This window comes from Mercenaria mercenaria, chromosome 3 (genome assembly GCF_021730395.1).
Source record: "Mercenaria mercenaria strain notata chromosome 3, MADL_Memer_1, whole genome shotgun sequence".
Taxonomy (NCBI): Eukaryota; Metazoa; Mollusca; class Bivalvia; order Venerida; family Veneridae; genus Mercenaria; species Mercenaria mercenaria.
Window position 1 is genome coordinate 60,879,459 of NC_069363.1, and position 144,179 is coordinate 61,023,637.

General features: G+C 35.0%; 4 protein-coding genes across 6 annotated transcripts; all 4 read right to left on the reverse strand.

Annotated features, from left to right (window-relative positions):
* Positions 1-17,441: 17,441 nt before the first annotated feature.
* On the reverse strand, positions 17,442-48,847 carry LOC123525721 (uncharacterized). Of its 2 annotated transcripts, none has more exons than XM_045304865.2 (2): positions 48,776-48,847; positions 17,442-18,819 (listed from the first exon to the last, which is right to left on the reverse strand). In XM_045304865.2, exon 2 carries the CDS (start codon positions 18,811-18,813, stop codon positions 17,746-17,748), a length of 1,068 nt encoding a protein of 355 aa, XP_045160800.2. In that variant the 5' UTR covers positions 18,814-18,819; positions 48,776-48,847; the 3' UTR covers positions 17,442-17,745. The 2 variants fall into 2 exon arrangements, with proteins under 2 accessions (XP_045160800.2, XP_053394681.1); XM_053538706.1 differs by lacking the exon at positions 48,776-48,847 and adding an exon at positions 33,213-33,341.
* A 2,029-nt stretch (positions 48,848-50,876) lies between these two features.
* On the reverse strand, positions 50,877-67,273 carry LOC123523459 (uncharacterized). Its single transcript, XM_045301134.2, has 2 exons — positions 67,150-67,273; positions 50,877-55,382 (listed from the first exon to the last, which is right to left on the reverse strand). The coding sequence occupies exon 2, from the start codon at positions 55,366-55,368 to the stop codon at positions 53,692-53,694; it is 1,677 nt and encodes a 558-aa protein (XP_045157069.2). The 5' UTR covers positions 55,369-55,382; positions 67,150-67,273; the 3' UTR covers positions 50,877-53,691.
* Positions 67,274-79,741: 12,468 nt separating this feature from the next.
* On the reverse strand, positions 79,742-85,791 carry LOC123523458 (adhesive plaque matrix protein-like). Of its 2 annotated transcripts, none has more exons than XM_045301133.2 (3): positions 85,768-85,791; positions 81,723-82,005; positions 79,742-80,306 (listed from the first exon to the last, which is right to left on the reverse strand). In XM_045301133.2, exons 2-3 carry the CDS (start codon positions 81,994-81,996, stop codon positions 80,011-80,013), a joined length of 570 nt encoding a protein of 189 aa, XP_045157068.2. In that variant the 5' UTR covers positions 81,997-82,005; positions 85,768-85,791; the 3' UTR covers positions 79,742-80,010. The 2 variants fall into 2 exon arrangements, with proteins under 2 accessions (XP_045157068.2, XP_045157067.2); XM_045301132.2 differs by lacking the exon at positions 85,768-85,791 and adding an exon at positions 82,449-82,590.
* Positions 85,792-120,490: 34,699 nt separating this feature from the next.
* On the reverse strand, positions 120,491-123,687 carry LOC123523457 (uncharacterized). The gene is made up of 2 exons (XM_045301131.2): positions 123,610-123,687; positions 120,491-122,534 (listed from the first exon to the last, which is right to left on the reverse strand). The coding sequence occupies exon 2, from the start codon at positions 122,518-122,520 to the stop codon at positions 121,573-121,575; it is 948 nt and encodes a 315-aa protein (XP_045157066.2). The 5' UTR covers positions 122,521-122,534; positions 123,610-123,687; the 3' UTR covers positions 120,491-121,572.
* Between the last annotated feature and the right edge of the window lie 20,492 nt (positions 123,688-144,179).

The window sequence follows — 144,179 nt, forward strand, 5'->3', positions numbered from 1 at the left end:
AAATTTTTGTAAACGATCTGTCCTCTACGGATTTCCGATAAAGAATGTACTTGTCACTGCACTAAATTTGCCCATGAAAATCCCGAGGGATTAAAACTTGTCAGACTAGTATTTGAACTGATATGACTATAAATACAAATACAGGTGCGGATTAGCAGTGAGGCGTTATGTTAGACAAGACGATACCCACCAAAATTTAAACGATTTATTTCATAAGAGAACATAAATTTACTTATTTAAAATTGAAAAAAGTCAACAGTTTTATGGATAAATGTATGGTTGATACTGTCAAATGCTTTCTAAAAGTCAGTGAATATAAGCATTCCTTGAGTGTTATGTTTTGCTGCATATTCTATTGTTTCTTGTAAAATTCTTATATTTTCTCCATTGTATCTTTTTTTCAACCTGTTCGCAATTGATATAACTGCTATTTTGTATTCTACATTCAACAAGTTTATTCGTCTCCTGTTTCCGAGGGAAGTTGAATCTTTATTTGGTTTTGGTAAAAGTGTTATTCTACTTTTTTCTGTAATCCGAAAGTTTACCTAAATCAATAGATTGATTTAATGATTTTAAAAGATCATCTTTAATATTGTTCCAAAATATTTTATAAAATTTTACATTTATTCCATCTGTTCCGTGGCTTTTCCAATTTTTCATTTCTTTAATGGCATACTGTATTTCATCAAGAGTAAGAGGGCCCTCACATGATTCTTTTTCTTCTTCTTTTAGTTTTGGTATGTTTGTACGTTCATAAAAAAGTTGATATCTAACTCATATAAACATATTTTTGGATAAAAGTCTTTAAAATACCTAAATTGTTCATTTGAAATTGTTTGTTCAGTTACTCGTATGCCTTTTACATTCAGTGCTTTAATTGTTCTACTTTCTGCTTTGTTATATTCCAATTGTTTTTAATGTTTTACATTTCGGTCACCATTTTCAATATACATGTATTGTGATTTTTACATGACTTTCATAAATTTTCTCTAATTCAGTTTATTTTCGGTGTTTCGAATTTTCATCATCGATGTATCGACTTTCCACCCTCGTAGTTTCGTCATTTTGACTTTTCAGCATCGGGTTTCAAGCTCACAATATGCGGCAATGGCCCAAACGGAACGCCTTAGTATACAGGTACTCTGTTTGAATATTTTCTAGAAGCTGTCCAAACTAATATGATAGATAATAAGTCAACAGTCGTTCAAGATATTTGCAATATATCGTTCTAATAAATTCTTGCTTTTTTTAACGATTTCGGAGCGCGCACCATTATAAAAGCTATATTCTATGATTAAATAAGTTTAATACTTTGTTCTATAACCTGCGTTATAAATTTTACTTATAATCATGTCTAACTGGTTAGGAGGTAAAGAAAGTAAACATAAACTACAAAGTGGAACATATTTTATTAGTTTAACAACACATCTTTGTTGGAGATACACTAATTTATTTTGCTATTCGTGGTTTTATGTTTAATTGTAGTTTTAGCCCAAAAGATGAAAGAGAATGACAAATGTACATTAACCAGTAAAACTCATTACGACATCTGTCATTGTAAATGAGTTTCGAACACTATCAATCGCAATGTCAATTTCTTTACCACGATATCGGAAGTTCAATGCCGTATTTCCAGGTCATACTGCAGAAACATAATTTTATAAAAGAAACTCGCTCTTGGGAATGATTCAGCTTCTTATAAATATCTGTTTAACATAAATGCTATTTTTTTTATCAAATTGCCATGGTGAATTCATTTTAAATAAACACTTTCAAGAAGTTTAAAGTTAATTTTTAGTATTTTTTTAAATTTTCGTTTGACGACTGGCAATTAAGTATCTTTATTGAAACAACTTAATTGATTTACTTATACAATAGAGCAAACATAAAAAGGAAAAGAACATAAAACAAATTTTATTAATATCAAACTTGAACATTTACAGTTAATCATTACGTACGGAAAGAGAATATTTGCATACTGTGAAGTAAATGAGACAAACCATAACATTACATGAAACATAAGCGGACAGACACTAACTACACTCGAGGATGTGACCAACAATTTATAATGATGGCGAGTACATGTACTCCATTTGCAATAAAATAAAGGTAAAAAATGTCATTGCGTCCTCTTCTTTCCTCATAGAGAGTATTATTTAATTGAAAACCTCCTTTTCATACACCTGAAGGACTCTGCAGCTCAGGTTATATTTTGTAGAGGCCATGAATGAAAAATATGGTAATTACCGAGTTAGAATACGATTATTTGAAAATCTAGTTGTTGAACTTTTGTATATTTTTACTTAAAATGTTGCACATAGTCTATCAATAGCTTTTCATAAAATACTTTATCAAATTTGATTCCTTATAAGATGTTTACTTTTATGAAAAACTTTGGTAAAAATAGTAGGTCCAACACAAAAATTGAGTTTGTGCAATTTATTGTATCTATCAGAAAAGAACTATTTTGGTTGCTTTTTTATTAGATTACATTATAACAATGTCATGTCTATACTGTCTATGTATGATTAATGTTAATAAGGAAACAGTCCGCCTTCTAACTTAGCCAAAATTTATTTTTCTGTTAAACTGAAGACTGAAAATGTGTGTAATTATGCAACACAATAATTGTAAGTACGTCACCATTATTATGCAATAGTGTTAAAACTGAAACTGTGTGTAATTATGCAAAAATATCACTGTTAGTACGTCATAATTATTAAGCAATAGTGTTAAGACTGAAACTGTGTGTAATTATGCAAAAATGTCACTGTTAGTACGTCATAATTATTATGCAATAGTGTTAAGACTGAAACTGTGTGTAATTATGCAACAATATCACTGTTAGTACGTCATAATTATTATGCAATAGTGTTAAGACTGAAACTGTGTGTAATCATGCAACAATACCACTGTTAGTACGTCATAATTATTATGCAATAGTGTTAAGACTGAAACTGTGTGTAATTATGCAACAATATCACTGTTAGTACGTCATAATTATTATGCAATAGTGTTAAGACTGAAACTGTGTGTAATTATGCAATAATATCAATGTTAGTACGTCACAATTATTATGCAATAGTGTTAAACGTCATTGCGGCGCGTTGGAAAAAAGGACACAAAACAGGTAAATGTTTGGTGGATGTCGTGAAGGTTGAAGTTGATATTTATTAGTTTTGTATCAAAATAGAAATAATAGATCTCGAACGGTGATTTTCTGTTGAATAAGTTCTTTGTTTGTTGTTCAGTTGCATTGGGATGCGCCGACGTGATGTAACTCCTTAATTCACATTTGAACTTCAGAAAAAAAATTTATTCAAAGACAAATCTCTGTTTGGGATATACTATTGAAAGATTAGTATTAATATTGGTGTTGTTTTTATTATCTAAGAAGTAATATATCACCAAAACCAAACATTTGTCTGTTATGTGTGGTTTTCTTTTTTAGCGCACCGCTCTGACGTTTGACGCTATGACGGAATGATTTTGAAGCATAATAACACGTTAATAGGAAAATAAATCGGATCGTGTTAGAAACAATGATAACAATGAATGATTAAAAATACAGAAAATATACCAAGAGTGGAGACTTTCAAAGACACCACACGACACAATAAAAGCTGTGGTTAGTAATAAAAGTTTTAGTAAGATTAAAAAATAATAAAATATATAAAGACCAGAAGATATAATACTTTGTGATTTCATTAGGGAGTGTATTTCACAACTTAGGGCCATCAGCCGAGAATAACCTATCATGTAATGCTAGTTTTTATCGCTGTTCATTTATGACCCATCTTTGGCTTCTAATAACATTTGTTACCAGTTTTACTAATTAATCGCTTAAGCTGATGCTAGGATACTTTGGAATCATAAGTCACCATTCAATGTATCTGTGTAATAAAGGTTCACTTAAGTCGGTGTAAGGGGCGATAATTCACAATTTTATATTTCATGAGGTTCATCAGATCGAGCCTGTTATATTCTACTTTCAGAATGCGTTCTTTGCTTTGAAAGAATCATCTGATTGATTGTAATGAAGAGGTAAGGAAACCTTTGTATGTAAATGGACAGGACTCTGCATCCGTTAGATGTTCGTAAAGAAAATGTCACCGAACTACTCGCATTAATTAGACCTGTATATCATTGAATTGTATTTACATCATTGTTTATGTCATTCACGAATTTTAAAGATTACACTTGTAAATCAAGTTGATCTATGTTGAGTACAGATATATACATGTATCCTGACAGATCTTTTCTAAGAACAAAAACTTGCATTAAGGAGTTGATGTAGAAATATTTGGACTCGTCCAAATATGGTACGTATCAGTACTTTGGTCATCACTCGTAAATAACTTTATAAATTATTGTGCATAAACTGACTTAGGATCTCATGTCTCTTATCGGGTTTGGCTCGAAACCTCACTTGAGATGTATAATTCTTCAATGTGATGAAGCAATCCAACCACTTAACGGAAGAAGGTCGATGTGTCCGTGTATGAAAGTGTATGAAATAATGTCCAAAGGGGTAAATTCAATTCCTTAAGGCATAAGAAGAAGAAGGGAAATCGCATGAGTATTCTATACCTTTTCATTTCAATGTAAGGTTGAATTGGTTTGCGTTCTGCATCCCTTCTCAACCGATATGAATTTATCCTGTAACCGATATGAATTTATCCTGTAACTGATAACCAACAAACCATTAACTTGATATTACCTTTCTACGGGGAAAAAACCAAAGCCAAAGTATATTTTACATCTTACCAGTAAATTTGCTAAACCATTATTGCTACCTGTCAGGAATTCTGTTTATATATTGTACCGGCTATTGTCAAGTTCCTTGCTGTTAATGAAGTAATACGGTTGAGGATAAATGCAAAGGAAAATTAATTAGATGAATAAAATATAATTTCTTTGATACTTTCATAACAGCTAAGTACAAATTAACATGACGAAGTATTTAAATCCATTAGAAAACCATTCATTAAGCGCAACCAAATATACTCGTAGTCATCGCAAGTTAAAAAAGCAAAACGGAGCCCCAGGATTCTGATATTCAAATTTGTTAGACCCAAGGTGTATGACTATATCTCTATTTAGTTGTCCCTTTCATGGTCATCCACTTGCAACGAGATGTGTCCCAATCTTGACCTCAGAAGGACATGCTTTTCCGTACATAAAAGATACAGAAATATTATACTTTTCTTTCAGTGGATACTGTTTTAGCAATAACTGATTGAATAGGTAAGTATGGCTATCCATTATATTCTGGGAAGTTGACAATGATAATACCGGGCAAGGAGTTTTGGGGTGACTGGCCAACTAGACGCACAACTTCGTATTCGTTGAAAAGTCCATAGTGAACACATATGTTACTGGTTAAAATGATTTTAGAACCCTTACATACATGAAAGGTATCGAGAAATTATCAAGTTATGTCTTCTTGCGCTGGCGGAATGCGGAAATATGTTCCGATTTCAAATCATGACAGTGTTCATAAGCATTTTAAAATAATTTGAATTTATTATTTAATAAAATAGTTTTACTGTTGTATGTAGGCATTAATTTGTAGTTATGATTGCTAAAACTCTTTTTTGGAGGATTACTGTATTTATTTATGTTATCTTCGTAGCTGTTCAGTTGTATATTTACCCATTTTAGCTTCAATACCCCTTAATTCAGTATTTATTGACAATTAATCAAGCTACGCTTGATCAATATTTTAACTTTTCAGCATTGTATTCAAGTGAAATATGTTGCTATTTGACTGAAATATTTTATTTTGCTTACACACATGACGCAACTAATGCGTTTATAGATTGAACACCACTACATCAGGCTGTTTTCAGTTCATATAAATTTCACTCACTTCATAACGTTATTTCAACATTTTCTGGAATATCAGACTTCAAAGATTCATCAACAGATATATCGATACCTTAGAAAAATAAAAAAATAATACAAGAGTGCCAGAATGTCACAATATACGCCCGTCACAGAAAATTTCTTTACTCTAGCACCTGTATTTGCAAATGGAATTTTAATTTTGTGGTTGTTTAGTAATCATTGTAATTCTTTTGTTTTTCTAAGTCCACAAAAAACTCCTTACCAGGTAGAGATACCTTAAAATACACCTAAAATTGGAAAGTAACATCTATGTTGTGCCACAAAAAAGTGGTCTTGGTTTTCCCTATGGTTAATTATAAAAAAGTTACAATATAAGTTATTTATAGTAACAACTAAGGGAAGTTAATCTTTAAAACAAAGAAAGAAGAAAAAAAAAATTGTAAGTCCACACAAAAATCCTTATGATTTTGTACCCCAGTTTAATTTCCATCTGGTTTTTATTGATCTTGTACTATATTTCAAAGCACCGATCCACACAACATGTGTTTTCACAAAATTCACCTTTAGGCCGGAATACATTGCAAACTCATTTAAAATATCTAAAGTAGAGTGCAAAGAGGTTTCAGACCCATCTAACAATAACGATGTATATTCTGCAAACTGACTTATTTTATATTCTACTCCATCAATTACAATTCCTTTTATTTTCTTACTGTTTCTAATATTAATTGCTAAAATCTCGGCACATAAAATAAAAATGTAAGGACTTATCGGGTCCCCCTGACGACAACCCCTTCTAATAACAAAAAAGTCGGATAAATACCCGTTTAATTGAATACATGTTTTGATATCTGTGTAAAACAGTTTTATCCATTTCTTAAACATTGGACCAAAATTAAAGAACTCAAAAGTCCTGTCAATGAATTCCAGCGACAAAGTATCAAAAGCCTTCTCAAAATCAATCATCATCAAGAGACCCGGAATTTCATTTTGCTCAGTGAAGTTCATTATCATTATGTGATAAATAAGACGCGTATTTTCACCTATATATATCTGCCCTTGAGAAACCCTGTTTGATCCCTATCAATAAGAATATCTAAAACCAACTTTAGTCGTTTTGCTATTGTACCTGAAGCTAACTTAGATACAGTGTTCAATAGTGTGATAGGCCGCCAATTCTTTAAATATTGTCTAGGTTTATTCTCCTTTGGAATGCAAGTAATAATACCTTGTTTTTCTTGTTTTTGTGTAACAGAGAGATGACCCTTCAGAAAGGCAAAGTTAAAAGTCCTTACTTCAAAATTACCAAGTTGTAACCAAAAATACTTTAAAAAATTAGAAGTGAAACCATCCGTTGCCGGGACTCTTGTCGTTTTTCATAGATTTTAGGGTTTCTGAAACTTCTGCAAATGAAAGGAGTCCTTCTAGGTCATTTGATTGATCATTATTTAGCTTCGGAATATTGGCATTTTCTAAAAAAGCTTCAATATTTATATCAGAGGGTGTATCTCCCTTGGTATATAATTTACTGTAAAACAGTTCGGTTTCTTTTAAAATGTCTTGTTGTGAGTAGACTTTACTTCCGTCATCTTTTTCTATAAAAGGAATTGTTTTGTTTACATAGTCTTTTCTAAACTACAAAAATAACTTGACGGTTTTTCTCCATTGTCAACCCAATTAGCTCTTGATCGAATAAAATGTCCTCTCATTTTCTCATGCCTGATATTCTCTAATTCTGCCTTTGAAATAAGTAAATCTTCCTGATAAGATTCGGAGAAATTTTCCTCAAGCTTTTTAATCTTTAAAATCAAACACTGTTCTTTAGATTTAGAAGATTTACTTTTAAAACTAGAATACGATATAGTTTTTCCTCTTATTTCCATTAAAAGAGTTTCTAAGAATAATTGATCATCGATTGTAAATTGAATATCAGCATTATCTATTTCTGGTAACTTAGACATATTATAGACAGGTAAGCAATACTGTGCTTTTACCTCTTCTATTTTCTCTTTTATGCATTTGAGAAACTCACTATCGTGTAATAATGAATTATCAAATTTCCATAAACCTTTACCATGTGTAATTTCCGATGTCATAGCTAAACTTTACTTTGATTTGTACCCGTAACGTACATTCAGGAATTACATACAATATTGTATAACAAAACATACAGATAAACATGACTGAAAATGACATAACTGCAAATCTACAATGAAAAAAAAAACACAACAAAAACGTGAAAAAACGAGCAAAAGTGACAGAAAATGTAAAGAAGAAGCCTAAAAGAGGCTTAATACATATAACAGGATAAAAAGTGTTTAATTATCGTTTATCCCTTATTTTTTCAAATTGCATAAGACGATACATATACCTTCAACAAAAATGCCTATATTTAATTACGGATCATATTTATACCTACACCTATATAACGTATTATATACCTATGTCACCGGAATTTGAGTCGCGCCACGAATAACCATCGCGCATGCAATCTCAAGAATCCAGAACAGCCCAGCACCCGCGCAGCCCGCCCGGGATCCACACCGCTGGCTGTCAGACACTGTGACTATTACAGAGGCTTTGAGCCAGCCGTACAGAAACCGCACAGACCCCGCAGACCGACACGGATCCAGTGTCTTCAAACTCACTAAGCCCGGCTCAATCAAAGAGCTATAGAAATAAATAATTGTTTTTTTCTATACATCTCTGGCTCAATTAAAATTAAAAGTTGTCGAATTAATTGAAATAGACTATATTTCTATATCCACCCACTACTAGTATGTACATAAGTGACACAAACAGCATGTTAATTTCATGATTCATTGGTTTAGACAAAAATAGCAGTTGTCACTGGGCCATAACTTGTCTGGTCAAACTGTGTCAGTTTTGTTATGTCATGGCAACAGGAGAAATAATTTTAGGATTTTATGCTAAATGTAAAAAACAGAAAAAAGCACTAAAAAGTGACTGTTTTTGAATTATAGTGTACTATTACACAACATTTCCTAGAATACATGCTTTTACTTTGGAAGTAATTGACTACAATCCCTAGAAGGTAGGACATTTAACACTGTTATCAGTATATTTCACTTTGTTTGCATGCTTGTAGTTTATTTACCGGTTTAATAATATTAAATCACTGCATCAACAATTTAAATGGTACAACTGAAGACAGAAGGATTACTATACAACAAACTCTTACACTCTTTATTAGGGCCGCGTCATGTAAACATTACTAAAAAATATATGCATACATGCCCTGACCAGCCAGAAGGCAGTAAAACAGTATTTATGACTAATTGTTTAATCAACATTATCGTTAATACATGTATAGCCACTTCCTATAGAGTTATACGTATGTGCGCCAGAATATTTTAAAACGCCGCGTTACAATGTGCCTCAATCTGACTAAAGTACTTGATCTTCTAAACGAAGGTCTGAGAACGACCCATTCACATTCGTCTTCTGTATATTTTGGATTTCCATTATTGCTATTTTTATGTTATCTAATCAGGCGACTTGTTCGATTGTCAAAGAGTAAGAAAAATATGCAGCTATTCCAGGACTCGAACCCGGGACCCCTCGCTTACAAAGCAAGTGGCCTACCGACTGAACTAACCGGCTATCTGATACATTACGACATAAGAATTGTAAATATCAAAAGTCAATGCTAGAGGTAGATTTGCAAGATGTTGTAAGCTAGGCTCTGATTGGCTAGTGAAAGGACCGTCAGAACGAGGCAATGAATAGGTCGTTTTCAGATCCTATGCGTAGCGTAATAGGAGATGTACTTTAGTCAGATTGAATGTGCCTTTATGTTTCCACTACTCAGTGAAATTGATCAGGCTAATTGTATCTAAGACTATATACATTTATAACGTACTACATTTTCTACCGAATTCAAAAATCGTATTTATTCGGTGTTTCCGACTCACCTCTTCGCATACTCTATATAAGAACAGAGAAGTGGGAAAATACGCCATATAGTGTTTTGACAAGTCAAACTACTAAACAAAACAAAACACAACAAAACAAACGCGGCCTTGCACAAGGCGCTTATATCTTGTCCAATTATTGTAAGAATATTCATTCATTGAATATACATACATATTAGTTACTCAAGTGTATACTGGGCATATTCCCTATAAATATGATGTAATAGTCATATAGTACAAAATATATATTTATACCAGTGTACTCAAATACACCGCTTTACCCTGTATTGATAACGGTATCAAAAATCCATGTAAGTATAACAAACCAGCAGAATTTTGTATTACAACAAACACAGATCCGTTCTTGTATCTCCAGTTAACTTGCGAGTTTTTCCAAGGCAAATACCTAATCAGTACAGCAAAATTGTGTATGCTTCAGAAACAAAATACAAAACTTAACATAGATACGCACATGTTTTCAAAAGTATATCCACAGGAGCCTGAAATTCTATCCAAAAGCCATAAAAGTCTGTATATGAAAAAAGACCCCGCTTCTATATAATAAAAAACACCAGGAATGAAACGCATTCTCACCCCACCCACCACGAGAAAAAAAAATCAAAGCAAGCAGTGCGAGTGTTCTCGGGTGTCGTAATTATCTAAAGGCAATTAAAATATATGCGGGACTGTGCTTACTGGCCGCTTCACCGTATTAACTAACACGAAATCAGTGAATTCAACAACACTTCGTTCATCGTCCAAACCATTGCGTGACGTCACACCTTCATGTATATTTCTGCGCCGGAGTTAATAATGCTTTTGTGTAAATGCCAGTATCCGGTCCGATCCGTACACAATTTAAAACAGAACAGAACAGCATCGTGTAAACAATGTCATTTGTCATTTACAACACAATTAATATTTGATATCAGAAAACTCATTCCGTATCACAAAGCGTAGCTGAGCAGCCATGATATTCTTTTTTCTGTTATGCGCTTCTTCCGTCAATGGTTGAGTTACTTCCCCTCTTTTGTCAATGCTAGACTTAGTTCCCATAATGGGTTTTTTCCAACATGATATGCCTAATTCTTTTATTATTTAATGGTTATAGAAATTCAAAGATGTAATATTTATTGAAAGAAATATTAATAATAAAACATGACATATACAGATATTTTTTACCTGGTTCTTGAAATTATTTTTTATTCTCTCCGGCGCAGAAATATACATGAAGGTGTGACGTCACGCAATGGTTTGGACGATGAACGAAATGTTGTTGAAATCGTTGATTTCGTGTTAGTTAATACAGTGAAGCGGCCAGTAAGCACAGTCCCGCATATATTTTAGTTGCCTTTAGATAACTACGCCATCCGAGAACACTCGCACTGCTTACTTTGAAATTTTCTTGTTTTCTCGTGGTGGGTGGGGTGTGAATGCGTTTCATTCCTGGTGTTTTTTATTATACAGAAGGGGGGTCTTTTTTCATATACAGACTTTTCATGGCTTTTGGATAGAATTTCAGGCTCCTGTGGTATATCATTTTGTCAGAATTTTATCTGCTATGTTATTTCTACCTGCTCATAGCGTCCACATTAGTATTTATTGTAAATTTATACTATACCAACTAGAAAAAAGAGTACGTGCGCATTTGCTTAATAATTACCGTATACAAATGAAAACATAAGTAAGATTTACATAGTATCAATAATAGACATGAAAAATGCGTGCAACGTTTTTTAAGAAATGTAGAAGAAGTAAGGAGAATTTGAATTTTATAAATGAACAGTACGCAAAAACCGTGCGAAATGGTTATAAATAGGTTAGGGGAGTTGAAATACTATCAATGAATAGCACTTAAAACTCGTGCAAAATACTACTATTTGAGGTTATGAAAACAAAGTAGAGTAAATCTTTACAGAGTGCTGTATAATGGGAATAAAGAAGTGCTATAAATAGCGAAAAAAGTAATATTAACTTGTTGTTTTTTTTTACTAAATGAAGAGCACTTAAAAATCGTGCATTATACTACTATTTGAGACTATGAAAACAAAGTAGAGTAAATCTTTACTGAGTGTTGTGCAATATGACTTAAGAAGTGCTATAAATAGCGAAAAAAGTAATGTCAATCCTGTTTTTTTTCTTACTAAATCATTTTTTCAGGATACAATAAGTAAAAAGTAGCATGTTTTAGACTTAGAAATGCATATTTCATTGTGCCACTAATACCTGATGTCTTTATGATTAAATAAGGAAAAAAAAACCTGAAAGAAAGAAAAAAACAAACAACAACAACATGCACATCAATTTAAAATGCATCTTTCAAATGATATTAGTTTTATTTTCCATTCAAAACATGACAGTTCTCTTCAAGTCTTTACGGTTATGCAACCTAGTTCTTCCTCCTTGCTCGGAAACAGTTTTAAACAGTTATATATCTCTTCTCTCCCATTCATCTTCCTTTGACCTTCTGACTTCTAAATAAACAGATAGTCCTTTCTCCTGTATCCTGGTTTTCAGTCCCTCATTTTGTCTTATATGGTAAGCTGCTTTAGCCAAATTTGACCTGATTTTTTTCAGTTCTGGAGGCAAATCAGTTACTATTCTTTTTTTCTCATCTCTCAACACTGGCATCAGAAATTTAGATTAAACCAAGTCTCTATCATGAAAAGAAGCAAATCTCACTATAATTGGTTTTGGGCCCTCTGCTTCAGAGGGTATTCTGTGGCAGCTACTGAAACGCATTTCACTCACTCTATCAGCATTTATGATCAACTTATCCTTAAAAAGGGTTTTCATAGTTTCTGTGAGATCTTCACCAGGCTGCTCTGAGAAACCATAAAAGAGCAGATTGTACTTCCTCTCCTGTTTTTCCAGTAGTAGCATCTTATGTTTCATCTCATCAAGCTCAGATTTAACTTTGTTTAATTTTGATTCTTGTGTTTCTGTAATCTTCTCCAATCTATCTGAGTGAAAATTAACACTACTCTCTAAACTGTTGACTTTAGTTTTTACTTCTGCTACATCGTTCTTGGTGTAGTGAAGTTTAAGTGACATTGCATTTACTTCACCCCTGATATCATTTACTGCTGTTTTAAAGTTTTGTTCCATTTTATTCAACCTCATATCCATATTTTTTTCAAATGTTTTAAATAAACTTTTAATTTCTTGTCTAAAATTTTTAAACTCTTTATCTATTTGCCCTGTATTTTTCTCTTTCTCTTTCTCTTTCTCCTTGTCTGCTTTTTGTTTCTGCTTTTCGTATTTCTCATCCAAAGAGTTACACACAGATTCTCTCCTTGACTGACCTCTTTGCGACATATTGAATAATTCTGTTTATCTATTGTATTCTCATATATCATTAATCTATAGATTTATATTTTGTCTATTTTTATGACTATATATTGCTGCAGGTCTCTATCAAAATCGTCTCTAAGCAAAAAACATTTTGGGGTAAGAATTACAAGTATAACATCTCAAGGTCACGCTCACTGTTTTCACTAGTTGATTTTTTTCTATACGTGGTCCATACTAATGCACATTTCACAAGTTCATTATCATGCTAGATACCATATCAGTTCTCTATACTCATCTAAAAGTTCGTGAAAACCATATAGTGTACACAATAAACACTTTTTATCCCGCTGTACTATTTACGTTCTGTCCGTCATGGCTGCGCTCGATTTTTTTTTCTTTTAGTAATGAAGTTACAATATAAGCTATTTATAGTAAAACAAAGGGAAGTAATTCTAAAGAAGGGAACTGCGCATGACACTTCGTCTCATGATGGTGTATAAATGTGCCAAGTTACATCAAAATCCCTCCATGCATGAAGAAGAAATGCTTCGGACAAAGTCATTCTTGTATCTGACCTTTGGCCTCTAAGTGTGACATTGACCTTAGACCTAGGGACCTGGTTCTTGCGCATGAAAATCCATCTCGTGGTGGTGAACATTTGTGCCAGGTTATATCAAAATCCCTCCATGCATGAAGAAGAAATGCTCCGGACAATGTTTTCATTCTTGTATCCTTTGACCTCTAAGTGTGACCTTGACCTTAGACCTAGGGACCTGGTTCTTGCGCATAACACTCCGTCTTATGATGATGAACAATTGTGCCAACTTTCATCAAAATCCCTCCATGCACGAAGAAGATATGCTCCGGACAAAGTCATTCTTGAATTTGAATTTTGACCTTTAAGTGTGACCTTGACCTTAGATCTAGGGACCTGGTTCTTGCGTATGACACTCCGTCTCATGATGTTGAACAACTGTGCTACGTTTCATCAAAATCCCTCCATGCATGTAGAAGATATGCTCCGGACAAAGTCTGTAGACGCCGCCCGACCGCCCATCCGCCCGCCAGGGGCGTTCCCGTAATACGTCCCGTTTTTCAAACGGGCATATAAAAAGTGCATGGGAGAGTACACAATTCATGACTGCCCTAAACCCACCAAAATAATCTTATTTAATGTGGGTTAATGCCGTTTTTTTTTCTTCAAAAAGTACAGATTCGAAATATTTCGTAAATACGAGTATTATTACTTTCTTAATCATGAACCGAAACTTGGAAATTGTTAAATATATATTAAATATTTATATATTGCAAGTTATGTGAAAAACTATGTCTATCAAAACTCCTATTTTTATCTTAAATCCAACAATACTGATATCTATATTCTGCCTACATTTCAATATACATTGTACATGCAGAAGCCACTTTGTTCTTGTCAGTGAATATATAACATTCCATTTCCTAATTGATTGTAAAAAAAGTTATTTTGGTATACAGTACTTATGTATCGTTTTAGGTAATCTGATTCGTCAATATACATTTCAATAGATCTTGCCGTAACGGACTGTAGGATTTATGTGATTCATTAAAAGGGCCATGCAGGCCTTTAGGCGTACACTCGTTGAACTACTATTTACAATTAATAACAAATTGGCATTTTTGTGTAATCTAGACATGTATTTAAATCAAGAATGCACGATGTTTTTTTCGAGGAATTGCAGTGTATTTTTAGCTAAATCTGAAGTGATATTAACTTTGTTTGTTTTGGTTATCGATTGGCTTGAATTATGGTATTTCAATCTATGTGAATATGTTTGATATGATCTGAAGTGCAGGGATTCACCTTATATTCTCGTATTTGTCCGTTTGTCAAGAAGCTTCTTGTTTTCGTACTCTAAGTTAATAGATCAATAATATAAATATTCCTATTGTTTGAAAGGGCAGCGTCAAAAAGTACCGGCCAAGTTAAATTACTCATAGCTTTATCTCACAGCTACTTTTACTTTTAGGTGCTAGTCAAATTAATGGGAAGTAACGCAAAATGAAGGTTTTACGAAGCGAATGTGTGTTTGTAGACCCTTGGCTTTCAGTTAAAATTCGGTAAAAATTGAATAATTGTATAGTTTGTAGCTTATACTCAAAATTAAACATCTAATAAATATTATGTTTTTCTGTATTTAAGCAAGAGCATACAGTTTGTAGGATTGTTTTAAGTAAAGTCATTATGGTCATGTGATTGCGAAATTGCGCGAGTTAATATCAGAAAATATACCAGCTCATAAAACTGGAATATCTAGAATATCAAATGACATGTCAATAAATTAATAATAAACCATATAGATCTACCAGCTCAAACATGAGAAGTCAGAATTTTGCAATAATTAATTCAATTACTTGTAGCTACTTGCAATACAATAAAACAGTCTGTCTTATCTACACATCAACTGCATTTTCGAAGCCGATATATGGTATTTTTCACATTTGTTTTAAAACGGAGCGATGGTCTAGCGGTTATAGTTTCGACCGCACCATCCTATTTATAGAATGGCCTAGGATTAGAATGATGACATAACCTTAAAAAAATTGTAGGGTATATCAGGGATGTTCTATATGCATTGTATATTGTGATTTGTAACATTAAAAACTAGTCATAACGTGCAGTTTTTCATTTCATACCCTCAAAGTTATCTCTTTAATTTTAGCTGATTGATTCATTTCCGGAAAAGTGTCATAGTAGGTTGACTTTGAAGTGCTGGTGAACAGTTGACTCGAGAGCTTGTCACTATCTACGACCAGAAGGAAGGTTTTGAATTTTGAAAAGAGATAGATGTATGGTGACACATCTCTGAAATAAGGAGGATGTTGTAGCAACAGTAACTTTTTCTTACTTCATACATTTTGTTACTATACTAGAAATGAGCGCTGGAACATTGTCATGTTGTCCCCAGTTTTGTTCCTAATAAAAATAGTGTACCCAGGATATGTCGCCTGTGTCAGTGACACACAGCTGTTTTTCTTATTATCTGATTAACATTTTAGTAACTTTTTTGGTAGTTTTAACACTTATTTTTTGTTCTGGTGGTCAGTCAATATATAGGACACCATCTAGTAGAAATTCAAAATTTGCTTTTAAATACTGTGAACCGTTGACAATGAAACACTAACAAAGCATGCAATATCACGCTATGTATATCTAGCATCAGTTTGAAGAATTTCTGTTATTTTCAATACATTTTTATCAGAAGTAACTGTCTTCGTCCAGCAATACTAACCATTGAGAATATTATAAAACATAAAAAGCTTTCAATATGTACTGATTTTAATACGATTTATAACCGCTGTTATTCCATGCTGACTGGCAATTTCTTTTCATAGTCAACAGAACCATTTTATATCACGTTTCTTTAAGATGCAACACTTCTTCAAAAGCAGTAAGTATCTACTTGGGACGCTTTTGATTCACCAAAAACTTAAAAACGATTCAATACAGTTAACTGTTTGCCTTTTTTACTCATAGATTTGAAGTGAAATTAAACTTAGACACCTTAGGCATATCTAAGTATTTCATCTGATGAAAGATCTTGGAGCATATACGAATAAATAATATGTATGTCGTTGTAGATAAGATGAACACAAAGACGATACGTGTGTGACTCTTTTGTTCGGGTCAAAGAAAAAATGAAAGAAAATACGACCAAACTCTATAATTCTGGGTGCTATATCCATAAAAATCTTATGTTAGAAGGAGATTTGCTTGGTCGGCCAGGCCATTGCCTTCTAGATCAGTGGCTCAAATGTCAATAGATAAACGTTATCTTTCTGGTTCAGAAAGTAAACTATATTTACATATAGCTTTCAAAGTTTACAAGATGATTAACTGCTACTAAATGATGGATTTGGGACACCGAGGTCACAAATTAACTTTCTAGTTTCGCCATGCATCGTCTTAAACCAGAAATTCACTTGGTATGGTCCCTCGCCAATGCAGGGGAAGTAACTCTAAATTAAAGTTTTATTAAGCATCTGTTGCTTGTAGCCCTTGACTGTCAGCATACATTCGGCAGCAAGAATCATAATTATTGTATCGTTTGTAACTTACAATGAAAATAAATATATATTTAATTATGATTTCTATTCTAAATTTAAACGAAAGTGTACGGCTTTACGTCATTTCTATACGATGCAGAATTTTCTGGATTTTAATACTTCTTTACAAAAAGGCAATAAAGTCTGTAAAAACATAGAATGCAACCAAGCAAAATACTAGCAGACTCGGTTTGATTGAGTCTGTTCACGAGTGGTAATACAAAGATATTGAATGGACTCCATAATCTCAAAGGACCAGAAAAAAACAACAACACTAGATCCAGTGAGTATAATTAGATTTCAACAGAAATGCACAAGTACGATATCTCATAAAGCTGCTGAGCAAGTTTATTATCAAGAATTTCGAAAAAAGTTTTCATGAAAAAATCAACAACTGCTGTTTGCAATTTGCACGTAAAACAAACTTGATTAATCCAGAATGTCTTAATAAAACTATGTCTGAATTTTTGCAAAATTTGTCAGAGAAAATTCAGGAATACTATCTTATTAGGTCGTGATTATAGTATTATATTATTGTATTTAGGAGAGCTGTCACCAACATGAAAGTTGCATTCCCTCAATGCTATCCTACGTATGATTTCTTCGGTTGTGTTGCCATCATTTTTGGCAGTGGTCTTGGCATCATTGCCATCGTTTTTGGCAGTGGTCTGGGTAATTGAGGGCTAGCCATCATAGGAGCTCCCCTTAAAAGCATGCTCATCATCATTTGTGTTAACATATTTGTCATCATAGGTGTTGCCATCGGCGTTGGCTTTTTAGGTGCAGGTCGTACTGGAGGCATTTTCTTAGAGTGTGTATAATGAGCATGATGAGCATGTTTAGGTGGAGGTTGATGTTTAGACGGAGGTTGATGTTTAGGCGGAGGTTGATGTTTAGGCGGAGGTTGATGTTTAGGGGGAGAATGATGCATAGGTCGTTTATGAGCTGGATGGTGACTCGATGTTTTGCTTGGTCGTGGTGGTCGTTTGTGAGCTGGCTGGTGTTTCGGCGCAGGCTGGTGCTTAGATGGGTGATGTTTCGATTGTGGTCGATGCATAGGTGCTGGTTGGTGTTTACTCTGAGCAGGTGTGTATGGTACACATTTTAGTCCCATGCTACTAATAGGCGAGTGCTTTGTCGAGTGTTTGTGATGGTGAACAGTACGTTTCGGACGTGACTTCGCATGTCCAGCATGACCTTTCTTAGCAGGATGCATGTTACAAATGAAATGATGTACCTGCTTCAAAGGCCTAGGCATTGAGTGACCTGACTTTTTTGGCGGCGGCGGTGGTGGTGGTGGAGGTGGAGGTGGTGGTGGTGTTGTTTTTGTATCTTCAGAATGAGTGTGCTCGGATTCTCTGTCACTTTTATACTCTTCGGTGTCATCATAATAATAGTCTGTAGTTTCACCTCCTTGGCCATCAATGTAGTCACGTGCTCCTCTATCTCTACTATAACCCGATGGCGGCGGAGTTTCATAATAGTCGTCAGCCGGTCTTCCAGCACCACTTACAGGGGGATCATAACGTGTCCTTCCATATCCACCAGCTCTGGACTCAGAGCCTTCGACTTCAGCTTCACGTTCGTACTCTCCGCCCCTTTGACAGGCTACAGATACCAGGTATAGTTGGATCATCAAAACTAAAATCATTTTGACCTGAAAATCAGATAATCATAAATTGAATTCGTTGCTGTCTTTAATGCTGTTAAACAAGAAAACGAGACTTACGTGGAGTTGGCTAACTAAAATGTACCCAGACAAATCACATTGTTTCCAATACAAATGTATTTAGTAATTTATGAAATTTAAAACTGTTTAGCCACAACGTTCACATTAATTAACATTTTGATATCATTTTTATATTGAAACTGCATCATGTCCGATTCAGACAGTTGTAATATTCGAGAAAAAAAACAACAAAAAACAACAGCTATAACATTTTTATGTAGGAGTGATATACATAAAACTAGGAATTCATTTTCATAGATGCGTCATTTCTTAACCGGTGGTCATTTTTTCGAATGAAGTGTATTTTTTTGTACTGAGAGTATAAAAAATAAAACTTTGAGAGATATTAGGGGATAGATATATTATGAGTTTAAAAATGTTTATAGTGCGAAACGCCTGCTATCACCAATCCTTGCATTATAAAGTAAATTTTTAACATTCGAGGCTTAATGTCTCCTGTCTTATGTTATTTTGTGCGGTTTTGACTTGCTCTAACCCTGGAAAAAGAAATTTTGATCCTATATTTTAAAAACTTTGAAAGACTCTGGCTGTCCGAGTTGGTTACTAAGCTTACATAGCACGTATAGATATACAATAATATAACTAGAGAATCAAGATCGCAGACTGAACGAGAACAAAAAAAATTGATTTTATAGTTTATGCAATACATCGGATAATCAATGATATTAACCTTATATGAGCTCACCTCAGCAGGAAATTACTTTATTTACATTGACTTTCAAATAATGTATAGAAATGAACAATGCTGATATAGTAAAGATGGTTCAAGACATTAATTCAAATAGTAAATTCGAGCCGCACAATGAGAAAATCAACATAGTGCATTTGCGACCAGCATGGATCCATGCTGTTCGATAACGGGTTCTCTAATTGCAACAGGCCTTGAAAGCGAACAGCATTGGTCCTGACCAGACTGCGCGGATGCGCAGGCTGGTCTGGATCCATGCTGGTCGCAAATGCACTATATTGATTTTCTTATGGCGCGGCTCATTTATATATTTCAGTTGGGTGTAGAGTGACATCGACACAATTTAGCATCTTTTGATGGACATGCCTAACGTTTGTACAAATAATTAGTTGCTTCAGCGACCACATGCACTTCTCCTAATGAACAATTCATGCATATACTATGGACGGCATCATGAAAATATACACATTCGAAATTCGATAAAATATAAATATCAATAGTTTTTTTTTTCAAAAATATAGTCTTTATTTGTATGACCATGACTGAATTCTCACTGATTTATTGACAATAAGCATTAAGCTTGTTTAAAAGTTCAGACTAGTGGTCGTTTTTCGTAGTGCATATAGTTTAAGGCTGTTTTGGAGAAAGAAAAGGTTTGTAGGGCTTGATTAATCACGTCTATATAAGTGATGTGATCTTAATAAAGACTGATGCGTCTGAATGACTCGCGACAGGTGTACGTCTTAAAAAGCATGTCGTGAAAAGGTGATTCACCTTTGGACGACAACATTTATTAACACAGTCCTCTTTCATTGAATAATGAGTGTTGTTAGGGTATTGGACCCGTAATAGTGAACCTCCATTTGAAGAGTATTCAATTCCTATACCATAAATCTACTTTGGCTTTTTTTTCAGGAGGCGTAGGTTCAAGCCCCACTAGAACCAAACATTTTGTCTTTATTTTCTTTTTTCTTGTAAGTTAAACAGCTTTTCAAGACTTGATTAGTTGTACAAAAGCGGATTTCGTTTCATTAGATCATCCATTTACTGCTGTTTAAAGTGCTTTTTACCTCTGATACAGAAGGGTGCAGGTTTGACATCTTTGAAAATACCGAGAGTTCTTTATTTCGCCTTTACTCTTTGGTTTACATATTGTGAAAGAAATGTAGGTAGGTTTTACTTCTGCCCCATCGTTATTTTTTAATGTAAAAATGCTAAACATGTACTTTGCTATATGCATAACTACTGTTACAGGATTCAAAGAGCATAGCCCAAAGGAACAAAACACATGACTATTATCTGAATATCTACTATACCGCATATCAAAATATTAATGCTACCTGTTAATAAACGTTGTCCCAATTCCCTCCTTTTTACCACTTTGCGTATATTGTCAGTATAAACATGTACTACCGCATATTTAAGTATAAATGATGACAGTAAAGTTGGTAGGCAGTTGGTAGTTGGTAGTTGAACATTCGAATAACCAACTACTCACTAGTTGCCAGTTGGTTCAAAATGTATTAGCAAGTCTGATTACCTTTTCAAACATAATGATAAAAAAATCATTCTAATCCTTGTTTTGTTCTTTAATATTAATCTTCATTTCTTTAAATGCATTCACCAGTCTCAAAAATTACCTGGAGAGCCAGTTGCCAATTCGCGATATATTTCAGAAAAGCCTTTTCTTCATACACAAATGAATAAAATCATTCAATTTAACATTTAATATGTTATTTCATATCAATATCTGACACTTTCAACGTAAATATCAGTCTTGGAAAAATTCAGGAGAGCCAGTTGCCAATTCGCGTGCGAATAACCAACTGCCTACTGCCTACTGCCTACTGGTAGGCAGTTGGTTATTCGACATTTTACAGACAGTCATATTTTGGTTGAAAATGATACAAACATTCATTTTAATCCATTTTTTGTTATTAAATATTAATATTTACCATTTTAGTAGCATTCAGTAGGCTTCAAAAGAACTAAGGGACCCAGTTGCCATTTCGCGGTATATGTTTCAGAAAATCTTTATTTTCAGACATAAAACAACAGAAGCATTCAATTTATGTTTTAATTTGTTTTATATATCAACATCCAACACTTTCAATATATAGATCAATCTTTGGAACACTTACGAGAGCCAGTTGCAAATTCACAGGCAAACAGCTTACTGGCTACTGGTAGGCAGTTGGATATTCGACATTTTCCATATAGTCTTTTTTTCAGTCAAAAATGATAAAAACTTTATTATGTTCTTTCATATCAATATCCGACACTTTCAACGTAAAGATCAGTCTTGGAAACACTCAGAAGAGCCAGTTGCCAATACGCGTGCGAATAAACAACTGCCTACTTTTAGGCAGTTGATTATTCAACATTTTACAGACAGTAATTGTTTTGGTCGAAAATGATAAAAACTTCATTCTAATCCTTGTTTTGTTCTTTAATGTTAATATTTATTCCTTTAAATGCATTCAGCAGTCTCAAAAAGCACCAGGACAGCCAGTTTCCAATTCACAATATGTTTCAGAAAAGCCTTTTTTCAGACACATAGGCATAAAATAATTCAATTTAGATATATTTTGTTCTTTCATATCAATATCCGACACTTTCAACGTATAGGTCAGTCTTGGAAACACTCAGGAGAGCCAGTTGCCAATTCGCGTGCGAATAACCAACTGCCTACTCGTAGGCAGTTGGTTATTCGACATTTTACAGACAGTCATTGTTTTGGTAGAAAATGATATAAAATGCACTCTAATCCTTGTTTTGATCTTTAATGTTAATATTTATTCCTTTAAATGCATTTAACAGTCTCAAAATGCACTAGATGAGGCAGTTGCCAAATCGCGATATGTTTCAGAAAAGCCGATTTTTCAGACACAATGTGTCATAGGCATAGAATAATTCAATTTTACATATATGTTGTACTTTCATATCAATAGCCGAAACTTTCAAAGGATAGCCCAGTCATGGAAACACTCAAGAGAGCCAGATGCCAATTCGCTCGCGAATAACGAACTGCCTATTGGTAGACAGTTGGTTATTCGACATTTTACAGACAGTCATTGTTTTGGTCGGAAATGATAAAAAAAAATTCATTTTAATCCTTGTTTTGTTCTTTAATATAAATCTTCATTTCTTTAAATGCATTCACCAGTCTCAAAAAGCACCAGGAGAGCCAGTTGCCAATTCGCGATATGTTTAAGAAAAGCCTTTTTTTTCAGAGACATATGCATAAAGTAATTCAATTTTACATATATTTTGTTCTTCCATATCAATATATTACACTGTCAACGTATAGGTCAGTCTTTGATTCACTAAGGAGAGGCAGTTGCCAATTCGCGTGCGAATAACCAACTGCCTACTGGTGGGCAGTTGGTTATTCGACATTTTACAGACAGTCATTGTTTCGGTCGAAAATAATAAAAAAAGTCATTCTAATCCTTGTTTTGTTCTTTAATATTAATATGTATTCCTTTGTATGCATTCAGCAGTCTCAAAAAGCACCAGGCGAGCCAGTTGCCAGTTCGCGATATGTTTCAGAAAAGCCTTTTTTCCGACACATATGCATAAAATAATTCAATTTTACATATATTTTGTTCTTTCGTATCAATATTCGAAACTTTCAACGTAATGGTCAGTCTTGGAAACACTCAGGAGAGCCAGTTGCCAATTCGCGCGCGAATAACCAACTGCCTACAGGTAGGCAGTTGGTTATTCGACTTTTTACAGACAGTCATTGTTTTGGTAGAAAATGATAAAAAATTCATTCTAATCCTTGTTTTGTTCTTTAATGTTGATATGTATTCCCTTAAATGCAATCAACAGTCTCTAAAAGCACCAGGAGAGCCAGCTGCCAATTCGCGATATGTTTCAGAAAAGCCTTTTTTCAGAGACATATGCATAAAATAGTTCAATTTTACATATATTTTGTTCTTTCATATTAATATATGACACTGTCAAAGTATATGTCAGTCTTGGAAACACTAAGGAGAGCCAGTTGCCAATTCGCGTGCGAATAACCAACTGCCTACTGGTAGGCAGTTGGTTATTCGACATTTTCAGACAGTCATTGTTTTGGTCGAAAATGATAAAAATTGATTTTAATCCTAGTTTTGTTCTTTAATGTTAATATTGTTTCCTTTAAAATGTCGCGATATGTTGAAGTTTTTCAGAAAAGCAAACATTTATATTTGTTCATCACAATATGACATTAAAATAGCTTCTACTAGGAGGCAGCATTGGTGATAAATTACGTACATTTTACATTTGGCAGTCATTGTTATGGTCGAAAATGATAAAAAAAATTCATTCTAATCCTGTTTTTCTTCTTTAAAAATAATTCTTACTCTTTTAAATGCATTCAGCAGTCTCAAAAAGCACCAGGAGAGCCAGTTGCCAATTCGCGATATGTTTCAGAAAAGCCTTTTTTACAGACACATATGCATAAAATAATTCAATTTTATATATATTTGTACTTTCGTATCAATATCCGACACTTTCAACGTAAAGGTCAGTCCTGGAAACACTCAGGAGAGCCAGTTGCCAATTCGCGCGCAAATAACCTACTGCCTACTGGTAGGCAGTTGGTTATTCGACATTTTACAGACAGTCATTGCTTTGGTCGAAAATGATAGAAAATTTATTCAAATCCTTGTTTTATTCTTTAATGTTAATATTTATTCCTATAAATGCATTCAGCAGTCTCAAAACGCACCAGGAGAGCCAGTTGCCAATTCGCGTGTGAATAACCAACTGCCTACTGGTTGGCAGTTAGTTATTCAACATTTTCCAGACAGTCATTTTTTTTGGCCGAAAAAGATAAAAACATTCATTTTCATCCTTATTTTGTTCTTAAATATAAATATTTTTTTTTAAAATGCATTCAGCAGTCTCCAAAAGTACCAGGAGAACCTGTTGCCAATTCGCGATATATTTCAGAAAAGCCTTTTTTTCAGACACAAAAGGATAAAATCATTCAGTTTAATATTTATTTTGTTCTTTCGTATCAATATCCGACACTTTCAACATATAGATCGGTCTTGGAAACACTCAGGAGAGCCAGTTGCCAATTCGCGTTCGAATACCCAACTGCCTACTGGTAGACAGTTGGTTATTCGACATTTTCTTGTAAGTCAATCCTTTAAATGCATTCAGTAGTCTTCGCAAGTACCAAGGTAGCCAGTTGCCAATTTGCAACATGTTTCAGAAAATCTTTTTTCGGACACAAAACAACAGAAGCATTCAATTTATTATTCAATTTGTTTTTATATATCAATATCGAACACTATAGATCAGTTTTTGGAACACACTGGAGAGCCAGTGTCCAATTCGTGTTCGAATAACAAGCTGCATTCTGGTAGGCAGTTGGTTAGTAGTATTCGACATTTTCCAGGAAGTCAATTTGCCTACCAGTAAATGTATCAATATGTCAGTAAATCACCATTGATTATATTAAAAGACAAACCTGCATGTAAAATTCAATAACACTGTACATAAGAAAATGGTAAAATAGCCTCAGGTGGCAGGTAGCGGTCATGACTGTTTGTTTAAATAAAGTTATTTTATTATCATTATTGTAATTATTATTATTATTATTATTATTATTATTATTATTATTATGTACAACACCACTGAATATGCCATTGTATAGAAATAGGCTCTTAATCAAATTATCTGTTTCAGTTTCAGAGTCATAAATTAACCTGGCCAAGGAATCTGAGGTCGTAAATCGGTGGAGTTAATGGGGATATTACGCATTGGAATGTTAAACAATGTGCAGACTTCACCAGCGCCTAATATCTGTGGTTAAACTACCTAAGTTCATTTCAGGACAGGTTCAAGGGCATAGGAAAATTGAATTTTTTTCAGTTAAAAGTACTTCTACGGTTCCAATAAATGTAATGAAAATTTTATGGACTTTTTTCTTTTATCATAAGTAAACCAGAAAAGCAATTATTTGGAAAAAAATGTTAAACATTTATTGTCCGATTGGTGTTAATGTAAACAGCAAATTTTATATAATATTCTATCTATATAATTAATAAATTGAAAATTTACATATGTTTGAGAATCCCCTTTTTGTATGTTAAAATATGTTTAATATACATTGTATCTAAATTAATTTCTATAATCTTTTTATATTTCTTTTTATTTTCAGTTACATTTTTTATAATTGAGTTATTTCCATTTCATAATTTCCCTCAAGATTATTTTGTATTTCCTTGCACATTAATGTTAAGGAAAATCGGTGTAGGTTCATTCTCTGACCTGGGTTAGAAGTCAGCTGCTGAATTCGTCCTGATTTTCTCCCTGTGACATATATCTTCATAATTCACCATTATACCGAATTTTTTATTATGTTGATTTTCAAATATATATTTTTTCACTATAGAAGTCTACTGTTAATTCATAAAGGTATCACTTATAATTACATATTCAAAAATGATATTCTACGTGTTTGTATTTTCTATAATCATTACTTTAAATTTATTACTGTTTTGATAAGTGTACAACTGACTTGATCAAGTAAATTAACCATACTAATGATAACAATAATAAACAAGAGGGTCGTGATGGCCCTGGATCGCTCATCTGAGTAATATGAGCTACATGTTTCAAATGTCAAACTGATGATAAAAATTAAGAAAGTCAGTAGGTCACATTCATGGTCAATGAAATTCAGTTCTAGATTTGTGTGCAAAACTGTGTATGTCACCAAAATTTCAAGGCTGTATCTTAAAAAATCAAGACAGTAGGTCAGAAGGTCAAGGTCACTGTCAAGTGACATCATATTACTTGGGATCATCAGGTAATTATAATTAAACAGTCTTGGAAATAGGATCAGATAATTTTTTAAGTATTTTTCCCATATAACTCACATAATAACTAAGTGACCCCAGGGCGGGGCCTCTTTTAACCCCAGGGGCATAATTTGAATAATTTTGGTAGAGGACTACTAGACTATGCATCATACCAAATATCAAAAGCCTAGGTCGTATGGTTTCAGACAAGAAAATTTTTAAAGCTTTTTCCTATATAAGTCTATATAAAACTTGGGACCCCCAGGGCAGGGCATCTTTTCACCTAAGGGATTTTGGTTGAGGACCATAAGACTATGGTACAAACCAAATATCAAAGATCTAAGTGTTGTGGTTTCAGACAAGAAGATTTTTAAACTTTTTTTCCTATATAAGTCTATGGGGGGATAATTTGAACAATCTTGGTAGAGGACTACTAGATGATACTACATACCAAATATCAAAGCCCTAGGCCATGTGGTTTTGTACAAGAAGATTTTCAAAGTTTTCCCTATATAAGTCTATATAAACCATGTGACCCCCGGGGCGGGGCCATATTTGACCCTATGGGTATAATTTGAACAATCTTGGTAGAGGACCACTAGATGATGCTGCATACCAAATATCAAAGCCCTAGGCCATGTGGTTTTGTACAAGAAGATTTTCAAAGTTTTCCCTATATAAGTCTATATAAACCATGTGACCCCCGGGGCGGGGCCATATTTGACCCTAGGGGGATAATTTGAACAATTTTGGTAGAGGACCACTAGATGATGCTACACACCTCGTAGCAAAGCCCTATGTCCTGTGGTTTTGGACAAGAATATTTTTAAAGTTTTTCCTTTCGGTTGCCATGGCAACCAGAGTTCTGCATGGAATTCAATTCTTTGAATAATTTTGAAAGAGGGCCACCCAAGGATCATTCCGGTGAAATTTGGTGTAATTCTGCCCAGTGGTTTTCAAGAAGAATTTTTTTTTAGAAATTGTTGACGGACGACGGACGACGCACTACGCACGACGGACATCAAGCGGTCACAATAGCTCACCTTGTCACTTTGTGACAGGTGAGCTAAAACATATAATTTTCATTGTAAGTACTGTTATCTACCTATTGAAGAAGACATTAGCCCCTTTGTTACTCTTGACAAGGTCTTATTGGCAGCACCATGACATGAATTCCCAGGAGTATCATTTGTGATATTTTATCAGTTAATAAAATATGGGCAGTCGTTCGGATGCGAATAATTAAATCACTCGTGCTAAACACTCGTGATTTAATTATTACACATCCTAACTCCTGCCTATATTTTATTAACTGATAAAAATATAGGAACAGATTTATTATTCCTTAAAGAAAAAGCCAATAGTATTAGTTAAGGTGGAATGCGCCCCAATTTTTTTTGCCGAATATCGTCCTGACATTTATACTGTACATATTCAGGATATATGCGATTGAGTTCCGGTTTTACTTTTTCGCCATATTGTTCGTGGTTTTTGCTATTGTGTCAGATACATGGCCCCTGACGTCACTTTCCGTGCAATGCCGAGTTCCGAGTGTTTTCGGCATTTTTCCTTTCCTGCACTCTGAATATGTCATATAAATGTAAAATACGAAGTAATGTTCATTTTGCAAACAGAAAATACTACTCAATGGTATAAAATTCAGTGAAATGAAATTGACGCTTAGGACGTCAGTGACGATTTTGTGACGTCAGAACGAAAAAAATCACATCAAGTTTTGTTAAAAATTTTGCTTTAAAATTCAGATTATTAAAAATCGGCTCGATAAAAAAACGTATAATTTTGGTATGTTGTTTCGCAATGTGTGTACGTCTAGTAGACACATAAATACGTAGGGGTCACCGACTTTAATTTTTCGCTATATAGCATAACTTTACCCTCACCCCACATGGTTTGTAGCTATATGACGTTAGAGTAAAAAAAATGTGTTTCAACCTACACAACTCACGTTCGTGTTAAAAACGAGATGTTATAAGAAATTTTCACGACATATTCGATCTCAACTTCAGATTCCATGTACTAGTGAAAGTAAACATCTTTGACAAAATGTATATCTTGTACAATTGTCCGTAAGTATTTGACCTGACACTCAACAATCTTCGCTGAGATTTTCGGACGTTTTCGTTACTTTATGCAATACTGTATCCAGAAAAGTTATATAAGTACACAAATAACCTTTATAGTTAACCGTCTGACTCCTACGCACGTTACCACGGGTACGAAATTACCGCAGACCTTTTTTAAATTCAATATAATGAAGTTGTTACCGTATTTGCATTTATTCTTACAATGTATTTTGCAACGATTTCCACGAATACTTATTGTTTTCTCTTGTAGTATATATTTTTGGGAGTAATTTGTCTTTTTATCTAAGATACCTTTAAAGATTTTATTCGACACTTACTACAAAATATCTTGAATACAAGTATATTTCTTTCAATAAATGAACCATAAAAAAAATAGATAAGTGTATTAATTTTACGGCTTGTAAAATTTGGAGTGAAATTTGAAAAAATAAATTAAAAAGACTGAGGACTACAACCCACAACTCCGAGATTGAAGGCTAATCGTTTTGTCCCCGCAGCTACAAGCACATGCGATATTTTTTAAATCATAAAGAATACTTACGCAGTAGTTATTTCTCTGTTGAGGGTCAGGTCAATACTTATGGACAATATATCCACTTTTTACTATCCATTTGTTATTCCTATTGATAGTTTCAAAATGCAGATTCAAAGCTTGAAGAATAGATGTCTTTTCTATTACTAATCTTCTCAGTCTAATGCAAAATGCTAACTTAGCTTTGTAAAAAAAAAGCTAGTATGCGGTCAGTTGACGATTTAATTTCGTGAAAATAGTTACTTAATCATGTTTTAAACATTTAGAAATTTCGTTCATATGTATTTTTATGATATGAGGGATTGCCTGATTTTACCAGAAATATTTATCGTCGCATGTCGGACTGTTGCTCCATTTCACATGTATAATCAGTACGAAAATAGTATACCAGCTCCTCTGTCTGATATGAAATTAATATTTTTTACACGGATTAATTTATTGTGAAGCATAAAACAAATTCTACCAATTTAGACAATCTCCACATCTCATTCGTTGAGAGAAGAGTCTGTTCTATACGCATAATGCTGTGCAATTGGTATTTTTTATATCCTTGGTAAACAACTAGCGACCAAAGTCCCGACCTTCCGCACGAGAGAGACAAACAGACAAAGACAGTGAGGTCATAGTAAGGCAGAGTAGCTAGTCCAGCGAACAGACTTTATTCTTAAAAAAAAAAGATCTGCAGATGATTATAAAGTATTGCAGCTGGTCAGACGCAGAGAATTTATTCTTGGGACAGTGTCTTTTTATTACATTCAAGCACAACTGCTGCTCCGATGCAAATAATTTATTTCTTAGCTGGAACTTTCTGATCAAGAGCAGTTACAAGCTCTTAATAATGAATACTAGAAAATATTTCATAAAACACTCACTAGTTGCAGCTTTCAGATTTAAGAAGTACGGAACAAGTAAAAGCCATATCTGTTCCTCCGGATGCCCTGAGTATAGATGTAGAAACTGTAGTTTCGTGTTCACAATCTGAACACTTGAATTTTAATAATTTTAAGTCATGTCAAGGAATCAACACACATAATACATGTTGATTAACCAATGATCAAAAGTCTTTTTCGATGATATCCATAGATGCAAAATGTCGTTTATACAATTTACACCCTTTATCAAATACCTCATTAAGATATTTCATATCTACAATTCTTCTTTTCAGAACATGTCCGTAATCACCTGAATGTTGTTACATGTTTTAAAAAGATCGACTTTTTCTTTAACACGTTTTAAGCAAATCTCACCACATGTCTCTCAATACTTCCATGTCGATTCATTTCATCAATTCATTCCGAATTTACCGTTAATACATGCAGCTTCGCATATTCTTTAGATTATTTTGTTTAAAAACAAAATGACGATTAAATGCGTCATTTCTAAATGGGGTAGGGGTAAAATATCGTCAAATATTGAAAAATTAATGTCGGTGACCCCTAAGTATTTATGTGTCTACTAGACGAAAACACACACTGCGAAACAACATACCAAAATTTTACGTTTTTTTATCGAGTCGATTTTTTATAAACTGGATTTTAAGACAAAATTTGTAACAAAACTTGATGTGAGTTTTTCCGTTTGACATCACAATATCGTCTCTGACGTCCTAGGCGTAAATCTTAATTCGCTGAATTTCATACCATTAAGTAGCATTTTCTGAATGCTAAGTGACAATTATTTTGTATTATTAGTTGATATGACATTCAGAGCGCAGGAAAGGAAAAATGCCGAAAGCACCCGAAACTGGGCCTTACACGAAAAGTGACATCAGGGGCCATGTTTGTGACACAATAGCAAAAAACACGAACAATATGGCGACAAAGTAAAACCGGAGCTCAATCGCATATATCTTGAATTTTATACAGTATAAATTTCAGGACGAAATTCGGCAAAAAATTTGGGGCGCATTCCATCTTAAACTGAATGATGTTATCGTTTTTGACAAAAAACAGTTTTCCTGAAACTAGGCAGTTTGTTATTAGCACGCGAAATGGTAACTGGCTCTGTAGAATGTTTCGAAGACTCATCTAAATATTTAAATTGTTAGATAATGAAGAGTTGGGACAAATTTTTAAATGTTAAATTGAATTATTTTATTCTTTTACGTCTAAAACAAAAGATTTTCTTCGACATGTTGTGAATTGGTACTGACTCTGTTGAATGCATTTCGATAGTTAAAAATAATTTTGAAGACAAACTAGTGATTGAATTGAAAGAATAAATCATTTTCAACTGAATGACAGAATTTCAAAAAAGGGTTACGAATTGGAAACTGGATAGCGAATTGGCAACTGGCTCTATTGATGTCCATGAAGACTGCTAAATACATTGAAAGTGTTGAATATTAAAATTTTAGAGCAAATGAAATGTTAGGTTGAATGATTTTATCATTTTTGACAAAAACGATTTCCTGAAAAATGTCGAATAACCAACTGCAAACCAGTAGGCAGTTGGTTATTCACATGCGAATTGGCAACTGGCTCTCTTGAATGTTTTTTTTTTTCAAAACTCATCTATACATTAAGTGTTTGATACTGATATCTTGCAGTAAATTAAATTGTATGATAAATCATAATAGGTCTGGATCTTTTCAAAATATGAATAACTAGCTACATTCCAGTAAGAAGTTGCATATTCATGCGAAATTGAAAACCATACACCTCCAAACTGATAAATTTTGCTAGACTGTGTTTTATTTTGAGTTTAAAAGTAGTAGAAGTTTCCAATAAATTTTGAATAACCAATTGGCAACTAGTATGTAGTTGGTTATTCGAATGTTCAACTACCAACTACCAACTGCCTACCAACTTTACTGTCATATATTAATGAATCCTGTACAGAAACGCTGCCCTAATCCTCTCCTTTTTATCCAAATTGCGCATATTGTCAGTATAAACATGTACTACCGCATATGTGTTCCCCCTAGTAAACGCATCCCATCACTTCTTACATATCAAGACATAGATTTGTTCGGTCGGGATATTCAGCCCTCCAATTTACAAAAAAAAAAAAAATAATAAAGAAAGACAAAATAAAAGAATAAAAATATTATAGTTTTGTCATTTTCAATTCATTGATATACAGATAACTTTTGTTTTCAAACTGGTCCCTTAAACAAATGAAAGAGTACTTACGTCTGCAGAATGAAATTTCAAGATTCTTAAAATACTGATGGTATCAAAGACTTATTTAGATGAAGTACAAAGGCATCGAAACATAATTTATTCATAGATAATTTTTGATTTATCTCGCCTTTCAAATTTATCGTAACAACTAAATATATTTTATTAAGCACGGCATATAACTCTCTTTTAGATATGCATCACTTTTCATATCTATATTTATCTCTGTTTTGTTATTTATTTTTATTTTTTTATTCTATATTATTTTATTATTTATTATTTGTACATAATTTAGTTTACGTAACTGATCTAAAGAAGGAAATTGACTATAATTTGGTATAAAGATGAATGCATTAAAAATCGTAACTTACCAACATAAGTTGCAAAAATAACATCACCTTTTACTAATTTTGGTTTATCATTCTTGTGCTTTTCTACAAATATTGGCTCCTATGTCCAGGAGGTGCATACTTGAGTTTAATATTGGAACCGGGCTGAGGTTGTAAAATGTAAAACATGAAACAATAGCATTATTCAATATTAATGAGATTTTAATTTAATATGTTTTTAACATCATCTTAACTGTTAGTAATTTGAAAACCATTGCCAAAATATTGATAAACAAAAGAAGATGAAAAAGAAGAAAAAAAAGAAGAAGAAGAAGAAGAGAGAGAGAGAGAGCGAGAGGGTGGTGGTGGATTTCCTTGTCAATGAGTAGTACGGCTATTCAGTTAAGTAGTTAAAAATCATGCATATATCCTATTAAAAATCCTTGACTCCATGTTTTTATCTGAAGGTACTATCTCTATAAAGTACGTATGACTTCACAAAGACCATAGGCTGAAACGTTGTCTGCCACAGTAAAACAAGAGGAATCACTGTGGGTATTTCACATATACAATCGACGCGAGCATTAAAAGATTTTGATCCAAAAACATAAACTTTTCACATACCTATCAAACTATTAAAAACTAATATTTGTTCAAATAATGTGCTGTTTCAAGTAAGCTTAAATTTAACTACAGTCGTCAAATTACCTACCTTACTCAACTCCTTAGTTTTGACTATTGTACCTATTTCTACTTGCAAGATATACTAACGCATGATAAATGAACAATATAACTGACGTATGCATTACAACCGTTAATTAATCTGTCACGTACGTTCGATCAAATACAAACAAGAGATTTTCTACAGGTGCAATAAAACACTAATTCATTGTTCAAAATAAACAATCAACAATCATCTGTAAAAGTTAGCCAATGGCCCATTACTTATGCTCCTGTTCAACTTAGCCGACACTTAGGATACGTGGATATGATATAATTTTGAACAATATAGTATTGCGAATTTAATTGAAATACAAGTGGCAACTGGCACATATAATCAGCAATAAAAGGATAAAACTGCCTTCCACTCGTGTGTTGTTAGTCTTCAAGATCTTAGATCTCTAGCACTTATTTAGTATTTTACCATCTTTATCTTTGTCATAAAGCGTTGGGTGTCAAATTCAGAACAGATTTTCTAACCAAATTTATACATACATATTTCTAAAGTTTATAATACCAAACATGTGTATCTCAAAAGTCAGAAACAAGAAAAAAAACATTCATAGGAGATTCTTGAAACAAAAATGTATTCACAATATTACTGCAAGTGGGTGAGGTGCTTGATAATATCAATATTTGTGAATAAAGAAATCATACAAATATTTTGTTTAATTGATTTTATTGTAGGTAAAATTGCAATACTGTGAGAAAATAAAATCTACTAAAAAAGACAGCTGCCCTTAACTAACTTAATATTCAGAGTTTGGCTTGTATTTCTTTGAGGACTTTTTTCCTGTATTGTATACTTAACTAAAGATCATAAATCAGCAATAAAACTGATTGTTGGAATTAGTTTGAGGTTCGGACATTTCGTCTAGTAATCTTCTTCTTCTCGGTCGCAAGTTTTTAGTCTAGTAATATAACCGGCCTTCTTATCTTCAGTCACCAGAACTTCAGCAAAATTAGAACTATACATTTATTGTTACTTTTCTTGAGAAGGAACACTTACGGTCAACATTTCACACTTCACTGAGCAGGTAATGGATACAAGGGTACTGACAAAGGAATCCGAATACCAGTAGGGCGCCGCCATCATGCATATTCATTACAAATAACCTCTATGCCATTATATTGTGTGTTCACATACGTCTTTATATAAATCTATAGCGAAATGCATGTTATTAACAGTAGGCTGACAAGGAACAATAATTCGTATAGAGTACTAACTCGTCCATTGAATATTTGATACTTGTAGAATAGAGACAAATATCATGAATATGCATTATCTAAAAATAGACTCCTGCCAAATAATCATGATATGAAATCGTCGCTGGGTACGTGATGTTTTATAGCTTCAGATAAATCTGTGCAATTTGCAAATGCTGAAGTTCAGGTTTGCAAATGCTTCTTTTCATTTTTTAAATCTGTCTAGATCGTTTTCTCGCGTTTCGTAAATGAATATGTGAAAAGTGTTTGTGTACATAATATGCAGGTGCTCGCTTGTGTTAATCACATGACGAAAACATACAGCGGAGTGCTACTTCTGTACAGAATTTCGAAGATTTTAATATTGAACATAATTTAAACTAACACACTTTCAGCACTGTCATATTAAACATCTGTAACATGATGCTAAAATCAGACTTTCTTAAAAGACAAAGCATTGCATATGTGCTAAAAGGAACCTTTTGGTCAGCTTAATCTTGTTTTCTATAGAACTTTGAACTGATGAAAATTTCTAAATATATTTTTCTTATCGTGACTTGTTGTTTGACGTTTCGGTACTTAATGGTAATTGGTCTTAATCAATTATTCTTTGCATACTTTAATCATGACTATATGTTTGGTTTGTTAGACTAGCATACCTGTATTAAAACACGATAGAAAAGTCACAATGATCTTCATGGGAAGTCGTTTATATACGCAATAAAAATAAAGTGATAAAATACGAAAGATATGCGTAATTAAGTATTCGCGGACAAATTTTCAATGAAAACGTAAACAACTAAACAAAGACATTTATGTTACATTTTTAGTGACAATTAGTGCACCATGCTTTTTATATGTCTTAAAATTAGTACCCTGGCCACGTATATATACAAAGGTAAATATATTTGCGCTAACGGGAAGCAGTCCATGGATGTACAGTAATCAAAACTTATAACGCTCCATCAATATTGTGTCCATATCTTGTGATCATAATGGTAGTAGGATCCAAACATTTAGGCATTTATGAATATTTTACGAAAGGTTGAACAAAATAAAAAAAATCACTGAACAAATCGAACGCAGCAAATTCAGCCAGAGCTACACACCATAAATGGAGCCACACACCGCAAAGAAAATCACTCACAAATGGAGTCACATACCGCTAGGTAGTCAACTCAGAAATAGAAACTGTGGAGGAAAACAATAGACTGACGGAGTGCTTAAAATAGCCACAATATACTGACGGAGTGCTTAATAAAATAGCCATCCCATCAACAATGTATATAGTATCTGTATATAAACGACAAAAACAATGAGGAAGAAGTGGACGTAAAAGGAGAAATATATGTTAAAGATTGGTCCAGATTATGGCATAGAAAGAGGGGTAAGTAACGCCATCATCATGCAAGACAACATACAATTATAGAACGGCACGAACTAGAAAAATGTGTTCAAGGCAAATCGACATTTAACTTACATTCCCACATATTTTCTGCTCTAAAATTGGATATTTTTGTTTATTTTTACAATTTTCAGGTTTTATAATGATTCCGGACTAGGAGCTTAATTTCAGAGCCATTCGGGTACAAAGGTTAAATATTCTCATAGTTGAAGTATAATTTTCTTACTTGATTTTAGAATAACAAAATATGTATGTATTTTTAACAACAGATATCGATATTGGTCTGAAACAACCCGATGTTTAAAAGTGACTTTGTAAAAGGGACTTATTTTCATTTTGAAAGCTAAGTTTTCAGATGAGGAACATTTACAAGTTTATAATTTTCGATAAGTATTTCCCTATAGCTTTCCAATTTTGTTCATTTTATTTTATACCTTGAAATATTATTTGGACATTAAAACTAGCATGAATATTTAATATATAACGCTTATTAAGGCCTTCATCTAATTGAGTTAAAAGGATAGTGTTTTGTTTGTCATTCCATAGAAATAAGTTCATGGTAATCTGAGTTCTTTGTTCTCAAGACTGTTTTGTAGATATTACATATGATTTGATACAAGTAGCTTACCCTTAAATGTCAGTCTTCAAAATTTGAAGACAGCTTCTTATTTTGCTATTTTTTTTTCTCTCCACATCTCATTTTTGTCAATAGATTCCTCGTGTATTAACATAATTTTTAGTCCATCTATTGTGCTTATATACTGGTGAATTCCTGCTTGATTTTGCGAAGAAAATACCTATAATTTTGTCTTGGTTCAGTTTTTCTCCGAATGCTTGTCAGAAATTGACTCTTATAGAAAAATTGCATGTCGTCAACAAATTGATTTCGTTTTGCTTATTAAAGTTTTAGGCACGGTTTTTTCGATCGTAAAGTGATACCTTAAAATTGTATATTATTATCTTGTTTAAGGTTCAGCTTGCATCATTGTGTTATAAATCAATTCTACAATAGAACTATTTGTTTGTATAAGTTGCAAATGTTAAACAGAGTATCAAAGTATTATTTTCGATAACTAGTCACTAGATTTATATAAGAAACAAAGGCAATAACCTAATATAAACAGTCACATACAAAGAAAACAGCCCCTCACAATAAAACATTAGGAACAGTTAAGTTCAAAACCCACAACCCCTCAAAATGAACCAGTTCAAACACAGTCCCTCACAGTAAAACCGTAGAAACAGGTATGTTCAAAACCCACAGCCCCTCACAATGAAACTGTAGGAACAGTTATGTTCAAAACACACAACCCCTCACAATGAACCAGTTCAAACACAGTCCCTCGCAATGAAACAAAAAAACAATGATCCAGTCGGAACAACACGTTCAAAACATATAGCCCCGTGCAATGAACCCGCTCAAAATACACAGGAATATCAGTTAAATAAACACAAAAATACATAGAACAAGTAAAATTTAAAGGAGAAAGATCAAATAAGAATAACGAAGCTGTATGAACACAGTCTCTCAAAACACTTTTAATAGTGTATGTTTAGGTGCGTAGAGGTAAAAAAACAACCGAGAAAAAAAACAATAGACAAACAAGGACAATACTGACACAGTGGGACACCGTCTTTGAAAGGTCAGTGGCTAACACCACTCAGTGTGCAAACAGATTAATTTCCCCTTACTTCTCAACTCTTATTGCTTACCATATTCCAAACTCAAAGGCCTGTACAAATAAAAGCCATTCCGCTAGATAATTACTGTATATATGTAATAAAAGCCATTCCGCTAGGTAATTACTGTATATATGTAATAAAAGCCATTCCGCTAGGTAATTACTGTATATATGTAATAAAAGCCATTCCGCTAGGTAATTACTGTATATATGTAATAAAAGGCATGATATGTAAGAAAAAATGCTTATGTAAAGTAACTATAAACATTTTACGGACCAAAACTTTTAAATTTGCTTGTACTCAAATTCCCTTTCACTGCGAAAAAAGGGTCAATATACGGGAGTGTACGGTCCCGTATATTTCGAAAATACGGGAGTATACGGAGTGTATATTACAAATATACGGACCTAGTATACAATCCCGTATTCGGAACATCTAGTATACGGGAAGTCCGTATATTTGTCATGCATATACGGGATCCCGTATACGCCGAATATACATACATGTATATTTCCCGTATATATTAAATATACGAGTTTTCAAAAAAAATCAATTAGAAATGGTGTTTATTAGTGTTCTGCTTTAACATAGATTTTATTTCCATGTATTAGAAGGGTCTTTGAAATTTATCCCGTATACTTGTCGTATTTAAGAATATACGGAACACGTATACGAGCCTGTATATTCCGGATATACGTAGTATACGGAGCCCGTATTTTTGAAAATATACGGACTGCAACTGCATCTAATATACGGGACATATACGGCCCTGTATTTTCAAATATACGGGCATCGGATTTTTTCCGTATACGCTTGATATACTAAGTATACGGATCCCGTACTTTTGACATATACGGGCATATACGGAACTGTATTTTTTGATATACGGCTACGGACTTTTCCCGTATATGCAAGGTATACGTAATATACGGATCCCGTACATGGGGCATATACGGAATTTATTTGCATCTGATATACGGGGATATACGGAACTGTATTTTGTTGATATACGGGCCAGGGTTTTTCCCGTATATGCAAGATATACGTAGGATACAGATCCCGTATTTGTGTCACATACAGACTGAATTTGCTTTTCGTATACGGGAAATGCACGGAACAGTATTGTTAAAATATACGTTGGCCAGATTTTTCCCGTATATGCACTATCCCGTATTTTTATTTTATTAGAATTAATCTGGTACATGGGGCACACACTGAAAGATGACATAGAATGAAGGTTAAACAAACCTTTAGCAGAATATGGTATGTTAGGAAAAATCAAGACAAAGACAGGGTATGAGAAAAACATTATCATCAATAGAGACAAGTCAGATTAAATTAACATTATATATAACATAAATACTTTTAAAAAAAACAGTAGTTTTTTTCTCGTATGATTATGCGTTATTTTTATTTTTTGTCCAAATGAAATAAGCAGAAAATGTAATTCTTGCATACCAGACGGGGTGTAAGATGACTCTCGTGCTTAAAATGACGTATTACGAACTACATATATGGAGATGATTCATGTAGTTTTATTTTCTTTCAAAAACGAAATAAAAATGCAATACCTTGACAGTTCCTCTTGGTTCCTGATAATACATTTCTCGATTCAAAGGACGTTATTTTATCAAAAATTCATAACGTTACGCTGCAACTGATAAAACAAAATCGGAACTAAACATTGTTATTTGTCTATGAAACGTCATGACATCTTTCCTGTTTACGGACGTTACTTTCCCGCGCTTTGTTTAATTACGCTGCTATAAGAAAGAGTTCTATAAAGAAGCCATTCGATTGATTTTATTATTATTATTACTATTTCTTGATGTCGGTATGCAAGAAAAAGATTCTGTCACTGGTTATAGATGCAGATGGGAATATCCGGCTCCCGGCTAAACAGTTACCCTCGAAGCCGGAAATTCCCATCTGCACCTACAACCAGTGAAATCTTATAGCAATCAATAACATTATGCATTTTAGATGTTCGTTTCTAATAGAAAAAAAAATAACAATTCGCACATTTAAATGTGTGCCGCACCGTTAACGCAACAAATCAGTATAGTAACACTTCTTTATTACTGTTTATAATTTTTTCGTTATTCCAGTGAATGTTGATTCTCACTACAGGCTTTTCGATTTCCCGTCTGCTAAAAGAGCAGTGCATCCTTTCTAATGTCTGAAGATGTATTCAAATTTATCACTTTGAAAAGATGCATGATGCATTCTGTGTTGGGAATTCAATATGTAAGCAGGTTACAAATGATGCACCCCAGGAAATATTCAGTCTCATGATCTCAATAAATGTAAGCTTTTAATCTGTGAGGTACGAATGTCACTGAGTACGATGGCTCATCCGGGCTGTCTGTCAGCATCTATTGACCAAACTTCTCACATAAGCGTATTCTCTATCATGAAAACAAATCGTCGTCCAGTTGGAGTTAATTGAAAAATCTCTTGTGTCAACCTGAAATAGAATTTGCACGCATTAAAGGTTATAGAAATGGACTCTTGTAGTTAACAGATATAGAGAATGATATCTTTTAACGCTATAAATGATGTGAAAAATATGAAAAATGAAATGACGTGTGGGCAGGGATGACATCATTTAAGTGCTCATTTCGCGTAAAGAACTAGATATACAGTCAATTTATTTAAAGTGTTTCATTGCGTTTAATAGTTATATTACGTTAAAATCTATCCCCAACATTATATTTATATATAATGCATGTGTTCGTAGTGCCGACACACGCAGCCACCTCATTTGAAGAATTGTCTTCAAACTGACAAAGTCACGACAAAAGTAGGGAAGATATTTTCAAGAGAGATTTTATCTGCAACAATTGTTAACTTCAAAAGCATATTAAGTGCAGTGATGTGATCTAAATTAAAAACGAAAGCTAGCTTAAACATAAACATTCGTAGTCATTTATTGTAGCAAAAAAATGTGATCACATAACCTGTTTGTCGTTATATGCTAATTAGTGTTCTATAACCTGTCCGCCATTACGCGATTCATTTATTTCAAACATTTCTTAAAACTTTGTAAATGAGCAAATTCTGTACGATATATTTGCCACTAAATGTTGTTTTTTTTTTGTTGTTGTTGTTTTTTTTATTAAATGATCTGGAGAGTTTTCAAGAATTTCCAGTCTTGCGCTCAGTATAATATTCTCACTAAGATTTTTTTTAAAGAAAAGTAAAATGATTCACCAAAAACGTCTTTATCTCTTCATGTTAAAATGCTTTATTCAGCAGTCCTGTATTTCAAGTATGAAATAGAAAACAAGTACAATTGTTAGACACAGTATCCAAATCTTATAGATTAACCTAAATGAATATTAAAAGATATAAGAGTATCAATATAATTTACATTATTTCGTATAAGTGTAACCGAATACTAGTATTCGATACTCAGATCATAAAGGCTATCTTTCAAATTGAAGTTTGGTCATATTACGAACAACAGAATAGGAATTTTTGTTTCTCAACTATTTAAAAAGACCATGTATCAAGAGAAAATAAAAGATGGCAGGTCGGGAATCGAACCCGGACTGCCGCGGCAATAAAGAAGTTTTCCGCTGTCGTTACCATTAACGCTGAGGAGGGTTTGATGTTCAATGCGGCGTTAAATTTACAACGCTTTTCAATTTTCATCTAAAAAGAAGTTAAAACAGTAATTTTTAGTTTGAAAATTGCGTTATCTCACCCCCCCCCCCCCTTTCGTTATCTCCCCCCACCCCTGCACACAGATACTTTTAACATAAATAATCTAACTGTGCCAAATATTTAATCACATTTTAAAATTTCATTGTGTATTACAACATTGCCTAGGGATAAGCATTCCCGACCAGTGTTCATTATGGTGGGGGTCATAAAATATGTTAATACACTTATAGGTATTTTATGGTTTTTACGTTGTATTTATATATCACCTTATTCTGTCTATGTATCGTCTTTTTTTCTCGGGAATTTAGTTTTTATGATTTTTACAGTTATTTTACTTGACAAATTTTATATCACTGGAGAGAAAATTTTAACACAAACTAGAAAATAAAAGATTTTTTGTTGTATATAAAAACGCTACTTAGAAAACTTTTAAGTACGTCATTTTGCGCTCTGCTAAAAAAAAGACGTTTGGTCATGGCTGCAAAATAGGTAAAAAACAGAAAACTGAAAATAACCAATCTTTCGGAAATACATATGTAAATTATGAAAATTTCGTAATAGTCCGTTGAAAATCGGTAGGTGGTGTAATTTGAAATAAAAGACTTAGCTACGCAATTACTTATATTGTGTACATATATAATAAAAAATATGAGCGGGCCAAGGGAAAACCATCGTGCGTTTGCGGCCAGCCTGGACCCAGACCAGCCCGCGCATCCAGGATCTTTGTTGTTCGCCTTCAAACCTTATTGCAATTAGAGAAACTGTTAGCGAACAACATGGATCCTGACCAGCCTGCGCATCCGGATCCATGCAGGTCGCAAAGCCGCTATGTGGTTTCTCATGGCGCGGCTCATATGTTAATATCATGTTCATATATTTACAAGAAAGTAAACTTATGTGTTAGATGAATAATATCTAACGATTTCTAAATATTTCATAATATGTTTTAAGACCGAAATTACAGACATACTCGATTTTTTTTCTAACAAATGACTTTTTTGTTTTCAGGATGATTGAATATGTACGTGCACAGGTCTATCTGTGCACGTGAACAGGTCTGGTTAGAGTAAAAACACGTTTACATGCACAGATTGACCTTTCCGCGAGATTTTTAATGTTCTTACAGTTGTTTAAAAATATATAAACCCTAGGCAAACAAAAGATCTAGAGTAGGTGTTTTTTTCCATATTGAAAGAGAATAAAACTTTCAAAAAATCTGAAATTTTATTATAACCAACCTTTTTTGATATGATACTATGAAACAATAATACGCATCACAACCGCTTACATTTTAGTCTAGAAAAGCATTATTTTGTCAGTTAGATTACCCATTTTCTAAAGATAAAAGATCGTAAATACTAACTTCATGAATTCTTTCATGAGATTCCAGTTTTGATCGAATGAATGAATGTACTAGCCGTGGCTACTTTGCTTCTGCGAAATATATTTATTTCTTTACAATTTTTTTTCTCGTTTAACCACAATGGTATTCATGAAATATTTTTGCACGATATTTTCTTTTATTTCAAACACTTGCAACATTAGCTTTTGGTGACTGGAATTTTTGTCTACTAATGAATGAAAAAATGAATGAAATAATTGTTGAATTAATTGTGCTTGAATGACTGAATGAACGAAAGATTTCACGAATGAATGAAACTACTTAACGGCTATTCTGAATTTCCTTTTTCATATTATAATTATATAATAAATAGACAATTTTTACTGACGCTAGCAATTAAAAGAGTATTTCGTTTGAAGTGTATTATTTAATCTACATAATTGTCCATTAAATATTTTCCTTTAAATCGCAGCAACTCGTGTTCCCGATTAATCAAAAAAAAAAAAAAAAAAAAAAAAAAAAAAAAAAAAAAAAAAAAAACAACAACAGAGAACAGGAGAATTACAAGGCTAACTCCATTTTCATACAACCTTTCGACTATTTATTAAGTCTTCATCAGGAAGTCAACAAATATGATATGAAATAAACAACGTCATGAATTTAAGTATTTCATGATTTGCCTTGTTACAAAAAGAATTCATATTGAGAAAAAAAAACCTGTCTAATTCAGTTAATCAAAAATTAAATCAAATAAGTACTTACCCGAGCCTTCGTCTTCCTCTGCAGAATAACGCTAATGTCAAGACATTTTGCAATATACAGATTAGTGCGTGCGGTCACTTCAACCAGATGTTATCGCCTCGGGCTAATGAATGCGCGCTGATTGGCCGATTCATTAAACGGCAGAGGGTTTTAAATTAGGCCATGCCGATTATCTCATAATTTAATTAATATGCATACAATTAGTATCAATTAATGTTGCAGTAAAACTGTGCCGCAGAACAATTTATTTACGAAGAGATGGATGAATGAGTGCAAACTTATATAGCATTTTGATGAAGTCTATGTTAGACGATTGTGTTTATTTTCTTAATATGTCCGTAAGTATTGACCTGGCACTCATAAATCTTTGCAAATATTTTCGGGGTTTTCGTTAATTTACCTAATACTTGTATCCTGAAAATTACCATATTTTACAGCTAACCAATGTCACGGTGGGTTTGATTTCCAGGCACGTTACCACGGGTATCATTTTTTAAAAATGTAATGTAATGTTAACGATACCTGTTTTATTTTTACATAAATTTATGTATCATATTTTTTAAACAAAATTATATGTTTCTCTTGTAGTATTTACATTCTAGTACGCTTATGACGGGTAACATGCCTTTTTATCTAAAATACTTTAAACAAATTATTCTACTTTGTTACAACGAGTAAATATGATCACTTTTAGTAAAAAGACCATAAATATCACGATACGTTTGATCAAATAAGTGGTATTGGTAAGTTTGCATATAAAATTTTGGGGAAAAGGTATGGTCAGAGGTAGGATTCGAACCCACGACCCTGATATTGGCAGCAACACCGCTTGTCCACTCAGTTACCTGCACATGCAAAAGTATATCAATTAAGAGTTATATATGTAATATTTATATTGCTATTTGTGATCGAACACTGAAAATCAATTTACGGAAATATACGAAAAATTCATGAACGGAAACTACAACCACGAGAAAAACCTTGGAACAGTGTATACTTCGGTAGCATAGAGGGGACATATTCGCACTTGTTTGCTATCACGTTCGCTTGTGTTAGCTAACACGTTCGCACGTGGTAGCTAACACGTGCGCACGTGATAAATAAAATGTTTCCTATGTCCCCGCTATGCAACCGTAGTATACATAGAAGCATCCGCGGAATTATTTTCAAAATACGAACACATATTTCACTTAATAGTTCATAAGTAACAGCTAAAATTAAACAAAGAAGTGTAAAATACATTTTATAGCTCTCTGAATTGAAACTAAACTGAATGACTACGGTAATTATGTGCTTTCTAATAATCAAAATGCCATGTTATCTACACGTGGTTTAAAGGTCCGACCTAGCCGAATGGGGCCTCAGTGGCCGAGTGGTTTAGATCGCTGATTTCAAACAACTTGCCCCTCACCGATATGGGTCCGAGCCTCATTCGGGGTGTTGAATTCTCCATGTGAGGAAGCCATCAAGCTGGCTTACGGAAGGTCCGTTGGGCTACCCAGGTGCCAGCTCGTGATAAAATATTGCACGGAGGGCACCTGTTGTATTCCTTCATCAAAAAAGCTGGCAAGTCGTTATAGGATCAATAATTGTATCGATGTTACATTGAATCCAACAAAAACACAAAAACGACCTACCCGGACGGTAGAAGACCAGGATCTTGCGAAATTCAAGTAAGAATAAAAATGCGAGTAGGAAGTCATGGCACTAGAATATTTTCGCGATCACGCTTAAAAATCGAGGAATTCGCTCAAACTGTCCTATTCTCTTAAAACAAACTCCTTTGAGGTGGTTGATTTATTATATCTTGTTGTTATTTTTTTAAATTTTAGAATCAATTTCATAAGTAAAGTATCAACACACGTCTTTGGTGTTATATTCTACGTACGGTCTTATATTATTACTGTATAAAACAGGGATGGATTAGTTGATTATTTTTTTCTATACTAGTAATTATTTGCACTGTATACTCGAGCGTTGGAAATGTGCAGCAGAAAGAGTAATTAATGCATGCATTTGATTTTTACAATGGCGATGATACACGAATGTGTTTATCACTACAAATAAATAAGGATGAATGAATTTTTTTCTCAATCGGATATTTAGATTGAATGTAAAAGTAATTCAGAAACGCGCAAGAAGAAATGATGGATTTATTCATGTCTTTGATTTTATACATGTTTTAGCCCGCGAATGTTTTTATCAGTTCGTGAGATATTAGTGCTATACATCTATTTCTTCCATTCATTCATTCATTCATTCATTTGACATACATGTAGACGCTCAAAAACATGCAAAACGTTTGGCCTTTGAAATTGCCGGAGAATATAATTTTCACTACATATTGATTGCATGGCTTATCATTCATAATGATTTTTCATTAGTATCGACAGGAAAAGAAATTGATAGCTTAATCAATCCTAATTGCTTGTATTGAAAAAGAAGAAGAAGAAGAAGAAGAAAAACATGCAAGATACAAGAAGAAAGGATGAATTATTTGAGGTCTTTGATTTTATATTTGCGATGGTCCGCGAAAGTTTATTTTTCAATTTGGACGCACAAGAACAAAAATGAATTATTCCATGCCTTGATTTCCATTTGAATGAGTTACTACAAGAAATCCATCTTCTTCTATTAATATTAAAGGGCCTTGAGACCAGATTTTAGCTAATATGATCTTTCTTTAAAAAATGGAAATTGATCGTATTATGAATATTAGAACAAGCTATTCTTTGCACACTTTTTTATTAAAAGAATGTTAAACAAAGCAAAAGATATTTATGAGTTGGGAATCGAACCCGGATTGCCTAGGCAATATAAAGCCCCTAAACATCTTCACCAGCACACCACGGAGGAATTTGTACGACCGTTTAAATAAAGCTTTATAATTAACGCAGTTTACCTTCAGTACCCCGTGACAAACGTTTTCAGTCTAATATAGATTCTGAATGAAAAATTTTGTGATTCTTTGTCTGTATACACTGAATGTAGAAATTATGAAAACACGAAGGAATATATATTGTACATTGTAGAAAGTTCGAAACATGGAAGGAAGGATGAATTAATCAACGTCGTTGATTTTTATGCGCCCGAAGGGTGCGTGTAATGATATGACGCTGGTGTCCGTCTGTCCGTTAGCTTTTCTGTAACCGCTCTGTAACTCTTGAACCCTTCAAGGCTTTCGAAGAAATCTTGCCACAAATGTTCACCATATCGAGACAACGTTTTAATGGCTCGCTTCAATATTAAGGTCATACATAGAGGTCAAAAGTTATATGATATTGTTTCACGTCCGCTCTGTAATTATAACTACTCTTGAACTGCTTGAAGGATTTAAAGAAACTTAGCATAAATGTCAACAACATCGAGACGACGTGCAGAGCGCATATTTCGGATTGCTCGCTTCAAGATCAAGGTCACACTTGTGCTTTAATAAAGGCAACTAACATGCATATTTATTTCAAGTATATATAGATTTTCAAAGCTCTATCATAATGTATATAAAACAGCAATGTATCATTAACCCAGAATCTTTGCTGCAATTTTAGCCTAAAAGTGTCATATACCACTAGCAAAAACTTGGAGAACAGAGTTTCCTTTTAATGATTGCTCTAACCTTTTAATTGACCAGATTATAATCATTTATATTTTTGCCAAACATTACTAAGTATGATTATATACACATTTCTGAATCCCGTATTTCCGCCACATACGGCAAAGTACAAGTTCGAAAACATGCAAAGCGTTGACCTTCGAAATGGCCGGGAGAATATAATTTTTACTACTCATATTGATTGCATCCCGTATTTTTTAAATAATAAATTATTTAAATCCCGTATTTCCGGCATATACGGGAAATATACGGAGTTGTATACCAAGCATATACGGAACATATACGTCCCGTATTTTCGAAATATACAAATTATTTAAATCCCGTATTTCCGGCATATACGGGAAATATACGGAGTTGTATACGAAGAATATACGGGAAATTTAATTCCTGTATTTTCGAAATATACAAACTATACATATCCCGTATATCCAGAATATACGGGAAATATACGGAGTTGTATACAAAGAATATACGGGAAATATAAGTCCCGTATTTTCAAAATATACAAATTATTTAAATCCCGTATTTCTGGCATATACGGGAAATATACGGAGTTGTATACCAAGCATATACGGGACATATACGTCCCGTATTTTCGAGATATACAAATTATTTAAATCCCGTATTTCCGGCATATACGGGAAATATAAAGGAGTTGTATACGAAGAATATACGGAAATTTAATCCCTGTTTTTCGAAATATACAAAATATACATATCCCGTATATCCAGAATATACGGGAAATATACGGGTTGTATATGAAACATATACGGGAATTATACGTCCCGTATTTTCGTAATATACGGATTTATGTATTCCCGTACACCAGACATATACGGGAATATACGGTGTTGTATACGATCAGAATAACCCTTTTTAGAATTTCCCGTATTTCAATAATATACGGGGTATCGTATACTAAGAATTCCGTATTTCATAGTATACGGAAGTCCGTATTTTATTAGTATACGGACTTTTAAATATACAAGCCCCGTACACGCCCGTATTTTAGTTTTCCCGTATTTCTTCCGTATACGGGTAATATACGGGATCCCGTACACTCCTGTATATTAACTCTTTTTTCGCAGTGTTTTGAAAGGAGAGCAAGAAGGGACTCATCGTTATTGACCAATCAAAACAGACCAGAAGACAGAAATGAAATAAGTGCTAGACACCACCTGTGAGCATACACCGCCTTATTCTAAAGGCCACCACCTTCATTCACATATTTAACATTTTAAGCCTATTTTAACCTCTGAATAGAGACCGTCATCGTACATAAAGAATTTACTTTTATTTGCTGTACAAGCAAGGACTTTACACTCAAAGCATGTAAACAGTGAACAAATATCACCTGTCTCTGGAGACCATTGATCTCATTTCCAAATTAAATGTTTTGGTTTATTCTAACCTTTGAATGAAGTTCGCCTGCACGTAAAGACCACTTTTGTCCTTTCCGTAGTATGGTCTTAACAGTCGAACTTGAACTAGAGACCACCATACAGTAGGAACCGCCTATTTTTCAGACAACCAGGATGATTGCCACATCATGCCGTAAGTGCGGTAACACTATTTTAGGTAGTGCTATGCACTATGATCAAAATGATTTTTTTTATATCAAGTCTCAATACTGAAAAGTAGTAGATATATAACAAAACCAGTAATGCTATATAACAGCACGGTTTTTGTCCATTTATGTGTTAAATTGTTCATTATGGTGAAAGGATCAGAGGAAAATTGCTGCACCATGCGATAAGATAAACCTACACATTTCGCTTACTCCTCTTATGTTATAAGCAAAGTAAAGCTCGCTGAACCGCTTTATGTAAGATTCAACTCGATTACGTTTTAATAATAGGAACTCAATTTACATACCTTAGTTAGTCCTAACTGTTGAAAAATTCAACTGATACTAACACATGTCTGTCGACAAATGCGCAATTCAATCGACTGATACTTTCAAATAGTGATTTAATCTATCATTTACGTTTGCAGGTCAGGTAAACAATAGCAGGCCATATATACGACCTTTGTATCAAGTAAATTGAGTCCCTGATTCAAGGCGAAAATGTGTTTAGGCTAAGTCAATGTTACTTTATAACCATTTGATCTGCTTTCTTTGAAAGTTCTTCAATGGTTCTTTGGACAAGGTTGTTCCTATTTTGTGCCATATATGAGCCGTGTCATGAGAAAACCAACATAGTGGGTTTGCGACCAGCATGGATCCAGACCAGCCTGCGCATCCGCGCAGTCTGGTCAGGCTCCATGCTGTTCGCTTTTAAAGCCTATTGGAATTGGAGAAACTGTTAGCGAACAGCATGGAGCCTGACCAGACTGCGCGGATGCGCAGGCTGGTCTGGATCCATGCTGGTCGCACACCCACTATGTTGGTTTTCTCATGGCACGGCTCATATATATTCTGTCGTCCACTCCTACTCACAACTTTAGTCACTTTTATGTATTTCTTTCATATGAATATTTGGGTACCTTAAAAGGCTAAAATGGATTCCTCGAACTTAAATTCACTGTTGGTATTATTTCTGTATTATTTCTGGTCCTTTCGGATCATCGAATTCATTTAAGGTTCTTTTATGAAAGAGTGGTAGTGCTAGGGGACATGAGAGATGTTGCACGTATCATTATTGTTCATGAACAAAATCAATCAAATCTTGTCTGCTATCACTTGTCTTGATTACGTTTAATGCCCTAAAATGATCTTCAAATATATTTTATAATTCATGAACGATTTTATCGTTCTTCTAAAGAAAATAAGGTGGATAGAATTTTAACAGAGAAAATCTTGCCTTTGCTAATGCCAATTTAAAGTCCATTTACAATCTCTCTCACATGAGGATCTTCTTTAAATTGATTATCTCCTTTGTAATGAAAATACATGTAAATGAATCATTTCTACAAGTTGTAGTTAACGTAAATGCACATTGTAAGAAATTCATACACCTTTGCGGCAAGGATTATTATTTGTTTTGCATGTAAAGAACTACTTCAAACCATTGACTTGTGGTTAATGTAGCTATATGACAATTTAGATATATTTGTTCTGTTTTGAGAACCATATTAAATAGTAATCTATCTCAGGCAGATATCTATAGGCACTTACTTACGGATTTCGGCTGAAAATTATCTTTCTTTAAAATTGAAGTTTGGTCATAATATGAACACCAAAACATAAGTTTTTTGTTATTAAACTATCTTAAAATGACAAATTTAGATAGAAAAGACATGCCAGAGTCGGGAATTGACTTATGTGTTTCAATATCATATAACCTGTCAGTAACTAAGTTTAAGGGGAAATGCCATAGTTGCCTATGTGTATATAGGGCAAAAATTTCCTACGGGCAGAATTTCTTTAAACTTTGTGTATTGACTGAGAAACAAGTTTGAAACAGAAATATGTATCAAAAATCATAGGTACCCTTGCTTGATCTTGGACTGTCTGCTCTTGAAAGTAGATTTTTTGTTCAATATTTTCCTACTTTCAAGGGCAGATGAATCATGACCAATGCTGTGTTCCTATGGTTTGTTTTATTTCATATTTCTGTTTTTGATTTGATTCTCTGTCAGGAAAAAGGTTTAGATAAGAAATTTTTTCTGCAAGAAAAAATTTGCTCCATGTCAATATAGAGACTGTTGCAAATGTCCTGAACTATGAACATGACAAAATGATACTGCAAAGTACTAGTCTTTCCTATGGACCGAATTTCTTTAAACTTTGTATTCTGACCGCAAATGAAGTCTGAAACAAAGATAAAATTTAAAATGCACAGTTCTCTTACATTGATCTTGAATTATCTGCCCTTGAAAATTGGATTTTTTAGTATTTTCTGATTTTCAAGGGCAGATAATTCAAGATCAAGCCTGGGTACCTATAATTTTTAATATATATTTCCGTTTTAAACTTGATTCTCAGTCATAACACAACGTTTAAAGAAATGCTGCCCGTAGGAAAATCTTTGCCTATATACATACAGGCAACTTCCCGTTTCCCCTTAAAAGTCTTCTGAAGAAATACAGCAATAATTTTCTGATATCTAAAATTTTCTTCTTTGGTTGACGTGCGATCTGAAGGTCAGTGCCTTTAAACAGTTTAATAACGACTATTAAGTAACATTTGATTAATCATTTCCTCCTTTAATGTGATTATGATAGTATGACATAAAGACATAATCCTGTTTGTCTTTCGGATTTATAAAACGTCTTGTTTCAATGGTAGAAAAAATATGATGAAGAAACAAAACAAACAGTAAAACAAAACGAAATCGATTGTTTTCCTTTAATATTTCAAGGCCCTCCACCACAACATCTTTAACACTGGTGTCCATTAAAACACGATCTAATATTTACTATAATGAAGCAACAGAACTTTGATGTTTATGTGTATATCTGGTCATTGAGAACATCCAGTTTTACTGTAATAAAATTCCGCTAAAGCCGAAGCTAGGGAAGCGAGGAGTGTTGCATATACTTCCTATCCTTTCATAAACAAGCTCATTTGAACCGAATCTGCTATTTTTTTGATAATTTGCGTTTCACTTCTAAAGGATCTTCTAACAGATTTCGTGAATTTAATTATGTATGATACCGTGATTTGGCGTACTGTAATTGGTTGATAGACCGTAATTGTTGTTTCTGGGTTCAGCCGCCGCGTTGATGTAAGTTCGAGTCAAAGTTTTAGCTTACTAGTAATTGATTTTATTCACAGAGACGCTAATTGTGCCATATTGTAGCGGTGAAAAGTCTATGTGCACTCTAGGCCAATGTTGTCACCCAATACATCCATGTCAAAAGAGTATCAATATTTGCACAACCGTTTTTGGTGTCTTTTGGCGGAATCTACTTATATCCTTTAGTAACGTGGTCCGTTTTTTTTTTTTGTAGATAGGCGCCGTGTCAAACTGGCCTTGGTTTAAATATAATCGCTGATGTATATTACGAAACTATTAACTCTTAGCCTGCTGCAGGCGAATTTAACAGCCTTTGCAAACAGCTTGGAACCAGATCAGACGCCGATCGGCGTCTGATCAGGTTCCAAGCTGTTTGCTACTCTGACAATATTTCTTCCAATTTTGGAGCAAATTGAATGAACTTTACTATTTTAGCAGATGACATTTCCAGCAGACGACAATTTATCTAGCATGCTAAGGGTTAATATTCTGTTGTATACGTATTCGTCTTTACAAAGTAATTTTAATGGATGCTATATGACACACGTTCATAACTACTATTAATTATCTTACGAAAGTATCATTATTACAACTGAAGCAGGGTATGAAATGATCGAAAACGTGTCGTAGCATTACTATATCTATACAGTTATATGATTTCATATTTTTTTCTGTCAAAATTGTATAGGGTAGGTCTATATGCATCGTGACTATTGAAGAACATAATTACCTTTTTCTGTCAGCGAGAAATATATAGTTTCGTGTACATTTCATCCATAGAAGTAAATTATAGGTATACTGCTCATGAAAAATTCTATTCTATTCTATTCTCTTCTATTCTATTCTATCCTATCATATTTTATTTATTATTATTAATATACCAGATTTATATAGCGCCCTTTTCATGATCAATTTCACGTTCAAAGGCACTTTACATAGTTCAAATGCAGCCACACAGGGCGCATAATTTATCCTCTACTAGTACAAACACAGAGCGATCTGACCAGAGGGACAGAGTGAGACAAAGCCTAGCTCGTTGCGAATAGACAGCCTGGTTCTTTAACGAACCCAGTGTATAGCACTGATACACGCAAGGATTGCCTGGGTTCCTGACCAGTACACCTCTAGTTGGGTGGGAAACACTGAAAAGCGTTTCTGAAAATTCCCGAGTAGCTGCCGGGGATCGAACCCCCGACCTCAGGATTGGAAGGCCAGTGTTCAAACCACTGAGCTATCCGTCCACCTTAATTTATGAAACGGCAGTTCCGTGTGTTTTTACTTCTAGTCACGTCTGTAAGGTACATATCATATTATACTTTATTATATACCTATGAAAATTCTGTCAAAAATACGGCTTTCCTTTTACAAGTAAATACGACCAGGCAGGGCAAAACTCCGTATTGTACCTTTTGTATTGCATGTTGCCTGGCTACTTTCATTTAATAAGCATGCCCTAAACAGTTCTATTAATAGCGCACACAAAACTGCTCTCAGCTCTATTTTAACATCGATAAACTCTGTTAAAGCACAGACGATTTCGTTCGATAACAAAACGACAAACAAAAGATGGAGGTATATAATAAAAGGGTTATTATATCAGTTGCTACATCTGGGATTTTTTATTCGGCTCTCGTCGAGTTTGCAAGGTCGGATAACGCCCGGTGCTTTCGCGCCTCGTGTCATCCGACCTGGCAAGATCAATCGAGCCGAATACAGCATCCCAGATCAAGCTACTATTAAAATATGCGTGATACAAACGGTCTATAGCGATGCCATATGTCGACCGTGTTGAAGCTCGAAAGAAAAAAAAAACAGAATAGAATAGAAAAGAGTATTATGAAGCTTAAAGTTCGACCAAACGCATTGTTTTGTGCGTGTTATCTGAGTTCGTACTTTTTTGTGCTGTTTACTAGAGAATATGTATGTTTTAAAATGATAACAATATTATTTATCCTTTGTAGAAACGAAGTAAATGCTATATTTCATCAAGAGTCTTTAAGAGGTTTAATTCTTGTTTTTCTCAGTTAATGCGTCATCATATTATACAGTTTCATTGTCCGTTGATTTTATTGCATGATGTTGACTCGGTTATCGATATTTGTGCGTAGGCTATGGCCTTGGTCGATGTTTACGCGGTGGTGGCACTAGTTTTTGTTTACGCTTATGTTTTTTTCCTTGAGTCATCGTATGGTAACGTGGAGGTCTTGGTCGATATTTAATCGGAGGCCTCTGTCTATATTTCTTTGGAGGTCTTGGTCGGTATTTCCGCGGAGGTCTCGGCCGATATTTCTCTCGAGGTCTCGGTCGATATTTTTTAGGATGTTTAAGTCCATGTTTCTGCGGAGGGCGTAGTTTATATTTTCGATATTTAGGTTTATACGAATTTTTTTGTCGATATTTAGACTTAAATGATGGCCTTGGACGATATTTTCTTGGTTGTTTCTTGCGGTATTTGCTGGGTGACTTTGGTTTATATCTATACATTCGTTTTTTATGTAATGGTCTCGGCTTGTATTTATATGATGTTCTTGGTCGGTATTTCCTTGGCCTAGGTCTTGGTCTTTTCTTATAAGTATATGGCCTATATTTATAGGAGTATCTTCGTCGATGTTTTCTACGAGGACGTAGTCTGTGCCGGTATGGTTTCTTCGGAGACGGTCGTGGCTGCTTGCGTACTGGACGTCTACCGTACGCTGAGCTGTAAGAAGAATAACCCCCGTAACCTCTACTATGACGATCATTGTAAACTGTGCTGTAAGAAGAAGAATCGCCATATGATCCGCCACTGACAGGATAAGGATCATAAGGCCCATATTCTCTTCTTGTATGCCGTGACCTGCTAACACCATATCCTCCATTCGCAATTCCACCACCTCTGCGTCCATAACCAGACCTTAGATAGAAGTTCATGCCTTCTCTAGAACCATAATAATCGTCATCTCCGCCTCTATCATCAAATCTAGAATAATAGTCATACCTTTCTCCACTATGTCTGGCTGCGCCATAGGAAACACTAGCTGAAAAACTGTACCCACGGCCGCTACCACCTGCACTGTAATCATACCTTCCTCTTCCAACTCTGTCACCGTCATAGTCATACCCCTCATAACCATATCCCCTACCTTCACCACCATCATAATCGTATCCGCCGCCACTCCGATCGAAATCATATCTACCTCTGATATCCCCACCGTAATCATATTCACCTCTGCTATCCCCACCGTAATCGTATCCACCTCTGCCATCCCCACCGTAATTATATTCACCTCTGCCATCCCCACCGTAATCATATTCACCTCTGCCATCCCCACCGTAATCATATCCACCTCTGCCATCCCCACCGTAATCATATTCACCTCTGCCATCCCCACCGTAATTATATTCACCTCTGCCATCCCCACCGTAATTATATTCACGTCTGTCATGCCGATCATAATCAAACCCTCTTTCACCGCCTTCTAAATCACTGTAACCATATCTGTCTGCACCACCGCTCCCGTAATAGTATCTACGATCTCCTCTTTCGCCACTGCCGCCATAATCATATCCTTCTCTACTATTCCCATTGCTATCATAATCGTAACTTCCGGGTCTATCCCCTCTTCCACCGCCTTCTTCATATCCAAACTCATAACCTCTGACACCGCCGCGAACGTCACCTCTTCGTTCGCCAAGACCGTAGCTTATTCTATAGCTTTCACCTGACACAGGGGCACTTGCTCCCGACAACGGACTGTCTTGGCCCCGAACAGATGTCAGGAATAGAAAAGATAAGACCACGATCATAATGGACTTTGCTCCTGAAAAGAAGCGAATAATACATCAACATAGAAAATAAATTTTATTCTTTGTCTAAGATTTTTATGACTGGGATTTTCTAAATCCTTCAAAAGTCAAATACTTGTAATCCAGGAATAAGCAGATTTTTCTCAATTTTCTCTTAAAAAGATTTATTGATATAACTCTTGTAACGTAATAATATTGAGAAAGTTACTACAAAGATGAGATGTTTTCATACTTCTATAAATAGAATGAAGTAGACGCGTCTGTGTGTGCTGATAGTTTCAAAATTGTCATAAAAATCTCATTTTGTTTGAACAAGTTGATACTGGGATTTGAACCGTACAATTTATAATCGATGCTCACGTGTTCTACATTTGTGCAAACAAGGCACTTGGCACTTGGCACTTGAGTCAGTTATGATAATAAACCTTTTTTACATTGAACAACTAAGCTAACATAGTATCCTAAACCATTAGTACACTGTATATGAAAATATACAACTGTGAGATAAAGCGAACTATTTGAAAATAGTCCTTTTAAGGAAGGACTCGTATAGTTACTTCTCCTTTACCGGCATAAAATTGTGAATTTTGCATATATGTTAACATTTTCATTTTTGTACATTGTTTATTGATAGTCTCATACTTTTTTTTTCAAGAATGACAATTTTAGATATTGATGTATTTTAAAATGTGTTACATAAAATAAATTGCTGACTGGTAAATGTCTGACACTGTTTTTTTTTCTTTTTTTTTTTTTTTGGCGAGCCTCAAGATATGTATCCATTGTTTAAATGAGAGAGCATTTTGTATGATGGTGGTTGTAAATCAGTGTGGAAAAACAAGGTGCAGTACAATACATTATTGTAAAAAGTCATGCCTTCAATGCACTTACCACATTCAATTTCGTTGAAGATACGGCTGTGGAATAAAATTTTGATCAATTTAATAATTGTTATTACATACTCATTTATAACCTCCGTTAAATTACAGTGGAACCTGAAACGTCAATGTTATTACATACTCATTCATAACCTCCGTAAAATTACAGTGGAACCTGAAACGTCAATGTTTTTCCATATAGACGTTCAAATTTCTTAACGACGATATTTCAATTTTACTCAGGTTAAAGAACAAATTAATATTATTATTATTATAATTATAAGTGTAGTACAAATGTATTTGTATGTAATACAAAGATTATTAGATTTGCATCAAGAAATATGCACTCGTTTTTTATCGGAATAATATTGCGCTCCTAAAGACGCGCAAAATTTCCGCTGCAGAACTCATGCATATTTCTCGAGTGCGGGAGGTCGTGGGTTCGATCCCCGGCCGCGTCATACCAAAGACGTAAAAAATGGTACTAGTAGCTTCCTCGCTTGGCGTTCAGCATTAAGGGGATAGTGCTAGGACTGGTCAGCCCGGTGTCAGTATAATGTGACTGGGTGGGGTATCATGTCACGTGTCTACGGCGTGATATTCCAGTGAGGCAGCACTATAAAGTTGGGCATTGTGCTCACTGCTACAAGTAGACACCGTCGTTTATATGACTGAAAAATTGTTGAAAAAGACGTTAAACCCGAACACACACACACACACACACACACACACACACACATATCTAATAACCTATAAATACAACATTACATATGACTGAATTGTTGCTTCAAGACAACGGTGAAGAAGGAAAGAAATGAAGATATAACTTGAAAACCGTATAAAAATGATATTAAAGTAAAACGGGTTAAATAATACGTCTAATGAAAATACTTATGATAACGAAAACGGTTACAATTATATTATGAAATCCTAATTTCTTATATAAGTACGTAATGAAAATGGTATCGAAACCACAACTCATTGCAAATAATCAAGAAGGGATTTTTACGTTTACGAAGTTTGGCTACAATTAACCGTAGGTAATGAACAAGTTATGTATTTCTGAAAATATTAAAACAAATCTTTAAAGATAATTTTTGTTTAGAACTGGTATGACATATTGCAAGACTCAGCTAAGCATTATTTTACATAACTATTTCAAATTTTACATTTCAGGCATATCTATGTCAATTTACAGTTAAAAAGCTTTGCCAGTTTTTTGTAATATTAAGATTGACATAGCATCGACTGCAAGCTGTTCAAAGAAGGTTGGTGGTAAAGACGATTAAGAAGCCCAGGAAATGATAGAAAATGTACAAAATGAAACAAGATGAATATCACGTCACACAGAAGTATTCATTGTATATTGAAAACGTTACATACACAAAAGGTACTGGAAACAGTTTTTATTTATTTATTAACATATCATACATATGAGAAAGCTAGAGATGTGTGTTATAAAGCTTTCCAAAGAAGAAACAAAATTTTACATGGAGCTTATGCATACTTATTTATTTACATGAAATAGATTTTCAATAGCCTTACTTATTTGGCTTATCGGGATGACTTATTTCATGATCTGTTATTTTATAGTTTTTATCCCTCTAACGGAACAGCGACAGTCGAAAGTTATCACGCGGTCCAAAAACGTCCTATTTTTTGGACTAGATTTTCGAATTACTGCATCAATCACTGCATTTGGATAAATGAAATTAATTTACAATAAGTCAGTCGGTAAGAGTAATACATGTCGAGTTTTTATCTTTATGTGCTAATTTATCTTTAGTTTTGAAGAAATATATCCATTTTATTCGTCTTGCATTTAGGTCAATGGATAAAGTGTATATATTGTTGTTAAAATATGCTTAGAATTCATGCAAGCATTCCTCACCTTTCTTCTCGGTAAGACCGGTTGCTTAGCTTTTGATTGTGTTTGAAGAAATATAAGAAAGTCAGACAAATAATTTTTACTAGTAAGAAAACCTGTACAGGTGATATAATATAACTATTGCATAGTAATAGATAATTTAAAATACCGGATCTATTTACTTATGTTTATGCAGAAACCAGAAACCAAGATTTTTGAAATTTAGTTATTTAAGGAAAATAAAATTATTTCATTATTTACCTATAGAATGTTATTTTTGTTGTCAGTGCAACCGAAGTTCCAAAGAAAACTCATGGAGCGTGAGAATATAGAGATGTGAAGATAAAAGGCCTGTAATGAAACCCAGAATACACGGCTCAGTTTTTAAAAAGTGAAACCATTTTAAAGCATTTCTAAATATTCAAATGTGTGATATTTCAATGCGTTCCCATACTGTTACACGTACGTGCAGTGAACTTCTATGTATGTTTAAAGAACACGCTTGCTTAAATTTTACAAATAAATTCTGTTTTTTGCCAGCTTAACATAACTACAAGTATAACCTATCAGCCAGTATATTTTAAGCTTGTACAATGAAATTGCATTAGTTTTGTATTCTGAATTTCGACAACTCGGGAGTTTAAAGAAATATGAAGTTTAGAAATGAAATGCTGCACATATATGTGCATTTACAACAATGCTTAAACGTTTACTAAAATTGCAATGGCTAAAGTACATTTTCATTTCATATCTAAATATGATGACAATTTAGTATTAAGTATTTTTGACCTGTTAGCTACACTAGCACTTTTCCCGACCTTCTAAGTTAATACTGCGCGTATGACCTGCTCACGATCACGACAATGTGCCAATTTAAGCTTTTCGTTCTGATGGAAAAAGTTACAAATAATTTGAATGTTGACATACTTTTAATGTTTTTTATTCTGTATAGAAAACTCTGTCGAACTTTACAGTGTTAATATTTTTAGGATACCAGCACTGTCTTATGCGATGTTATGTTTAGGAAAATGACATTTATTTAAGAAATAATTTATATTTATTTATTTTTATATCAAAAGAGTGTTTTAACGTTTTTCAGCTATTAGGATTTTCAAAATTAATTTTTTTTTCGTAAAATAATGAAGAAATTGGTATATTTATAAATGACTTTGATTGCCTACATGACGGCACATTTTTGCCAGATTAAACAAGATCTGAAAACAGAATTGTTATAAAATTCATTCACGAAATATTTTAATTATAAAACAATTAAGAAATGAGAAAATACAAGAACATTTACACGGCAATATTAAGTGCATCATGCCGAATATTTTTATGAAACCATACCCGCATTGTTTCTAAGAACGTACTTTGATGTCACGTTTTGTTCGTCGGATATGGGACGAAAATCAGTGATTTAAAAGAATATTAGATGGTAACAATTCTCATTTGTTTTAGCTTTTATCATAGATAATTTAATGTTGAATATATAAATTTTAGGAAAAAGATTTTGAGCCGTTTTCCCGTTAATTAAACGAGTATGCGATTTTATTTATTTATTTATTTATTTTTAAATTGAGAATGTCGTTTCTCTTCATTTCTTTTCCATCGTTTTGAAAACAAAAGTGACGAATGCTACACAGCGCCATAGATCTTTATATAATACATATAAATTTGTTGTTACATTGCTGTAAATTGAAAAACAAACAAATGAGAGAAAACAAATAACTTTTCTATCGCTTTTTAACGTGGCGCCAAAACAGACGTGCATGTTAATGTTTGCAACGTTACAGCTAAAATGTTTCACTTATAATCAAGAAAACAGTTACACATTCATGTCGGGGGTAACTTCTACTTTAATATGATATACGCGGGTTGTAAAAAATTACAAAGTACTAATTCACTCTTAACGTCACGTCTGTAAATGACTTCGGTGACGTACTTTGAAGCTTGTAAGTCTTTGAATAGCGGATTTAATTTCTTCAAATTTTCAGATTTGAAAGGGAATAGAGTGCACTTTGAGGAGATTTTGTTATTTTTGTTATCTCTTTGAATAATTTTGTCACTAATACAGGTTTTGTAATGGTACAGAAATTACAAATATATATTTTCTCACGCTCCGTCATATATGTGCGTGTACTGAACTGATAGCCTTATGTATTCTCTAAATTCTGCTGAATTTGCTACTGAGCGATCTCACCAATGCAGTTAATAAATAGAAAAACAGAAACAGTATTATCTATTCTATATTTTGTAAGTAAATTGCTAATACAACTGTTTCCTCGCCTTTAAGAGGCGGAAGGGTTACTACAATCGCTGCACAGGTCTTTAATCTATAGAGGTGTAACCGATAGTTTTGGACATCGTTTAGACGGGTTTGTTAAAAACCGCAACAGTTAATTAACCTTCAGCCTGCTGTCGGCAAGTGGTTTTGTCTTTTCGACCAGGGTAGACAAAGATCAGTCTGCACGTCCGTGCAGGCTGATCATGGTCTGCACTGTTCGCTATTCAGACAGTAAATTTTCAGTGAACAAGAAGTGTTACTGCCCAAACAGAATGATGGACCAGTCCATTTCATTTATTTGGCAGGGTAAAGGTTAAATAAGCGCTTGATAGACGGCAAAAAATCGCTCTTACGTTTGTACGATATTTAGATCAATCAAATTTTGTTTATGTTTTGAACTAAATGGTGATTTATAGTCTCGTTAAATTTCGAAATTCATATAATAAAAAATTGTATGGTGTTAATAAATCACCTATATGCTAATTAGAATTTCTTGAAATGTATGTAATTAAAGAGTTAATAAATCTTTCTTCTCGCATGTAATGAATACTAATTGTGTCTTATGACCTATACATTCAGACGGAAATCGTAATCATTTTTGGACATCATTGTATAACAATTATATAACATACATTATTATATACTCGTTTCTATTCCCCGTTATGTTACACTGGTACCGGAAACGTCAATATTTTTCCATACACTGACGCCTAAATTTCATATCGGGCGCGTGACGTAATTCAATGTGTGTTGCTGCACTATTTTTTCTATTTAGTTCAGTATTGTCAATCCTATTCAGGCTATTGAACATATTTATGATATTTACATAATATTTATACGTGTAGATGCGTATGTAATAAAAAGGTTATTATCTTTGCATCGGGAAATATGCACTCGTTCTTCAGCGGAAGAATATTGCGCTCCTAAAGTCGCGCAATATTTCCGCTGAAGAACTCGTGCATGCTTCCCGATACAAAGCTAATAACCTTTAATCATTACATACTCGTTTCTATTCCCCGTTAAGTTACACTGGTACCGGAAACGTCAATAGTTTTCAATACACTGACGCCTGAATTTCATATCGGGTGCGTGACGTAATTCAGTGTGTGTTGTTGTGCTATTTTTTTCTATTTAGTTTAGTATTGTCAATCCTATTCAGGCTATTTAACATATTTATGATATTTACATAATATTTATACGTGTAGATGCGTATGTAATAAAAAGGTTATTATCTTTGCATCGGGAAATATGCACTCGTTCTTCAGCGGAAGAATGTTGCGCTCCTAAAGCCGCGCAATATTTCCGCTGAAGAACTCATGCATACTTCACGATACAAAGCTAATAACCTATAATCATAATTCATTCATTTTATTTTATTTCAAATGTGAAGAAAGTAAAAGTAATATTTCGACAAATGCAGAAGTGCCATGTGCAGACAGGCAATTTCCAAATTAGATTTATGATAGTATGCAATGTTACTAGAAAAAGTAACAGTGTATTATCGATAAAAAAAAACGTAATTGCTCTACACACTGACGATATCAGCTTTTAGTCAGGAACAATTACGTTGATGTTGATGGGCTGTTTACGTAATATAAAAAAGCACTTTTCAGAAAAGCATAAAATCACAAAAGTATTGTTCATGCAATATCATCCAATCAAAAGATGCCTTACAAAGTTAGTTTCCTTAAAACTTGTCATTCAAACAACGTTTTTATTGGCTGCCGACAGCTTGTCTTCGTCCATATTACGGCTGCGCCGAAAAAAAATGTTGTCCTGTTTAAGTCTTTCAAAAAGATTATATTAACATTTAAGCTTAAACTCCTACTTAGTATTTGCTGACAAGCAATAACCAATATGCGAAATTTATATCATAATGTACGTAGACCCTAAAGTGACAAAAGACACTTTTTATACTGCATTTTAGTTCACATTAGCACGAAGCGCTCGTAGTGTGTAAATGGATGGATGAATGGATGGATGGATGGATGGACGGATGGACGGGTGGGCGGACGGACGGACGGACGGACGGACAAGATAGATAGATAGATAGATTCATGAATATATATTTCATGAATAAAACATTACAAAAATACATCACAGAAATAGCTAAATGTTATATCTCAAATTGATTTAAAAGAAAAATACACTAACCCTTTATATATACATATAAATTTTGAGACATGTATATCACAGGATAACCCATAAAGTATTTCTACTTGTTTCCAATGGGATCCTTAAGAAAAATTATCAAGGTGCAAAATATTGGCTGCTATAAAAGCGAACCTTGTCGTCCAAACTTTCTTTAAAAAAATCCTAAACCACTCAGCCAATTTTAACCAAACTTCACAGGAATATTCCTTGGATTGTCCCCTTTCATATCCTTTAAACCTAAATAAAACTTTGTAGAGATGGAATAAATTTCAATATTATAGCATTTTGCCTTATTACATTTGGATAAATAACCAAATGTAGTGAGTGAGTGAGTTGGGTTTTACGGCGAATCGACACAAAATGGTCATATATCGCCGAGAAGAAGTCATATTGTAAACGCCAACTGTAAAGCATAAACATGTATGTAAAAATGTAAAGCATACCTAAAAACATCCATGTAAAAATGTAAAGAACACTATGAATAATGTAAAACATATCTAAAAACATCCATGTAAAAATGTAAAGCATATCTAAAATCAGTTATGCAAAAATGTATATACGTGTGTGTTAAAATATCAGCTGCAAGCATAATAATATTGCAAGATGTAAATAGAAATATGAAATGTTAGATTTTTTTATATATTCCTATTTGCTTTAAAAACGATAAAATATTTCCGACTGAAACGTTTTCAAATAGCCAGTCGGTAACAGTAATATTGTTTTTAACTTCATTCGCCAATACACTTTGTGTAAAATTTATCCAGGTTACGTTTCATTGTTCTGGTAAGATCTATGATTCTAATGAGTTGGTAATAAAATATGTATATCAATTGAGTAGACGTTGTCTCATGCAGCCTTTCATTTCCTGTAGCGCCGCCAAAAATGTTTATGTTGACAGAGTATATGTCATATATAAATTGTATAGACTAGTCAGTACGGTCAGAATCAGGCTTAATAAAATGTTTGTTTTTGTTTTTGTTGTTGTTGTTAAGAGGAATAGAAGAGTCTTTAGTACATGATGTATGACTGTTTTATATTAAGATTCTTGCTTCGTTTTGTTTTATAAATATTCAGTAAACGTGTATAAATTTGCATAGTATATTGTGTCTCAATTTATATAGGATGTTTTTGATATCATCATGTATTTTGCCGAGACGAAAATATAAGATATACTTTTATGGTGGCTTTCACTGACATATATGACTTTTCATGTTCAATAAACACATTTTCTTTTCGTTTAATGTTATAAATAGTTCTAACAAAATATCGATGATCTTTTTACATAGTTTATTATTTATATCTATTACTTATCAAAAATGTTTGGTTTTTACTGTGTATTTAAAAGATATTTTGCACTCTAACAATTTCAATAACACATTGAGAAACGTGTTATGATATAATACCTTGAAGGATTTTTTCATGATCATGGTTTTCATTTCATTGAATGATATGAAAATATAACATTTCATTGGCGACGTTACCTTTAGTGATATGTAATTTGTACATACTATGAGTTAAAAATGCAACCATATGCATGATTATAACTGAAATTTGCGAACCTTTTATACTCAGAATTGACCTAACGATCGACGACAATAACAATGCCTTTCTTCATTTCCCACACATACGAAATTTAGACTTATTTTCAATCTAAAAAAAAAAAATACCAGAAAACCACAACGTCATCAACAAGATAATTATACTAATGTTTGGCTGCAATGTTACACACAAGTCGCAGTTCCCGATAGTTCCAATATATGTTACTTTTTTGTGCAACCGTATTAATCTCGTTTTCATGACCTTCAATGACCCATGTCACGTGTCTAAATGGGCAAATCAGATTGCTTGAGAATGTATCATAGGTATTTTAGCCATAGTCTTACTAACTTGATGAAAGTATTGCAACGCCGAGTGAAATTGTATTTGTAGTATTCACCCTGAATGATACTGTTTACAGTTTTAACTATATTTTCCGGTCAGTAAATTTAGCAGTATATATATTATTTAGTTTATGTAAATAAATATGATAAGTATATGTACTAATGCAAAAAAATCCAGTTATAATACTATCTATATTTACTGTGTACGTCTCTTATGTGTAGCAAACTACAGTCCTTTTCATGCAAGATTTTTTTTCTCGTACAACTACAATCCGCCGACTATCATTTTTAAGATATCTCTTGTTAAATGTTTTTGGAGAAATGTCCGTTTGTGGAGGTCAATTGTTGTGTACTCGTAAGCGAAGGTTATGTTCTTCCTCAGACAGTAGTCGGCAAACAAACTTTATAGAATGAAGACCTAAAAAAGAGGAAGCCAGTGTGGACCAAACAGAGGTTGGTAACATTTGATAAAAATAAGACAGAAGTAGTTTTCTATTTCCTTACTCATAACATAATAAGACTACAAATGTATTTCGATATTGATGTTAAGTTTTACTTCATATAACAAACATCTTGGTTTAACGTTTGTCGTGGACAGTCTTGGCATGAACATGTTTTAGATATAACGAAACGTGCTTCGAAATATTTGGATCAATGCGCATTTTAAAAAAAAAAAAAATCAAATTAACAGAAAAACTTTGAATCAAATTTACATTTCATGCATGCGATCTATATTTGAATATATGATACATATACATTATATGAAAAATAAAAATTCAGTATGTGATTGCTATTAAGATAGCAGGTTTAACTCTGTTTGAATAGAATAGTTATTACAAGAAATAGGGTTAGAGTCGCTTTATGCAGAAACATTCAGTCAAGTATAGAGCAAAAAAGCCGATTTTTTCACAGTATGTTAATTCCCCTTTTTTGTTCAAATAAATAAAGATTCAGAAACGACTAATCCCCAAAATCAAAGAAATGACACTACTTAAGAAAGTGATGTAAGGCTAACAGAAATATTTTCCAAATCATTTGTACCGTTTACTGTTTCTGCTTGGAATAGTTTAGAAAGAGTATTTGAAAATCTTCCTCTTTCATCAGTTCTAAAACAAATCTAAAACAAAAATTAAAACCTTCTGAAGTTTCAATATTTGACTTGTCTGGTGTAAAGTCCTTTACCATGAATCCTGTAGACATTGAAACAGGTATTGTTATTTAAATGGTAACCGTTTTATAAATCATATGGGGAGGTTTATCTCTTTGTGAATATGGCTGAGCAAGTATTTAATGCCAATCTTTTCCTAGACCATAGACATTGGCCTTTTATAGTCACATGCCCTTGTCATCCAATAAATATTATATAATGCATTACTATTTGATGAAGAAGAATCGGCTATAAAATAAAAAAACAATATCTGAAACAAGAGTGTAAACTATTTAAAAGGATCAATATTTGCTTCAATTCGTTTCAAATTCATAAATGTATACCTAACATCTCATGACAGGTGACGAGCATTTATTTTATTTTATCAGGAAATTTGTTTTATTTATTTATTTTTATTATGTTTTGTTAACTATGGAACTCTACAACAATCACTTCAACATTAGGGAAACCAGATGCATTTCTTTTTACCACGTTTTGTAAATTTGATCTGATAACCTTTTCAAAATATTATATTCTTTAAGTCTTTTAAAATCTAATATCTAAATCCATTTTTTTATCTTGTCTTGTTTAGTTTCATGTATGTGTTCTTTTCGAAAGCGTTATTTTCTTAGCAACATAAAAATTGATGAAACGCATGTAATAAAAAACATGAAAGTGAAAATATAACAACTTATTGATATGAAAGAGAGCATTATATTTTCAGTACAAGACGTAAATATTTAAGGAATTGAAACGTGTAGATAATAATTCGATTTTACAAAAAAAAAATTGTGTTTGTAAAAATGATCAGATTTCTTCCAGGCTCCAATGCCAAAGAACTCAATACAAGAATGAGCAGTGAGAGTTTGCATGTATTAATGCAAGCAATGATACTGTGGCTGACCAAAATTAAACGAAATGTACAAAATAGTAAACAGTGCAAAATATTCCTTTCTGCCGGTTAGTTCTTATAGCAGTTACTACATTTATTTTTGTGTTCGATTGTTTAAAATTTGGAACTTATTATGTAAACGACAATGACAACGTTAACAAGAACAATAACAACAGTAAGAAGTAATATGTTGTTAACTCTTACGATATAATATATCTATGTAACGTTTGTGTCTTGAAAGTCCTCCGCACGGACTGTGAGCACATGTCTCTCGTGGACGTTGAGCAAAGAAAGATTTTTTTATGAATGGCAATACCACGATTCGTTGCTCGTTAGAATGTATCTATTTCACCTTGAGTCATGAAACGGTTATGGAGGGTAATTAATTTGAAATGCAAGCCAATCAATTTAAACTACATAAATGCAAGCTATGCATAGACAAGAAAAATACTTTTGCACGCATTTGCGTGACAGTGACTGATGTTTTGTACTATTTTCGGACACGTTTTTTTATTCAAATTCAGAACATTTATTTCCCTTCGCTGTATTGAAAAAAAAGACAGTTGCACTGCATACTGAATGAATGATGTGCTAAACTGTAAACTTGTTGCCGTAAATAACTTTTTAAAACTTCGATACCATGATAGAAAGAAAAGTGTTAATGAAGGTTATACGATACCTGCTATAAGTCCATGATGATTTTAAAACAAAATCTTTCTGATATTTTTCACGTTCTGTGGTACAGCGAAAAAATGTGATTGATTTATATACATTCGGACCGCGAGAAAAAAAGGCGAAAAAACAATTCAGAGTCATCATATCATAAGTACCTCATTTGTTATCTGAATTTAAATCTTAAAATGCTTGAGAAAAAAATTAATAGCCATATAATAGGCCAATTAGCATTTGACATAGTGGTTAAATCATAACTTATTGCTTAAATAATAAATACACACGTGCAAAATGTTTACGAAGCAAAATGATGGGGTAATCGATTGCTCTTTTCTTGTCAAATGTAGCTAATGACCGTTTAATAAATCGTTATGGATGGCCGAAATGGAAATGAAAATAATGATGTTGACATGCAAACTAACCCACACTATATATGAATTTATTAGCACATAATATATCATTTTTTAAAAAGATTAATTAAGCAATGCTGGAGACTTCAAAATCATGTTATATAAAATTGTGTTTTATTGGTTATAAATCTGCGCCGTCATACCTACAACAACAAATATATGGGAACGCGTGACTTTGGCAAGAATCCACCAAATATGATCAGAAAAATATGAAAACCCAAAGTTTTTTTTCCAAAAAAAAACATGAAAAAGAAGTTGGTTGAAATCTTCAATGAAAACAATAAAATTTCATTATGTATACGCCTTAATTGTCTCGAAAAGCATTACAAAAATACAACTGTCGGTCGGAAATAATTAAAATATGTAGCATAATGTACAAAACATATGAGCCGCGCCACGAAAAAACCAACATAGTGGCTTTGCGACCAGCATGGATCCAGACCAGCCTGCGCGGATGCACAGGATGGTCAGGATCCATGCTGGTCGCAAACGCACTATGTTGGTTTTCTCATTGCGCCGCTTATATTGTTCTTACCGTCCTGCCAAAGGATTCATTTCTTCTCCACTCAGAGATCAGGAAAAATATCTCATTTCCTGAAAATTTGGAATTGAAGAAAAGGGTAAATTTTCAGATTTTAAGGCTTTTTGACTAGTTCTTATTCATTTCGGCCAATGTATTTATACTAGGAGTAGCTGTGGGATATTTTGGGGGCGTAAAAAATACACTATGGCTTGGCACTGTACAGGATATAGTCGAGTGTACGGTTATGCTCCTTTTTATTTTCATTGTGCTTTTCAATTTAGTAAGAAGTAGATTATAAGCATCAAGTTCTTAACAAGTCTAACACCCGTTGGTTACGGGATGTCTTTTTGTTAATAATATGAACGAGACTCATGTTATCACAATGTAGCACCAGCTTCTTTCCTTTTAATTGTTTACCCCACATTAAAAAGGCCAAAAGGATCGGAACTAATTCTAAAAGTGTGATGTCCCTAAACACAGCCTCATTCCAGTGATCAGGCCATTTATAAACTAACCATTCTCCGTTCAAGTAAGCACCACATGCTAACGATTTGTTTCCGGCGGTGTCGGTGTACAGATTAATGTGGTTATCTGAAAGCCATTCCTGTTCTGACATAATGGTGGTTCCATTAAATGAGTTTAAAAAGGTTAACCACATGTTTAAGTCTTCTTTCGTGTCCTTATTAAGACGGACATAGTGATGAGGTAATTTGGCTTGGACTTGCGCTTGATACAATCTACAACTGAAAGTCCTGCCATAAGAAATGGCTTTCGAGAAAAAATTAAGGCTTCCAAGTATGGACTGCAGTGCTTTTAAAGTTATTTTCTTTTTCGAAATAGCTTCTAAAATCTGTGCTTTTGCCTTTTCAATTTTATCACTGGGTACCCGGATTTCCATACAGATGGTATCTATTTTTAAACCAAGGTAAACTAATGTAGTGACGGGACCTTCCGATTTTTCGGCATTTATTGGAACTTGAATATCATTGCAAATATATTCAAAAGATGATAAAAGATCAGAGCAATCACTTGTACCAGCTTTACCGGCAAAGAAAAAATCATCCAAATAATGATCTAGATTTTTTGAATTAGCGAACATTGCTACAGCATATTGTAATGAAGTTGCGAAACGTTCAAAAATAGCCTGACTAATAGAACAATCTTGCGGAAGCATTTTTTGAATCCAAAATTTGTTATCGCATTTAATTCCAAGAATATTAAAATCCTCTGGTTGAACAGGTATTAAATTAAATGCAGATTTAACGTCCCGTTTCCCTATTAACGTACCCTGTCCTAGCCTTTGTATAATATCAATAACATTGTCAAACTTTGAATATTGAGCAGAAGATAATTCTGGGTCTATAAAATCATTAACGCTATTTCCTAATGGGTATGATAGGTGTGTTATTAATCGCATACCGCCAGTGCTTTCTGGCACCAGTCCGACAGGGTTGGTCCGAAGGTTCGAGAATGGTTCCGTCTTAAATGGCCCAAGTATTCTACCAAGCTCCACCTCTTTATATAATTTTGAAAGAACTAAATCTTGGCTTAATACTGCAGACTTTAAATTTTTTGAATGAAGTGCGTAACGCGGACCATGGTATTCGATTCGAAACCCCTCTCTGAAACCGGATAATAAATATTTTTTTTCATTATGGTCGTAGTCGTGGAGCCACATGTCTAAGCGCACCGGATCTATCGGTGTATGGCCTAGGTCCCATAGATGAGCCATTAGAAACTTGTCTGTAAACGGGTCTTGGGAATCTTGGTCTGAAATAATTCATGCCTCTAGTTTGTTCTAGTTGAAAAACATTTTTGCAAATTACTGAAGAATGTGACCCTGAGCATTTTTTTACATTTGTGAGAGTACTGGCATGCGTATTTTGAACAGTAACCTTTATCATTAAAATCAAAACAAGGCCTTAATTTGTCACTGACCGGTGTGTGGCTGGTCATAGTAATATAGTCTATAAATGACCATTTCATATTTGTATACTTAGAAAGTTTATGTCGGAACATTCGATCGTATTTACACCACCCAAAAGAGTTTTGTTTAGAAGCTGAACGTATTGTATTAACATACAGCAATAATTCTCTTGCAAGATAAGGCATTGTTTGTAACATTATGCTCATATAAACCAAAACTGCATCAGTCCACTTTTCAATTGACAAAATTTCGTTTGTTTTTGAAGGAGGCGAGCTAACTAGCAGCTCACCATTGACTAATTTAATAACTTATTTACTAGCTACATCTTTTTCTAATAATGACGAGAGTTCGATAAACTCTCCTCGCCAACCTTTTTCCTTTATATTTTGACTAACATGCAAGGCAAGATCTGTACATATAGATGTCATAAAAGTTTCATTACCTGACATATGTGAATTAGCCTCCGACAGCGGTTGAGCCATGTATTGCTGGGTACTATGTGCGGGAACATTGCTAGTGGGTTGCATAACGGGCCCAGAGTTGCTAAAGTAGGGGTACACTGGTTGTTGGACATTCACAGCTGATGTAACACTTGCATCTGAAATAGTGTTTACATTGTGGTCCATGCCAGATGCTGTCCCTGGTTAGATAGATCTACTTGTCAAATGTTCCGATGATACATATTGACCAAAAGTGTTAATGTCCGAGTTAGTTTGTTGCGTGTTCGTATTAGCATATCCGACAAATGATGCGTTTCCATGGCAACTGAAACTTTGAGAACCTGTCATTGGATTACTAGGCAATTGTGCCGATGTCGCATAGTATATTGTTCCTGGTTGGGTACTCATCAAATATTCCGACGATATATATTGACCGGAAGTGTAATTGCCCGGATATGTTTGTTGTGAGATAGTATTAACATATCCGGCAGATGGTGCATTTCCATGGCAATTGAAATTCTGAGAACATGCCATTTGGTTACTAGACAATTGTGTCGAGGCTGCATACTGAAAGGTGTCACTAGGCACTGATATGACAGTCTCGGGAGTGTAAGTTTCCAATGTTTGAGTAACCATGGTGCGTGGGATTGACTATAGAATCAGAGCTGTCTTGTAGCTGATCGCTGCATTCACGAGAATTACAAGTCCCTGTTTGTAAATTGGCAGCTGTAACAGTTTGCGCAGTTTGAGGTGTTCCCACCGTTGAAGCTGGATCTGAATTAAGGCACTGCTCAGCGGACTGGGGAGTAGCTGACACTAACCTCTGTAACTCTGTGGCTACTTCTTGTCGCCGTGCATTACGCCTGGGTCTACCAGTCACAGTTGTAATACGTTGCCTTCGTTGTCGTGGCATGCTTGAATAAAATATTTAATTTGCTAGAGGTTATGTCTATCACAAATAATTTTACAACTTAGCTTGTTAAAATATAAAATGAAATAGCTCTACCATTCTAGTGTATCGACACTAGCTAGTCTAAAAACCTGTTTTGACTCAAATTATCAAAATTTTATAGAATCTGTTCCTTGTAAATAAACCATCGTATTTTGCAAACATTTAAAATCATTTTAATATACTGTTAGCATGTAAATAATTTTTCAACATAATTTTAATGAGAGTTTACAAAACGTGACCTGTTTGTTCGGCTTCCCAGACAAAAAAGGAGGAGCTCTGCGCGTTTCTTCTTGATGACGCAGGCTTGATGACGTAGTTATAAACCGCGTGCATGCCAACCAACAAGACCGGAGGAGTTAGCTCCTATAACATCTCCAGATAAAGACATTTATTTGGAGACAAGCTCCAAATAACTGTACTTATGTTAATCAATGAAGATATTTGTTTCACGACATTGTTACGAAATTGTACTTTGTTGGAAAAAGCTTATATGGCCCGCTGGCGACAAAAGAGAACTTAGACAGAATAGTGTAAAAATAAAATATAATGGACCATTGTTAAGAAGGATTCTACGAAAGCTTGTGTATCACTATACATATATATGCATTTTCTCACTGTAAGAGTAAAGATACAAATATGCTGTTAACTGTGTTGCTTAATCAATAGATAACCATTTTAATATATTCAAATTTAGCTTTTTAAAGAACAACAGAAAAAGAACATTCTCATAGGCTGATTATATAAGTTGTTAAGGCAAAAGTTATGCGAAAAAAGTACATGTCAGCCAAGAATGTACTGGAAAGTGTCTAACGATCCCGCCACTACCCATCCTCAAACACCGCTGTGAAACGATTTGTGGGAGCAATGAATTGTTGCAGTTTTATAAAAAAAAAAAACAGGCGCAGTTTGGTGAACGGGGTAATATTTGGGTGATTCGTTTTGGCGCAAGGAATAGTAAACTTGTCGCCGAGATATAACTTGTCTTTATACGGAACTAAAATAGGAAACATCAAACAGAAGGAAGAGTCATACATTACTAAGGTTTTTCAAAATACATAATACCCTTACTCCAAATTACCAATGCCAATGTACCATTCGCAACTATAAAGCATAATTTATCCCATCAGTTATACGTGATTGGAGTTCCTTAAATTAACATATTGAAATCAGTCCTACTTTAGGAATATTCAAATGTCGTCTCATCTCTAACGTAAAAAGGTTTACTCATTGTCAATTATTTCATACTCGGATCAATCATATGTGACCTATCTGTATTTGTGGCGAAATAGAAACTGTTTTTAACTACATTTTATTCTGTCCATCATATACACAAAATGCACTGATTTTAACAGGCTTGCCATGCCCTTAACCACAAACAACACCTGACCGTTCACCAAATTGCGTCTGTTTTTATAAAAGTGATTCATCAAATAGTTCAATGATACTTCCCTTTTACAGACTGTGCAATTATATATGCAAAGTGCATTTAACTAATACATTGGCACAGAGGTCCCGTCAAAATGAATTGGTCTCCTTGTATATTATTAATGATCAAGTTTATGTGTTATGTGTTTTATGGCGTCTGTTGAATCTTCGCTATTTCCCAGCAACTACCAACAGGAATTTTGAGAAACGTCTTAAGAAGCTTCAGACGAAGAGAAGATGTGCGTATTACCACTCACTTCTTGTTTGATGAGTTTTAACGGAGTTGTAAATAAAATCTATAAAAAGATCCTTTGGAAGGGAAGCAAAGAATGCAACCAAGAAGAATAATAGCAGACTCGGTTTGATTGAGTCTGTTCATAAGAAGTAATGATATGTGCAACACCTCTCACGCCCCCTAGCACCGGCTTAAGCGGAGCTCTATTACATATATGTTGCAAGTCTTACCTTGCTCGATGAGTTTTCACTGAGTTATCAATCAGAGTTATCACGGGGTTATCAGCCAGCCCTTACTCGATGAATTTTCACAAAGTTATGGTCCGTTGAGTCATCTACATTTATTAAATCTGATCGGCTTTCTGTTTTTCCTTGTCTTAAGCAAAATTCCAAAATTGACGCTAAGGTACATCAGCCTTCTATATTGTCAAATAGCGTCCCTTTTTCCACTTAATTGAACTTTATTTTCAAAACTTTGCCACTTTTAAAAGGAAGTTCAAGAAAGTTTACATAAAGATAACCGGAACTTATCCTTCCTCGCGGTACTTCAGAACATCTCTCTACTAACTAGTCTGGTTCGAATTCAGCTTATTTAGAAATGCCTCGGTAGCCTAATGGTAGAGGGTCCGCCTCGAGTGCGGGAGTTCGTGGGTTCGATCACTGGACGCGTCATACCAAAGACCTAAAAATGGTACTAGTAGCTTCCTCGCATGGCGCTCAGCATTAAGAGGATAGCACTAGGACTGGTCTGCTCGGTGTTAGAATAATGTGACTGGGTGGAGTATCATGTCACGTGTCTACGGGGTGATATTCCAGATATTCTAGCGAGGCATCACTGTAAAGTTGGGCATTGTGCTCACAGCTACAAGTAGACACCGTCGTTTATAAATAAAAAATTCTCGAAAAAGACGCTAAACCCAAGCACACACACACACTATCTGTAACGTGACGAAAATGAATGTGCAGGCGATGGTATTGTGTAAGATGTGTCTGCAGGTGTAGGGGTGATAACAAGTTTCCAGTTTTCCCGAGTTCAGTCAGTAGAGCTTTCTAAATCTTTTTTGATGTCACGTGCTTGAAATCCATTCTGGCTGCTCAATAAGAGTTATCTCTCATTCAACATTAATGCATATACTGGAGACCACTTGCAAAAAATACGTGTCATTTATGATGTCTAGTAGAAAGTACGGTCTTATTATATATTCTTTGTTTCATGAACACAAATCATTCATCTGAAAAATAACGAAGTTAAATTTCATTAGGGAGGTCATGATCAGTATGAAACGAGTTTATAGATAAACGTTAATCTGATGTTTTAGTATACGGCAATTAATACCGGGTTTATCAGTACGCGATAAACTCATCAATTACATGTATATCATTGCTGTAGGTATTTCTATGATTTGATCGAGTCATCTAGTATTTTGAGCCAGATGACCCAGTTTTAAAATCTGCGTGCAGTTTTTACAGAAAAATCATCGTTTCGTTTTCAAAGATAGCTGAACTCCTTAAAAACTTACTAGTAACAAAACAGAAATGCCCCCTTTATTTGGAACGAAGTCTGTAAAACGAACTTTGATACTATCAAAGGACAATTAACTGCAATTCTCTTACATAAACAAGCCGTATAATTTAAACACAGATACAAGCGACCATCGTATAGCCGCCTGCTTAACTCAAACTTGCGACTCATATGAAGCAGATGATAATAAAGAAAGGCCTTTATATTTCTTGTCTCATAAACTAAGTGATTCTTCGCGGAAATGGTCAACCATAGAGAAAGAGTGTTTCAGTTTACATTATGCATTACAGAAAATGGATCATTATTACAGAATTCACAATATTCATAGATCATCGCCCCTTAGTTGCTTTATTAGATTACCCAAATAAAAACAAGAAAATTCAGTTGTGGGCATGGTCTATAAATGGTTAAAACTGTAAGTTCTTCTACATATAAATATAAATTATTAGATGTAAGACAGAGAGAAAATTTTATGAATATTATGAAAATGAATTAATGTTGAAACTTTGAGATTAATTCTTGCATTATCCTACATCATTCTATCAAATCATACATATGTTAAAGACCCGTCATATAATAGAGGATACGCATCATACGTAGCTGTACAATTTGCGCCATTGTGGCCGCAACATTTAGTATTTGAACCTATATTTTTACTCGCTTTTACAGTAGAAAAACATAGGATGAAGTGCTAAATATATGTAATGCATTACATAAGTACTACATACGATGACATTTCTCAAACTTGTACTTTTTTATAGTTTGCCACGCACTGGTTTTCTTTCCAACCTGTTTTATAAACGAGTTCTCCTTTTACCATATCATTCCATGGTTCTAGCCTCGACCTGCCTGTGTGAATTACACCTTATTAGAATATTTTTCCAGGAAACGAAACTGCATCATTTACAAGAAGATTAAAATTGTTAATTGACGGCCATAATAGTGAACAATTTATACTCGTAAGTCTGTCTGAAGATTTTCCTTTTGCTTAGTCACAAGGTGTCTTCATGTAGCTTTGTCTAAACTCTTTCAAAGGACATCTTTTACATTGAAATGCACACTTATTCTGGTGGGCTTCATTACGTTAAATATAGCAAGGTTAAGTCCGGTACGTTTTCGGAATGAAAAAAAAAGTAGGCGTATTTTATAAACATTGGTATTAACCTGGTTATTTATTATGTTTAAAGAATTAAGGATTTCCACAAATGAGTAATTATTGAAAAAGTAAACGAGTGTTTGAATAAATTTCCCTCTTCCTTCCAGAGACACGAACATAGAAATGAAAAAAAAAAAACAAAAAAAAAAAAACAATAACAAAAAAAAAAAACAAACATAACCTGATGCAGCTGAAGGTAGACAAAACAGAAACGGCCAGCCAGCTATCTTGTTAAAGCTAAAATCTGCTAAACAAAAAAAGGTGTATGTTTCATGCTATAAATTTATACCGTATTTTGTGATCGGTCACTTACAGATGGTACAGGATAGGTCTCCCTAGCTGTAAAACTTAGGCCATTTTATCCTCAAAATTTAATATCCTGAAACTAATGTTGCTGCTCGCTTTTATCGTACAAAACAATTGAAATGTCGTATGATGAAGTGCTAAGTATATGTAATACATTGCATTAGCTCTATCCTTAGTAGACACGTCTGAAACATGATAATTACCGGACCTGTTTCAACGTTTTTTTCGCTAATTTTATTTTGAATCACAGTGCCCCTACTCCATAATATTTAGTCTTTTCCTTCCAATCTTTTTGAAAAGCGGTCTCTCCTTGTATTCTAACATTCTGTTCATAATTCTGGCAATTCAGTTATCCGCCTGTGTGAATATGGCTTTCTTAAAAGTTTTTTTTTCGTAAAGCCAAACTGCATCATTTGCAAGAACATTACAATTGTCATTTTACAGCCAGGATTGTGACCGCTTTATACTCATAAGGCTGTTCAGGGATTTTCCGTTTCCTCAGTCCCATGTCAAAGGTGTTTCTGTCAAGATCTTTCTAAGCTCTTTCCAATGACACCTTATACATAGAAATGCACGTTTACACTGCTTAGAAGCATCACATTATACATTGCACATTTTGGCCTCGGTTCGTTTTCTGTACGAAATAGATAGGTGTATGTTATAGGCATGGATACTCAATGGCTTACTTATTGTGTTCATAGAACGAATGAGTAATTGTTGTATAAAATAAAAGAATGTTTGAATCAATTTGTCCGCTTCTTTACAGACGGACATGCAAAACAAAATAAAAATCTTTCACCGTAGGTATTTTAAAGTAAATGAAACACGAACGTCTTCCGGCCATCTTGATTAATGTCAAATTTGCGAAAAACGTTAAAGGTTATTATACAATTTCCTTTACACTAATATTAAAGTCTAAGTCTCATGCTATTAAATTATACCATACGTTATACATCCGTTACTTGCAGATGATATGGGACAAGATTCCCGAGCTGTACAATTTAAGCCATTTTTGCCTTTAAATTCAATGTCCTGAAACTGATGTTGTTGCTAGCTTTTATCGCACAAAAACAATTAAAATGCCGTATGATGAAGTGCTAAGTATATGTAATACATTACATTACCTACACTCCCATTCGACACGTCTGAAACTTCATAATTATCGCACTTGTTACAACGAAATTTCGCCATTTATTTTAAAAATCAAAGTGCCCCTACTCCCTAGTGTTTAGTCTTTCTTTCTAATCTTTTAGAAAGCATTTTGTTCATAGTTCTGGCATGTCTGTAATTTGTCTGTGTGAATAAGGCCTAATTACAATTTATTTCCGTGAAGCCAAACTGCATCATTTGCAGGAAGACTACGATTGCCAATATATCGTAATGATTATGAACGCTTTATACTCATAAGGCTGCCCTGGAATTTTCCTTTTGCTCAGTCCCATGTCAAAGGTATCTCTATATAGATCTTTCTAAGCTATTTCCAACGACATCTTTTATATTGATATTCACGTTGACCTTGCTTTGCAGCATTACGTAATATATTGCACATTTTGGTCCGAGTACGTTTTTTAGACTTAATAGATAGGTGTATATTATAGGTATGGATACATGCTTAATTATTATGTTTAAAGAACTAAGGATTTCCACGAATGAGTAATTGCTGTACGAATTAAAAGAATGTTTGAATCAATTTCCCCGCCTCCTTACAGACGGACATGTAAAATAATAAAAAAAACTATGACCGGAGGTATCTGAAAGTAAACGAAACGAAAACGGTCATCCAGTCATCTTGATTAATCTCAAATTTGCGAGAAAAGATAACGGTTATTATGCACTTTTCTTGACACTAGCATTAAAGTCTAAGTCTCCAACTGATGTCGTTGCTCGCTTTTATCGCACAAAAGCAACTGAAATGCTATTGATGAAATGCTGAATATAATTGAGCCGCGCCATGAGAAAACCAACACAGTGGCTTTGCGACCAGCATGGATCCAGACCAGCCTGCGCATCCGCACAGTCAGGTCCGACTCCATGCTTTTCGCTAACGGTTTCTCTAATTGCAATAGGCTTTGAAAGCGAACAGCATGGATCCTGACAAGACTGTGCGACTGGTCTGGATCCATCCTGGTCGCAAACGCACTATGTTGGTTTTCACATGGCACGGCTCATATGTAATACATTACACTAGCTCTACTCTCAGCCGACATGTCTGAAACTATTTTTTTTGTTAAATCACAGTGTACCTACTGCATAATGTTAGTCTTTTCTTTTCAATCTCTTTTTGGATTTTTTTTTCATTTCCCCCAAAAATGACGTTTTCAAGGGCAGATAACTCTTTTTCGAATCCGGTGACCTATGATTTTTATTGCCTTTTTTTGTTTCTTAGATGATTGTCCTTCAATATCCAAAGTTTAAAGAAATTCTGTTATTGGGAAAATTTTCGCCCATCTCATATACAGGGAATTCTAGCGTACGCCTTTAAGTCACATCAAGAAATTATTGTATACGATGCGTGCCGCACGGATTTTATTGCCAGTGATGATTAATTCTTTTCTATTTTATCTATTTTGCATTTTTCATTTTCTGACAACCACAGGTCATCGTATCATGAAGAAATATCGTTCCTGTTTGTTGCTTAGGAGTTTATTGTGTGAACAACAGTCAGTTTTTGTAGTAGCATGATCAACTCTCGTAAGCAGAGCTAACTAAATTCAAAGGTATTGCATCAAAAGCTTCAATTAATTTATTACCCGCCGCCAGGAGGCGGCGGGTTTATTGGTTTGCTAAATGTTTTTCGCGTGTGGGACATGGAGCAAGTCACGTGACAGGTTTTCGATCCTGTACAGATATTTTTTTATTCGTAGATGTGTGATAAACTAATATTTTATTTAAATGATAAAATATTCTGTTTATATTTATATATTTTACTATTTTTTAAAAAATAAGAAAAAACTTCGGTCACGTGCCACATTTCGACCATCTTCGTAACACACCGTAAGTTTCGACCAAATTCAACTTTCGCGTTCGGATGACCTACACCTAATTCACACGATCCTTTTGTTTACATTTTTATTTCTACAGTTTTCGTCTTTCAGTGGTACATTTTACTTAGATACAAGAATTTTATAATTTGGTGGTGATGTAGGATTACCACGATTAATCGGAGATTTGTGGAATTATGCTTTTTCTTAATATTAAATTGTAAAAACAGGTTGATGTGTAAGACGTCATCAATATCTGCGTACATAACATGTAAACATATAATCAGCTTTCAGTGAGATGATAACCTTTGATAGAGATATGTAAAGTTTGTTGAGTAAATGGAAAATTAATGTGTTTACATTACTTCTCTTAGGCTTCTGGTTAGGAAAGTGTGGTTAGTTTGCATGAACTATAGATATTAGATTTTTTAGGATATAATTTAATATATTTAGATTGCCATGACCTGTAGATGACCCAAATTGTTTTTGAGATCATTAGCTCAGAAAACATTGCTTACAATATAAAAACGGACATTCATTATGACTGACATGAATATATATGTACATTTCTAGCGGCGGAAAAACTTTTGACACAGGTTGGATTGCCGACTAGCGCTTCACCGAAGAGTAATCAAACACACTATTGCCTTTTAAAACAACTTATATGTGACATCATATCAAACTGATAGTAAATAAGATAAGATAAGATAAGATAAGATAAGATAAGATAAGAAATGTGTTTATTAACGTGACTTGTGAGAGCATATAAACATAATTACACACTCTATTTAACAATTAAACACATCTGGTCCGATGGGCTTAAAAACTACTTAAATTTGTTTTATTTCAGTTGATGAGATTTCTGTGAAAAAGGAAATTATGATTATATCAACTGCATTATTCCTACCTAGTTTAAACAAATCAGTTCAGATCTACAAGCAACAACAAGACTCATCACTTTAAGATATCTTTTCAACAAATGTTGTATTGTTCTAGTACTTTCTTCGATATGGCATCGGCAATGGTTTCTTTGGACGTGGACGCCATTTTGGAGTCTTAATCGGTGGGCGCCATTTGGGGTACCTAATTCGTGGCCGCCATATGGGATACTTCATCGGTGGGCGCCTTTTTGGATACTTCATCGGTGGTCGCCATTTTGGTGATTTGATTCTTGGTCGCCATTTGGGTAACCTCGGTTTTGGTGACTTGTATCTCGGTCGCCATTTACGTATTGGTCCCCGTTTCTTGAAGAGAGGTGGTCTGTATTTTGAGGGATATTTTGACGGACCTGAAAGTAGAAGAGACGGTAAATTTGATAAAGAAACTATATGAAATAAAAACGAACAATGCATTGTATACCAAATAAGCTGTATTGGATGACTGAATTACAATTCTAATGACTAGCAATGCTTATATCATCACAAAGATATTATGTTAACGTTATATTTAGCGCCATGTATGCATCGAGAAATAGCGCTTTCATAGATGAAAAAACAAGTTTAAAACGAAATGTCACAACTTCTTCCTTAATTCACACACATACACACACACACACACGCACACGCACACACACACACACTGAGTTTGTTATTCACTGTGCAGAATAAATCGACATCATTTGTGCTCTAATGGAACTATTCCGCAAGACGTACTACCATTTCCGGTTCAGGCGTGTATAAACAATGGAGCGTGACGGCCTACCATTTACATTGACGCCATACATGCGCGAAGAAACAGTTTTATCATATTTGATCTAAATTTTACAATAAAAGACATATTAGAATCGAAATAATTCATAGCAAAACTGTGTTTGAACACTATAAACGTCGTACCAAATATTTTAACTTAACGGGCTAGGCCCTCTGTTAAATGACTACGCTCGCCATATAACCGCCCATCGTGTATAAAAGTGTTAAAATTATTTCTTAAATGAACCAGGTCGCCGTCTTCATTTCATTAAGTAACATATAAAGGAAATAAAAAAATCTAGCGAAACAAAAACATTAACATTAAAAACATTAACAATATTTATAAACATCCAGATATTTCTATAAGCATGTTTGAATCAGATAGTATTAAGATGGCGTATATCACTATGGAATTTTATTTGCAAAATTCTTCGAAGGTTTGTATCTACTTTAAAGACTTTGTATAAACTTTTACGTTTCTGGAAAGGTCTTTAAATCTTTAAACGAATGAAACAAAACTGCTTAAACAGATTATGATATTAAAAGACATCACTAAAAGGAATAGATAAGTCTTCCCATTTATCAGGATCTAAGGATCGCCCTTGTAAACAAAGGTCTTACTGCATTTTACACAATGCCCGAGAGAACCGTGTTAATTTCTCTTAATAATAATTATGTACCGTTCCATTTGCAATCAGAGACGGTTCTGCCCACTTAACAATAAAAAAAAATAAACGAATTAATAGTCTGTGACACCATTCCCTTAAGCACGAAATGTTCTATAAAATTCAGAAAATGTTCCGTGTATTTGGGAACACTCACAGCTGTACGCCCTGTTTCAAACTTGACGATAAACATTTTATTCCTTTAGTTTCCGGTATCTTTTTTAATCATAACCCCAAGAACAGTTTCTTGTTTAATATGCTTAGACTTAATAAAACACCTTTCTTTATTCAGTTGATTAAAAAAAAGAAACTTTCGCAAAGCGTTACATGCTACCTAAAGTTGATCCTTACCTCGTCGGTATGACCCATAAAACCCCATGTATCTGCCGTAATCGTCATCATAACCATCTAAATCGTAGAAGTCATCGTCAAAGTACTCATCAGAAAACCCGTCGTAATCATCAAAATATCCTATTCTACCATAGCCTCTTCGTCCATAGCCATAAGCCATCGGGCGATATCCGTATGGTCTAACTCCATATTTTCTTCCCACACCGCCTCTCCAAGGTACATGTGCCGCTGACACGGCAATCAGAGTCACGAAAACGAGGAGTTCTATATGCATGGCAGTATTCTGAAAGTAAATGAAAAGATTGCTACTTTACTACCAGGTCCTGTATGAAAAGCTTGTTTCTGAAGATTGTGAAGCCCGTCTTCGCCTGAAATAAATACCTGGAGTGGCAGATGAATTCTTCTGATACCTTTTACGCTTTGAGATGTCGGTCACATGAAGAAATGCTTTTTGACGAGAAGCCTTGGTAACTGATTTTTAGCAATGTTTGACGGGTTTCATGACGATTTTTGTGTTATTTACTGTCCTTGAAAACGAAAGTAGGTTAGACATATAGTAGGTTTCACATGTTGATACATCTATTCACTATTAAACTCATACCCGGGTCGAGAATCGAACCCGTACCGCCGTGACAATAAAACTGGCTGTTTACACATGGTACCCCCCATTACAAGCGCTTTTCAATTCTTTTAAATGGAAAAATTGGTAAAAAATATATAACTTACTTAAAGAAATGTCAGATTTTATGGTATCGTATCCTGGCATCATGTGTTCTCGACAGTCTAACAAAAACAGGCATATTTAAAAATTAAATAAAAATAAACTCATCTTTCAAATTACCATTTCCTCAAAATTTTACCCGTTCCTGATCATCTTGATTTAAAAAATACACAATTCTATTTTCGTTGTTCACAGTAGCACATTTTATCAGTGACCTACTTTTTAGTTCCAGGAAGCACCTGTCATATATTCCCCAGCTATATTTAGAAACTGATATTTTTACCATTTCTGTTAAAACCACTGTTGTGAAACTGTAACACTGCAAAAAGTATTTAATTTGGAAATATCACCGGTTTAATAAATATGGAATTTTACATTTTTTTTTATATTTCTAAATTAATACAATGGGTATTTACAAATGATATCGTTGCCCAGCAACTTATATGACAATTGAAATAATTCGAAAACCCCAAATTGCTACACATTTTTCAAAACCTACCCATATCAATATCAAAAGGCTATAGCCTGAACTTCTTTTGAAAATTAACACTTTTCTTCTGAAATATTTCCTTTACAGATAGCCCTGATTTATATCTAAGAAAATAAATATGTTTTTCAGTTCTTTCACGTAATGCCTATTGCTACTTTACGCAGTCCACATCTCTTACAGTGGAAATCAGGCAGATTGATGTCACCAAGGTTTATTTTGATTGACTTCCGGTGCAGAAATTTTGATAGCAGTAATGATGCTTGACGGAAAATTTATGGATATATATCAACTTTTAAACCATGTTAAAAGTTACATTAAGATTTTCTAGCTTATTTACTTAATTTGAAATCAGACTAAAACTGTCCTGCTTTGATTCCAGGTATATTGTTTATTTTTTACATTTTTAAAACAACAGACACAATGTTTACACTCGTGTGTATTTACTTGTTAGGATTATATTGCATGCAAAGATTTACAGGTCATTTCCATAATAGCTCGAGAATACATGTATGTCGAGAACACATGACGTCGGGATATATATGTTTATTTAGACGGGTACAAATCACGTTAGAACTTGGCAAATCAGTGAATCGCGCTAGCTTTTTATTCGAACGACGCCATAATTTTTAATTTTTTGCGAAGGATGTCAGGCAAGTGTGCAATCGAAAAGAAAGGGTCGCCATTGGTATTATTGTACTAGTGATGTTAATACGAAAATCAATGGCTTTTTTTTCTTTATATACAAATATTTACATTCACTTAACATTTTGTATGGAAAGAAAAAAAACGTATAATGAAATATTATAAATTACAGTTCATACTTTTCAAAGAAAACAAAAAAGGTATATCTATATTCTTCTGCTTAAGTTGTTTCTTATAGTTGAGCCACGCCATGAGAAAACCAACATAGTGACCTTGCGGCCAGCATGGATCCAGACCAGCCTGCGCATCTGCGCAGTCTGGTCAGGATCCATGCTGTCCGCTTTCAAAGCCTATTGCCATTAGAGAAACTGTTAGCGAACAGCATGGATCCTGACCAGACTGCGGATGCGCAGGCTGGTCTGGATCCATGCTGGTCGCAAAGCCACTATGTTGATTTTCTCATGGCGCGGCTCAATTATTTCTTTTCAGGCCAGAAGAATCTAATCAGTGTATGTATTTTAGAAAGTCCTTTAGAACGTATGTACATATTTTTTTAGTTTTCGAAAAACTTGGTAAGTATCAGAATATCGGTATACAAGATGTTCCACATGTTCATATGTTTCATTCTTCTTTCTCCCAAAAATATGATTTATATATACAGTATGAACTTGTGTTTAGTAGTAGATTAATATCCGTTATATTCCTTTAGTTCTATCTTATAACCAATTATCATGCTTTTTAAATTTTTGAAAAAGTTGTGTCAGTTTTAGACAAGAATGAATCCAAGGAAAAATGGTCATAGTTGTAATTCGTTTCAAAATATTTGCAGCAACTATTACTTTCAATGTTCCATTTAAACAAGTTTGAATTAGTTGCGAGTATTCTGTGCCATGGTGGCTTTATATTTGAATTGTTTTATTTTGTTGTCACCCTTGCGTTTGTTCAAAATATAGTAAAAAGAATTCCAGTCAATTTCACAGGACAGAATATCTTCCCAGTATTTATGTATATATACGGTTTTGTAAATTTTGGAGAAAATAAAATATTTTATATATCCCTGTTCGTTGTTTCTTCAAGAAGTTTTCCTTCGATACGAATATCGTAATATGTTTTAACTTTAGTACGCCCCAACGTTTCAGATTTGATATAACATGTATATTTCCATTCATTAGGCACTGATTATTAAATGGTATTAATTTCTGCGATCCAGTTTTGCTTTTTGGCTAATTTTTGGTGATAAAATTGGGATCTATTTCGCCATTATTTGAAATAATATAATTCACAAAAATCAAATCAGAATCGATCCTCGCTTTGAAAAACAGGTACTTCCCTTTATGTTTAATAAATCTGTTTACCCAGATCAGTTGCTTATGAATGTCATAAACATGATGTACTTTCTCTGTTTTTTTTTCAATGTCTTTTTGTTTTACTTCTATCCAAACTTCATTTTTTTTTATTAAACAATGGGCTTTTCAAGTATACATTTGGAAGGCTTAAAACTAAATCTATATTAGTATTGAATATGAGAAGGGTTTTACATAGCTGGTTTAAGAAAAAAGATGGTATTACTTTCCAGTTTGCATTTTCTGTTGTTTTAAAGTTTTTAACCCTTTTTACTGCCATGGCTTGTTTTAAAGAGTAAATATCTATCATATCTAAGCCTCCATCTAATGAGTACAAGAAGTTTGAGTTAGCATCACTGCATATGATATTGCTGAAAACTGGTGATTTTAAGTAAGTTAGTAAATGTGTATGAAGACATTTTTGTGTTATGCTTCCATAATCGTGAAGCGATTTGCCACCAGACTTTCGTCAAATGATCATTTCTAAACAGAAAACTATTAACACTTTATAAAATACAATCTTAAGTCAAGTACATGATTCTAAGTAATACTGCCGAAACTTACCAAATGACGTTGTCATAAAAAAATTTTTTATTCCGGACTTGACTTAATGTTTTGGCGCGAATTTGAGCGTTTTAAATCTTAGGTATAATTTTACTAAAACTTCACTATGCTCATCAATATCCCAATATATTAATCGAAAATGAGAAAATAAAGTAAAACTAAAGGCAAGCAGGCTGGGATAAGTAAAATTACTTATTACTCATGACTTTGGTATACTTACATATACCAACACAGTTTTGAATAAAGTACAAGGAACTCAAAGAAAAGAAATAAATTGTGACTTACCTTTTTGCCTCACAACATAGAACTGAGGAAGCTAGAATGATGGCCCAATATTTATACATGAATATGAATTCATAATTTTACTGACGATAATAAAAAGTCATAAAACTGTCAATATCATTTTGCGTTTAATTTTAAAGGTTAAAATACATTGACACGGTAATCTATGAGGTCAATTAAAAAGGCAACTGATTAACTTGGTTATGAAACACATAACTGTCCTGTCATGGTAACACAATGATATACTGTTTGTATTATTATTATATACATAGCTGCCATTTATAGAATTGCGGAATATTTTAATACTAATGTAAAAAAAAATGCTTTAGATCAAAGCAATATCAATTAATATTTTTAGAATGATAATTTTATATACATTTTAATGTATTTTTTTTCTCTTGTCCCGCTGATAAAAATCTTCAGTTGAACACTGTTCCATGTGTGAGGAAGCAGACATTGGTAAACTGAGTAACCACAAGGGTCGTCTCAAAGTAATGTTCACATAATATTACACAGTACTATTTGCTTCGGCCAAAACAGGAAAAAACTAGTACTAGAACTCTTAAGAAAATTTCATTTATCCAATTATCAGGAAGAATTCCTAATAAACTACTGTGAAATCATTTAAATTCGCAGGCATGATATTTCGCGCAAACGTGAGAAAGGACTGTTTCGCGCGGGCTTTAAGTCGCGCATTTTCAATTTTAGAAATGAAAAAATGAAATTGAAAAATAATAATAGCGCGGTCTTAAATTCGCGCATCGGTCCTAGCGCGAAATACGCGAAAATCCGTCCTACGCGAATAAAAATGATTTCACAGTATCTGAGTATGGCATGTCAAACGTTGCTAAATTATATATGTATGTTATTATTATTGTATGTTTGTTATTGTTATTCAATGTCGTGTCATTCATATTCTAAGTGTTACCATTGTTATTCTATGTGTCGTTATTCTTATTGTATGTTCGATATTCTTATTGTAAAAGACGTTATTGTTGTTGTATATTCATTATTATTTTTGTAAGCTTGATATTCTTATTGTATGTGGGATTTCCTGCGATATAAATAGCACACGCGATATAAATAGCACAGCGACGCTATACAAATTATACAATCACATAACATAGAATAAGAATGACACATTTTGTAAAAAGAATCGTAAGATATTGAACAACAATGATGATTTGAATTTTAAATGCGTCAGTAATGCATGAGCACTTTTGACGCTAAAGGTACTTGGAACAGCAGTCTTTTCAGCACTTGAGACAATTTGGTTGGGGAATGCCATAAACGTATAAAACATAAGCATAAGTCATATTATGAACATTAGAATATGAGTTTTTGTTTCTAAACTATTTTAAAAATGCCAAATCAAGAAAAAAAGATGACCGCGTCGGGAATCGAACCCGGACCGCCGCGGCAACAAAGAAGTTTTTCGCTGTCGTTACCAATACCGCTATAGAGGATGTGATGTTCAATGCGTCTTAAATATAGATATTTATAATCGAGGCAATAAACTCCAGTAAAGCGGGGTTTTTTTTTGTTTGGTTTTCGAACGATCTGGAGGCCTGTCCCTTGAAAGTTTTTTCAACTTCAAAGATACTTGCATTCCTAAAATATATACTTTATTGGTGAAAATAAATATCAGTAGAGCGCTACCAAGCAGCACAATAGCAGATTCTGTGTCACTGAATCTGTTTATGAGAGATAATGACGAGTATCATTCACGTCCCGTAGTACTGGCTTCAGCTGAATTCTATTGTAGTTCAGTTGAATGTTCTCCATCATCAGAAAGGACCAAAAATATAACAACACTGAATCTAAAACAAAATACAAATAAGAATTTATTTTTTTAATTACATTTTTTTTTTGTATTTATTTTATTTATTTGTTTTTTTTTTTTTTTTTTTTTTTTTTTTTTTGGTTTAACGCCGCTTTTCAAAAGTATTTCAGTTATGTAACGGCGGTCAGTTAACCTAACCAGTGTTCCTGGATTCTGTACCAGCACAAACCTGTTCTCTGCGACTAACTGCAAACTTCTCCACATGAATCAGAGGTAGAGAACGATTGATTTCAGACACAATGTCTTTTATCAAATCGTGATGGAGAACATACGGCCCGTCCGGGGATCAAACTCGCGACCCCGTGATCCGTAGATCTGTGCTCTCCCTATTGTGCTAATCGGGCGGGTTATTTTTTCAATTATTACCCTCAATCATTATGTCCATTTTTATTACGTTTCTTCCCTTAGTTTTATTATTACCCATCTCGTTTCCTGACACCTGATTATGACAGATTAAATTTTAAAGGTAAAAGATGATGAACAAAAATAACTTTAATTAAAACTATGTTGACCTTTTATCTAATTCCTTGCAACACTTACATAAAAATGTGGTAGTCTTGTCAAAAATCCAGGCGAATGCCAAATCAAAGGTTTGCCTGACACAGTACCCATGCAAAAATGTGAGAAAAAAATTACAAAAAAATAATTCCTAAAAAAAGTGTGCAGAATGACAAGGGATTCAGAATTTTTAAAGCTGATTTGCGTGCAAAAGGCAATAAACGTACTGCACAATTTACGTCAAACAGTTTATCATAACCTTGACCTAAATCCAACTTTACAGAAAGGGAAATGTCTCATGTAAATCTAATGCAATGAAGGTCATAGAAGTGCCCTTGACCCTCAATATGGCAATCACCCTATGCCTATGTCGGTATAATGTACGTTAAATGGTTAAAGCCGTTCATTAGAAAATAACAGTGTCTCACCGCCGTTGGTTCGAAGCTCTTTTGCGGCGTAGAATTATTTCATAACAGAGAGCTACTTAGCTGCCTTACCGAAGGTAAGGCGACCCCCTCTACCCGAAACAATGCTCGGAGAGCCAATTCCAGCCTTTTTCTACTACTGGGAAAACTGGACAGTGTCCATATGTCCATGATAACAAATTAGTTAAAGTTTACGGACGTTAACTGCCCACGCTTTATTTCAATATGTTACTGTTAGAAAGAGTTCTACAAAGAAAATATTTCATTTTGCTTTATTTATTCTATAATTTGTAAAATACGGTGCTGTAGGTTCATATGGATTATCCAGCCTACCTTTATCCGTTAGGCATTAAATCAGCAGAGCCTCGTTACTGTCTAAACAGTTACCCTCGAACCGGATATTACTGTCTACATCAACAACCTTTGATGGATTACTATACTCTGGCACACCGGACTGCGGTTTTCTGTGATTTTACTCTTGCTGGCTAAACCCATCTGGCATGCCATCCGCCATGCCAGACGATTCTCGTGATATAAGTAACAACTAACTATTCGCACATTGATAATATTCTGTTTATGTAATAAAACGCAAAATTTTGGAAAATCAAATACATTGATAGCTACACTATATTGTTTCGGTAAATTTCTTAATTCAAAATAAGTTACTTTTAGGAAAAAATCTAACTAGATCTCTAGACCTAAATATTTATTTCCATATTGAACAAAATGCACTGAAACTGTGGGTACTATGCACTGTTTGAACGTCTCTCAACTATTACGTCACAGTGTCAAACGTTACAGCATCGCGCCTGTTGTTCAGATGTGTTTAATACTAAAATAAGTTAGGACTGTTTATAGATGCAGATGGGAGTATTCAGCTGCAGGGCAATTGTTATAACGTTACCTCGGGATTCTGTAGAGGTTACATCTGGAAAAAATCAAGCCTCACCCCTGCAAACAATCCCGTCATTACCATTTAAACCGCCCAAAATACCTTGGTAATACATCCTACAGACATATTGTGAAAAGTCAATACATACATTAATACAACTGAAAGGAAATAATTATTAAATGATCTTGATTTTAAGATATTCGGCTGTTTCAAATATTTCAAATGTTTCAAATATTGTTAGTAACACCTGACAAAGTTGCTAGGAGAGTAGGCTACAAGGAAATATAAACACAATACTCAATCAAATAAAGACGTAATGACAGCACCAGTACTTTTCTCTCCATCCTGACGTTGTATTTTATTGTGTGTCAAAATTGTCAAATAAAATGTAAAATTTATAACTACGTACTTTCTTTTATTAGCATTACTTGCCAAAATTATGCGAAATGATATTTGAAAAAGGGAGGTAAACTATATTTATTATTTCAACACTATTTTCTGACATAGTGCATACAAGAGACAATGGCGATGGATTCTTTGTATCCAGCTGCAGCTGAATGATGCGAGATGAATTTGACAAAATGATGTCGCAGCTTGTCTTTCTAACACGTATTCTACTAGCGTTAATGTAACCAAAGAGCTATAAAAATAAATGTTATACTTCTTTGGTGTAACAGTCAGTAAGATAGAGATGTTGCTATATTTAGAAACAAACGTCATACACATGACGGCATATAAGTGTACTTTAGTTCTGAAATTTGTATATTTATTATCCTACTAGTAGGCCCCCTCATCGAAACTAGTACATGAAGAACAAAAATTAAAATCGTTTATATTTAACCAACTCTGGTGTCTTTGACATGTAGTCCTTCTTACTGGTTTTTATTATTGTTTATGTTCTTTAGTTAGAAGCATGTTTTCATGGTTGGATGGTGTAATGTTTCCATAATCAGCTGGGTTTTTTTTCTGAACATAAGTTACTTAAGCCAATGTTTTGTATGTATGTATGTATGTATGTATATATGTATGTGTAAACATTCATTATGCGGGCATCCCTTCTTGCTAGTAGATCATTGTTAAAGAAATACTATATCCAAAACAGTGATTAATCATTGAATACAAAAGAAAGAGCAGATGAGTTTGAAAATTCTAACACGTTATCAAGGATTATCGTGTACATCTTTGACGACATCCGCCAAATTCGTGTCTGATTTGTGTGGATTTCTTTTCCAGCGTTTGACACTACGACGTAATAACTGTGACCTACAAACAGTGAATTGTTGCATAAGAACAATACATATTTTTTCCTGTTTTATAACCCCTACGCGTGAACAAAAACATTTGTCAACAACGTGTGCTTTTATTTGCTTTTATTAGATCTACCAAGCAAAAATGTATATAAATGTTTATAACTACGGTGTTCCGTTTGGACAATCGTGACTTTTTATTTAATACTAAACCGCGATGCACGATGGTACGATGACGAAAACGCGATGGCGCGATGGCACGATGATGAAACAACGATGATACGATTGTGAAAACGCGATGGCACGATGATGAAATCTAGATGGTGCGATGGTACGATGGTGAAATGTCGATGTAATATCGCGTTTTCATCATCGTGCCATCGCGTTTGCACCATCGTGCCATCGCGTTTTCATCATCGTACCATCGTGCCATCGCGTTTTCACTATCGTACCATCGCGTTTTCACCATCGTGCCATCGCGTTATTATCATCGTACCATCGTGTTTTCACCATCGTACCATCGTGTTTTCACCATCGTACCATCGCGTTTTCACCATCGTGCCATCGCGTTATCATCATCGTACCATCGTGGTTTCACCATCGTACCGTCGCGTTTTCACCATCGTACCATCGCGTTTTCACCATCGTACCATCGCCTTCCGGTTATAAATGCGTAGTTCCATATACTTGTATTTTTGTCAACAATAGATGAATGTATTTCAATGTATTTGTCAGAAGAAATTTAACATTTAGATTCTGCTGTTTTGCAAAATGTTTTACAAAATGTTCAGTGCTCAGTTCATTAAAACTGTAAAATCTTCAAGGCCACGTCCTTTGTATTTTATGTACGCATGAAAGTAAATAAAAAGCTGGGTGTAATAGTCACATGGTATTATTTAAACTCAGCTTATTCTTGTTAGGATGTAGAAGGTACATAGTGCAAGGTGAAAATGATTTGTATCAAGCCTGTATTTTACTGACACATATACTGTGCCACTGCGCATGACCATCGGAAGGCGATGGTACGATGGTGATAATGCGATGGTACGATGGTGATAACGCGATGGTACGATGGTGAAAATGCGATGGTACGATCATTACCAACTTTTGTAACATCGATCTATTGAAAAATCGATAAATTTGCCTATATAAACAAAGAAGGAAAAAAATACTTAAACTTAAATAGAAAAAGTTCTATTTGGAAATCAAAAATTCGATACCCTACAAATTAAAGTTTAATTTATTCCGGATATTATGAATATTTTTTTTAAAAAATATTTTAATATTTGGTTGGTCCTTTTTGACTTTAAATAGACCCACCTCAGTTCATATAGACTCTGAAGGAAACGGGTAAAAAAAACTGACTTTTTCAAATATAACAGATAAAATGAGATATCTCCCGCAAAAAATCAAAAATTCGATACCTCTAAAAATGTAGAAAAATTATTAAATTTTCGTTATGTGTAATTTGTTTTAAATTTTAGAATGGTTTGTTTGGTCCTTTTTGCATTTTAGTGTGTACAGTGAACATTTCTTAAAAAATTCCGGCTTTTTCCGCCGTCATCCGTAAGTACTCGGAAACTGTTACGGAAAATATTGTCGTCTGCTAGTCTGACTTTGTCGGTACAAATTGTTATAGCTCAAAGCCTATAAATTGTAGGCAACTTCACATTGACAAAAAAAAAAAAAAAAAAAAAAAAAACATAAACAAAAACAGATTGTAATTAGACAATTTAAAACAAATTAATTGTTGAACTCAGAAACGCCGAAACCTAGATCTGCTGTCGTTTAAAATAATGCTATGGGGGATTTAGTGTTCAATTCGCGTTAAATATACAAATGCTTTCAAATTTCATCGCAAAATATACTTAATGCAACTAATTCTCATGTGTTTTCGTAAAATATAGCCTGTCAGTAATTGAGTTTCAAAGCATTCTTAAGAAATATAACGATGATTAATTTATTTATTTCCAGATACCTATATTACGATCTAGAGACTTTTTTTATTGCGGTAGCGGTCCGGGTCCGATCTCCGACGCGGTCAGCTTTTTTTCTTCATGTGGGATTTTTTAATAATTTTTAAACAAAAAAAAAACATTTTCTATTATTCATAATATGACCAAACTTTAATTTGAAAGATAGCCTAGATGAACTGATAATTCTGCTTCTTTCCGAACCTCCTTTGTATATATTATTCTGTATTATTACATGAGTACCTATAAATAGTAACAAATTTGTACTGAAAATTCTCCCTTTATCGCATTGCGTCATGCATTATCACATTTTATTACATGAGTACCTATAAATAGTAACAAATTTGTACTGAAAATTCTCCCTTTATCGCATTGCGTCATGCATTATCACATTATCATAATAAGCCCCGGGGCCATTATCGATAATGGCCCTGGCGTTAGCGCGGGAAATTAACGTCCGTAAACAGAAATGACGTCATGGCCTTTAAATGGAGGTAAAACAGCGAATATTTCCGTTTTATTTTATCATCTTGAGCGTAACATCGTGTATTCTTCGTGAAATAACGTATTTTTTTTATCCCTAAATTATGCAATAAGCAAGAAAGTACAACTATCCAGGTATTTGATTTTATACAGAAAATAGACTCTTATACAAATAATATAGAAACTGAAAAGCTGAAATTTATTGTGCCAGAAGATGCAAGTACCCATAAAAATGACACAAAAATACATTTCTTACTATATCATAGGTAAACATGTAATAAACAGGTAAATACATGGGAGAGCGGTGCCTTTGAGTGATAATGGCCCTGGAAGAAGATAATAGCCCTCGGGCTAAAGCCCTCGGGCTATTATCACCTTGCCAGGGCCATTATCACTCAAAGGCACCGCTCTCCCATTTATTAACCTATACATCATAATAAGCCCCGGGGCCATTATCGATAATGGCCCTGGCGTTAGCGCGGGAAATTAACGTCCGTAAACAGAAATGACGTCATGGCCTTTAAATGGAGGTAAAACAGCGAATATTTCCGTTTTATTTTATCATCTTGAGCGTAACATCGTGTATTCTTCGTGAAATAACGTATTTTTTATCCCTAAATTATGCAATAAGCAAGAAAGTACAACTATCCAGGTATTTGATTTTATACAGAAAATAGACTCTTATACAAATAATATAGAAACTGAAAAGCTGAAATTTATTGTGCCAGAAGATGCAAGTACCCATAAAAATGACACAAAAATACATTTCTTACTATATCATAGGTAAACATGTAATAAACAGGTAAATACATGGGAGAGCGGTGCCTTTGAGTGATAATGGCCCTGGAAGAAGATAATAGCCCTCGGGCTAAAGCCCTCGGGCTATTATCACCTTGCCAGGGCCATTATCACTCAAAGGCACCGCTCTCCCATTTATTAACCTATACTTCTTAAATTAATGCACGTTTTTGGTAAATTCTTTAATCATTCGTTTTAAAAAATTGCGATATCTATTATTTGATTTAATTGTAACCAATATCTTAAAATTACCCTTTGACTTTTATTGTGTATTACAATATTGCCTAGGGGTAAACAATATCCGGTCAGTGTTGTTTCAAGGTGGGTCATAAAAAATATGTTACCCCATTTACTATAAGTGATGGGTATTTTTATGGTTTTATGGTTTTTGCGTTGTAATATATGTCTTTCACTTTCTTCTGTCTTTATATAGTATTTTCCCTTTCTTTCATGAAATTTGTTTTTACGATTTTTACCCTTATTTCATGAATCGTATGACAGTAGAAAGAATCAGTACAAATTTAGAATTCACATCGTTAACAATGTTGTTCCGTAAATATCTACTGAGTAAAGATCCTGGCCCAAATTTCACGAAAAATCTTAAGTTATTACTTAGTTAAGTCTGCTATTCTAAAATTGAGATATTGATGAAGTTATTGTTATTTAATGTCGTTGTTTTTTCCTGTAACAATATATTTATAGTTAAAGTACACTATGGTAGTAGTATTTGTCAGCAGTACTTATTCAAGTCACGCAAATATGATATTTCTATTTAGGCACGATATAAGAAACTTAATCTTTACCATACTAAATTACAATAATGAACTTGTCTATCTTTCAATTTGGACAGCACTATTAATTATGAAAAGGGTGCATACCAAAAAGTTACTGGCTGAATGGCAGACAGTGCAGATCATGATCAGTCTGCATGGATGTGCAGGCTGATCATGATCTACACAGATTGCAAAGGAAGAACAAATCGTGTCCAGCATGGTAAGGGTTAAGTATTTCCTTTTAAAAGTATAAGTCTTATTTCTATACTTCTTTTTCTTTAAAGCGACCGGACCGGCCTCCAGATCGTTCGGCAACAAAAATACTTTTTAGATATCTTGAAAAAAAATGCTATATTTCTTATGAAGGCTTCAAAACTTAATTACTGACAAACTTAATGTTATGGAAATACATGAGAATTTGCTGTTTTTACTACCTTTTACGATGAAAATCGAAAAACGTTAGTCGTTTAGAATTTTGAAAATATTTTAGAATCAAAAGCTCATATTCTAATGTTCATAATATGTGAAAAAAAGCGCGTATAGAGGAAGTATATACGCTTTCTAAATATTTTAAATAACATATTCATATTCTTGAATATTTATTTTATTTACAGACAGTTTCTTGTGCGTAAATATTTCTTTTCTGTACATAGATATACGTTAGCATGATGTTTCAAGTATTAAAAAAAAGTAAATCTATGTGTTCGATGTATAAAATGTAACGATTTCTAAATATTTTAGATAACATATTCATATTCTTAAATATTACTTTTATTTGACAATTAATAAAGTATTATATAAATTTTCGACTTGTTCCGATTTTAACTTTAATAATTATAAAAACGTCATTCAATTCAAGTATATCGTTTAGCAAACCGCCCGCCTGTAAATGCATCAGATAATGACCAAAGATGTTAATTATCGATTTTTCCCCCTTGTTACTACAACAACAACAATTAATACGGAAATCAACGAATCCGTCCGGTAGCGATGATATTGGATTATTGGTTTTATTGATTTTTATGATAGGTTCTGTCCCGCTTTATCGGTTTCGAGATGTTACTAAAAGTTGGTAATGGATGAAAACGTGATATTACATCGACATTTCACCATCGCACCATCGCGATTTCATCATCGTGCCATCGCGTTTTCACCATAGTACAATCGTTGTTTCATCATCGTGCCATCGCGCAACCGCATTTTCGTCATCGTACCATCGTGCTTCGCGGTTTAGTATTAAATAAAATGTCGCGATTGTCCAAACGGAACACCGTATATAACTAATAAATAAAGCATGGATATAAACAAGTCGCCTTTGAAGCAAACCATATGGAATGATAGAGCTACGTACTGTGACAATTGTAAAGTAATGAATCAACTAAATGCGTTGACTTTGTCACGAGATGTCGTAAGAATAAGCACCAAGCAAAATATTAGTCGTATATATAGTTCAAACTATACATTAAATTGACATTTAGTAATAAAAACTGAAGGTTCAAATTATTATGAGGTTTGTATTTGAAAGTTTAATTGCTTATTGGTATACAATACCATTTGACGTATGTAATATATTTAGAAATTTCTTGGAAGAGAAGCCTTGTTTCTGGAACCGAGAAATAACATTTGGCTGCAACACGGGATGGACATCTTGCTGCAAATGGAAATTGACGTCATGATTGATGTCATAAGTTACATGTGATAAAGCCGTGTTATTTAAAGCTGTTTGTGTTGCAAACGTACTCCAAGGATAGTCGATATTGACTGCTGATTTTGTAATTCTTCTGTATAGGTTGATACTCTGCCTTCGGTCAAACTTATTACACCGGGTGTAAACTTCCTATATTGTTCCCATGGATGTATGCTTGCCAAATCATTGTTGTTGAAATGTCTCCCTGTAACAAGACGCCAGTTAGCAGCATCAAATATACTTTTTATATAAATGTTTTATATAATCTAACTAACTGATCTTGAATACCCGGAAATATGAAATAACATTGACAAGTAGAAATCTCTCCCTTTCGCAAAAAAATGATGTTAATTTATGAAAATCTTAGTATTAAACAATATAGATCAAAGACAGTTCTCAAATTAATTTCCGTCTAGTCGTTAATTTTCGTTATGATATCTCTCGTAAAAGTGACATGTCCAGATCGGAAAGCTGACATTATTAATTCATTTATGTCACTAGCCACATGTAATTAGTATTAAATCAAGGAGGTGTTTACATATTAACAACCGTTTGTATTGGACACTTTGCATGACGTCGTTAAATCTTTGTATCAAAATTTCCTCAGATTTCATTGACCGTTTCAGAAATACTAGATTCAAACAATATATCTGTATTTTTTAACTTAAATTTGTACATGATTTAAACACCAAATTATCAGACACATACGAACTACAACTCACCTCTAAACATGCGAGGACCTGTCCAAAATAGGTCATAAGCATAGATCTACTGTAACTATAATTTTACCTCTAAACTTATGAGGACCTGTCCAAAATGGGTCATTAGCATACTGTAACAACAACTCTCCACTAAACATGTGAGGACCTGTACAAAATGGAGCATTAGCATACAGTAACTACATCTTACCTCTAAACATGTAAGGACCTGTCCAAAATTGGTCATTAGCATACTTTAACTACAACTCACCTCTAAACCTGCGAGGACCTGTCCAAAATTTGTCATTAGCATGCTGTAACTACAAATCACCTCTAAACATGTGATGACCTGTCCAAAATGGGTCATTAGCATGCTGTAACTACAAATCACCTCTAAACATGTGATGACCTGTCCAAAATGGGTCATTAGCATGCTGTAACTACAAATCACCTCTAAACATGTGATGACCTGTCCAAAATGGGTCATTAGCATGCTGTAACTACAACTCACCTCTAAACATGTGAAGACCTGTCCAAAATTGGTCATTAGCATGCTGTAACTACAACTCACCTCTAAACATGTGATGACCTGTCCAAAATGGGCCATTAGCATGCTGTAACTACAAATCACCTCTAAACATGTGATGACCTGTCCAAAATTGGTCATTAGCATGCTGTAACTACAACTCACCTCTAAACATGCGAAGACCTGTCCAAAATTGGTCATTAACATGCTGTAACTACAACTCACCTCTAAACATGCGAAGACCTGTCCAAAATTGGTCATTAACATGCTGTAACTACATCTCACCTCTAAACATGTAAAGGTTGTCCAAAATGGATCGTTATCATGCTGTCACTACAACTCTCTACTAAACATGTGGGTCATTAGCATATACAGTAACTATAACTCACCTCAAACATGTGAGGGCCTGTCCAAAATGGGTAATTGGCATGCTATATCTACAACCCACTTCTAAACATGCGAGGGTCTGTCCAAAATAGGTCACTGGTATGCTGTTATTACAACTCTCCACTAAATATGTGAGGGCCTGTCCAAAATGCGTCATTAGCATGCTGTAACTTCAAGTCACCTCTAAACATTTAAGGACATGTCCAAAATTGGTCATTAGCATGCTGTAACTACAGCTCACCGCTAAACATGTAAAGGCCTGTCCAGAATTGGTCATTAGCATACTGTTACTACAAATCACCTCTAATCATGTGAGGACCTTTCCAAAATTGGTCATTAACATGCTGTAACTACAACTCACCTCTAAACATGCGAAGACCTGTCCAAAATTGGTCATTAGCATGCTGTAACTACAACTCACCTCTTAACATGTAAAGGCCTGTCCAAAATTGGTCATTAGCATACTGTTACTACAAATCGCCTCTAATCATGTGAGGACCTGTCCGAAATGGGTCATTAGCATGCTGTAACTACAACTCACCGCTAAACATGTAAGGACATGTCCAAAATTGGTCGTTAGCATGCTGTAACTACAACTCACATCTCAACATGCGAAGACCTGTCCAAAATTGGTCATTAACATGCTGTAACTACAACTCACCTCTAAACATGTAAAGGTTGTCCAAAATGGATCGTTATCATGCTGTAACTACAAGTCTCCACTAAACATGTGGGTCATTAGCATATACAGTAACTTCAACTCACCTAATAACATGTGAGGGCCTTCCAAAATGGGTCATTGGCATGCTGTAACTACAACACACCTCTAAACAAGCGAGGGTATGTCCAAAATGGGTCATTGGCATGCTGTTATTACAACTCTCCACTAATCATGTGATGACCTGTCCACAATGGGTCATTAGCATGCTATAACTACAACTTACCTCCAAACATGTGAGGGCCTTTCCAGAATGGGTCATTAGCAAGCTGTAACTACAACTCACCTCAAAACATGTGATGACCTGTCCAAAATGGGTCATTGGCATGCTGTTATTACAACTCTCTACTGAACATGTGAGGGTCTGTCCAAAATGGGTCATTGGCATGCTGTAACTACAACTCACCTCTAAACATGCGAGGGTATGTCCAAAATGGGTCATTAGCATGCTGTAACTACAACTTTCCACTAAACATGTGAGGGTCTGTCCAAAATTGATCATTGGCATGCTGTAACTACAACACACCTCTAAACAAGCTAGGGTATGTCCAAAATGGGTCATTAGCACATGTGAAGACTTGTCTAAATGGGTCACTGGCATACTTTAACTACAACTCACCGGTCCAAAAAGGGTCATTGGAGGGTGAGAAAACATTCTGTTTGTTCCTCGTTAATGACCCTTCACCTTGACAACAATCATCATACAAATAACTACACAAAAAGGTATCTCATTTGTTTGCAGATCGTTTCTTTGAAGTACACGAAGTCGCTGGTATAAGATATATATATATATATATAAATGAAATAATAAACTCTTTATTTAAAGGTGATACTTCATATATACAAAATACCAATGTATGTGATTTTATAGATGCAAGCTTTATTTTCACTAAGGCCTCCAAGAAACATGAAAATGATTATTATATACCTATATAAATTCTGCAAAAAATCAGCTTGTATTTCACAAGTGATGTGAACAGGCAGAAAAAAACCGTATTGTACCTTTTGTATTACATGTTACCAGACTACTTTCATTGATATGCATGACCTGACACAGTTTTATAAATAACGCACATAAAAACTTTAACAGCAATAAACATTTTGAAGATTTCTTTCAATAACAGAACACCAAACAAAAAGGTGGAGGTATATAATAAAAGGGTCATTTTATCAGTAGCTAGATCTGGGATTTTGTATTCGGCTCTCGTGCATTTTGCAAGGTCGGATCACACTCGGCGCTTGCGCGCCTCGTAAGATCAGATCTGACAAAAATCAACTCCAGCCGAATACAGCTTCCCAGACCGAGCTACTATTATGACAAGTTAATGTATACCAAAAGTTCCTTCTAGGGCTCATCTATATAAATATATTATGAGCATCGTGTAAAATTTAAGTTGCAATGTCTGTTTTAGATATTGGTTAACAGTGTGTAACCCTTTCTTATATATTGTTGTATAAGTAATTCACAATTAAAATCATATTAAAATCATTATACATAAGCATTGAAGAGCATAAGCTGTTTTGTTACTAAACGTTACAGTTTCTCTGACCTTTGACTTGAAGATTATTTAACTAGAGTCAACCTCCCTTTTAGTTGGCGAGTGTTAGGCCAAAGCCTTGACGAGTGATAATGACGTTTTGGTCTACGTAAAACAAGTGATCTTGTCTGGGTTTTTATTCACCCAACGGGCATAATTTGAAATATCTTATAAGAGGACCAGCAGGCAATGTTATATACCAAATATCAAAGGTGCAGTTACAGGGTAGAACATTTTAAAACATTTTGTCCTATTTAATTCTATGTAAATTTGTGACCTTGGGGAAAGGCCAGCTTTCACAGATGTATAATTTGACAATCAATCTTAGTAGAAGACCACTAGGCAATGTTTACATACAAAAGAATCTAGGTCTAGGTTTTGGACTTTCAGACAATAAGATTATTCAAGTTTTTTGCCTACATAAGTTTATCTAAAACATAGGTCTCTCGGGCAGGGCCTTTTTTCACTGAAGGTGCATAATTTGAATAAACTTGGTAGAGGACATCAATGCTGTATACCAAATTTCAAAGACCTTGGTCTTGTTGATTCAGACAAGATTTTTTTGTAAGTTTTCAGTCGAAAAGTATAATTTTATTTCAAATGACATAGTTATGCAATTGTTCAAAACTATTTCAAGAGCTTGAAGGAGGGCCAAACAAAATGTCATTCCTGTAAAGTTTGGTGAAAATCCAATCAATGCTTTAGATGTTGTCTAAAGTGGTTGAAGAGATTGTCTCAAGAAAAAGTTGGTGCACAGATGGACATATGTACGACAGACATTGACTAATCACAATACACCTTGAGCAGTATATTCTCAGGTGGGCTATAAACGAAGACTTTGTAAAATTTGCAACTTTTAATAGTGAAATGTTTTATTAAAATGACACAGAAGCACAGATACTAAAAGAGAAACAAGTACAAATATGAAGTAAATATATTCCAAGGTCAAGGAGTTTGACTTGGGAACTTGTAATATTACATCAGCTTTTTAGGTCAGCTGCTCAGTCAAGTGTAACTTACCAAATTACAGAGTTCCTTCTCAAGAGAAGGAACAATAACCCTATTATATCATACCAGATTTATAAATACATTATGAGGCTCCTTACCAGATTAATTGCGAAACATTTGGTCACTTGGTTATGTTTGTTACAAAAATGTTTAGACTTTATAGGGGATGAAAATCCCCGAGACGGTAACGTCCGTAAATAGTTATTCGTCCTTGTTGTTTGCATAAACCGAGGCAATTCGATGTTTTCCGGTTCCGGTTTATATACACACCGCAGACTTGTTGTCTGCATGAACATCCGAGCACCCCGAATCAGTCACAGAAATTCGTAAACCGCGCCAACATGATTCTTTTACTTCTTTTTCGTAATGAAAACTGTACATGCAACTGAAAAACACTTTTAAGTTTCTGCGTGGAGTGCAAACAAACAAACAAACAAAATCCTCGTGGCCGAGTGGTTAAAGTCGCTGACTTCAAATCACTTGCCTCTCATCGATGTGGGTTCGAGCCTCACGCGGGGCGTTGAATTCTTCATGTGAGGAAGCCATCCAGCTGGCTTACAGAAGGTCGGTGGTTCTACCCAGGTGCCCGCTCGTGACGAAAAATGCACGGAGGGGCACCTGGGTTCTTCTTCCACCATTAAAGCTGGAAAGTCGCCATATGACCTATCATGTGTCGGTGCGACGTTAAATCAAAAAAAAATCCTAAAGCCAGTGCGAGAACGCGTTGAATGACGTCATCGTCACGGCTTCCCGTAAATTTTGCAAAGTATGATATACGCTGTCAATGGTATGATGACACTTACTGTAAACATCACTGTTAGAGCGAACTTTCACTTTCTTTTGAGTGTTGAATATTTCTTTGTAAGTGGATGTATAAAAGATAAATCCCCATGCTAGGCGGTGCCTTAATTCATATTATATAAATTTTAGCACTCCTGCAACACCAAAAAAAAAAACAAAACACCTGACGTTGACACCTCTCAGCATTACTCAATGATTTCCCCGTTACTTCTTGTTTACAAATTTACTAATCATTAAAAGTTTTGAAATATTTATTTATTTCCGTTTGGTCACCAATAAAAAAATCAAAAATAGTGGCAAGTTAAAAATTATTTTTACGAGAAAACCTATCAATAACTGAATTATTGACACAATTTCATCGTCAATGTAAAGGTCATAACCTATTAGCTTTAATGACGCGGGTGACAACGCCCTGATTACAGGAAGTAAATTATTTCCAGGTGTTTATTTCAGCAACCTGCCTGAAGTCCACAGAAACATTCGCCTGTTGTTTTTATGTTTGTTTTGTTTTTGTTGCTTTTTAAAAACAGTCCGGGTCATAAAATAAATGATGTGACATCTTTGTTCTAACTCGTTTTTGTTATTTTTTTTGTCATATGTTATAGACAGTTCCCGTTGTTTGTTTGTTTGTTTGTTTGTTTTTTTTTTTGTTTTTTTTTTTTGTAAAGAATCTAATACACAGAAAGTTAGCGCGAAATCGGCAAAACAAAAATAAAGTATCATAATCCTTAATAAATGTAAAAATGACTAATGTAGCAACAATATAAGAACATGTTTTAAACAGTACGGAGAATTTTACATTATTGCGATATGGTTAAAGAAAGAAGACAGCTCAAGTTTGCAACGCGTTTCATATTAAAATACTTCTTCAGGCAAACATACATAATATACAAACATACTGTATGTATGACGTCATGACGTCGGTTAACATGACATGGTCCCATATTGTTGTGAATATCTTTTGTTTTGACCCGGAAGTCTGTCTGTTTGTCTGTCCGAGATTATTGTGAGAAATTCTTGTCTTATCTGTAGCAGATTTTATGTTAGGAATGATCATCAAAATGGCGGCTAGGGGAGATAATTTGTGCTATGTGAAAAACATCTATTAAGAGAAATTTGTCATTACTTCTGTGAAATTTCATAACGATCTAACATAGTCTATCAGTATCAGTATGGATCTTGCCTAAAAATAGAGTAGCCGTTAGAAATTTCAAGCCGTGTATAAGTGTGCTATGTTACATTTACTTTTGTATTGTATATATGCTGCAGTTCCTTTTGTTTGTTTAGTTTGTTTGGACCCATATTGTTGCGAATATCTATTGTTTTGATCCGGAAGTCTGTCTGTCTGTCTGTCTGACATTTTTGAGTCGGCTAAACGATGTAATCGTTTTGACGAGTCCTTGCTATCCAGCGATTCTCTAAGTCTAAATGGACCAAATAACACAGTGAAGCGATGTAGTTCCATTAGATTTCTCAAACTTCAAACAGTTCACTGCAAGAATGAAGTTAAGTTGCGTGAATTCCCTGTGCTATGACCAATATACGATGTAATCTGTCATATTTATGACTTGTAATTGTGCAATACTCGAATGTAACTCATTAAGCATAAATGTGCATTTTATGAATTGCGCAGGCTTACAAAGCTTGCGTAACATCCAGCGAAAGACAAAAAATAGTTCCACAGGGCTCAAGATAAGATGCGTATTAGCGTAAATTACGTATAGAAATAATGCAAATACGCATGTCTAATAATTTCTAAACGTATATAAAATTACAGAAATGCACACAATGCTTTTTTAAAAACAAAATCTGAATCGTCTGGATGCGTTAGGTAACATAGCCGATCCCGATCAGCCTTAATTCTCCCACATTGAACGTATACACGCATCGTATGATTTCTATAAACTTTGCGTGGGTTTCTACACACACACACATGAATTTTGCAGTCAGTAAACGGATAAATTATCGGAAGAAGAAGCTCTTACTGGTTTGATTAGTTACTACAGATATTAAAAATGATTATAATTCTTATTTTTCGAGAAATAAACAAATCGGCGAAACATTAAATTGTATTTTCTTGTAGTTTTTGAAATCGAAAGTAGATCGTCTATGTTTGGCGAAACGAAACAAATTTTTTATGAAAAGATTTAAATAAGAGGTAATTTAATCGTAAACTTCAATGTTAGATACTGCCAATTGCTGCTAAATGTCTTCGTATCATCACAATTTGTAAAATATATTGTTCAAACTGGAGAAAAGTGTAATCGTATCCGGATATAATATTTTGGGTAAATATCGAGCTGTGTTATGAAATTTTAAGAAAAAAAACTAAAAACAAACTGAAACTGGTAGACTATACTGTCAGTACATCAATCATTAGCCGACTCAGGCCATTCAGGCCTTTGATTTTTCGTTTAAAAACTGTGTCCTGTATTTGGGATTTCAGATAGCTTTGCACAAATGTTTGCCATATTAATAAGTCGACTTTCATGTGAGCGAACTTAGCCAGAGCAGCCAGAGTAGCCAGAGTTTCTAGGATTTTAACATGTTCTGGTTACTCTGGCCAGCCAGAGTAGCCAGAGTAACAGAGTAACCAGGATTTCATTTGCTCTGGTTACTCTGGCTGGCCAGAGTAGCCAGAGTTTCCAGGATTTTAACATGTTCTGGCTACTCTTGTCAGCCAGAGTAGCCAGAGTAGCCAGAGTAACCAGGCCACGTGTCCACAAAACATTTCAGTCTTAGCTGAGTTTGATTATGAAACTTAATATGTCATTTCTATATAGATAGCATGTTTAAAACTGATTTTTCAGTTAATAACTATTTTCAAGTGGCTATTTAGTATTTATGGTCAGTTTCAGTTGGAATTTAACCTTGAAGATTTTGTAAAATTGATATTAAAATTTCAAACTCAAGCTCAGCAGAGATCGAAAAATGTTTTGTGAACACGGGGCCAGTATTTCATTTGCTCTGGTTACTCTGGCTGGCCAGAGTAGCCAGAGTTACTAGGATTTTAACATGTTCTGGCTACTCTGGTCAGCCAGAGTAACCAGAGCAAATGGAATCCTGGTTACTCTGGCTACTCTGGCTGATCATAGTAGCCAGAACATGTTAAAAGTCTAGAAACTGGCTACTCTGGCCAGCCACAGTAACCAGAGCAAATGAAATCCTGGCTACTCTGGCTGACTGGAGTAGCCAGAACATGTTAAAATCCTAGAAACTGTGGCTACTCTGGCCAGCCAGAGTAACCAGAGTTCTGGCTACTCTGGCTGAACTCTGGCTACTCTGGCTGAACTCTGGCTACTCTGGCTGCTCTGACTAAGTTCACGCACATTCGACTTTCACTGATCTCGCTACAAGGTCAAGGTCGAATGGTTACATCTAATAACAGAAAGACAGTGTTTTCCGACTGCTATTTATCTTTTGTAGCCGTCAAAGAGGATTGTTTCAAATAACTGAGAATAAATATTTGTAATAATACGACGTGCAAGCCGTTATCAGTCAGGCCGGCTCAAGTCAATATGAACTGGCAAATAAGCAGTTTGTTGTATCAATTAAAGCAATGTTATATCAGCTTAGATCTTTAACTAGATTTTAACAGACAGTAATTGCTGTTCTTCCCAGAACATATAACAATTACTCTCTGCAGAATTAACATTGTTGGTATGTCTCATAAGTGATAGTTTTCAAAAAAAAAAAAGATTCTAATTATCGTTTAGAATTAAATGATACTACTGTTGTTTTGCAGATGATATGGTTATATCATATTTGGACCTTCCACGGCGAGACGTAAACATGTTACGATGCTATAACACATTACTAAATCAAATCTGAGAAGATATATAATATTAAAGTTACAGTTCTTGGCAAATAAACAAAATTGCAAAGTTTAAAAGCCATAGTTCTTAAAGTATTCAAGAAAAGTGTGTCTAAACAAATAAAATAACGAAGAAATTCCATTTTTTTACGTACAAAAAGGGCCAAAATTATGACAAAATGCATACTAAAGTTATGGTTTATGTGCAAAGCTCTCATACTTTTCGATAAACAAAAATAACGCTCATCTACAGGAGAGTAAGACACTCCGAGCGCATAATCTGTTTACTATGGATGTATATATCACTCCCCGCGGGACCATGATTTACGACTAGTAGTATTCTCAAATCCGGTGAGATCTGAACCCAGGACATTCCGCTTGTGAGGCCTGGTTCCTTACCACTGAGCTCTGGAGGACTCCTAGAGTTAGCCATATCCCCACCGTTGTGTTTATGTGTGAAAATCGACCAGAAATCAGCAAAAACTAATACTGTAAAAAGGTTCTACACTTCAACCGTTGCGATCCATTTCTATATCATAAAGGGTGCAGTTAATAAACACATAGAAAAATCCTCCAAGACTGAGTTGTAGTTCTTGCGTTTTGTACTTCCCAGTGGTAAAGGTTTCTGCAACATAAAATTTTTGTGGTACTAAAACTCTGTTTCAAAAATGTGTTTATAGTGTGTGTATAAAAATTGTCTTCATAGCTACCGAGAAGTCTATCTATATATGAACACCGTGATTAATTACTCGCTTTTTATTACCTTCATAATTTTAATGTCAACCTCTTAATGACAGGTCACATTAAACAGCTAGCGTGATGATTTGAATCAATAAAACGCACTTTCATAATGTTGATAAATTACTGCATCCATTATAGGGCATTGTGTTCCTTCACAGCTGTCTCCAGTCTCAATTTTAGAAAATACTTTTCTTTAAGATAAAGTCAGCTGGCTGCATTACATTGCCCAAACTCGTTGCGCTTTTGTTTAATCATTTATAATTATTATTTTTTATCACTATCATAACTCAAATGAAAATAATGATAATGATAATGATAATTATATAATAATAATAATAATAATAATAATTATTATTATTATTATTATTGTTATTATTATTATCATCATTAGTAGTGGTAGTAGTAGTAGTAGTAGTAGTAGTAGTAGTATAGTAGAAAAAAGTGGTAGTGGTATTAATGGTAGTTGTAGTGGAGGTGGTGGTGGTGGTGGTAATAGTAGTAGTAGATAAAGTAAATTCTATTGTAATGATTAAATTAAACGTTATATTACACACACGAGATATTCATTGTCCTAATAAAAGTCTTTCGTGTGACAAATTTTAAAAGTTGTAGCTAATGTGATTTTTAGTGACTGGCCCTTACATCTTTAAATAAACTTTTGCAATCATGTATCCTAATCATTTACATGTTTTACACTGATACACTGCCATCGATTAAAGTGTACTGTGATTGATTGTCGATTGGTTAATTATTCGATGAAAGGGACATTAGATTTTTGGGAGGTCTTTTAAATAAAGAAATGACAAAGGTAAAATTTGTTCGTGCTTAGTAAATCTGTAAAACGTACCACATGTTTACCTGAGTGTAAATATATTTGAGGTCAAAAAGTGACGTGCTTTTGGTTACACGGAACTACCCAAATATCTAAAAATTATATGGTGGCTGATTTCTGACATTTCGTGTTGGCGTGTTGCCGGGGCGAACACGCGACAACACGAAAACTCGACAAAAACCAAATTTGTCGAGTTTTCGTGTTGTGTCGGCTGGTCGAAAACGACACATTTTACGCGAAAACTTGACGCTTAGAGGGCGCCGACACGACAAATTTATCAGTCGAGTTTTCGTTTTGGCGGGTATAAATATTATGTTGGCGCCCTTTATTTGTCGTGCTGTCTTGTTTCCGCGCCGCCGACACTAAAACAAGAAAACTCGACAAATCAGGTATTTGTCGAGTTTTCGTGTTCTCGTGTTTTCGCCCCGCTAACAAGAAAACATGACAAATACATTACTTGTCGAGTTTTCGTGTTTTCGCCCCGCCGACACGAAAACACGAAAACTCGGCAAACTAGGTATATATCGAGTTTTCGTGTTTTCGCCCCGCCAACATGAAAACATGAGAAATACATTACTTGTCGAGTTTTCGTGTTTTCGTCCCGCCGACACGAAAACTCTACAAATTAGGTATGTATCGAGTTTTTGTGTTGTCTCGTTTTCGCCCAGCCGACACGACAACACGAAAACACGACAAATACACAACATAACTGCATGCTAGAAAATATAACCTTAAGAATTAAAATTGACTTAAGTTCTATGTATACTTCGACCGAATACCTTTTTGTTACATAAAAAATTATCGAAAGACGAAGGTCGAAATAATATTTTCTCACAATTTAGACCAAAAAATGCACCAGAGGCCACCACTGCATCCCTAAATTTCAAAAATGTCCGTGGGAATACCATCTAACCCACTCATGTACCTCAAATTTTGGATAAAAATACGGCAGGAACCACAATTTCATACCTATATTTCAAAAATGACAAGGGAGAAACCCTGTGATTCCACTGTCAGGAGGGGGTTAATCCCCGTACCTCAAACTTTGGACTAAAAAGATGCAGCAGAGGCCACCATTTTATTCATATATTTCAAACATTTCCAGGCGGACACGCCCTGACCTACATAACATGAGGGATTACCCTCTTCCGTAGGTAACCCCACTCGGCTCGCCGATACCGCCTTTCATTCTTTAACTGTTGCCGCTCACCGCACCCCAATGAAATGTTTCTGGAACCGGGTCTGATACACATACACTTTGTATTGTTAAAACGATAACTGACATCTAACATATTATTGTACTGTTCTATAATCTCAGATCTTTAGTGAATTTAAATAAATTCTGAATTGACGGATCATTCGAATAGAAAGAAAAATGCTTCTAAAACCCTATGCCACTGGTTTCAGAATATGTTAACTCTACGTTTTATAAGAGATGTCTGAAAAGTATTTGTCGTGTTTTCGTGTTGTCGTGTCGGCGGGGCGAAAACACGACAGCACGACAAATACCTAATTCGTGTCGGCGGGGCGAAAACACGACAACACGACAAATACCTAATTCGTGTCGGCGGGGCAAAACACGAAAACTCGACAAGTAATGTATTTGTCGTGTTTTCGTGTTGGCGGGGCGAAGGCACGAAAACACGATAAATGCCTAATTTGTCGAGTATTCGCGTTTTCGTGTCGGCGAGGCAAAAACACAAAAACACGACAGGGCGCCAACACGACATATTCATACCCGCCAGTACGAAAACTCGACAGATAAATTTGTCGTGACGGCGCCCGCTAAACGTCAAGTTTTCGCGATAAATGTGTCGTGTTTTCGTGTTTTCGCCCCGCCGACACGACAACACAAAAACACGAAAACTCGACAAATTAGGTTTTTGTCGAGTTTTCGTGTTGTCGTGTTTTCGCCCCGCCAACACAAAATGGCAGAAATCAGCCACCATATATTTCTTTCCTTGAGACACACCTTTAGTGACTAATTGATTGATGCTTGATTGTATACATTTGTCTCGTTTTAATCTGATTCTGATGAGAGGATATTTATGGGTTGTCACGTTTCAGTACGAAAAGTGGGGTCCAGCGTTGTCACCTATACCATCTTGGTGTTGTTATATTTTCAGACCAAAAGTCATACCGACGTTCAGAGTTGTACAACTATCAAATTATTTGAGCCGCACCATGAGAAAACCAACATAGTGTATTTGCGACAAACATGGATCCAGACGAACCTGCGCATCTGCGCAGTCTGGTCAGGACCCATGCTGGACGCAAATGCACTATGATGGTGGTTTTCTCATGTCGCGGTTCATTTGTGTATCTTGGTAGTAATACTGACGTCCCGGGTTTCGATATTACTGTCATAGAAGTCATATGTAATAAAACAGAATGTTTCAATATTGTTGTTTTATAAACACGCCCCCCCCCCCCCCCCCCCCCCCCCCCCCCCCCCCCCCCCCCCCCCCCCCCCCCACACACACACACATGGAAAGAATCCTATAAATCAAACATTTCCTATGTCAGTTATTATATGTAAAGAGTAGAAGAGATCTAATGTACCTGTCAGACGAAGACATTAGCATATTTGAACTACTGAAACTTTGTCAGGTGTCACGTCTCTATCACGAATGCCCAGAAAGGGGCTCAGTATTGTCACATACCCAGAAAGGGCCGTGATACTTATGTCCTGGAAATTATTCTGATGTCCCGTGTTTCAGTATTGTCACGTGTACAGATGGGAAGTTATACTGATGTCCCTTGTTTCAGTATTGTCACGTGAACAGACTGAAAGTTAAACTGATGTCCCTTATTTCAGTATTGTCACGTGTACAGACGGAAAGTTATACTGATGTCCCGTATTTCAGTATTGTCACGTGTACAGACTGGAAGTTATACCGATGTCCTTTGTTTCAGTATTGTCACGTGTACAGACTGGAAGTTATACTGATGTCCCGTATTTCAGTCCCTTGTTTCAGTACTGTCACGTGTACAGACTGGAAGTTATACTGATGTCCCTTGTTTCAGTACTGCCACGTGTACAGACTGGAAGTTATACTGATGTCCCTTGTTTCAGTATTGTCACGTGTACAGACTGGAAGTTATACTGATGTTCCGTATTTCAGTATTGTCACGTGTACAGACTGGAAGTTATACTGATGTCCCGTGTTTCAGTATTGTCACGTGTACAGACTGGAAGTTATACTGATGTCCCTTGTTTCAGTATTGTCACGTGTACAGACCGGAAGTTATACTGATGTCCCTTGTTTCAGTATTGTCACGTGTACATACTGAAAGTTATACTGATGTCCCTTGTTTCAGTATTGTCACGTGTACAGACTGGAAGTTATACTGATGTTCCTGGTTTCAGTATTGTCACATGAACAGACTGGAAGTTATACTGATGTCCCGTATTTCAGTATTGTCACGTGTACAGACGGGAAGTTATACTGATGTCCCTTGTTTCAGTATTGTCACGTGAACAGACTGGAAGTTATACTGATGTTCCTAGTTTCAGTATTGTCACGTGTACGGACTGGAAGTGATACAGATGTCCATGGATTCAGCATTGTCAAGTGTCCATACATGAAATGTTCCACAGGTTAGTATTGTTATATATATTACAGTTTCAAGCAGATGTTTTCATTCAACATATTATTTTATAACTAACAGAATGGGCAGTATATGTGCTGCAGCTGTGAATGTTAGCGTCAGTCTTATTTTAGCTGCTGCATATAATGTGCTGTGACCACGACATATTAACGGGACAGACGCAAATATTTCCTAGTAATAAATTTTTTAAAATCATGGCCGTAGATTGATCTGAAAAATTCAAATGAAACAGTAAGCAAGTAGAAATTATTGGTAAAAATTATAAAAAAATAACTTTGGGCATAGAAAATAAGTAAGAAAGTGTTACTCTATAAATAATGTCAACTTTGATTACCTTTCTTTCATTTGCCATATATTTTCGCGACCCCGATTTTCTGAAAAAATCGGTCATTTTTAGATGGACTGACCTTTGCAAATATATCTTTAAGTTGGAATAAAATCGTCAAAATGCAAATATATGTCTGATCTTGCAACGGAAGCTGTAATATTTTAGAATAAATATGCACAGTCACAGTAAACCACCCATAGTTATGTCTAATGTAAAACTAGAAAATGCTTTTGTAAAAAAGCGCATGTCTCCCCAAATGCAAAGTCCTATAGGCAAGAAGTCAATAGGGGTCAGGAGCGAAAGTCAAAGAGACACTGATGGTTGGCTGCAATAGGGATCATCTACTTGGCATGTCCAGTCATCCTGCTAAATTTCAACACTCTTGGCCTAGTGGTTCTCAAGTCACTGTTCAGGCTCCTGTGACCTTGACCTTTGATCAAGTGACCTCAAAATAAATAGAGGTCATCTACTCTGCATGTCCAATCATCCTATTAAGTTTCAACATTGTAGGTCAAGTGGTTCTCAAGTTATTTCCAAAAAATGATTTTACATGAACAGGCCACTATGACCTTGACCTTTAATTGACTGAATCCAAAATCAATAAGGGTCATCTACTCTGCATGTTCAATCATCATATGAAGTTTCAACATTCTGGGTCAAGTGGTTCTCAAGTTATTGATCGGAACTGGTTATCAATGTTCAGGCCCCTGTGACCTTGACCTTTAATGGAGTGACCCCAAAAACAATAGGGGTCATTTACTCTGTATGAACAATCATCCTATGAAGTTTCAACATTCTGGGTCGAGAGGTTCTCAAGTTATTGATTGGAAATGGTTTTCCATGTTCAGGCCCCTGTGGCCTTGACCTTTAACAGAGTGACCCCAAAATCGTTAGGGGTCAACTACTCTGCATGGCCAATCATCCTATGAAGTTTCAACATTCTGGGTCAAGTGGTTCTCTAGTTATTGATCGGAAATGGTTTTCAATGTTCTGGCCCCTGTGACCTTGACCTTTAACAGAGTGACCCCAAAATCGTTAGGAGTCAACTACTCTGCACGGCCAATCACCCTATGAAGTTTCAACATTCTGGGTCAAGTGGTTCTCTAGTTATTGATCGGAAATGGTTTTCAATGTTCAGGCCCCCGTGACCTTGACCTTTGACGGAGTGACCCCAAAATCAATAGAAGTCATCTACTCTTCATGACCAATCACCCTATGAAGTTTCAACATTCTGGGTCAAGTGGTTCTCTAGTTATTGATCGGAAATGGTTTTCAATCTTCAGGCCCCTTTGACCTTGACCTTTGACGGAGTGACCCCAAAATCAATAGGGGTCATCTACTCTTCATGACCAATCAACCTATGGAGTTTCAACATTCTGGGTCAAGTGGTTCTCTAGTTATTGATCGGAAATGGTTTTCAATGTTCAGGCCCCTGTGACCTTGACCTTTGACAGAGTGACCCCAAAATCAATAGGGGTCGTCTACTCCAGCAGCCCTACAACCCTATAAAGTATGAAGGTTCTAGGTCAAATGGTTCTCCAGTTATTGCTCGGAAATGAAGTGTGACGTACGGACGGACGGACGGACGGACAGACGGACGGACGGACAGGGCAAAAACAATATGTCTCCTGGGGGAGACATAATTAGGACTGGTGAATAATTTATATATCTAACGAAGGGACTATTTTTTTTTATCAAAGATTTTTAAAATATATGTTTTTGTATCTGTTTGAAATGAACCAGAAGTGCCAAATGAAATAAGTCTTTAAAACTAAAAACATTCTCGATGAGCCCCCATACCCCCTCTAGCAGGAAGGAAACCCTTCCCACACTCTCCCTTTCGCCGCCGTTGGAGTCTCAGGTTTTCTTGCAGCATGCCTTCCAAATTTTCTGGCTAGAACCCTGATGTCATTAGTCATGAATAATATGGCCTCCGTGGCCGACTGGTCAAGGTCGCTGACTTCGAATCATTTCTGGGTTCGTTTAATTCTTCAAGTGAGCAAGCCATCCAGCTGGCTTGTGGAAGGTCGGTGGTTCTACCAAGATGCCCGTCTGTGATGAAATGCATGGAGGGGCACCTGGGGTCTTCCTCCACCATCAAAGCTGGGAAGTTGCCGTATGACCTATACTTGTGCCGATGCGACGTTAAACCGAACAAAAACAAAACATTAGTAATAATAAATTTGATACACTTTTTTTATTTTTCCTTTAAATCTTACCATACTTCCGATAAAGTGCTTAATAACAATGAAAAATGATAAATTGCTGCTTTTACGGCCCTAACTTTCCGAAAAAGCTGTAAAATATTTCATTGGATCGAATTTAGACACATTGTAATTGTCATTGTAACGCTAATTTATATAATTCACTAAGTGAAGTATGCACATTGTATTTCAGGTGTTTCTTTCAGCGCAGTAACTCAGTACAGTACACTAACAGACCTTTTGAAATTATTTATTTGAGCCGAAATAAAATTCCTGGCTAGTTAATTTTGAAAGAAAATGAAGAGACAATGCCGCTAAAATTTCATCGTTGGCTTAGATGACTTACTGCCATTTGTCAGTTTATGAAATTCAGTGAATATTTTACCGCTTTGCATGGATTTGAATAGAACCTTAAATCGGTCAATCATCAGTATTTTCAAAAGATACAGACATTTCCTGTATTGGAATTTGTTAAAAGGTAGGTCCATGTTTCGGAGGAAAAAGTTCGAAAATCACCAAATCATAGAAAGAAAGCATTGTTTTACATGAAAATTAAACAGCATATAAAACATGTATATTATTCTACAAAACCGTTGTCAATTTACTCATATATGTTTTGAATTCCGGAAACGGACTGCATGAAGGGGCCGCACTTCTGGACAGTTCAGTGCCTTTAAAAACTCATCATTTTCAAAAAAGCTGTCACATGTCTTCGTTTTGATGCATTTGCAACAATGTACCAGGGTTTAAACTTAACATAACTATGTAGAACATTGTTTTTGACAATTGTTTACATTTATTTCTTTATAAATGACATTATTTTCTTAAAGGGGGACAACTCCTTTAGAATATTTTAAGTATCCATTAAGAACAGTTAAACATGTATTGGACAGATAAGTTGTTTGTAAAGGTATTGTTCGTTTACTAAAAATTACTGTTGTTTTGTGATATACTGCTAAACCTTAACAAACACACAAAAGCTACAGCAAAGCTTTTTGTCATCAACTAGACGTATACATCGCATCGGATCGGACTGGCGGTCCTCGATTCATAGTCTTGAAAGTGAAAGTAGTTATTATGAGTTTACTTATTATATAAACGAAACTCGATAATTAAGTCTTATCATGGCATAAATGCCTATTACAATGTATCAAGTCATTAAAAACTTATCACGACCTATACTACAAGTTTTCAGATGGACAATTTAGGCCCTTCTGAACATAGACGTAGGGGCGAGTTTAACTTCGGAGTGGGTGGGGGGGGGGGGGGGGCGGCAAACCTTTTCGACAGGGGGTGGGGGCCGGCTGGCATGGGATCCCCGGTGCATTCATGACAAAGCCTTGTCTAGGGGCCAAATGGACCGTAGGCCCCTTCAAGCCCCTGTGTTTTAGCAATCATTGAGTTATTCTGATGCATTTCTAATGTACAACACAATGGTGTAACTTAATCGGTCAAAATATGTATTGTTCTAATCAAGAATGCCATTTTCTTTTTTTTACAGTCTTCGGTTGAAGCCCTGGATATATAATCAAATAGAGCTGCATTTGTTTAATTGTGATATAAAGTTGCGGATATATTATTTCCCTTGAACAGGCAATGAAAAATGTAAATACATAACTCTGCTAAAAGCTAATCTACCTATTAACGCTAACGCATAGGATCTAAATAAATCGAACAATTCCATTGCCTCGATTCTACTCCCTTCAAAGCCAATCAGATGCAACTGAAAGCAATGCAACAATCAGGTTAAGAATTGACTTATTTATATTTACAAGTTTTATTTTCCAATATTGGTGGTGAATGCGGTGTGCACTAGTCTAGTAGGCCACTTAGCTTTGGGGGGGGCCCGGGCCGGTCCTGAATAATGCATGAAATTTTCTTCAAACTTTTGACAATTTTTCAGCAAGTGACATATTGATAACTATAAAAAAGCAAAATGGAAATCGAAATTAACTTAAAGCAATTCTGTCATTCTACATAATTCTTAAAGATCAAGACTTATTGTCCGAATTTGTAAACTACATACTGTTTACTATGCAAAACATGTAAATACCTATACAGATCGTTTTTTGGACGCTTAAATGAACTTAGTAATGCTCGATATGTAACTGTTACATTCCCAATGTAATCGAACCCAAAACTCTGGGTAAATGTTAATACGTATATAGGAGATACATAAAATGCATAGTCTAGCAGTGCAATTCAGAATTCAGTGTTGTATATAGTTAATTATTTATGTATTTATTATAATGTTGTATGATTAAGCACACGCAAATTATAGTTATTCCTTTTTCAAAAATTGGGGAGGATGTTGGGAATTACGGGATGGGCTGCATAACTAGTTATAATTTTAGACTTTACGGACCCCCTCCTAGAATTTGGGGGGTGAAAGAGACTGCAACCGTCCCCACGACACGCGCTCCGGTCCTAGACCCTATGCTGTAATATATTCAGTCTCGCAAACTTACCAGGTACAAATACATTTTCGCATACGTTTTAATAAAGAAATAAATCATAAAAGACATGAATAACTACCTTAATCATTGCTGTAAACAAAATGGACGAAACTATTAACTAATAATGAATTTCTGTACATATTGCGTAGCCCTTACAGAATTCGAATAAATTTTCAAGTCATTAACACATGTCCGGCCTATTAATTGGTAATAAAATATTGCGCTATACCTCTCAAATTTTTTTCATGCATCATACATTGTGACATGATTACCATATAAATAATACAAAAGAATAGGAGCTATTTTAAGAGAAGCCAGTCAAAATATGATTATATTTTTTCGGTCTACACTTCTATAAATCTGTTTTCAATGACGCTAGCCACGTGGACTCATTTTTAAAATTCAAATTACATCTTGATACGGGTAATAAAATCAAAAGAATTTATCAAATGCAAGATTTTGATCAACACACTGCATCAGCTAAAAATGAGACCCCAATTTGTAATTCTGTTGATGTGCTACGCTTATAAATTTTAGACAAAATCGCGTTTAATTTCATTAAAAAGCTACCTACATGTAAGCTAACTTTGCGATCAGAAATATTCAAAGAAAATAAGAAAATAGCTCATAAGAATAAGTAATAATAAAAAGAAAAAAAAATGAGGCAATTTAACCACATTATCATCATATTAATTGAACAAGCCTGAACTTAGTCTGCTATATATAATAACTGTGTCAAGATCCTCACGTAGTAAAAGTGCTGCCTGAAAAATCCCTTGTAAATTCCGTTGTATATGAAAAGGCATTTCTTGTTTTGGTGACTTATACAATTGCTAATATTCAAATGGTTAAATCTTGTTTGCTTTGACAAATGGTTGTAATATAAGTTTTTTATTTATGATTTTTTTTGTATTTTTTTTTAGTTGGCTAGCTTTGAACTCAGTCAAATCGTTTTAATTATAGTATGCCACATTATGACCAGAATGTCCTAAACTTGTTTCAAAATGAAGGACGGCATGGCCCTGTTTTAGATTAATTTAGATAATATGTTACGGTACAATTTTGCTTATGAAAGATGAAATTGAAATTAACTTAACAAGATTGTATGTTTGTGATCCTTTCACTTTTTTTTATATGGATACTCATTAGCTGAAAGTTCTAATAGTAATATGCATTTGGTAAAGAATTATGCCCTATTTAAATATTAATAAATAAAATTAATCTAAAAATCGCATTAACTTGCGATTTTTTTCCCTGCATATTCAAATCAACTTGGAATTTGTATGAATCATTATAGACAGGGACCCGCATACCCAACTTTTCACAGGGACAGTTTAACTCTTATTACGAGGTACTGTACGTCAGCTGAATCTAGAAATGCTTTTAAGCGTCATATGTACATTTCTTGTAATCTTTGCTAACATTGTCATGGAGCACAAGTTATGTCATCCTCAACCAACATTTATTTATATAGAACTGTAGACATTATTTTAAATGTGTACATATATACGCAATAAAGCAGTACATATGTTCTTTGTACATTTAACACAATAAAATGAAGTAGCAATAAGATTTTATCAAACCGAATGGAAAACCAAATATCGTTAGGCTCAGCTATTCCTGTTACAACTGGCGGATATGGTTCCAACATTTTCTCTAAACAATATTAAAGCACAGTCTAATGACCACTGCTAGATGCCGCTTCATGAATCTGTCAAAACTATGTGTTTTATACGCTCTATATATACACGTTAAAAATTTTGCACCAACTCGAAATCCTTTCAAAAATTAATACTGAAAAACATTTAAATCGTCTAAAAGAGCGACCGTTAATTGCATTTAAAAATGTTAATCGAAGATAAATGTGATGAAAAATCATAAACTTCTTTCCTATTACAATTCGCCGACCATCATTTTTAAAGATATTTCTTGTTTTATGTTGAAGTGACTCGTAACTGTAACTGATACATGTCCCAGTGTAATAAAACCATAGCTCTGGTAATATGTTAATACAGTATATAGTTGTGTCATACTTGATAAAACTGATAGTTCTAGCGTAGTACTTGAAGTATATTCCAGTGTTGTTTATTTCTTTATTATTTATTTATTTAGTTATTGTTTTTTTTGTTTTTTTTTGGTGGGTGGGTGGGGGTGAGGTTAACGTCACACGGACACAATTATAGGTTTATTGCGACTTTCCGGTTTCAGATGGTGGAGGAAGACCCTAGATGCCCCTTCGGGCATTATTTCAACCCGGATGGGCTCCTATGATACTAGTGTTTTTTTCAGAAACTTTAACTGGATACCCCCACTCCTAGAATTCGGGGAGGTAAAGAGACTCAAGCCGGTTCCACAGACACGGGTTCGGTCATTTAGAACACATCATTGAGCGTCGGTGCAGGGATGAGCTGATGTTCCTTTTCCAGTCTCCGGACATTACGAACCGAGGTATCAAACTGGCACATTTTCGCTACGTTGTAAAACTACATAGAGGGCAGGACAGAATAAATCAATAAAACAGAAGACAATTAGATGTATATTAAACTCAAGCACTTAATGGGCATTGTGCTGTGTAAAAATTTAAAGGAACATAACTCATTAGATAATAATGGAACTTGTAAATTTGCGTAGTCTCCCCTTACAGAAGTCGAACATATTTTTCAACGGTCATGTGATATCTATGGTCACGTGGTATTTATAATGTGGTAATTGAAAAAAATGCGCAAATATACCTCATAGCAATGTGTTTTTGTTCGTTTCGGCCGGATGCCTTGGACATTGTGACATGAGTTATCTATATTTAAGTATTTTATTCCTATGGCGTATTTTATAAAATAATAGAGGACCGCATACTCCTTAATCCAAGAGAAAAGCCAGTCAAAAATATGCACATATATATGTTACAACAACTAAATAGCTGGTCTTCATTCTATATAAAACCGATGTATTTCAAATGACCGCAGCACACATTAGGACTCATTTTTAAAAAATGTCGGTAAATTACATTCTCTTGAAGAATATTGTCAGTGCTGAATAAAAATCAAAAGAATTTTAGTCATGTTTGATGCAAGAAAAATATTTTGAGTCAAACACACAAACTGCATCAGCTAAAAATGAGACCCCAAATTGTAATGGTGCTGTATGGTCTAGTTATATAATTTTCCATGAAAAATTCTGCCATGTTGTAATTTCATTATGAAAATGCTACCTACATGTCAAGCATAGATCTGTTTTGCGATTTCAGCAAAAAATGCAAAGAAAATAAGGAAAATAGCTCTACAGAGCAAAAACAAAAAAAAAAAGCAAAAACAAAATGAGGACCATTTGAACCCGCCATTTTGCGAGTGCCATTTTCCTATTTACTGTCTGTATGCCACAAGCTCTGGCGATAGTGCTTCATGTCTTTTTTAGCTATATATATATACACTGGTCAACTGACTCCTCGACCGTAGTTAATAGGTGCATGGCCTGAAAAAATCCCAGGATAAATTCCTGTTTGTTAGGTTAAAATCTTTCAAAGCTGTTAGCCAAGCATTTCTTTTCTATCGCGTGACATTAACATTTCCTAAATTTTCAATGGGTCTTAAATCCTCAACTGGGCCTAGTGCATGTCCTGACAAATGCGCAGGTTGTGAAGTTAAGTGTTTTTTTTTTTTGTTGTTGTTGTTGTTGTTTTTAAGTTTGCGCTAGCTTAATTGTAGTCCAACTCGTCACTTTCAAGGTTACTGGTGCCACGGATTAGGACCAGATGTCATGAAAACTGTGCAGTTATCCGAAGAGGGATTTTAGACTGTATGGACGGACAAGTGGCCATGTTTGTAGATATGTAATTTTAGGGAGCTAAATATGTTTAGCGGTACAGTTTCTTTTGATCTATTTAAATGATGAAATTGTCAATCTATTGTATTACTATAACAATAGACGTTTCATATTGGTTTGTATCTCTGGTAATGCCTTTTTTCGGTATGTGCAATGATGAGACTAATCTCGAGTTTAGCTGAAAGTCTCTAAAGTAGGTAGGCTGTTATGGTAATAGAATTATTCCCAACTATTAGTAAATATCTAATAAAGTAAGACTCCTTTTGCCCCAGTCATTCTTCACAACCGGTACAAGTCGTGAAGGCAGTCAACTCTGCCCCAGAGTTTAGTCTGGTCCCCTGCGAACTTCGAAAAATAATTGGAAGCCATTTTGAATGGGAACCATTATAGGACATGGAACCGGATACCCCAGATTTCAGCTCTTCACAGGAGAAGGTTTGATTCGTAGTTACGAGAGTTTATACTAGTACGTCAGCTGAACTCTAAACTTGGTCTTTTGAGTTGTGTATATGTTGTCATTTCTTTGTACATGCATTGCACACAGTGTGTCAGGGAGAAAAAAACAAGACGAAAGTTATGCCATTCAAACAAACAACACAAACATGGTTTATGTTTATAAGAAATGTATAAACATTTTTTATTTTAATTGTTCTATATATATATCAGCGCAATAAAGCATTTTGTACATATGTTCTATACTGGTACATTTTATCTCAGCAAAAGTAAAAGTTGAAGTAGGCTACATAAAAGCATTTCATTCTTTATATGAGCCGCACCATGAGAAAACCAACATAGTGCGTTTGCGACCAGCATGGATCCTGACCAGACTGCGCGGATCCATGCTGTTCGCTAACAGTTTCTCTAATTGCAATAGGCTTTGAAAGCGAACAGCATGGATTCTGACCAGACTGCGTAGATGCGCAGGCTGGTCTGGATCCATGCTGGTGGCAAAGCCACTATGTTGGTTTTCTCATGGCACGGCTCATTTATACAGTTGAAACTTTATGTCTCCAACTCGATTATCTCAAAATTCTGGATATCTCGAAGACATTTTCAAGTCCCGTCATGAAAATACGAGCACAAAATATCATTTTAAATCAAATTCCGGTTATCCCGAAGTAAAACGGTCGATCCTATGGAATTCTGGTCTGTATTTTTCTCTTCCAATCAGCGACTCACATTTGTACCACATGGCTGGTCTATATCAACAGTAGCTTGATCTAGGGTGTTGTATTCGGCTGAAGTAGATTTTGCCAAAGCTTGGATCATCCGATGATAGGCGTGGCGCATAGAAAGATAAAGCATATAAGAAAAATATTACTTGACATTGTTCCAAACGACAGGAAATATATTTGGACTCATGTCCATCTGAAATCGGCTAGTCCAATATGTCGCCCAATATGGGTGTTTTGTTTGTTTGTTTTTTTAGTGGATATCCTCGTCTGTTGTATAGCCTAACAGAAGTTAAAGAAAAACTCATACCGTATATATCAATATATAGCAAAAAGACACTCCTGTAAGATCCTCTATATATAATTAAAATCATACACCCACACGTATCAATACTAATACGAGTCTCGATCCATATAATATATATATATCACCACCATACAAAACTAGACGAACCATGTGACACAACAAGAGGGTTAAATTAATACCGTCAAAGAACATAGCGTAACTAGAAAATGAAAAGAGGTCAAACATAGTCTATTCCGCGCAACGGTCCCTACACTTCTTCAAGTTTGTCCCCTTCTTGTATCCAGTGTAGCACGCGCTGTATTTTCCACATTTCGACTTGCATTGATCCCACGGCTGACAACATTTGCCCCAGTTCCGGCTGCTGTCCGTGTAGCACCAGTAATAATTCGCTTTCCCAATTTCCTGGTGCATTCCGCATGGAAACCCTTTCAAGCAGAGCCTTCCCTCTACATCTCTACGACCAGCTTTGCCACAGTACTGCCATGTGCTTCCAGATGAACACCACATATAGTTTGTATTTGACCCAAATCCACACGATCCAGTGCAACAATAGTCCCAGCTGTTACTGAAGTCGACGTAACACCAAGAATATGAGTAGCCATGGTAACCGCAACGATTCCCAGAGCGACATCGCGTGATGCCGGCGGTAAAACTGTCTTTCCTATAGGACGTACAAAAGATACCACCGGCTCGAATATCGTTGCAATATTCGGTGAAGTCAGGTTCATTGTAACTTGAAAGGTCCGAGAGTTCGGAAGGCTGACTTGGATGGTCTAGGGGATGGTCAAGGTTAAGTGGTTTCGACCAGGGCCGTCCATTGCACTTTCTCGTGCATTGGTTAACTTCTTTCTCAACCTTGTCCTGTACAGTGCAGTTGCTGGCTCCACCAAGTTCAGCATTCATCCAGGAGTTGACCCATTCGATAGAACATTTCAAAACGTCTGAGGATGCACAAGTTTTACTGAAATCGTTTACCATCGCTGCATTCATCGACAGTTTGTCCGATTCCTTACACGAACAGCAAAGGTCTTTGTCCAAGCAGCGAAGAAGACAGCCTTGGAACGTCGACTGAGGTTTCATTTCAAACTGCAGCGCATCGTCGCCGCTATCCTGGCAGTATCCATTGGTTACCAAGACAACTAGCACGGCCACAGCGAGGCAGGTCAATTTTGTCATCTTGAACTGTCAGCCTATGAATATAAAGTTTGAAATAAAAACATTGTAAGTTATCAATAGCCACTAAACATTTATTGGAGTGATCACAAAATAAAAGGTAATCAATATGAAAGGCGTGTAGAAATTTTTTGAATGATTACTGAGTTAAAATATTAGAGTGGATTCAAGTTTTATTCCACAGACGTGCTTTTATTTACATCAAATGGTGTGATTATTCATATCGTGAGATGCCAAATCCAAATATGAGAAACATATTCATAGGAGAAAACTCGAATGTTTGTTTATTTCATACTCAAATGGTTGCAAGTTAGTTTCAAATTATTTACACTGCCTTTTCCGCACAACAAATATTTAGTCTGCAGTCTTAATTTCAATTTCAAAATGAATGTCTTGCGTCTCTTTCGGAATTTAATTTTTTTCCGAGTTGTGCCCCTTAATTTGGAGAAACCACGGACTGTAGCCATTGTAAAATTTATATTTTGACTTCAGCAAAATTGAAAAATTGTGCATTTCCCCATTCGAAAGCATATTTTCTCTTAAAATGAGCCCAAAATCACTGCCAAAGGATTACAGGGCCCGTGGAACCCGTGAAAAAAATCAGAAACAATATGTTTTATGTCAAGACGAAAATTGCTTCAGTGCAGTAAAAATAAATACGAAGAAAATATGTATTATTTTTCATCAGCTATTTCTAAATATTTCACTCAGAATGTATGCAATTATTCTGAGATGAATAAAATGATAACTGTGAACTGAATCTAATAGTTAAAAAGATTTTCCACTCGTGAACACCAGATCTTACATATTCACGCGCGGTTACGTCACTCATGAATATGTTGTATCTGCTGTACACTGAAGCAAACAGATCTTCTGTAATTTTCGTACAACAAAATCTCCGTCCTTATTTATCTATTTATTTATCTACATTTTTTTTTCATTTTTATTTATTGTATTGTATTTTATTTTATTTCATTTTATGATATGATATGTATATATAAACATTTTAGCCTAGTCTAAAAGAATAAAATTAAGTAAATATCAGAAAGTTAAGTCCATTTTATATTTTCTATATTTCAACAAAATATTTACACATGTACAGTACAGTATCAGCGGCAAACTGTTTACAAATCATCAGAGAAGTTCACGGGCCGCTTAAATAGACCCGCGTTCACTGAATTATCAGTAGATCTAACTTATAACTGATCGGAGGCCATTAAAACTGATCAAGTTATCAAGTGGATTCGGGGAATCAGAGATCAATACCTATTTCGGTAACTTATTAATTTGTTAAAAGCGAAACGAAACATTGGACTATTTGTTATATGCGCCGTGCCATGAGAAAACCAACATAGTGGGTTTGTGACCAGCATGGATCCAGATCAGCCTGCGCATCCGCGCTGTCTGGTCAGGATCCATGTTGTTCGCTTTCAGAATCTATAGCAAATAGATAAATTGTTAGCGAACAGCATGAATCCTGGCCAGATTGCGCGGATGCGCAGGCTGGTCTGGATCCATGCTGGTCGCAAACTCACTATGTTGGTTTTCTCAAGGCACAGGTCATATCATTATTTGCTATTTCGATGTATACTAACCTTTGACGTTGTGTCCTGTGAAAGAATGAAATGAGACAAATCATCCACCATACAAAATAGAAATGTTCTTCGTTGATTGAATGTGAGAAAGTTGTGAACTATTTCGACTGACATCGTCTTTCATTGAGATTTCTTTTATCTATTTTGAATAACAACACATAACTTATAATAGCATGTTTGATTTAATGATTGAAAACAGTCAGTATCAACTCTTAAGCAAAGCATCTCAGACCATGAGCAGGCTGGTTTCTATTATCCAAGGCGGCAAAGATGACGTTAACGTTGAAGCACGATTTTTTTCTCTCGCTGTTTTTTTTTTTTTTTTTTTTTTTTTTTTGCTTTCTCCCTCGACTTTCGCTGTCTTCTAGCTTCGCCTATTAGCTAAAATGTTACAAAAATGTACGAGTAAATTATATAAAGATTGCGAAAGACAATAATATATTTTACAGAACACTAAACACAATAGGCAGCTTTGACAACATAATTCTACGTAATTTTTTTAACAGCCCTCGGACATGTAAATGTGAAATATGCCGACACGGATAAGATCCGAATCACGCATTTGTCATTAATGAGTTAAGTGTTTTCGTTTTAAGTCCGTGTTTTCATGTCAAATCCGGGTTTCTGTTAGATTACAATTATCTAGAATAGTACCAGGACATGTCCTTTTAGACAAACATAATGCCTTGATTTGAAACAGATACAATCTGCTCATTAATATTCTAATTCTACCACAAACTCATTGTTGACAGAACTTAAATGTAAATATATACATTAATAGGCAGGGTCTTTTTCCAACTTAAATTAATGTGTACAACAGGCTCACCTAGCTAGTATAGATATAATTATTCAAATCTGTGTATGCGCACTTATGCTGTCGATTTGAAGAACGATAAATAAGCAAATAAAGGTATTTATCGTCCTAGCTGGGCGCAAAAACGACAACTGTGGAGTTTGCATGTAAACAGGTCGGCTGGACGCAAACACGCCTGTGAACGACACATGCTTGACTTAGCCTGTTGGTGTTCTCGTCAGAATGACAATTATCTCATTTTGTCGTATTATGCTTCTCGCGGCGTTCTGGCGAGTTTTCGTGTTGGCGACCACCAAACAAGCCAACACGCCGGAACGATAGAAATCAGCTGCTGACAGTAATATATATATATAAGAAACGGGTAAACACGCTTTTAGAAATGCAACTCACCTAATGCCACACATACATGTATATGAAAGCGATAACGCTTCTCCCAATAACATCATTTAATCGCTTGCAGGAATCGATGTTAGGTTGTTAGCTGTGTGGTCGGTTTTCAGAAGATATTTCTAATTTTCACAGATCATTTCCAAAATGCGAAAATAAGACCGCCAATAAACTTTCGTAAGAGATGTAAATTTCAGAATACAGTCATAGCTTTGGGTAAATTTCGAGTCAATGCTTTAAACCAACATTTGCAATTGTAGATGAATGTATACTGGAAAAAGTAACATAAGGTATACGTGAGAAAGTAATGAAATTTTCTTTTCAGAGATATATTGGTTTCTTAAAGCTATCTTTGAACTTACTTTGGAAAGCGAGCAGGATTCATTAGAAAACTCCTCGGAAACTGATTATTTGACACTGTTGATTTCTGATATCAAAGAGAAAGTGTTTACAGCGCGTTTTCCTTTGAATCCGTCTTGCTTTCAAAGAAACTTCGAAATGTTGATGTCTTTCCCTGGAAGTGATTTTATATTGATGGAAAATCGCATCGGAAATCATGTTGATATATATCTTAGAAGAAAGCGTTTAGAGTTCAGCGGGAGATTCGTCGTAAACACTTTATTTGATACAAAATTTTATATAAGATTTAATATACAGATTTCTACTGAAAAGTTGAAAAGTGGTACTTGAAAAATTTCTGATATTGTAAAATAGTGCGAAAGTTTAAATCTACTATTATACAAATTATATTTAGTCCTATAAATAAGCCATTGCATGCGCAATTTTACCTTCTGACTTTATTTTTTATGATATTGTACATTTTTCATTTTTCATCGCATGTTACGCATGTAATTGCTTATTTACCAGACTACTAAAAATAAAAAATTGAAAACAATTTGATAAATAAAATCTATATACCTGTGTGAATCGAAATCACGTTGAAAAAAAAGTCCGATACGAAGCGCGTTACCGCAAGACCGACGAGGAACTAGTGTAAGGTATCGCACAGTATTATGGCGTTAACGAAAGAATAGTAGAAAGAGTAGCGGTAGCAGTAGCAGTAGCAGTGAGCAGTAGCAGTGAGCAGTGAGCAGTAACAGTAGCAGTGAGCAGTAGCAGTGAGCAGTAAGAGTAGCAGTAGCAGTGAGCAATAAAAGTAGCAGTAGCAGTGAGCAGTGAGCAGTAGCAGTAGCAGTGAGCAGTGAGTAGTAGCAGTGAGCTGTAACAGTAGCAGTAGCAGTAGCAGTAGCAGTGAGCAGTAACAGTAGCAGTGAGCAGTAACAGTAGCAGTAGCAGTAGCAGTGAGCAGTAGCAGTGAGCAGTAACAGTAGCAGTAGCAGTGAGCAGTAGCAAAATAAGAAAATGTGAATCTGGCATCAGCAGCAGCTGTAGCAAAAAATGTGACAGTTACAGTAGCAGAAGAAGCGGCAGTAGCAGTAGAAGCAGTAGCAGTAGCAATAGCAATAGCAATAGCAATAGCAATAGCAATAGCAATAACAATAGCAATAGCAATAGCAGTAGCAGCAGAATCAGTAGCAGAGCAGCAGTGGCAGTAGCAATAGCAGTAGCAGTAGCAGAGTAGCAGTAGCAGCAGCAGCAGTAGAAGCAGCAGCATTAGCAGTAGCAGCAGTACCAGTACTAGTAGCAATAACAATAGCAGCAGTAGCAGTAGAAGCAGAAGCAGAGCAGCAGTAGCAGTAGCAGAGTATCAGTAGCAGCAGTAGCAGTAGCTGCAGAAGCAGTAGCAGCAGTAGTAGTAGCAGCAGTAGCAGTAGCATCAGTAGCAGAGTAGCAGTAGCAGCAGTATTAGTAACAGTAGCAACAGTAGCAGCTGCAGTAGCAAAAGAAGTAGTAGAAGTAGCAGTAGCAGTAGTATCAGTAACAGTAGCCGCAGCAGTAGTAGCAGTAGCAATAACAGCAACAGTAGCAAAAGAAGACGCAATAGCAGCAGTAGCAGTAGTATCAGTAATAGTAGCAGCAGTAGCAGTAGCCGCAGCAGTAGTAGAAGTAGCAGTAATAGCAGCAGTTCCAGTAACAGTACTACCAGCAAAAGAAGTAGCAGCAGTAGCAGAAACAGTAGTAGCAACAAAAGAAGTAGCAGCAGTAGAAATAGGAGCAATAGCAGAAGTAGCAATAGCAGTAGTAGCAATAGTATCAGTAACAGAAGCAGCAGTAGCAGTAGCCGCAGGAGTAGTAGCAATAGCAGTAGTAGCAGCAGTAGCAGTAGTATCAGTTACAGTAGCAGCAGTAGCAGTAGCCGCAGGAGTAGTAGCAATAGCAGAAGTAGCAGCAGTAGCAAGAGAAGTAGCAGTAGTAACAATAGAAGCAGTAGCAGAAGTAGAAGTTGCAGTAGTATCAGTAACAGTAGCAACAGTAGCAGTAGCCGCAGCAGTAGTAGCAGCAGCAGTAGTGGCAGTAGCAGTAGTAGCAACAGTAGCAGCAACGTAAGTAGCAGCAATAGCAGTAGTAATAATACTAGCAGTAGCAGCAGCAGCAGTAGCAGAAACGTAAAATGTATAGGAACAGTAGCACTCACAAATTTTTGCAACTGCTACTACTGCTATTGCTACTGCCAGTTTCACGATTTTGCTACTGCTACTGTTGCTACTGCTACAACCAGTTTTTCGTTTTTACGCCTGCTGCTAGTGCTACTGCCGATACACGTTTTTTCTAATGCTACTGCTACTGACAATTTCACGTTTTTGCTACTGTTGCTACTGCTACTGCTACTGCTGCTGCTACTGCTACTGATTCTACTTTTATTGCTACTGCTACTTCTGCTTCTGCTACTGCTGCTACCACTACTGCTACTACTGCTACTGCTACTGATAGTACTGCTACTTCTGCTACTATTGCTACTACTACTGCTGCTACTACTGTTTCTACTGCTATTTCTACTACTGCTACTGTTGCTACTGTTACTGCTGCTACTACTGCTACTGCTGCTACTGTTTCTACTGCTACTGCTACTGCTGCTACTGCTATTGCTACTGTTGCTACTGTTACCGCTGCTACTGCTGCTGCTGCTACTGCTTCTTCTACTATTGATACTGCTACTGCTACCATATCTACTGCTACTGCTGCTACTGTTACTGCTACTTTTATTGCTGATACTACTACTGCTACTGCTGCTACTGCTCCTGCTGCTACTGCTGCTGCTGCTCCAGCTGCTACTGGTCCTGCTGCAGCTGCTGCTACTGATACTGCTGCTACTACTGCTACCACATCTACAGCTGATGTTGCTACTGCTGTTATAGCTACTGTGGTTACTGCTTCTGCTACTGCTCCTACTTTATTGGTACTACTACTGCTGCTACTGTTCCTACTTCTATTGCTACTGCTGTTTCTGCTACTGCTCTATTGCTTCTACAGCTACTGATACTGCTGCTGCTACTGATACTGCACTACTGCTACTGCTAATTTCATGGTTTTGCTACTGCTGCTGCCGATTTCAAATTTTTGTTACTGCTACTGTTACTGCTACTACTGCTACTGCCAATTTGACGTTTAGCTGCTGCTGCTACTGCTACTGCCAAGTTCACATCGACTTCAAAATTAAGTCTATATACATTTTTTTCGATGTCATGAATCACTAATTCCTAGGCGCTCCTTTTCGGACCTTTTCTTCATAAGTTGTATAAATCTGTATTTAGGTTCAACGAAGACATCTCTATGATCTCAAGTTAGTCTCAGTTAGTAGTACCGACCTATTCACAGATGAATTATGTGATAATTAATAAAAAATAAACGCACGTAAATATTTTGATACACTGTGTCGTAAATATGATGTAATGGTTTTTGAAGCTCTCTTGTGATATTTTCTAAAGCACAACTGGTTATTTATTTATATCAGTTAAGTTGGTCTGCAGTTCGCAGTTCGCAGTTCGCGTTTCGAATTGCGAACTGCAAACTGGTCTGCAGTTCGCAGTTCGCAGTTCGCGATTCGAATTGCGAACTGCAAACTGGTCTGCAGTTCGCGATTCGAATTGCGAACTGTAAACTGGTCTGCACTTTACGATTCAAATGTCAACGTGCAGTCTGATCTACACTGTCCTGCGCATTGCAGACAAGAATGCATTTCACGGTTGGTCTGCAGTTCGCGTTTCGAATTGCGAACTGCAAACTGGTCTGCAGTTCGCGATTCGTGTTGCGAACTGCAAACTAGTCTGCAGTTAACGATTCAAATTTCAACGTGCAGTCTGATCAACACTGTCCTGCGCATTGCGGACAAGAATGCACTTCACAGTTGGTCTGCAGTCCGCGATTCGAATTGCGAACTGCAAACTGGTCTGCAGTTCGCGATTCGTGTTGCGAACTGCAAACTAGTCTGCAGTTAACGATTCAAATTTCAACGTGCAGTCTGATCAGCACTGTCCAGCGCATTGCGGACCAGAATGCATTTAATACTTAGTCTGTATTCGCATTTCGCATTTCCAACTGCGAACTGCAAACTGGTCCACAGTTCGCGTTTCAAATTGCAAACTGCAATCTTGTCTGCTGATTACAATAAAAAATTTCAAAGTGCAGTCTGATCAGCACTTTCTTGCGCATTGCAGACAAGAATGCATTTCACAGTTGGTCTATAGTTCGCCGTTTGTGTTTCCAATTGCGAACTGCAAACTGGTCTGCAGTTCGCAGTTCGCAGTTCGCGATTCGAATTGCGAACTGCAAACTGGTCTGCAGTTCGCGATTCGAATTCGAACTGAAACTGTCTGCAGTCCAAGATTCAAAATGAAAGTGAATTTGAAGGATACTCTTATATTTTAAAGTAATAGGTCAGTGTTTGCTAAATATAAAATTTTGAGCCGTGCCATGAAAAAATCAACATAGTGGGTTTGCGACCAGCATGGATCAAGACCAGCTTGCGCATCCGCGCAATCAGGTCAGGATCCATGCTGTCCGCTAATGGTTTCTCTAATTGCAGTAGGCTTTAAAAGCGAACAGCATGGATCCTGACCAGACTGCGCGGATGCGCAGGCTGGTCTGGATCCATGCTGGTCGCACACCCACTATGTTGGTTTTCTCATGGCACGGCTCATTAATGTTAGTGGTCTGCACTTCCTCCCTCTTCATTAGAACTGCAAAGTGCCGGCAAGTCTGCGGCTCCTAGTTTTCGACTCAAACTACGAACTGCAAACTCGTCTGCAGTTCTCAGTTCGCAGTTCGCAATTCGTAGTTCATAATTCGAATTGCGAACTGCAAACTGGTCTGCAGTTCTCAGTTCGCAGTTCGCAATTCGTAGTTCATAATTCGAATTGCGAACTGCAAACTGGTCTGCAGTTCGCTGTTCACGATTCGAATTGCGAACTGCAAACTGGTCTGCAGTTCAATATTTAAAATGAAAGTATATTGGAACATTACTCTTAGGCCTAGAATTTCGTACTCAGTAATTTTTTTTGCTTAAAAGAGGTTATGGTCCCTCAGCTGCAGTCACTTTATCCGAATCGAAATTGTAAACTGTAAGCTGATTGACTAGCGACCTGTACCGGTTCTTCTCCTAAAAGAAGGCTTCTAAAGTGTCATTGCTATGCACAAGGTATATCAAAGCACCAGTCTGTCTTTCCACAAAGAGTCTGTATCTGAATACACGATTTCTCTCCATCTGCTCTGAGGGATCTCGCTCTTCATCTGGTGAGATCGTTCGGTGTCAAATTACTTTCGCGACCAGAGTGGCTGCGTTTGTGCTATGTAAAACGCCTTTAAACGGGCTTATCATGAAAAGGACTATATACAAACATGGTATAATAATAATAATTTCAAATTACTCTAATCAGAGTCATATACATTATATGTTTTGTCCTTTCGGAATAGGGTCAGTAAATTGGTAAAAAAAATGTTCGTGGTATATTCGAAATCAGTCCGTAATAAATGGTACCTAATTTACCCATTTTATTTGGGCACATCCGTGTAGAACGAGTGCTTTAATAAATCACACTTTTGCACTACTGGAATACATTCTACATGGAATGAGACAGTTTACATTTTCATACACCCTACATGGGCAAGTTTTGCAGATCGAAACTGGAAGTAAATGTTATTGTGCGGACTAGAGCAAATATGCGCTATTTTAAGGGTAGCAGACCACAACTGGCAGGCATTTTAATAGAATATCCAACCCCATTTTCTTGTTATTATCATTTGTAACAGAGCTTTTCTGAAAAGTAGTTGTAGGAAAAATTGATGTTCTCTAAAGATACGTAAAGACGGCCTGAAGTTAGCGGTTTTTAATACAATACAAAAAAGGATATAATCACTGACTTTAAACATTCTCTCTGTCATAATGTATATGCAGTTTACAATTAAAATTGTGAATTATGCATTGAACTTTGATTAGCGATCATTTGGAACTGGTAAAAAATGACATTAAAACAAATAAAGGAGACAACAAAATTATTTGACATTTATTGTTTAATGTCCATATATTTTTTAAGAAAATTGCGAGACAATATTCAATCACTTTAGCCCCATTGGATCATTTAACACTTTGATTGGTTACATTTGCACAGACAAACAACACAACTCTCTTCTTACGCCCATTTAAGGTATGTTGACTTGTCATGCAGGTCTTAGTGCCGAGTGCATAATTGCGACTGCGACAAAAATGTCGTCGTTCCATTAGTTATGGACAATTTAATTCAATTACTTATCAATGGCACAAATAGATAAAATCTCTAAAAGTATTAGACACCTGCACATATCAAAGCCCCACTTACATTAAACCAAACAAGATTATAAAGTAATGTTTCTAAGCCAAGATCAAAGCCCAGGCTCTAGTACTGACCGTTTGCAGATTTCTTATGTCATATTTCATTATAATACCAAGACAATAAAACGGGTCTGTCGATGAGCCATTCCAGTGCTACCTTTGGACATATCCGAGGCGGCGGCAAGAATGGTGTTAAATGTTGGTATTTTATTAGCAGATGTATGTAATATGCTGGTTTTGCCAGGGACGAGATTATACGGACTTTCTTCTTTATATGACACTATGTATGAATATTTTGTACAATAAGTCCAGTATATTTCGCTTTAAACACTGTCAAAATACGACTGCGTACTTTGCTTGTGCGTGGACTACTTTCGTTAATATTCGTTACTATTTATCAAATTGTTCTGTTTCAGAAAGTTAGAAATAGGTAAAGTTCATGGCAAAATTAGTCCGTCTCAGGTGCAGCTCATCGCAAAATTAGCCTCTCTCTCTGACTGGACAATCAATACAGGCTTCGACGCAGATATGTCAAGCTTGCATTGACCTGTAGGTTACAATCTGAATATTTTATATGTCAGAAATAATCCAAAGTCAGGTGAGCTATAGTCAGACGTGAGATGAGCATTCTTGAGTGGGCTGACAGTGACTTGAACATTCGGCTAATTACTTCAATATCCGGGCAAATTCCGTCAAATGAAACAGTTCTTTGATTAATCTTACAATTAATCTTTCCGTTGATTTTATTTACAAAGGGCAATATAATTTTTGTTTAAAATTGAATGATATACACACATGTACTGTAATAGAAATCACACAATGTAAAGCTGAATATTTTTACAGGAACAACGCACTACTGCAAAAGCTGCACAAGATTTTTTTATTATTTTTTATATGTCAGTTCATGTGTTTTATGACCTTTTAATAAGTCCTAAATACAATAGAAATGTATTTTGAGTTAAAAACATTCCATAAGAAAAATGTTATAACATCATGACAGTAAACGAGTTGGGCTTTAAGCCATTCAAGAGTTACATTAGGCCATACTGGCTGTAGACGATCCTTATAGTGGGTGTAAATGTCTTTACATTGAAACATGTCACAATATATATCAACTGTAAAATAAAGATAAAATAATACAAAGTTTTCACAAAAAAAAAAAAAAAATTAACGCGCTCTGTAAAAGAAATACAAACTACAATATTAAAGATATTTCAAAAATATTCCTTGCCACACCGACTGGTGAATTAATTGAAGTAATCATAAGAATTCTAAATGATTTTAATTCAGTTTTCTATGAATTTTACTGTATTGCTCGTAAGAATACATTAACTAACTCTGAGCGTAGAAGGAATTTGGCAATAAAAGGTACTAAGAGAACACCGGTGAATTTCTTTCTCTCATTCTAGCTCTCCTTTATACTCATAAACAAACCAGAAGATGGTCATACAGGACGGTTACACCAAACCGGAAGTGACTACTCAGTGTTACATGTGAAGTAGTCTAAAATGTAGTTCCATGCTATGGATGAAGTCTGGTATAATGAGTGACATGAGGAGGTGACAGTTAAATTTTTTGGCTTATGTTTATTGCTTATTGTATTGAGAATAGATCTAGACCATTTTCATTGTAAATTTCCTGGAATAAGTTTTATTCTTTGCGAAAAAATGTCTACCTACGCGTAATTGCTAAACGGCTGTTTTCATGGGGGCATTTTTAGAGGGTGATGTTTCTCAGAACAGATTATTTTTCTTATATACAACATAAAACATGTCAATATTTTTCTATTTTGATAAGAAGACATGTTATACTAAATGACCATATATGTTTTTCATATCATTGAAATGCTCTAAAGTGCTGAAAATGAGGTCTGAATGTTTTGTTATTAATATGAAATAAATAATGAATTGAATTGGTAGAATGTAACCTACATGACAAGAATTCACAAAGACTGTACGGGCAAGGATGAAGTGCCTCGGACATCTCCGTTAATATTCGTAATAACACGTTCATTGCCGAGGATATCCAATTCAATAAACAGCAGACGATACCGCCAGGAAAAGTATTTAGTTTCCCCGCTATGCGCGCGCACGTCACTATTAAGTTTAAGAACATGAAATGTTACATCCCGTGACAAACATGCTATAACTTCTACATGTTTTCATTGTTTATATTTAAGCTTATCTATATTCGTCACCGGTAATTGATATGGCGGCTCCTCCATAAAAATGTTAATAAATTCATTGAAAAAATCCTGCAAGATAGAGAAGCTCCATTTCAAGATTTTTCATTTCTTCTTTACTTTTCCAGTTTGCGGATCGCATTTGAAAACGTGAACTGAGAACTGCAAACTGCAGACCAACTGTGAAATGCATTCTTGTCTACATTTTGCTGGATATGCTGATCAGACTGCACTTTGAAATTTGAATCGTAAACTGCAGCACAGTGTACAGTTCTCAGTACGAATCTCGAACTGCAGACCAGTTTTCAGTTCGAATTTGAATCGCGAACTGCAGACCATTTTGCAGTTCGCAATTCGAATCGCGAACTACGAACTGCGAACTGCGAACTGCAGGCCAGTTTGCAGTTCGCAATTCGAAAGGCGAACTGCGAACAGCGGACCAGTTTGCAGTTCGCAATTCGAATCGCGAACTGCTAACTGCAGGCCAGTTTGCAGTTCGCAATTCGAAAGGCGAACTGCGGACCAGTTTGCAGTTCACAATTCGAAACGCAAACTGCGAACTGTAGACAACTGTGAAATGCATTCTTGTCTGCAGTTCTAATGGAGGGAGGAAGTGCAGACTTTTCACATTTATGTTTAGCAAACACTTGCCTATTACTTTAAAGTATAAGAGTAACCTTCAAATTAATTTTCATTTTGAATCTTGAACTGCAGACCAGTTTGCAGTTCGCAATTCGAATCGTGAAATGCGAACTGCAGACCAGTTTGCAGTTCGCAATTCGAATTATGAACTACGAATTGCGAACTGAGAACTGCAGACCAGTTTGCAGTTCGTAGTTCGAATCGAAAACTAGGAGCCGCAGACTTGCCGGCACTTTGCAGTTCTACTGAAGAGGGAGGAAGTGCAGACCATTAACATTAATGAGCCGTGCCATGAGAAAATCAACATAGTGGGTGTGCGACCAGCATGGATCCAGACCAGCTTGCGCATCCGCGCAGTCTGGTCAGGATCCATGCTTGCTGTTCACTTTTAAAGCCTACTGCAATTAGAGAAACCATTAGCGGACAGCATGGATCCTGACCAGACTGAGCGGATGCGCAAGCTGGTCTGGATTCATGCTGGTCGCAAACCCCTATGTTGATTTTCTCAGGGCACGGCTCAAATTTTATATTTAGCAAATACTGGCCTATTACTTAAAAGTTGAGTAACGTTCAATAATTTTTTATTTGAATCTTGAACCGCAGACCAGTTTGCAGTTCGAAATTCGAATCACGAACTGCGAACTGTGAACTGCAGACCAGTTTGCAGTTCGCAGTTCGAAACGCGAACTGCAGACCAGTTCGCAGTTCGCAATTTGAAACACAGACTGAGAACTATAGACCAACTGTGAAATGCATTCTTGTCTGCAATGCGCAAGAAAGTGCTGATCAGGCTGCACTTTGAAATTTTTATTGTAATCAGCAGACAAGATTGCAGTCTGCAATTTGGAACGCGAACTGCGGACCAGTTTGCAGTTCGCAGTTGGAAACGCGAAATGCGAACTACAGACTAATTATGAAAAGCATTCTTGTCCGCAATGCGCTGGACAGTGCTGATCAGACTGCACTTTGAAATTTGAATCGTAAATTGTAGCCCAGTTTACAGTTTGCAATACGAATCCCGAACTGCAGACCAGTTTGCAGTTCGAATTCGAATCGCGAACTGCGAACTGCAGACCAGTTTGCAGTTCGCAATTCGAAACACAAACTGCGAACTATAGACCAACTGTGAAATGCGCAAGAAAGTGCTGATCGGACTGCACTTTGAAATTTTATTGTAATCAGCCGACAAGATTGCAGTTTGCAATTCGGAACGCGAACTGCGGACCAGTTTGCAGTTCGCAGTTTGAAACGCGAATGCGAACTGCAGACTAATTATGAAATGCATTCTTGTCCACAATGCGCTGGACAGTCAAGTCAAGTCAAGTCAAAAGTTTATGAAATGTAACAAAGGCCTCCGGCCCAAAATACACTACATAATATATAGTAAGTAAATATATAAACAGTTGTGATCCCACAAAATGTATACATATACAATCGGATAAGTTAAAAATACATATTCATAGGTTCAGCACACAGTCGACTAGTAAACTAGGCTGCTGAATATCATATTTAACAGGTCAAACATTATTTAAGGTTTCTCAAGATTCAATGCTGTTAGATATAACACCTTTCATTATCAGAGCTAAGTATGTTATAAAAGCTTTGTATACTTCTGTCAGATGAATACCAATTAAGAAGATACTGATTACGGATCTCACTAAATTTCTCACATTGAAAAAAAGCATGATATTCACATTCAACAATACTAGTGTTACTTCTGTAACAAAATTGGCAGATTCAAAAGATGTATTGTTGTGCCTACCAGTTTCAACATGCAGCTTACGGCTTGAACAACGAAATTTTGACACTGCTAGTCTGTATTAAATGGCAAATTTATTGTAGGTAACGTTCTGTATTTAATAAAGTTTTAAAATGTTTATAATGGTGACATCTACTTGATTCTTCGATAGACTCTTTCCAGTTTTGTTTATGACAATCTATGAGTCTTGACGAAAAATACTAACGAAGTAGTCAATATTTCCAACATCATGTGAAACCCAAACATAACCCAAACCATACAAAAATAACAAGTGTTTGACCTGAGTAGCCCAGTGATTCTACCTATGTTATCTAAAGATTTTAGCATAAAATAACACCGTTTAGGGTAACTAGAGTTATCCATCTTGTATTAGTTAGCTGATCAGACTGCACTTTGAAATTTGAATCGTAAATTGTAGCCCAGTTTACAGTTTGCAATACGAATCCCGAACTGCAGACCAGTTTGCAGTTCGAATTCAAATCGCAAACTGCAGACCAGTTTGCAGTTCGCAATTCGAATCGCGAACTGCGAACTGCAGACCAGTTTGCAGTTCGCAATTGGAAACGCGAACTGCGAACTGGAGACCAGTTTGCAGTTCGCAATTGGAAACACAACCTGCGAACTATAGACCAACTGTGAAATGCATTCTTGTCTGCAATGCGCAAGAAAGTGCTGATCAACTGCACTTTGAAATTTTCATTGTAATCAGCAGACAAGATTGCAGTTTGCAATTCGGAACCGCAAACTGCGGACCAGTTTGCAGTTCGCAGTTGGAAATGCGAAATGCAAACTGCAGACTAATTATGAAATGCATTCTTGTCCGCAATGCGCTGGACCTGCTGATCAGACTGCACTTTGAAATTTGAACAGAAAATTTATTTGACTTAAGTACAAGACTCATCGTCATAACAAACATATAATATAGCAATATATGCAATGAGATATTAACAAATGGATAAAGTAGTTTGAGTCAAGGGTATGTAGGATTTTTAACATTCAACACAGCATAATAATCCAAATACCTAGAGAGTGTCGCTACAAAGATAACCAGTGTAAAAAGTATATTTTTTCTTTATTATTATATCTAAAAAAATGTAAACATAATGATGTTAACCTATGCGTTATCGCGTTTCTGAAAAGCTTTTAAACAAAAAGTTGCTAACCTACGGAGTACTGTTTTTCGTTCGGAATTTAACAATTGTATGAATTTATAAACACTTGGATTAACCGTAAAGTACCTGGATATATATGTATTACGCAGATCACTGTATAAAGGACATACCAATATGAAATGAAATTCGTCTTCTAGATCACCAGAATTACAAAGTGTGCATTTTCTTTGATTTCGTTCGATACCTTGATGTCTTCCAGTTTCAATCATTAATTTATGTGAACTAAGTCTTATTTTGGCTAAAACATTTCTCTGATTTTTATTTTCTAACACACATATATATTTTGATATTTCATAAGTTGGTTTAAGTTCCTTGTAAGTATATAAAGATGAACATAAATCCATATCTGACCGCCATTGTGTAATATATATATCACGAAGTCTAGCTCTAAACAATGGTATAAAAATATTTATATTCACTGACTCTGGAAATAACCATACGTCGTGAAAACCTGCATTCTGTAATATATCTCTTACTTTCGATGACCAGTTTACTGTAGATGAATTTCTTATGACATCATTCATTACAGTTCGCAATATGAATCTCAAACTGCAGACCAGTTTGCAGTTCGAATTCGAATCGCGAATTGCAGACCAGTTTGCAGTTCGCAATTCGAAACGCGAACTGCAGACCAACTGTTAAATGCATTCTTGTCTGCAATGTGCAGGACAGTGTTGATCAGACTGCAGTTTATTTAGTTTATTGTCTCATCCAATATACATGTTAACATCACAATATACAACTATGGCACATATTATATTACATGTTAATGGCTGTTCAATACTGAACTATATGAGACAGTAATAAAAAACAAAAACAACAATTAAAAAATCTATATATATCACAGAATTATATATATTTATTATTATCTATTACATTCATGATGATGACCAGAACCATATCAGGCACCCAACTGGCAACCGAAAATGTATAGTATTAAAACATTATCAAATGAGGTGTCTGATACAGACCTGGCCAGCATCCTAAATGTAAAGGTGTATTTAGCATGAGATCATTAAAAAAATTGAAACAAAATTGCAAATTTACAAGATAAAAGTTATATAGCCATTGCTAATCCAATTATTAAGAACTGCCATAAAATTAACATATAATAAGAGACTGATAACTGTAAATTGGAGCACTAGTGCGCATATAAAAAACATTTTAAAAGATCGAATATCACCTCTGGTCAGACCAGAAGAGAACTGATTAGCAATGACTATATAAACTCTAATAAAAGATTTACACACATACATTAAAACAATTTACATTTCTGTTATGATACGCATTAGATATAATAAAATAATATGCATTGTATACAAAAAGGAAAACATTTAAACATGTTAAGTGTGACCAAATAAAAATATATATGCCCTGAACTGGACAGGGATGTCAGCATAATAAGAGACAAATAATCCAGTTAAAGGCACATATAAAACATCACTTAACATGTCCAAATAAATCCCATTAACATTTTCTATACAATTATTCATATAAGAAGTTGGTCCTGGCTTTAAGTATGTCGTAACATAATTTGGAGCTGACTCTTAACATTTGTTGATTTGAGAGCATAAATTTTAGCTTATCAAGATCAGATAGACTATTATATGAAGTATAAATCTCATTTGCTTTAACAATAGCAATATCCCTGAGAGTTTGATACAGTGGACAATACAACAGTACATGCACTTCATTCTCAACACCATTTTTACAAATTGGACAGACGCGTTGTTCTTCTAGGATATTTTCATATCGACCATTTCTAAACGGAGGGGGCGATCCCACACCTGAATTTAGCCAGAGCAGTTTTATGAGATCTAGGTATATTTGTACTTTCAACATACATTTCAGTTTCAAATACAGATTAAATTGTAAATATGTCCTTAGTTTGTTCCTTCCTCTACCACTAGGACCATTAACATTCTGTATACCAGTTCTCCAGTCGTTTATAAAAGATCCATTGTACAATCAACAATTTACGACAATAACTTTTCGAAGACATATTTAAACAATTATCTAAAGTATTAAGTAGATATAAGTAGACATATGTTTTCGGTACTGGTATTGCCAGTTTTTACAACTACTACTATTTTTATTATCACAATATCTAAAATTTTTACGTTAATTCTAGTATCATCCATTCTAAGTAATCTATGCCAATGCTGGGATTGCAGAGCCCACTGTTTCACATGAGGGGGCCGCCAAGCACACTCACCATAAATAGCATTGTTAGGAGTATATTTCCCAAGCCCAGGAAAAATCTCATAGCACGGTTCTGGACGGCATTAATACTTAAAAAAGATTTAGTTCCCCAGAGGGCCCAGCACCATATGCTATGACTGGCCATATTGTACTATCATACAACTTGGTAATGCTTTATATGGCATGCCACCAAATGACTTAAACCGTGCTATGAGAAGTCCCAGGTCCTACCAGCACTCTGGGCAACAGTCTTCGCCATGACATCGTAATCAAGAAACTCGGTCAATAACAATCCCAAGTAAGTGTAATTGGCAACAACCTTTAACGCATGATCCCCACATGAAAAGTATGTGAAGTTCTTGGAACTGAACATGGTCTAAAATGTACTACATTGCTTTTAAGTGGATTAACAACCATAGTGTTCATAGAACACCAATAATTTAACATATCTAACATAACTGTAAATCATCTTCATTCTCAGCAATAAGAACAATATCATCTGCATATAAAAGTATACAGATTTTCTCATCAGTATCAATACTAATACCCTTATTGGCTGATTTTATAGAGACAGCAAGGTCATTTATGAACAGATTAAACAACACGGTGATAATGAACAGCCCTGTCTAATCCACATTTGACATCAAACCAATCAGTATATAAGCCATTTACTCTAACACTAGATGTAACTTGATAATACAAAATTTTAATGCATTCATAATTTTTCCACTAAGACCTACTTCAGCATTACTCAATTTATTCCAAAAAAATACTCCTATTAATATAGTCGTACGCTTTCTTAAAATCTATAAAAGCACAAAAGGTAGATTTCTTGGCCCTTTTTTCTAGTATCTATAATATTAGTAAGAGAAGATATATGATCAACAGTACTTCTTTTTTTCCCTGAAACCATTTTGTTCGTCTACTAGAATGTTATTTGATTCTACCCATTTTGACAGTCTATCATTCAAATTAGAACAGTAGATTTTATACATAGCACATGACAATGCAATTCCTTATATGACAAAGGGTCTCTAGTATCAGCTGTATTTGACTTGGGAATTGGACTAATAATAACTCTACCCCATTCAGTGGGGATAGTACCAGTATTGAAACATACGTTGTATAACACATGCAAAATGAAATAGAACATGGGTTTTTAAGAATATCCACAGGTATTGTATCTACACCAGAAGATTTCCCAGATTTTGCTTTAGTAATAGCTTTTTCAACTTCCAGAACAGAAATATTTTCGTTTAAACAGTCACATGAGCTTCTATTATGGTCCTCAAAATTAATTGTATGCACATTAATTTCAACATTGTGTTGCCTATCAACAAATAAACTACTAAAATCATGCTTCCATTTGTTTAAAACAACATGAATATTATTAGAAACTGACCCATCATCACAAATAACCTCTAATGGAATATTCTTTTTCTTTGAATGCCCGACCCCTATCTTGCCTATGGTTTTCCAAAATTCTTGATCATTATTCCCACAATCAGAAAGTAGGTTATTCTGTAAAGAAACCCAGTACGATCTCTTACATTTTTGAACTTCTCGGTCGAATTCCCTTCTTGCTGATATAAAAAACACCCTTGAGACGACTCTTAACTGGTCCATTTGGACTTTTCAGCCATTTCTTTCAGACTCACATACTTTATTCCATAGGCAGGACAGGGTGTCATTCCACCCAAGGCTTTTGAACTTTCTTTTCTTTTTAGAAGTACCAAAAGCGATTTTAATACGTTTATATGATAACTTATCATACATTTCATGTTTTAAGATGTTACACAACTCTGTATAAGCATTATCAATATTATGTTGATCCTGTAAACTTTGTTCTAATTTAAAAACAGTATCATGAAGTAAAGAAACAATATCTTCATTGCTCATAAACGATTCTGGCATATTTTTCAAATCAATTTATCGTAACTTTGTATCACATTCAGGTTGTGAAGCTGGGTATCCTGAATATCATTTAAATAGCAAACTGAATGTTCCATGACAATACAGAGTGGTCTGGTACAGATATAGGTACTAACCCGGTACTAGAAATGAGTTCAGTCATTCTTAGCACATTGAAATCCTTAAATTATCTAATTCATCATGTGAAACAATACAATATCTACCACAGAACACCCTTTAGTAGAATATTGAAGTAAAGTCATTCTTTATAAAATGACGACCATTTAAACACACATGTTACTGTCAATTAAAAACTCTAATAATTTTTCGCCATAGGCATTACAAGTAAAATCAATAACATTTTTTATCTGGTAACTCGTCACTCCTGTTATAAATTTACAGCTATCACCAATACGGCTATTAAAATCTCCACAAATATACAGTGGCCCCTCATTTTGGTAAACATACACACTAGATAATATAGTGTCATAAAATTACTGCATCAATTTGTCTACTAGAATTGATAGGTGGCAGATAGCAGACACATGCAAAAAGCTTTGACTAGAAATTTTATCAGTAAATTTCAGCCACAAATTCCTTCGTTATTCTTATCAATGGCTCTATATCATAAAAATCAGACATTTCTTTTTAACTAAAATCCTACGCCCCCCGATCCTGTCCGTGCGTTAATATGTAATGATTTACGATTGTTCCCAAACCATAAAAAACCCGGTATATTAATAATTTCATCATTACATAAATGAGTCTCAGCAACACCTAAAATATCAAGATTTAAAAACTGTACACATTCATTTCTAAAATTAAAATTGTCAGAATTTGTCAAGCTCCACCCTCTGACGTTCCAGAAACCAGAGGACACCTAGCGCCGACCTCGTTGACCTTGACCTCTTCGACCTTGGCCTCGTCCTCTGTATCCTTGACCTTGTCTCTGTTGACCCCATCCTTAGCACCAGCACTCGCCCTAGTACCAGTACCAGCACCTGTGTTGCCCTGAAATGAACTGTTAGTTTTTTACTAGTATTATTATCATTATTTCTGTTGGGATTGTTCACACGACCACTGTTGTTATTCGTGTCATTCACAAGACGATTCCCTCGCACTGAAAGGCGGCCACCTCGGTTGACCGCATTGCACACTGCTCGCATATTGCTGGCTGCAAGCCTCTCTGTCCTTGACAATCAGCTTGCATAAACACATCCCTATACACAGTCTTTTGCAGATTACCTTTGACATTGAGGATTTTATTTCGTTCAGACTCAGTCTGGAATGACGCGATAACTACGCCTGGCATAAGGAGTTAGCATTGTTGTTTGCAAGGCGTTTCACAGATTTAACTTTAACATCTTCCAATTTCAAATGATCCTTGATGATTGTATTGACTTTGTCCTCTAGTCGCTCATTTACAGATTCAGGTAATTTGCGAATCACTATGTTCAGAGCACGCCTTTCCCCATTCTCTCCAATCTCCTCCTTGTCAACATTATGCACGACCTGCACAGCATCAGACATGGTTTCCACCCTTGCTACTCAAAGTTTCAAAGTCACTGGGTTTTGTCTGCACGTAGGGTGTCAAAGCGCTCATCCACATTTTTCGTGATTTTTCTTCATTTCGTGTTAATGCGTATATCAAGTTTCTTATTAAATTTATCACTGAGTTTCCTCTCCAAGTCAATCTCTAGTTTATCTATCCTCTCGTTCACAACCCTCTCTACATTATGTAACTCATTTTTCAAATCTTTTGCTAAACTGTCCATTCTCATCAAAATTAAATCAATTTGTCATTTTCCTTCTCACTGTGTTTCCTTGGGGTTTTACCATAAAGAATCCTCCGGGGATTTGCCATTGAATCATTCAAATCATGGCCAAAGTCAGCATCCACACAACTGTTCACGTCTCCCAATACTTGTTGACCACTGTTCAGAAATTTACCTTTCTTAGAAATCAACATCTCGGCATTGTCAGAATTATGCCGCTTACGCCCATTTACAGGGGAACCTACACTAACAACTGGTTGCGATGAGGATATAATGGAGTCCACATATTCTTTTGCTTCCATCTTACACCAGAACTGACAGCACGGTGGAACACACAGTCTATTTCCGAACTGAAGATCGTATCCGAACTTCTATTCAATTTACCCTTTTACCGGTGAATATGTACTAAATAAAAATCACTCCCGTGCAATTAGTCCCCTTTGCATAAATGCAAGGAATTTTCACTATTTTAACGATGTTCAAATTGGTCAAGATATATATCGGTCGAATCCTTATT

Excerpts from the sequence above, each read along its gene's own strand:
- LOC123525721 (XM_045304865.2), bottom strand. The coding sequence starts at position 18,813 with ATGATTTTAGTTTTGATGATCCAACTATACCTGGTATCTGTAGCCTGT.
- LOC123523459 (XM_045301134.2), bottom strand. The coding sequence starts at position 55,368 with ATGATCGTGGTCTTATCTTTTCTATTCCTGACATCTGTTCGGGGCCAA.
- LOC123523458 (XM_045301133.2), bottom strand. The coding sequence starts at position 81,996 with ATGCATATAGAACTCCTCGTTTTCGTGACTCTGATTGCCGTGTCAGCG. Across the intron at positions 80,307-81,722 it reads TTATGGGTCATACCGACGAG|GTCCGTCAAAATATCCCTCA; the intron begins GTAAGGATCAAC and ends TTCTACTTTCAG.
- LOC123523457 (XM_045301131.2), bottom strand. The coding sequence starts at position 122,520 with ATGACAAAATTGACCTGCCTCGCTGTGGCCGTGCTAGTTGTCTTGGTA.